The 121896-nt window shown below is 48.4% G+C and overlaps 5 protein-coding genes and 2 long non-coding RNA genes across 14 annotated transcripts; 3 read left to right on the forward strand and 4 right to left on the reverse strand.

The window, feature by feature from the left end:
* Positions 1–16046: 16046 nt before the first annotated feature.
* On the reverse strand, positions 16047–21079 carry LOC143670269 (uncharacterized). Its single transcript, XR_013169313.1, has 3 exons — positions 20352–21079; positions 17802–17857; positions 16047–16188 (listed from the first exon to the last, which is right to left on the reverse strand). It is a non-coding gene; the product is annotated as an uncharacterized LOC143670269 (long non-coding RNA).
* A 2718-nt stretch (positions 21080–23797) lies between these two features.
* PNCK (pregnancy up-regulated nonubiquitous CaM kinase) lies at positions 23798–27655 on the reverse strand. Of its 5 annotated transcripts, none has more exons than XM_077144956.1 (12): positions 27599–27655; positions 26762–26831; positions 26376–26507; positions 26079–26153; positions 25843–25981; positions 25531–25621; positions 25304–25379; positions 25096–25208; positions 24922–25000; positions 24749–24836; positions 24519–24663; positions 23798–24181 (listed from the first exon to the last, which is right to left on the reverse strand). In XM_077144956.1, exons 2-11 carry the CDS (start codon positions 26827–26829, stop codon positions 24526–24528), a joined length of 999 nt encoding a protein of 332 aa, XP_077001071.1. In that variant the 5' UTR covers positions 26830–26831; positions 27599–27655; the 3' UTR covers positions 23798–24181; positions 24519–24525. The 5 variants fall into 5 exon arrangements, with proteins under 5 accessions (XP_077001071.1, XP_077001069.1, XP_077001072.1 ...); XM_077144954.1 differs by having other exon boundaries at positions 25531–25654; XM_077144957.1 differs by having other exon boundaries at positions 25531–25654; positions 26758–26831.
* A 6718-nt stretch (positions 27656–34373) lies between these two features.
* On the forward strand, positions 34374–36108 carry LOC143670281 (heat shock transcription factor, X-linked member 3-like). The gene is made up of 2 exons (XM_077144980.1): positions 34374–34976; positions 35409–36108. The coding sequence occupies exons 1-2, from the start codon at positions 34482–34484 to the stop codon at positions 35991–35993; spliced, it is 1080 nt and encodes a 359-aa protein (XP_077001095.1). The 5' UTR covers positions 34374–34481; the 3' UTR covers positions 35994–36108.
* Positions 36109–37951: 1843 nt separating this feature from the next.
* LOC143670694 (uncharacterized) lies at positions 37952–46045 on the reverse strand. The gene is made up of 2 exons (XR_013169436.1): positions 45943–46045; positions 37952–38440 (listed from the first exon to the last, which is right to left on the reverse strand). It is a non-coding gene; the product is annotated as an uncharacterized LOC143670694 (long non-coding RNA).
* A 14198-nt stretch (positions 46046–60243) lies between these two features.
* SLC6A8 (solute carrier family 6 member 8) lies at positions 60244–67903 on the forward strand. The gene is made up of 13 exons (XM_077144890.1): positions 60244–60505; positions 61983–62114; positions 62731–62980; positions 63266–63398; positions 64545–64679; positions 64778–64881; positions 64972–65096; positions 65445–65557; positions 65702–65839; positions 65920–66022; positions 66118–66218; positions 66301–66471; positions 66741–67903. Exons 1-13 carry the CDS (start codon positions 60244–60246, stop codon positions 66879–66881), a joined length of 1908 nt encoding a protein of 635 aa, XP_077001005.1. The 3' UTR covers positions 66882–67903.
* Positions 67904–71297: 3394 nt separating this feature from the next.
* On the reverse strand, positions 71298–102407 carry BCAP31 (B cell receptor associated protein 31). 3 transcript variants are annotated; one of them, XM_077144893.1, is made up of 8 exons: positions 102242–102407; positions 99730–99864; positions 97367–97467; positions 93818–93965; positions 75470–75605; positions 74313–74436; positions 73271–73371; positions 71298–71766 (listed from the first exon to the last, which is right to left on the reverse strand). In XM_077144893.1, exons 2-8 carry the CDS (start codon positions 99819–99821, stop codon positions 71728–71730), a joined length of 741 nt encoding a protein of 246 aa, XP_077001008.1. In that variant the 5' UTR covers positions 99822–99864; positions 102242–102407; the 3' UTR covers positions 71298–71727. The 3 variants fall into 3 exon arrangements, with proteins under 3 accessions (XP_077001008.1, XP_077001007.1, XP_077001006.1); XM_077144892.1 differs by lacking the exon at positions 102242–102407 and adding an exon at positions 100981–101037; XM_077144891.1 differs by lacking the exon at positions 102242–102407 and adding an exon at positions 100902–101024.
* Positions 101404–121574, forward strand: ABCD1 (ATP binding cassette subfamily D member 1). Of its 2 annotated transcripts, XM_077144888.1 has the most exons (10): positions 101404–102714; positions 105260–105440; positions 114418–114560; positions 114649–114817; positions 115630–115724; positions 116923–117068; positions 117905–118050; positions 119727–119811; positions 120136–120261; positions 120389–121574. In XM_077144888.1, the coding sequence occupies exons 1-10, from the start codon at positions 101824–101826 to the stop codon at positions 120633–120635; spliced, it is 2229 nt and encodes a 742-aa protein (XP_077001003.1). In that variant the 5' UTR covers positions 101404–101823; the 3' UTR covers positions 120636–121574. The 2 variants fall into 2 exon arrangements, with proteins under 2 accessions (XP_077001003.1, XP_077001004.1); XM_077144889.1 differs by lacking the exons at positions 115630–115724; positions 120389–121574 and having other exon boundaries at positions 120136–120259.
* Positions 121575–121896: the final 322 nt, after the last annotated feature.

Genomic DNA, 121896 nt, shown 5'->3' on the forward strand with positions numbered 1-121896 from the left:
TCCCACACAGAGAGGGAGAGGGTGGTGAGACTGCTCATCATGTTGGCTGGAGAGAGAGGTCACATCTGAGCAACAAAAGAGGCTCTCTTGGGGGTGACTCTTAGGCCTAAATTTTAAGTAGACTTGACCTATCCTTTGTGGGGTAAAGTTTCCTATGAACAAGCCCCAAGACTGGGGGCTCAGCCTATAGCTTTGGTTGTCCACACTGCTTGTGAGAATATCAAGAATTCAACTTGGGGAAGTTGAATTTCTCCCCACACTCACCATTTCCCGAAGGGGGCTTGCAAATACTTTTCCAGTCACTGATCAAATCACTCTGGGATTCATCGGGGCATCACTCTGGACAAACCAACAAAATCTCATGTCCTTCTTGAGATTCCAAGTACTTATAACATTCAATCAAACTATCTACATGAGTTATATTAGGAAATGCTTTAGTCAAAATATAAATTTTGTAACAAATAAACATTTTTTGCTTTAGTCTCACACATAAGGTGACATTTTAAAGTATTAATTATCATCTATTTTCAGCACCCTGCAATAATGACATTCCTTTGTTCTTCCTCATGCAAAAACATTTTTAAAATTTGTACATTGTACATTTCACTATTATTATACACTCTAGGCATTCCTAGATTATACCATCTCAATCTTTACCATCTATCCTTCTTTCTGATTTCATTTATGTCCCCAGTCCTCCTCCCTCTATCATTCTCACATGCAGCTTCATTCAGTGTTTTAACATAATTACATTACAGTTAGGTAGTACTGTGCTGTCCATTTCTGAGTTTTTATATTCAGTCCTGTTGCACAATCTGTATCCCTTCAGCTCCAATTACCCAATATCTCACCCTATTTCTATCTCCTGATGGTCTCTGTTACCAAGGAAATATTCCAAGTTTATTCACTAATGTCAGTTCATATCAGTGAGATCATACAGTATTTGCCCTTTTGTTTCTGGCTAATTACACTCAGCATAATGTCCTTAAGGTCCATTTATGTTGTTACATACTTCATAACTTTATTCTGTCTTACAGCTGCATAATATTCCATCTTATGTAAATGTCACAGTTTGTTTAGTCAACTGTCTGTTGATGGACATTTTGGCTGTTTCCATCTCTTGGTAATTGTTAATAATGCTGCTCTAAACATTGGTGTGTAAATGTCCATTTGTGTCCTTGGCCTCGTGTCCTTTGAGTAGAGACAGCATATAGATGGGTCCTGTTTTTTAATCCATTCTGCCAGACTATGTCTTTTGATTGGAGACTTTAATCCATTAACATTCAGTGTTATTACTGCATGGGTAGTACTTTCTTCTACTATTTTGCCTTCTGGATTTTATATGTCATATCTAATTTTCCTTCTTTTTACCTTTACTCATAGTCTTCCTTTCTACACTCTTCTCCACACCTCTCTCTTCTGTCTTCGTATCCATCTCTAGTGTTCCCTTTAGTATTTCTTGCAGAGCTGGTCTCTTGGTCACAAATTCTCTCAGTGATTTTTTGTCTGAAAATGTTTTCATTTCTCCCTCATCTTTGAAGGACAGTTTTGCTGGATATAGAATTCTTGGTTGGCAGTTTTTCTCTTTTAATAATTTAAATATATTATCCCACTGTCTTCTCGCCTCCATGGTTTCTGCTGAGAAATATACACATAGTCTTATTGGGCTTCCCTTGTATGTGATGGATTGCTTTTCTCTTGCTGCTTTCAAGATCCTCTCTTTCTCTTTGACCTCTGACATTCTGATTATTAAATGTCTTGGAGTATGTCTATTTGGATCTATTCTCTTTGGGGTATGCTGCACTTCTTGGATCTGTAATTTTAAGTCTTTCATAAGAGTTGGGAAATTTTCAGTGATAATTTCCTCCATTAGTTTTTCTCCTCCTTTTCCCTTCTCTTCTCACAACACGTATATTCGTGCACTTCATATTGTCTTTCAATTCCCTGAGTCCCTGCTCATATTTTTCCATTTTTTTCCTACAGTTTCAGTTTCTTGTCGGATTTCAGATGTTCCATCCTCCAGTTTTGAAATCCAATGTTCTGTCTCTCGAAATCTACCACTGTAGGTTTCCATTGTTTTTTTCATCTCTTCTACTGTGTCTTTCATTCCCATAAGTTCTGTGATTTGTTTTTTCAGACTTTCAGTTTCTTCTTTTTGTTCTTTCCTTGCTTTCTTTATATCCTCCCTCAATTCATTGATTTGGTTTTTGATGAGGTTTTCCATGTCTGTTTGTACATTCTGAATTAATTGTTTCAGCTCCTGTATGTCATTTGAAGTGTTGGTTTGTTCCTTTTCCTGGGCCATATCTTCAATTTTCCTAGTGTGATTTATTATTTTTTGCTGGTGTCTAGGCATTTAATTACCTTAATTAGTTTATTCTGGAGATTGCTTTCACTTCTTTTATCTAGGGTTTTCTTGCTGGATGAATTTGTTGTCTATCTGTTCTTTGATATTCCGTTCAGCTTTATCTAGACCTTTAGCTTAAGTTTTGTTTAACAGAGGAGAATTTTCCAGTTCTTGTTTTCTTGTTTCTTGCCCTGCTTGTGTGGTGCCTTTCCCCCCCACACACACACTTAGGAGGGTCTACTTAGATATTATATACCCCAGCCAGATTTTCCCAGACCAAACTGGCCTCTTATCAATGAGGAAAGTTGCATGCATCGGTTTTCCCTGAGGGTGAGACCCAGCAGGTTGAAAGACTTTCCTGTGAAGTCTCTGGACTCTGTTTTTCTTATCCTGCCCTGTGTGTGGCACTTGTCTGACTGCAGGTCCCACCAGCATAAGATGATGCGGTACCTTTAACTTTGGCGGACTCTCCCTGCTGGGGGCATGGTGGAGACAGAGGAGAGGTTGCAGGCTGGTTTTAATGGCTTCAAATTACCAAGCCCTGGGGTCTGAATTCCTTGATGGAGGGATTCCACCTGAGTTGGGCTTCACCCCTCCCCTGGGGAATGCCCAGGCTCCAGATAAGCCCCCAAAAGAGCTCACTTCTGCCTATGCCTGGGGCAGTTGCAGCCTGAGAAATCCTGCCGCTGTATCCAGAGGCAGTCAAGCCTTTGTAGATACACAGCCACAAAAACCTCTGTTTCCTTCTTTTTTTATCCCCCCCCCCCCCCTTTTCTGTCAGTCCTGCCCCCTTGGTGCCGGGGCAAAAATGAGCAACCTCCGCTTTGATCTGGTTCACCTAAGCTAGGGGCCTAATTTTAGTAGTCAGAATTTGTTAATTAGTTCCACAATTGGCGTTTGATTGTGCCCAGTCCCTGCTGCTGGTAAAGTCCTTTCCTTTCCCCTCTGGGAAGTGGCCTGTGGGGGAGGGGCGCTGGCCGCCGCAGCTTTAGGAACTCACGGTTTGGGGAGGTGCTCGCAGCTGGTCCAGCTGGTCCAGACTGGGGTTATGCTGTGTGTCTGGTCACTAATGTGGCCCCAGGAGCTGTTCTGTACTGTTTCTGGTTATTTAGTAGTCGTTCTGGAGGACGAACTAAAACTCGCACGTTGTTAAGCTGCCATCTTGACCCGGAAGTCTGTCCAACACCATGTATTTTTAATCCATTCCTGTAGATGCAGGGAGGTGGAACCTTTCTTTCCAATGCAGTTTTATTGAGATGTAGTCACACAGCATACAAACCATCGGAAATATACAATCACTTGCTCACAGTACCATCACATAGTTGTACATACAACCCTATGATCAATTGTGAACATTTTCATCATTCCAAAAGAGAAACAAAAAGAAAACACAAATCATCCCATACCCTTTATCCCCTCCCATTATTGACCCATAGTATTGGTGGGGTGCATTTGTTACTGTTGATGAAAGAGTATTAACATATTACTGCTAACTGCAGTTCATAGCTTGCAATAGGTTCATTCCTCCCCCCATATCTCCCTCTATTATTAACTCCTTCTAATAGTGCCAGACATTTGTTCTAGTTCATGAAAGAACACCATTCCGTTATTCTCACAATAACGTGCTCCCGTCACCTCTGTCTCTTTCCAAATGTTTAAGTTCAGCTTATTAAACATTCTGCAATATTAAGCAACTGCTCCCAATTCTTTAGCCTCAATCTGGTAAAGAACGGGCCAAACTGTATTCCATATCTTATATCTATGAGTTTATATATTATAACTGGTCCATATCAATGAGATCATACAATATTTGTCCTTTTGTGCCTGACTTATTTCACTCAACATAATGTCCTTAAGGTTCATCCATGTTGTCGCATTCTTCAGGACTTCATCCCTTTTTTTTTGTATGCTGGATGGCGGGGTCACATTTCAGTCTTTTTTCATGTGAATATCCCTTTATTGCAGCACCATTTGTTGAATTATTTTTGTTTGTTTTTTTGTTTTTTGTTTTGTTTTGTTTTGCTTGTTTGTTTGTTTTATGGGGAGCTGCATAGACCAGGAATCGAACTCGGGTCTCCCTCATGGCAGGTGATAATTCTACCACTGAACTACCCTTGCACTCCCTACTTCATTCCTTTTTAATGGTGAATAATATTCCATGGTATGCACACACCCCATTTTATTTATCCATTCATTGGTTGATGGACACTTGAGTTGTTTCATCTTTTGGCAATTGTGAACAATGCTGCTGTGAATAATGTAGATGTCTGTTCGTGGGTGAAACCTTTTGATTAGGTATTTTGGTTAAGGCCTCCTCCAGGATGGCTCTTAACCCCCTTACTGGAGCCCTTTATAAGAGATGAATCTAAGAGAAGCTCACAAACAAAAAAAGTTCCTGGAAGAACTGAGAGGAAGTCACTGAAGCTAGAAGCTAAAAGCAGTGAAACCCTGGAGGGAAGGACGAGCAGACCAGCCATGTGCATCTCCATGTGACAGAGGTGTTCCAGATGCCAGCAGCCTGTCTTCAGAGTCCAGGTATCATCCTATTGATGTCATGAGTTGGACATTTTCACAGTCTTAGAACTGTAAATTGTAAGCTAATAAATGCCCTTTTAAAAAGCCAACTCATTCCTGATATATTATATTCTGGAAGCTTTGGCAAATTAAAACACTGACCTATTTATTTCCATATATTTACCATTTATAGTACTTTTCATTCCTTTGTGTAGATTCGATTTTCCATGTGGTTTGATTTCCTTTTTGCATGAAGAACTTCCTTTAACATTTCCTTTAGTTCAGGACTACTAGTGACAAATTCTCTCTGTTTTTGCTTTGTCTAAAAGTCTTTATTTAACCTTCATGTTTAAATGCTATTTTCATTGAATAAAGAATTCTAGGTTGACGTTTCCCCCTTGCAACACTTGAGAAGATTCTATTCCATTGTCTTCTAGCTTGCATAGCTTCTGACAAGGAGTCTGCGAAAATTCTTACTTTTGCTCCTTTGTACGCAATGTGTCTTTTTTTCCCCTTTGGCTGCTTTTAAGATTGTCTTTTTGTCTCTGGTTTTCAGTTCTGGGATTATTGTGGGAATTTTGTGTGCTTTGCTGTGGTTTTCTTTGTGTTTGACCTGCTTGGGGTTCACTGATATCCCTGGATCTGTGGGTTCATAGTTTTCATCAAAAATGGAAAATGGGCATTATTTCTCCACATATGTTTCCTACTCACCTTACTTATGGTGCCTCAATTACACATATGCTAGAACATTTTGATTCATCTGTCACTGAAGTTCTATCATATTTTTTCCCCAGTATTTTTCTTCTCTGTACTTCATTCTGTATAGACTCTATTGCTATGTCTTCAGGATCACTTATCTTTTTCTTCTGCAGTATCTAGCCTCTCTTAATCCCATTAAGTGAAAATTTCATCTCCAATATTATATTTTTCCTCTCCAGAAGATACACTTGGTACCTTTTTATATCTTACATTTCTCTCCTCATTTAGTTCATGTTTTCCTTTATATCCGTAAACATATGGAATAACTTATTGTAGCTGTTTTCATGTACTTACCTTTTAGTTTCATTATCTCTGTCACTTCTGGGTCTTTTTCTATTGGTTGATTTTTCTTATCAGTATGAGTCACATTTTTATGCTTCTTTGACCTCGTCAGAAAGTCTGGGTGATGAGGTTCACTTTGTTTCCTTTCTCTCAGGGATCACAAAGTGGTGTACTTCATCAGCCTTTTAAGTTATTTATGGTTGGAGGGTAATTCTGGCCTCTGTTACTCCCTGGTGACCTTATCAATATTTAAGAACTTTAAACTTTATTAAGATAAATATGTGCACTAGTTTATAGGGTAAATACTAAATATTAACAAAAGTGTACTATTTACACACCAAATGAAGCTGAATGTGAGAATGATAGAAGAAAGAGGCCTGGGAGCACAAATGAAATAAGAAGGAAAAATAGATGATGAAGACTGAGATGGTATAATCTACGAATGCCTAAAGTATGCAATGACAATGACTTAATGTACAAATTTTTAAAAAGTTTTTGCATGAGGAAGAACAAAGGAATGTCAATATTGCAGGGTATTGAAAATAGATGGTTATTCATATTTTAAACTTTAACTTATGTTTGAGACTAAAGCAAAAAAAATGTTTATTTGGTATAAAATTTATATTTTGGCTAGTGTATTTCCTAATATAACTTCTGTGGACAGCTTAATTGAGTACCCTAGGTACATGGAACGTTGAGTAGGGCATGAGATTTTGTAAGCCTGTCCAGAGTGATGCCCCAATAAATCCCAGAGTGATTTGAAAAAGTGAGTAAAAAAGTATTTGCAAAGTCCCCTAGGGGGAATGGTGAGAAAGGGGGAAATTCAACTTCCCCCAAATGGATAATTCTTGATACTCTCACAACCAGTGGGGACAATCAAAGCAATAGGCTGAGCCCCCAGTCTTGTGGTTTGTTCATATGAAACTTAACCCCACAAAGGATAGGTCAAATCTACTTAAAATTAAGCCTAAGAGTCACCCCAAAGAGAACCTCTTTTGTTGGTCAGATGTGGCCTCCCTCTCCATCCAACAGAACAAGCAAAATCACCACCCTCCCCCTGTCCTCGTGGGACATGACTCCCAGGGGTGTGGACCTTCCTGGCAACGTGGGACAGAAATCCTAGAATGAGCTGAGACTCAGCATCAAGGGATTGAGAAAACCTTCTTGACCAAAAGGGGAAAGAGCAAAATGAGACAAAATAAAGTGTCAATGGCTGAGAGACTTCAAATGGAGTTGAGAGGTTATCCTGGAGGTTATTCTTATGCTTTAAATAGATATCACCTTGTTAGTCAAGATGTAATGGAGAGGCTGCAGGGAACTGCCTGAAAATGTAGAGCTGTGTTCCAGTAGCCATGTTTCTTGAAGATGATTGTATAATGATATAGCTTTCACAATGTGACTGTGTGATTGTGAAAACCTTGTTCTGATGTTCCTTTTATCTACAGTATGGACAGATGAGTAAAAAATATGGATTAAAATAAATAAATAGGGAAATGAGACAAAGTGTCAATGGCTGAGAGATTCCAAACAGAGTCGAGAGGTTATCCTGGAGGTTATTCTTATGCATCAAGTAGATATCATCTTGTTATTCAAGATGTAATGGAGAGGCTGGAGGGAACTGCCTGAAAATGTAAAGCTGTTCCAGTAGCCATGTTTCTTGAGGATGATAGAATAATGATACAGCTGTCACAATGTGACTGTTGTGATTGTGAAAACCTTGTGTCTGATGCTCCTTTTATCTACCTTGTCAACAAAAGAGTAGAACATGCGGAATAAAAATAAATAATAGGGTGAACAAATGCTAGAATAAAGTTAGTTTGAAATGCTAGTGAACAATGAAAGCGAGGGGTAAGGGGTATGGTAGGTATAATTCTTTTTTTTTTTTCCTGTATTCATTTTATTTCTTTTTCTATTGTCTTTTTATTTCTTTTTCTGAATTAATGCAAATGTTCTAAGAAATGATGAATATGCAACTAAGTGATGATATTGTGAATTATTGATTATGTATGTTGATGTTTTATTTTGTTTCTTCATTTTTTAATTAATAAATAAATTTTAAAAAATAAATAGGGGAAACAAAAATTAAATTTAGTAGATTGAAATGCTAGTTATCAATGAAAGGGAGGGGTAAGGTGTATGGTATGCATGATTTTTTTTCTGTTTTCTTTTTATTTCTTTTTCTGAATTGATACAAATGTTCTAAGAAATGATCATGATGATGAATATACAACTATACGATGATATTGTGAATTACTGATTACATATGTAGAATGGAATGATCATATGGAAGAATGTGTGTTTGTTATGTTTTAAAAATTAAAAAATTAATTTAAAAAATTTAAATATAAATAATAGGGGGAACAAATGTTAAAATAAGTTGGGTAGAGGGAAATACTAGTGGTCAATGAGAGGGAGAGGTAAGGGGTATGATATGTATGAGTGTTTTCTTTTTTCTTTTTATTTCTTTTTCTGGAGTGATGCAAATGTTCTGAAAACGATCATGGTGAAGAATATACAACTATGTGATGATATTGTGAGCCACTGATTGCACACCAAGCATGGAATGTTCATACATTAAGAAACTTCATGTATGTATGCTGATTGGTTTTATTAATAAAAAAAATTTAATGAAAACGTGTACTATTTACAAACTAGTATAGGGAAAAATAAAATAATGGAGGAAAATCTCAATCCAAAGGAAGTAAGAGAGAAAGAAAAAGAAACAGAAATATTGGGCTAAATAGAAACCATAAAACAAGATGTTAGAAATAAACTCAAACATCATTAGGTAAAATAAAGACTAAATTCTCCATTTAGAGATAGGGCTTTTTAAAATCCAGCTATATGCAGTTTATAAGAGATACATCTAAATGATAAGACAAAAAAATTCCAGCTATGGGCAAGTGAGAAGATTGGAAAATAATCTCCCTCCAAACAGCAACTATATAGCTGGACAAAATCGGGACAAATAATCTTTTCAGTAATCTGAAAATCGACCAAAGCCGTATGTGGTAGGTTGAATTACATGCCACAACATAGACATGCTCTTAATCTTAATCTGCATTCCTGTGGGGGTAAACTCATTGTAAATAGGACCTCTTGAAAATGTTACTTTCAGTTAAGGTATGACCCACCTAAATGAAGATGGATCTTAATTCATATTAATGGAGGTCTTATAAAGGGAAGAAACTAGAAGTCAGAAGAAGGAGAAAGTCACAAGGAGGAGCCCCAAACTGGAAGTCAGCAAAAAACAGAAGAGCAGACACAGAGAGAAAAATCACCATGTGAAATGAGGCAGAGATACAAGCCAAGGAACCCCAAGGATGTCTGGCAACCAGCACCAGAACACTGCAGACTCTGTGAGAAGGTAAGCTTTGTAAATATCATGATTTTGGATTTATTCTAGTCCCCAAACCATGAGCCAACAAATTCCCATTATTTAAGCCAACGCTTTGCATGGGTTTTGCCAAAGCAGCCTGTCAAACTAAGACAGTATTTAAAAATCTGAGAAGCTGAACTTTTGGTAAGGATAATGGGATTCTGTGGTCTTCTGGCCTAGGACTGCTTCCATCCCTCCAGCTTGGTTGGTGTAGAGATTCTGCTAGGGTGGGGCAGATTATGAGGACCATCAGCTTCTCTGCCTAGGTTTGAAGGGGCTCACTTAATTTGAAGTGGTAGACAATACCCACATCTCCAGTCAAAGTCACTTCTCAGAGACAGGCCAGCAGGAGTGGGTCAATAGCTAAGTGCTACTAGACTGAGGTTTCATACATGGTTAGACAGCACACATGCTCAGTGGAGACTGCAGAGGTCCCAAGTTATTCATGCCCTCTGGGACTACCCTGAGGTTGTGACTGTGTGAGTTTATAAATGAAACTCAAAAGGGCCCAGTGGAAATTAAAACCCAGAGCAGACATAAACATAACCTTAACATTGAAAGAACTTTCTTACCCATGCACAGATCCATCAGCAGAGGATGCAAGCCTTACTGACTAGAAGTTTTTTGAGCACAGACTCTGTCCAATCATTGGCTAACCACTGAGCTAGGCAGACACAAGGGCAGATACTGGGAAACCAGGTTTAAATTTTGAAAACTGAGTAGAGAAATTACTGGTTGCAAACTTCAGGGGTGATGGACTTCATAAATTTAGCCTAGAAAAGTTACAAAACAGATAGACAACTTATAAAATAAACTGCAACAACAATGACCTCTGGAGGAGGTATAAAAATCTAGAGTTGCTGGAAAATATTATCTATAATGTCCAATGTCAACAATAAAAAATAAATTTTGATATGCACAGGAACATACTGAGGAAAACAGTAATAGAAACTGTCTCTGAGTTTCCCCCAGTTATTGGAATTAGCAGAGGAAGACTTCAAAGCAGCTATTATGAGCATATTCAAAGTACCAAAGAAAACCAGATTTAAAGAGTTAAAGGAAAGCAGGACAGCACTGAATCAACAAATAGAGAGTCTCATTAAATATACAGAAATCACAAAAAAGAGCTGAATGGAAATTCTGAAGTAGAACTGTACAATAACCAAAATTACAACTTCACTTGAGGTATTCAAGAGCAGAATCGAGACATCAGAAGAAACTATCAGTGAACTTGAAAATAGATCAATATTAATTGTGTTGCTTGAAGAACCAGAGAAAAATGATGGAGGAAAAAGGACAGCGTCTCAGAGACCTCAAGCATGCCAACATATGTGTAAAGAGAAGCTCTGAAGAAGAGGAATGAGAGAAAGGGGCAGAAAAAATATTTGAAAAAATAATGTCTGAAAATGTATAAAATCTGATGAAAAATATTAATCAGATCCCAGAATCTCAATGAACCCAAGTAAGATAAACAAAAAGAGAATCACTTGTAGATACTTCATAGTCAAAGTGTTGAAAGCCAAAGATCAACAATTCTGAAAGCAGCAAGAGAAAAATGACTCATCATGTACAAGGGAACAATAATAAAATTGAACAGCAGACTTCTCATCAGAAACAATGGAAGCCAAAAGACAATGGGACAATATTCAAATTATTAGAAGAAAAAAAAAGCTATCAACCAAAAATTCCATAACCAGTAAAAAAAATCCTTTAAAAATTAAAAATATTTTAATAAAGATATTCCCAACTGAGAGAATTTGTTGCTGGCATCCTTTCTTAAAAGAAATAGCACAGGAAGTCCTTCAGGCTGAAAGGAAGTGATGCTAGTTGGCAACTCAAATCCACAGTAAGATATGAAGAGCAGTGAAAATGGAAAATATATGGGTTAATATAAAAGACTACTGTAATATATTTTCCTCATTTCCTCACTTAACTTCTTTAAAAGGCATAAAATTGTATAAAGTAACGGTTGCAAGGGGTGTGAGGGTATTTCAGTGGTAGAATTATTGCCTGCCATGTGGGAGACCAGGGTTCAATTCCCGGCCCATGCACTTCACCCCCCCCAAAAAATCAACAAATGGTGCTGCAATAACGGGATGGTCACACAAAAAAAGAATGAAATGTGACCCCCCACCATAAAGCATACAAAAAAAAAGTAACACTTGCAACATTATACTGTGGGATTTATAACCTATAGAGACGTAATGTACATGACATAATAGTACAAAAGTAGAAGGATAGACTGGAGCTATATTGGAGCAAATCTATATTTTACGAAAATTAAGTGAGTATTAGTCTGAAGTAAATTGTGGTTAGTTAAAATGCATATTGTAATTTCTAGGGAAACCACTAAGAAAATAACTTGAAAAATAAACTGTTGAAAAATCAATAGATGAAATAAAGTGATACTTTAAAAATATTAACTTGAGAGAAAGCAATCAAGGAGGAAGAGAGGAACAAAAAAGACAAGGAGACATATATAAAACAATTACCAAAATGGCAAAGGTAAATCTAACCTAACTGTGTTGCTCATTACATTACACATGAATGGTATAAGCGCCTCAATCAAAAAAAGCAAGATTCAATTAACTATATATTGTTTACAAGAGACAAACCTTAGATTCAAAGAGAGAACTAGATTGAAAGTAAAAAATAAAAGGGTAGGAAAAGGTGTACCATGCAAAAAGTAACCATAGCAGAGCTGGTGTGGCTACATTATATCAGATAAAATACACTTTAAGATTAAAAATATTGCTAGACAAAAACAGGGGCATTTCATAAGGATAAAAGGATCAATTCATCAGTAAATTAAAACAATTATAAATGTATATGCAACTAATAACACAGCCCCAAAATGCATGAAGCAAAAACTGACGGAATTGAAAGAAGGACAATTCAATTATGGCAGTTGGAGATTTCGATATCTCACTTTAGATAACTGATAGAACTAGACAGAAAATCGGAGATGTAAGACTTGAACAACCCCATCAACGAATTTGCCCTAACTGATAGCTACAGAATTCATCAACTGCAGAATACAAACTCATTTCAAATGCACAAGGAACATTCCCCAGGATAAACCATACGCTAGGCCATGAAACAAGTCTCAGAACATTTAAAGTGATTGGAATAATACATAATATGTTCTCTGATCACAAAAGAATTAAACTAGAAATCAACAGCAGAAAGAAATCTGGGAAATTCAAAAATATTTGGAAATTAAACAACCTTCTAAGCAACCCACAGATCAAAGAAAAAAAAATCATGGCTGAGATTAGAAAATAGTTTAAACGGGATAAAAACAAAACACAACAGATGTATGGGATGCGGTTAAAGCAGAGCTTAGAAACTTTTAGTTTTAAATGCCTGTACCAGAAAAACAGAAAGGTCGCAAATCAATAACACAAGTATCTGCATTAAAACGCTAGAAAAAGCAAAGCCAACTGAAATTAAACTCAAAGTTAAGTAGAGGAAAGAAAATAAAGATCAGAGTAGAAAGCAATGAAATAAAAAACAGAAAAACATTATAGAAAAGCAATGAAATCGAAAGTTGATTCTTTGATATGATCAACAAAATTGGTCTTAGCTAGACTGGCCAAGAAAAAAAGAGAAGCAAATTACAAATTCTTTTAGAAAATAGAGAAATAGGAACACTTTCCAGCTCATTCTATGAGGCCAGTATTCCTGCTTAACAAAGCCATGATGAGAAAAATCTACAGACCAATATTTCTCATGAACATAGATGAAGAAATCTTTAACACAATATTAGAAAACTAAACCCAACACCCAGAGAAAGAATTATACACCATGACCAGGTGGGATTTATTCCAGGAAGGCAAGTTTTGTTTAACATGGGAAAAACAATATAATGCACCATATTAATACAGTAAAGGAGAAAACACATTAGTATCCCAATAAATGCTGGAAAAAGAATTCGACAAAACTCAATACCTATTCATCATAAAAATTTTTGAAAAATAAAAGTAATTTTCTAAAACTTCTCAGCAAACTAGGAATAGAAAGAACTTTCTCAGGATGATAAAGGGTATCTATGAAGAATCCACAGCACACATCCTATGTAATGATGAAAGACTAAATGCTTCCCCCCACACAAGATTGGGTATAAGAAAAAGACATTTGCTTTGACCAGTTCTATTCAATATAGTATTTTCTTGCTAGTGCAATAAGGGGGAAAAGTGATAAGAAAAAAGAGGGAAAAAGAAATTAAAGAAATCCAGAACCCAGATTGGAAAGGAAAAAGTAAAACTCTCTTGATTTGCAGATGACATATCCTGTATGTAGAAAACCCAAAGAATACACACACACACACACACACACACACACACACACACACACATGAACACAAACTATTAGAACTAAAAAACAAGGTTAGCGAGGTCACAGGATATAAGATCAATATACAAAAATCAGTTGTATTTCTATATATTAGCAATGGGCAACTGGAAATTGAAAGTAAGAAAACAATTCCATTCACAATAGCATTGAAAATAATAAATTACTTAGGGATATTTTAAATTAGGACATGCAAGACTTGTACCCTGCAAATTACAAAACACTACTGAGAGAAATTAAAGCTCTAAAGAAATGGGTAGACAGCTCATGTTCATGGATTTGAATCCTCAGTATTGTTAAGATGGTAATTCTCTCTAAATTGATCTATAAATGCAATGCATTCTATCAAAATCCCAGCAGGCTTTCTGTAGAAATCGACAAGCTGATTCTAATATTTATAGGAACAAGCAAAGGACCTAGAATAGCCAAAATAATTTTGTAAGGGAAGAACAAAGTTAGAAGGCTTTACAGTACCCAATTTCAAATTTTACTTATAAGCCACAGTTAACAAGGCAGCATGGTACCAGCAGAAATGTAGATTTATAGAACGAGGGAACAGAATTGAGAGTTCAGAAATATGTCTGTACATGTATGTTCAACTGATATTTCACAAAGTGTCAAGACAATTCAACAGGGGAGAGGACAGTCCTTTCAACAAATGGTACTCGAACGACTCGATGTGCACACACAAAAATAAATAAACTTAGAACCTCACACTATAAACAAAAATTAATGCTCATGGCCCCCAGTCGTGGGGTTTGTTCACATGAAACTTAACCCCAAAAAGGATAGGTCAAGTCTACTTAAAATTTAGGCCTAAGAGTCACCCCCAAGAGAGCCTCTTTTGTTGCTCAGATGTGGCCTCTCTCTCCAGCCAACACAACAAGCAATCTCACCACCCTCCCCCTGTCTACGTGGGACATGACTCCCAGGGGTGTGGACCTTCCTGGTAACGTGGGACAGAAATCTAGAATGAGCTGAGACCCAGCATCAAGGGATTGAGAAAACCTTCTCGACTAAAAGGGAGAAGAGTGAAACGAGACAAAGTGGTAATGGCTGAGAGATTCCAAACAGAGTCCAGAGGTTATCCTGAAGGTTATTCTTATGCATTAAGTAGATATCATCTTATTATTCAAGATGTAATGGAGAGGCTGGAGGGAACTGCTTGAAAATGTAAAGCTGTGTTCCAGTAGCCATGTTTCTTGAGGATGATTGAATAATGATATAGCTTTCACAATGTGACTGTGTGATTGTGAAAACCTTGTGTCTGATGCTCCTTTTATCTACCTTGTCAACAAACGAGTAGAACATATGGAATAAAAATAAATAATAAGGGGAACAAATGTTAAAATAAATTTAGTTTGAAATGCTAGTGATCAATGAAAGTGAGGGGTAAGGGGTATGGTAGGTATAATCTTTTTTGTTTCTTTTCTGTCTTCGTTTTATTTCTTTTTCTATTGTCTTTTTATTTCTTTTTCTGAATTAATGCAAATGTTCTAAGAAATGATGAATATGCAACTATGTGATGATATTGTGAATTACTAATTATATATGTTGATGTTTTATTTGGTTTGTAAATTTTTTTAATTAATAAATAAATTTTAAAAAATCAATGCTCATGGATCACAGACCTAAATGTAAAAGCTGAAACTATAAAACTCTTAGAGAAAAGTAAACAGCAAACAAGACCAAATCTTCAAGACACAACACTAAAAAGCATGACCACAAAAGAAAAAAATAGATAAATTGTATTTCATTCAAATTAAAAACATTTGTGCTTCAAAAGACAACCATTAAAAAAATGAAAAGTCAAGCCACAGAACAGGAGAAAAAGATTTCAAATCTTATATCTGGCAAATAACTGGTACCCAAAATATATAAAGAACTCTTGTAACTCAATAAAAAGACAACCCCAATTTTAAAATGGGCAAAGTATGTGAATCGACAGTTCACCAAAGAAGATATACAAATGGCTAAAAAACCTGAACAAAATCTCCAAGTCATTAGTCATTAGAAAACTGCAAATTGAAAGCACAGTGAGATACTCCTTCCCATCCCAAGCCTTGGTCAGGATGTGGAGAAACTGCACCCCTATCGCATTCTAGACAGGAAAGAAAAATGTTACAGCCACTTTGGAAAACACTTTTGGCAATTTCTTAAAGAGTTAAAAATAAATGTCTAATATGACCCAGCAATTTCACCCCCAGCTATTTACCCAAGAGAAATGGAATGACACGTCCACACAAAGATTCGCATACCGATGTCCACAGCAGACATGTGAGTAATGGCCAAAAGAGAGGGAGGAGGTGTAACTGAGAAGTTAGGACTTAACAAATGATTCTGACCACTGACTCATTATATAGATACTTCTCTTTAGTTTCTATTGCATTAGAAGAGCCAGAAGGAAATACCTGGAATTGCTGAACTGTAATCCAGGAGCTTTGATCTTTGATAATGATGGTATAACTATACAGCTTTCACCTTGTGACCGTGTGACTGTAAAAACCGTGTGACCGACACTCCCTTTATCCAGCATACAGGTAGATGAGTAATACTATGAAGACATGCATGAAAAAAAATAATAATAAGCTGGGAATATGGGGGAAATACCCCTACAGAAACTATGGACAATACATAATAGTACTATTTTAATAACCTTTCATCAATTGTAAGAAATGTAGCTACTGTTAAAAAATAGCAGAATTAGTTTAAAAAGTGCTTTCATTAGTTGTAACAAATTTTCTTCAGCAAAGCAAATGTAGGTGGTGGAGAGGTGTATGATAATTCTATATTTTATGCAAGATTGTTCTGTAAATCCACAACTTCTCTAATAATAAAGGTTTTAAAAAATAAAAAAAGCTATTATGGTAAGAAGCCAGACACAAAAGACCACGTATTTCATGCTTCCATTTTATGAAACATCCACAAAAGGCAAATCTCTAGAGGCAAAACACACCAGATGGGGCCAGGGAGGGATTAACTGTAAACGGACACAAGAGGACTTTATGGGGTGATGAAACATTTGAAAATTGGATCTTAGCAATGGTTACACAACTGTATAACTTTACTAAAACCACTGAATTGTATGCTTAGGGTAGGTGGGTTTGATATATAGATTATATTACAATGAAGTTGTTAAAATATTTTTTAAGTTGGAGCAAAGAACAATCTGAGAAGGAAGTGAAGAAAAATTTCATATACTATAGTATCAAAAATAATAACTACTTGGGAATAAATTTAACAAAAGAAGTGGGAGATTTCTATACTGAAAACTACATAGTATCACAGAAAGAAATTCAAGAAGACAAATAAATGGAAAGACATCCCACGTCCGTGGATTACTAGACTTAATATTGTTACAGTGGCATTATTCCTCAAACTGATCCACAGATTCAATGCAGTCACTATCAAACTCCAGCTGGCTTTTTTTGCAGGAAAAAATTGAATTTCATATGGAAATTCCAGGGACCAGAATAGCCAAAACCATTTTGAAAAAGAAAAATGTTGGCAGACTCACAATTGATGGTTTCAAAGTTTATTACAAAGCTACAGTGATCAAATCAGTGTGGTACTGGCATAGGACAGACATATATGTCAGTGGAATCGATCAGAATCCAGAAATAAACCCTTATACTATGGCCAATCGATTTGCCATAAGGGCACCAAGACAATTCCATGGGAAAAGAATAATCTTTTCAACAAATGATGCTGGGGCAACTGGACGCATTCTTTTGGATGCAAAAGAATGAAGTTGGACCCCTACCTCACACCACATCAAAAATTAACTCAAAATGGATTGGAAAAAAAAAACATTAACTGTAAGGGCTAAAGCTATAAAATGCTACTTGAAAGAAAGCATAGGGGTAAATCCTCATGACCTTGGAATTGGTAATGGTTTCTTAGCTATGACACCAAAACCACAAGCAATCAAAGAAAAAGTAGATAAACTTAAAAATGTTTAAAGGACACTATCAAGAAAGTGAAAAGACAACCCACGGAATGGGGGGAATATTTACAATCTGTGTATCTGATAAGATTTTAATATAAAAAAAAGGCTTACAACTCAACAAGAAGACAATCCAATTTTTAAATGGCCAAAGGATTTGAATAGACATTGCCCCAGAGAAGATATGCAAATGGCCAATAAGCACATGAAAAGATGCTCACCATCATTAGTCATCACAGGAATGCAAAGCCATAAGTAGATATCTCTTCACACATTTCTGAACATAGGTAGGTAGGTAGGTAGATGGATGGATGGATATAGGATAAAAAAGACAGACAAAACAAATATTGGCAAGAATGTGGATAAATTAGAGCCCATGTGCATTGCTGATGGGAATGTAAAATGGTGCAACTACTTTGGAAAAGAAGTGGCAGTTCCTTCAAAGTTTAAACACAGAGTTACTATATGACCCAGCAATGCCACTCCTGGGTACCCACCCAAAACGGTTGAAAAACATATGTCCACACAAAACTTTGTAGACAAATGTTGAGAGCAGCGATATTCATAAGAGCCAAAAGGCAGAAGCAACCCAAATGTCCATCAATAGATGAATGGATAAACAAAATGGGGTCTATTCATACAGTGGATGGGGTATATTCATACAACCAAAAAAGGGAATGAAGTTCTGATACATGGTACAATGTAGATCAACTTTAAAATATCATACTAAGTGAAAGAAACCAGACACAAAAGCATGATTCCATTTATACGAAAGGCCTAGAAGAGGCAAATCCGTAGAGACAGAAAGCAGACTGGTGGTGGTTTGGGTGGGGGGCGTGGAGTGGGGGGCAATGGAGCCTGCTAATCGGTACAGGGTTTTTTAAGGGGATGATGAAAATGTTCTGGAATTAGATAGTGATGATGATTATGCAACTGTGTAATTATATTACAAGGTACTGAATTTTACCATTTAAAGGGGTAAATTTTATGGTATATGGATCATACCTCAAGTTGTTTTTAATTTAAGTTCAAAAAAGAAAGAATTTTAAAAGATATATCCGGCAACGGTTAACCAAAAGAAAGTTAGTTTTGGGTATTTATGTGACATCCAAGACTCAGTTAGAGCTCTGAAACTATGAAAGTCAGCACTACCCCACACAGGAACTGTTTAAAAAGTTGAAAAAGGGATGTGACTTTGAGTGGAGATATGAATGAAGCTGATCTGGTCAGGACTAAGGTAAATCAGAATACAGGGTAAAGGACGATATTGTCCATATTTTAAAACTTCAACTACTGTGTGAGACCAAAGGGAGAGATGTCTATTTGGTGCAAAAATCACTTTTGGGGGAGTGCATTTCCTAATTTAACTTGTATAGTCAGTTTAGTTGAATACCATAAGTACATGGAATCTTGAATAGGACGTGAGACTTTGTTGGTTTGTCCAGGTTAGTTTGAGGCCCCGATATATCCCAGAGTGATATGGGCAGTGAATAAAGAAGCAATGGCCAAGTCCCCTCGGGGCACTGGGGTGAATGAGGAAATATTCAACCTCCTCATTTGGAGAATTTCTGATATTCTCGCAAGCAGTGAAGACAACTAAATCAATAGGCTGAGCCCTCAATCTTGGGGTTCACCTCTATGAAACTTATTCCTGCAAAGGACAGGCTAAGCCTACTTAAAATTAGGACTAAGAGTCACCCCTGGAGAGCCTGTTTTGCTGCTCAGATGTGGTCTTTTTCTCTAAGCCGACATAGCAGGTGAACTCACTGCCACCCCCTACCACTACATGGGACATGACTCGGAGGGTCTCCCTGGCAATGTGAGACCTGAATTCCGGGAATGAGCCCGGACCCAGCATGAAGAGATTGAGAAAGCCTTCTTGACAAAAGGGGGAAGGAAGAAATGAAGCAAAATAAAGTGTCAGTGGCTGAGAGATTTGAGTTGAGAGGTTATCCTGGAGGTTATTCTTAAGCATTATATAGCTATCCCTTTTTAGTTTATGGTGTGTTGGAGTGGCTAGAGGGAAGTGCCTGAAACTGTTGAGCTGTGTTCCAGTAGCCTTGATTCTTGAAGATGGTTATATAATGATATAGCTTGTACAATGTGACTGTGTGATTGTGAAAACTCTGTGTCTGATGTTCCTTTTATCTCAGTTATAGACAGATGAGTAAAAAATATGGATAAGAAATAAACAAATAATGGGGGGACAAAAGTTAAAATAAATTGGGTAGAAGGAAATACTAGTGGTCAATGAGAGGGAGCGGTATGGCATGTATGAATTTTTTCTTTTTTCCTTTTATTTCATTTTCTGGAGTGATGCAAAGCTTCTAAAAAATGATCATGGTGAAGAATACATAACTATGTGATGATATTGTGAGTCACTGACTATACATCATGTATGGAATTTTTGTGTGTTAAGATTTATCAATAAAAGTATTCTAAAAAAAAGAAGGAAAGGGAAGGGAAAGGGCTTCCTATTGTCTGAAAATACCAGTTTAAATAGAAGTTTATAAAAATGCATAGATCTTCAATAAAAGAATTACTTGTAAAAAAATAAGTTGATGCTGCTGTTAATATCAGACAAAATAGAGTATAAGGCAAAAAGCATTACTATGTTAAAGCATGTCACTACATTTTGATCAAATGTTCAACTTACTTGAAATACATAAAGATTCTAAACTCATATGCATTTAAAAAAACAGCTTCGCAATACATAAAGCAACCGTTGAAAGAATACAAGGAGAAACTGAGAAAAACAATTGGGTCCTTACTCTGGGAATCACCTGGGGCAAGGTTCGGCTCCCTGGGACAGATGAACTATCAAAATCTCCATGGGGTATGGGGGTGAGATCTGCAGAAAGATGTACGAGTTTGTTATATTTATCAAGAGGGGCCAGAGAGGGTTGGAAAAAGGGTAAAACTGTTTTAATGCAAAAACATGATCCCGTCACTGTCCTTCAATAGCCCTCTTGAGAAAGTTCCATTTCTAAGGAGCCTAGCCCTCAGGCTCTGCAGGGTCTGGGTGTGGTCTGTGTTTGCTGACTGATCTTTAGCCATTTCCTCTCGCAAGCGCCACCAATCAATGAAACCAGGTTATTTGGAATTTCTCAAACTCTCTGTTCTTGTCTCGCCCATCTGGGATCAGGCGCTAGAGAAAGGGATGCCTGGGCGCAGCCAGGGTCGGCTTCCGGGGAGGGTCAAGTGCCCAATATGTGCTTGGCGGAGAGGAACCAGCTTAGGGCCCCAAGTTAGCCAGCCACCGCCTGGCCCCTTTGTCTCCTGAATGGCCACGTTGACTATCTCAGTGCATGTCACCTCCTGCCCCTTCCATTTGCTCATCCTGGAACCTGTGCGCACCCTCCACTCTCTGCTCAGTCCACCATGACTGAGCTCCATCTCTCCAGCCCCACATGGCCCCTGGACCTCTGCCCCTGCCACCAGTCCTACCCGGCTTCTGGGTCATCCCTCCCACTGAACACAAGAGGGATTTTTCTAGGGTCCAGACCCTGCCCACCCCACCCCACCACCACCACCACTGTGGAAAGGTCTTCCAGGCTCCCATTTAACAGCCCAGGCAACTGAAGTACAGAGGATTTCAAAGGCCATGCACACCAGCCGCAAGGCCCAAACCCAATACCAGGAAGGGCTCCCCCCAGCCCAGAGTTCCTGCTTCTTCATCAGACTGGTAGTTTGCACTTGCAAAGAGAAAGTGGAAAATACCTCTCCTTTCCTCTCCTCCACAACTCACGTGATCCTCAGGTCCCAAAATGGCAGGGGGGGGGTGGTCGGCAGAAGAGTACAGAGGCAAAGAGTGTGGGCTCTGGAATCGGATCGTCTGCAGACAAGCCTCACTTTGCCACAGGCTGAGTGGCCTTGGCTGAATTACTTATCGTCTCTATGCCTCAATTTCCCCGAACGTAAAATGGGGATGATGATAATGACAGGAGCTATCTCGCAGGTGAGGTTTGAGTCAGCATCTGCTAAGTTCTCTGAAACCCTGCCTGGCACACAGTAAGTGCTCAATAAAGAGTCTCCAGAAGCACCTTTTTGGAAGTAATAAGACTTCAGTAAATATTAGCTCGAAAGTTATATACATATTGGCACTTGCAAACAGAAGGCTGCATAACAAATCACTTTTTCTCTACTTCTGTGACCTCCGTCCCAGGCATCTCTAACTTACCATGTCCAAAACCAATCTATCTGCCCCCACAACCCCCTTCCCACTCCAGCTGAACCCCCCTCAGTGAATAGCTCCCCATGGCGTCCCCAGAAATGTATGGCCATCCCTGACCCCTCTGATCTCCATCAACCAAGCCTGCCCGCTGTACCCCTAAAGAGTTCTCGGGACCTCTCCCTGGTCTCCCCATGTCCAGTCTAGCCCACAGGTTGAGCGTTCTTGGAATCCTTAGCACACCTACACGATGTGACCAACCCTATGTGTCCCAGAACAGGGGAGACAGTGTCCCCTTGTGGTGCACACAAGGGTTCCTTGCTCAATTCTAACTGGGTCTCCAACAGCCCAGGAAGAACTGCCCACACCAGAGGGGCTAGAGCCTGCTTCCTCTTCTCAGCACCTGAGTTCCAGAGTCAACCCGCATCCAGCCCCTTGCCCAAGCTGGGTGAAGCAACAAGCTGCTGATTGCTCCTAGAATAAATCCCCAACTCCTTACCCAGCCAGGCTTGGCATGGCTCCCCCAGCAGCCGGCCTCAGTGCCCTTAGCACCTATTGCTCCCCCAGCCTGGACGGCTCACACGCACAGCCCACCCAGCTCCCTCTCTGTCCACCTTCCTTTTACCTTCCCAGGCCATGCCTGCCACCCCCCAGCTCCCCTCCCTCTCACAAACTGCCCTCATCAGATGGGGAGGTCTTGGAGGGCTGAAGAAGGGGTACCACCTCTTCCTGACCCAGGGGTCCCGGACCCTTCTCTCATTCCATTCCCAGATGGCCAAGGCAGGACCTCTCCCTCAAGTGAGGACTTCCCCAGGGACAGAAATCTGGGAGGTAGAGGGGAGGAATGACGAAGGTGCTGGAGAAGGGGTGGCTAGTAGACAGCTAAAGATGTGACCAGGGCACCCCCTTCTGGCAGGTGGCCAAATTGCACCCTGTGTCAGGGTTGCAGGGAGCTGGGACCCTGACTTGCCCGAGGCTGCCTGGCTGCTGGCCCTGGGCTGGAAGGACTGGCCCGTTCCAAGCGGGTGCCGACTCCTTCTGGAAGGTTGGTCTGGTGCTCCTGTTCCCATCCCCACGCAGATGCTTCTTACCCTGGGGCAGCCAAGGACCTGCCAGTGAAGGGGTCTGGGTAGGTGGGATTCCAGGATGGCCCCTAGGGGGAGCCCCAGGGCAAGGAGCGCAGGTCACCGGAGGGCAGAGAAAGGGGAGTGCCTCAAAACTTGAAGCAAAGGATGGCCCCGAGGTGGCAGTGGGGGCAGATAGGGGAAGCTGCTGACCCCCGCAAACCTCCCCTGGGAAGTGTGGAGGTACACACAGGGTGAACCAGCTCCAACCGTGACCCCCACTTCAGCCCCCAAGCTGGAGCCTCCCTCTGGGTCCCACCGGAGTGCGGCTGGGAGAGGGGCTTCTTCAGGCTTCGTCAGGAAGCAGAGAAACTCTGGACACTTCCCTTCCCTTCCCTGGCACAGACGGATCTGGACAGAATGACCCAGAATCCACCGCGGGACAAACACCTGCCCTGCCTCAGAAAGGTCTGGGAGAGCAGGGGGCGTGCGGGGACCCCTGGGGAGGGGAGGTGTGTCCTGCTCACCCAGAAGTCTGAGGGAGTGGCCTTCTCTGGCTGGGGCTTACTAGTGGCCCTAAGGATTGGCCTGGGGCCCATGTGTGCCAAAGCCCCCGTACAGCTCAGGGGTGAGGACCCCATGGGGGCCTTCTCTAAAGCAGGGACACCCTGACCTCCCGCTCTCTGTGTGGCCCCAGGGAAGGGAGAGGAAGCAAAGGAGCAGATGGGAGGCCTCAGGAGCACCTGAGCTGGCTTCCCTTTCACTCCTTGGGAGCAGGGGCGCAGAGAGGCCACAGTGCCTGGGGCTCTGTGGAGCAGGGCACTGGAATGGTGGGGTCCACAACCCCCAGCTTGTCTGCCCAGTGAGCAGAGGTGGGCTTGGGCTGACAGTGGGAAAGGCCCCGTTGGCACGGGGCTTTCCCCCCCAGGGGACACCTCCCCCTCCCCCTGCACCCCATCCCTGTCCCTTATCACCGCAGGCGCACTGCTCTGTCTGTCTTTATTGGTCGGAGGAGAACTGGAGGGGCTGGAGGGCCACGACACAAGCAGGACCACCCACACTCAGCCAAGCAGAGAACAGCCGTGCAGGAGGACGGGCCCCTGGAGCCTGCATGCCAACACCTCCTCGGCTCCTAGGTGGGGTGTGGAGGCGAGGGGGAGAGCCCTGTAGACACACCCCGGCCAGCCCCCAGGGGGGGGCAGATGGGGCTGCCGCTGTTGCCTCCCTCCCCTGCCGTGCGCCACCCCCACACACTTCAAGCTCTCCAGCAGAGGCCAGCCCTGGGGGGTGGGGTGGGGAAGGGGCTGAAAGGGTCCAGGAGACAGAAATCTGGGGGTCGATCTGCAAGTCGCTGGACCTCCGGCATCTGCTGGGATGGAGGGGGAGAAGCACAGGGGAGCGGCCATCAGGAACCGGCCTCCCCATCCCGTGCCGCCCTCCAGCCCCCATCAAGCCTTGGGCCTTGAGAAAGCTCTCGGGAGCGGTGCCCACTGGCCTGTGCCCCCGCACCCCAGGGCCAGTGGAGGACCCTCCTCCCCGGCCCCCCCTCTCTGGCTGCCATCTGGGTCTGTCTGCTGCGGACATGGCTTAGTTCTTACCTGCGTGCAGCCCCGGCCACCCTTCCCTGACCAGTGGCCTCTGAGCGCCCCAAGCCGGCAGCAGGGAGCGACTGCCCGGGGATGCAGGGACCCCACCACACGCACCTGGGCATCACCACTGTGGGGGTGGTCCCATCAGGAGGCCTGGGTGGGTGTGGCGGGCTCTCCCCTGCTCGGGGGCCTCCTCGCCCTCTGGGCTGTGCCCCATCTTGCGGATGTGACGCAGGAACGAGGTGGCATTGAACGCGCGCTGCGGGAAGAGACGGCCCGTCACTCCATGCCCCGGCCCCGGCCCCAAGACTGCCGAGGACCACGGTGGCCGTGGGACAGCCCACCTTCCAGTGGGTCCGGGCAAAATTCTTCTGGATCTGCTCGCTAACCGAACCCAGGATGTCCTTGTCGAAGGCCGCGTCCCCAGAGATCCTGGGGGCAAGGCCCAGGGTCAGCAGAAAGGAGGGCTCTGAGGGCTCCTGGGGTCCTGGGACAGCGTGGCCAGGGTCACGCTCACCAAAGATGCTGCAAGGCCTGTTGGCAGGTGAACCTCTTCTGGGGGTCCCTCTCCAGGAGGTGCCGGATGAAGTCTTTGGCTAGGGTCAGGGAAGCCAGAGTGAGCGCACCTTCTCGGCCTGTCCCCCACCCCATGCCCTGTCCCCCAGGGACTGGGACAAGCCTCGCAGCTCACCTGATTCCGAGATGTCATCCCAAAAGGGAGAGTCAAACTCGTAGCTGGCCCTCAGGATCTGGCTGAAGAGCTCAGGGTCGCTCTCGTCGTAGAAGGGGGGGTACCCACACAGCCTGGCACCCACATATGAGTCACCTAGCTGTCCAAGCCCTCCCCAACCCGACACGGGCAGGCAGCTGGGTGAAGAGCCTTCCCGGCGTGCACTCACAGGATGTAGGAGATGACGCCCAGGGCCCACATGTCCACAGCCTTCCCGTAGGGTTTCTGCTCCAGGAGTTCTGGGGCTGGGGGCGCACAGTGGCGGGGAGACACTTGCAGGCAGCCGGGACATGGGGCGGCAGGGGGGCCCCACAGTGCTGCCTCTTCCACACCTGGGCCCACCAGACCCACAGCGTCCCAGGGGATCTCCGGCCCCAGGCGCCCCCCCCCACTCACCTACATATCCCGGGGTCCCACAGGCTGTACCCAGCATGTTGCCAGCCTGGATTTTGGAGAGGCCGAAGTCGGACACCATGATCTTGGAGTCCTCGAAGGGCGTGGCATAGAGGAGGTTCTCAGGCTGGGCACGTACAGGGGCACAGGGGCAAGGCTGGGTCAGCCCTGGCAGGGGCCGAGGCCAGCGCAGGGTGGGCTGGGCCCTCCTCGCCCCAGTGTTCTCCAGACCCTTGGTGGGGAAGGCCTGGGCTGCACCCCCAGGGATGGCTGCCCGGGGCAGGGCCCCCACCCAGCCAGCCAGCAGGCACCTACCTTGAGGTCTCGGTGCACGATGCCCAGGCTGTGCAGGTAGGAGACAGCACCCAGGACCTGACCCACCAGGTGGCTGGCATCCTTCTCCGTGTAGGAGCCACGCTCCATGATGCGGTCAAACAGCTCACCCCCCGTCACCCTGGGGGGAGCCAGGGACTCAGCTATCTCCCACGCCTCAGTCCCAGGCCGCAGCCACCCCATTCCCGGTCCCAGCCCGGGTCCCTGGCCCCTCTCACAGCTCCATGGCCAGGTAGAGGTGAGAAGGGCTCTCATGGACGTCCTCTAGAGCCACGATGTTGGGGTGGCTGACCCTACAAGGGCAAGAAGCACCCCTTATGGGCAGCCCCCAGCTTCAGCCACCCCCCAGACCCCTCAGAGCCTCTCCCTGGCCAGGACCCAGCTTTGGTCAGCAGCAGGGTCTCCAAGCGCTTTCTCCAAGCCCCCCCTTCCCTTCCTCCCACCCTCTACCCCCCAATGCCAGCCCTGCCCCTCCTCTAGCCCCAGCCTTCCCCGGAACCCAGGCGGATCCTCACCTGCGGAGCACTGCGATCTCATTCTCCACCAGAGCCTCCTTGCCCCGAAGGGCCTTCTTGGGGATGCATTTGAGGGCCACAAGGTGTGCGGAGCCCCGCTCCTGGGCCAGCACCACCTCCGAGAAGGCGCCCCTGCCGCAGAGACCGTAGGAGGCAGGGGGAGGGGGAGGGGGAAAGCTTGTGAATAGGAGGAGGAGGGCCGGGGTTGGAGAAAGGGGAGGGGAGGGGAGAAGGCGGAGGTGGGAAGGGGGAAGGGCCTCCTAGCTGAAGGCGCTAAGGAGACGGGGAGACCCACTGTGGGTCTGTGCCCCCACCCGCGCGCACACACACACACACACACACACACACACACACACACACACACACACACACACGCACGCACTCACGATCCGAGCTTCTCCCGGATCTCATAGACGCGGCTGATGTCTTCCGTCTGTTTCTTGAGTAGCAGCATGTCTGGGGGGGGCGGGAGAGAGGTGGAGGGAGGCCCCAGAGACAGGGGCAGCCTCCTCCCTGACCCGGAGGCCAGCAGGGCCTCGGCCACCCTCAGAGATGGCCAGCCCCGCCCCCCCCACACACAGCCCAGGTGCACCCGCCCCTCCCCCATAGCCGCGGTCTCGGCTCCCGGATGGCCGCCTCCCGCCGAGGCCACCCGATACACCCCACCCCACGCCCCGCTACCCTGCCACGCTCCGCGCTCCCCCTACCCTGGTACCCCGACGGCGGTCAGCACCCAAACACCCCCCTCTCTGCCTCCACGCGTCCAAGCCCGGCGCGATCGGCCCCTTCTAGAAGCCTCCCCGCACTCCCGCCGCAGCCCCTCCGGACCCACCCACATCCACAGCGCTCACAGCCCTAGGCACCTGCTCCCATTACTCGACCCACCACCCAGCGCACGACGCCCACAGACACGCGCCACCCAAACCAGCAAGCCGCCTGAGCTGCACCTGCGACCCCCGCACGCCGCCACCTGTCACAGCTACGGCAGCCCACGCGGTCGCCAGGCACCCCGGGCCCTCAGCGCCTCCGCTCCGGCGGGGACTCGGCAGCCAGGCGGGCTGCGTCCGGAGCTGCGGGGGCCGCGCGCGTGCGGGCCGGGGGGCGGCGGCGGCGGCGGCCGCGCGCCCGACCGCGACAGGTGTGCGCGCGGGGCTCCCCGGCCCAGCAATCCGCGGGCCGCGCTCCAGCCGCCCCGCGCCGGCTCGGGAGCCGCGGGTGCGCACCTGGAGCTCGATGCCGCAGCGTCGCCGCGTGCAGTGGCCGCCGCGTGCTGCGCCCCCCGCCCGCGCCCCCGCCGGCCCCTCCCCCTCCGCGCGCGCCCCGGCGGGCGGCCCGGCGACCGAGCACGCGGTGGCCGAGTGCGCCAGGGCGGCGGCGGCGGCGGCGGCGCTCCAGAGCTCCTTGTAAGGCAATCCCCGGGCGCCCGGGCAGCCGGGCGCGGTCCCGTCGCCGCCGCCTCCTCCTTACTCAGGTCATTCATCCCGATTCCCGCTGACTCTTGCCCGCCTGCAGCCTGGCGGGCCCTGCCTCAGGGCCTTTGCACCGACCGGGTCCTCCATAAACAAGCCTCTTTCCCCGCATGTTGACCCGGCTCTCTGTCCCTGCCTTCAAGTTTCCGTTCGCACGGCCTGTACAAGGTGAGGCTGTCCAGGCCATTTGGCCTACCACAGCCTCCCTCCCCAGCCGTCCCCGGTGTCCTCCACTTCTGCCACCCTGGTCCCAGGTCCCATAAGCACCCCCCTGCAAGAGAGCAACCGCCTCCTCTATGGCTCCCTGCCTCTCCGTTTCCCATCCCCACACCCAATTCCTTCTCCCTCCACAACCAGAGCTGTCCCTTTATTCTGTTTACCGCTGGGTTCAAAGCACTCCCATGACTCTCCAGGTCACTCTAAGTCACAGCGTGAGACCTGACTGTGGCCTAAGGTCTCTGTGTGATCTGCCCCACTTCATCGTACCCCCTCTGACCCTTCTCCTGGTACTTCCCCTCCCACCCACCCCCACCAGCTCCCACCCCTCCCATCACATTGGCCTCCTAACTGCTCTTTGAACACACCCTTCATAACACCAGCCTCAGGGCCTTTGCATTTGCTACTCCTCTGTTTGGAATGCTCTTTGCTCAGATTATCCATTTGGTTTGCTCCCTCACTCCGTCAGGTCTCAGCCCAAATGTCACCTCCTAAACCTGGCTTCCCCTGACCCCCACCCCCAGCCAATCTCTCTAGAACACCACACTATCCTGTCTTGATAGCAGCCATCATAGCTAAATCACCTTCTTTATCTTGTCTTCCTCACCAAAGCATCTCCTCCTGCAGGGCATGTCTCCTCTGAGTAAATGAATTCACTTGTTCATCCAACAATTAGTGGATTCCCCCAGGTCCCAGCCTATGTCAGTTCTGGCACTGATCCTGGATGAGCCAGGCTCTGCTGGGGGTCAGGCCAGTCACAGGGTCCAGGGGTCGCTGGCTGAAATCAGATCTTTGTAAGGGACCCAAAGGCCCCCTGCATGACACAAAGTCTTCAATCAGGAAAGATTTTAGAAAAACCATCTTTCCGGGCCTCAACTGTCCAAAAATTGGTGTCTAAGAAAGCTGGTGTTTTAGTTTGCTACTGCTGCTGGAATGCAATATACCAAAAATGGGTTGGCTTTTATAAAGGGGATTTATAAAGTTACAAGTTTACAGTTCTAAGACCATAAAAATATCCAAACTAAGGCACCCAGAGAAAGATACCTCCACTCAAGAAAGGCTGATGGCGTCCGCAACTCCTTGGTCAGCTGGGAAGACACGTGTCTGGCGTCTGCTGGTCCGTTGGCTTCTGGTTTCAAACAGTTTACCCGGGGCTTTTTCTTTCTGCATCTCCAAATGTCTCTGTGTTGGCTCTGAGCTTTTCACAAAATGTTTCCCTCTGAAACGACTCTAGTAAGCAACCCAACCTTGAACAGGCAGAGATACATCTCCATGGAAACCACCTAATCAAAAGATCTCACCCAAAACTGGGTAGGTTATATCTCTATGGAAACAATTTAATTTAAAAGATCCCACCCTACGATATTAAGTCAGGATTAAAGAACATGGCTTTTCTGGGATTCACAACAGTTTCAAACCAGCACAACTCTGTCTTCCTGCTCTTTCCCAAGCACCACTCCCAGTCCACAAAAGAAGTCTCCAGGGGCCCTATTTTAGTTTCTTATGTTGCTTAAAGCAATATCCCATGAAATGGTTTCAGCTTTAACAATGGGAATTCATTAGCTTACAGTTTCGAGGCTGGGAAAAAGGTCTGAATCAAGGCATCATCAAGGCCCTGCTTTCTTCCCAAAGCCGGGCCACCAGTGCTCCCGGGCTCCTCTCCACACAGCAAGGCACGTGGCAGCATCTGCTAGTCTCACCCTTCTCTTCTGGGTTCTGTTGCTTTCAGCTTTTTCTTCCGTGGCGCTCTCTCTCTCTCTCTCTCTGTTTATAAAGGACTCCAATACGATGATTAAGACCCATCCTGATTGAGGTGGGTCACACCTTAATTGAAGTAGCCCCCTCAAAAAGCTCTACTTACAATGGGTTCACACCCACAAGAATGGATTAAATTTAAGACATCTTTCTGGGGTACACAGAGCTTCAAACCTCCACAAGCTTTCACTCCCAACTTCTCAGTTACGTGAACAGGGTTTCCTAGGGCTTTCATCTAAAAGAGAAAAACAGGACAGAAATGCTCCAGCTCTGTCGTAATTGCTCGTTTAATAATTATTCATCAAAGTGTCTAACATGTTTGTGCTGCTTTGGTCAAGCCATAAGCAAAGGACAAGGGCCTCCTGGTCACTGGATACAAAAAGAAACGTGACATATGCATATAGGTGTCTTTCAGAGAAGGTGCTGGGAGGTGTGAGGATTGAAAGGCTGCCCCCCATGGAGATAGACTGTCCGTGGGCAGCACTCTGAGGGGCAGCGACTGACAAGTGAATGAAAAAAAAAAACACTAAGATTTGCTTTATTAAACTGAAAACTTCTGCTCTGAGAAAGACACTATAAAGAGAATGAAAAGACAAGCCACAGGCTTGGGGGAAAATATTGGCAAAACACTTATCTGATAAAGGACTTGTATCCAAAATATAGAAAGAACTCTTAAAATTCAACAATAAAAAAGAGCCCCTCCTCCCAATTTAAAAACTGAGTGAAAGATCTGGGACCCACCAAAGAAGATATACAGATGGCAAACAAGCACATGAAAAGATAGTCAACATTATTTGTCATTAGGAAAACGCAAATTGAAACAATGATGAAATACCACCACACACTTATTAGAATGTCTTCAATCCAAGAAACTGACAGTACCAATTGCTGGTGAGATTGCTGGACAGTGGGAATTCTCACTCATTGTGCTGGGAATGCAAAACAGTACAACCACTTTGGAAGACAGTTTAGCAATGTCTTACAAAGCTAAGCTTACATCTTGCCAACCAATCCAGCAAATGGGCTCCTAGGTATTTACCCAAGAGTTTCCATTTCCTAGGCTGCTCCAAGCAGAAACCACGCAATGGGTTGGCTTAAACAATGGGAATTTATTTGCTTACAGTTTTGAGGCCATGAACATATCCAAATCAAGGCATCATCGAGGCAAGGCTCTCTTCCCAAAGACCAGCTGCTGCAATGCTGGGCTCCTCTGCAGATGGGATGCATGCTGGTCTCTCCACTCTCTTCCAGGGTTTTGCTACTTTCAGCTTCTTGCTTCTGTGGATTTCTTTCTGTGTGCATTAATTCTATTTATAATGGCTTCCACTCTATCTGTATTCATTCCCATATTTGTTTGCTCAAGGTGCTGGAATGCAATATACCAGAAATGAGTTGGCTTTTATAAAGGCAGTTTATTAAGTGCAAGTTTACAGTTCTAAGGCCATAAAAATGTCCAAACTAAGGCATCCAGAGAACGATACCTTGATTCAAGAATGGCCGATGGGTCCAGAACACCTCTGCCAACTGGGAAGGCACATAGCTGGCATCTAATGGGGTCTTTGGCTTCTGGTTTCAAAGAACTTCCCCAGGGGCATTTAATTCCTGCATCTCCAGATGTCTGGGTCTCATGTTGGCTCGGTTGGCTCTGAGGTTTTTCCAAAACATTCCCTCTTCTAAAGGACTCCTGTAAACTAATCAAGACCCACGTTGAATGGCAAAGGCACATCTCTATCTAATCAAAAGGAGACACCCACAATTGGGTGTATCACATCTCCATGGAAACAAACCAATCAAAGGGTTTCTACCCTACAATATGGAATCAGGATTAAAAGAAACATGGCTGCCCCCACAAGATTGGATTAGAAAGAAGACATGACTTTTCTGGGATACTTAATAGCTTCAAATTGGCATATATCACCCTCTGGACTCCCAAAAGACATATTCTTTCCATATACAAAACATTCATTCCATCACAATATCACAAAAGCCTTAAACCATTCCAGTTACAACATAAATGCAATACAAAGTAGAAAACAGTACAAAATCTCATCCAAGTCAGTTACACGCATGGCCTGTTCTAAGGCAAAAAAATTCTCTGACTGTGGACCTGAGAAACTTGAAAGAGGTTATCTGCTGCCAGTGCTCAATGGAGGCGCAGTCATAGGATACATGTTCCCATTGCCATAGGGAGAAACTGGGAGGTAAACAGGGGTCACTGAACCAAAACAGTTCTGAAAACCTGCAGGGCAAACTCCATTGGATTTCAAAGTCTGAGAGTCATTTATCCTTAGGGCTTCAGAAAGCAGTTTCCAAGGGCTCACACAGTGGCCCTGCTCTCTGCAAATGCTGGGGTTAGGGTTGCAACATTGGAGTAAATTAGGGGGGACCAACTTTCTCTCAGCCCCACCCTCTCCAACCATTAGGGCAGCACCTGGGATCTCTGCCATCTTCAGGGCACACACTCAGCCCCTCCAGAACAACGGGGTAATTGCCAGGCTCCCCCTAATCCCAGGTTTATGTGCTCCACCTTCTCCAAGCACTGGGGCACCGAAACTCTTCCTGAACAATGAAGCAGAAGGCCTGACCTCTGCTTCCGAGGCCAACTCACCCTTTCCACATTCATGGATGTATCTGCTCTCCGGGCGTGAGATTTCTTGGCTCCAGACTTTAGCTACCATCGCTCTGCCTCTGAAGTCATTTTTCCTTCAATCCATCCCTTTTCTGTCCCTTTTAGTCTAGACTTGCAGTGGTTCTGTTCATACAGACCTTGCAAAATATTTGTTGATTTTCCATGTAGCACACAGGGATCAATGCCACCAGACCAATAGGACTTTCCACAAATCCTTTGTAGGTAACTCCATCTCCAATCTTGTTTTTATTTTCTGAAATCGCTGACTGGTTCCATGTTTGGTTAAATCCTCACCTGGGGCAATATTCTATGGGGTCTCATTTTCCAATAGCTCAAAATTTTCCAAACTATCAGTTTTTGGCTTCTTTATATCCAAGAGTTCAGTTTTCAGCTTATCCCTTTCCTTTCGCATTTTACTATAAGTTGCAAAGAGCAGCCAGACTGCATTTTGCACATTTTGTTTGGAAACTTCTTCTGCTACATATCCTAGTTCATTACTCTCAAATTCTGCCTTCCATCCACAAAGATTGCCTTCCTTCCAGTTTACATTCACCATTTCTGTCTGAAGCCTCGTCAGAGGTATCTTTAGAGTCCACATTTCTACCAACAGTCTCTTCAAAGCATTCTAGGCCTTCTCTATCAAGCACTCACAGCTCGTTCTGAATTTTCCCCTGATCCATTTTAAAAACAGTTCAAACACGTTTGGTATTTGCAAAGTGTAGCAGCAATCCACTACTGGTACCAAAATCTGTTCTAGTTTGTAAGCTGCTGGAATGCGATAGACCAGAGAAGGGAATGGCTTTTAAAAATGAAAATTTATTAAGTCACAAGTTTACAGTTCTAAGGACGTAAAAATGTCCAAATTAAGGCATCCAGGAAAAGATATCTTGGTTCATGAGGGCCAATGATGTTGGGGATTCCTCTCTCAGCTGCTACGGCACATGGTGTCATCTGCTAGCTTTCTCTCTAGGTTTCTTTAATGGCTTCTCTGGGGCTCAGTCCATTCTGTTAGCTCTGTTGGTTTTGGTGGGTCTAAAGCCTTATCCAAATTGGTTTCCTCTTAAGGGGCCCCAGTAAGCAACCCAATCTTGCATGGGTGTAGACACATATCCATGGAAGCCATCTAATCAAAAGTTACCACCCGTAACTGGGTGGGTCGTATCTCCACGGACACAATAAAAAAGATCCTATGCAGGAATATTGAATGAGGATTAAAGGACATGTCTTTTCTGGGATACAAAATAGCTTCAAACCAGCATAGCTTTCTTTAGTCATGCCTAGCTAAACAAGCAGAAATTTTCCTTGGGAGTGGAGCTTGTATAAAGGAGACATTTAGAAGAGGATCTTACCCAAGAGGGAATAAGATTATTCAATGTACCTACTACCATCATGATAACATGGTGGAAATGCTGCTTTAGAGGCAGCTACTACAAGGCAGTCCACTGACAGAAAGGTCACTGACTGAACTTGACTGTTTGGGGAAGGAGATTTGGAAGGGACAGTCAAAAGCAGGTACTCCATAGTGAGCACGCCCTTGGGCAGCGAGAACAATATTTATCGGGACGAAATGGAAATTAAAGAAAATACCATCATGATATATAAAGAAATGAGATTTGGAGGCAACAGAGCTGAAAAGGAGCCCCCAAATTGTGGTGGAGAATGTGGTCATCCTATCATGAACTCTGTGGTGTTTTGGGTACACTATCATTGAGGAAGGAGTTCCCACCATTCGTTCTACTGTGAATGATTATGTTTCCACACTTTTAGAAAAGAGAGAAGCTGGCGACCCTGGTACTAATCCCCTCCCCCTCACATGCCCAGGGTTCTTTTTCCCAGACTGCCTCTGCCCCATCGTTCTGACATCACATGTCATATGAAGAGGATGATGAATTCAGCTGGTTGCCCCACGACCAAGGTTCTAGAATTTTCTGGACACTATTTATTGGGCACCCCTGGGCTCACAGAAGGCATTTTGGACTTGACACAAAGGTGCTCTGGTCTTGAGTACCAAAGTGCTCCTGATGCTAGGTTAGCTCCATGGCTACTCAGGATACCAAAGAGAAAAATAAAGTCAAGCTTCCTCCATCTATTGATGAGCAGCAGGAAGGAGGGAGTCCATGTAAATCTTCTGTTGATCTGAATATGGATTCCAGGGAGTTCCTGAAAGGGCACAGTGACCAAAGTGCGAACCCAGGTCCAGCCTTCCCAGACAACCCGCAACCACAGGACCAAAACCAAAGCAAAGAAAATGAGGAAGAAGGCAATGATATTCTTGGGCTTGCCTTCCCAAGAAAGCTTTGGATGATAGTGGAGAATGACGCATTCAAGTCTGTGCGCTGGAATGATAGAGGGGACACTGTGATCATCGACGCAGATCTTTTTCAGACGGAAATTCTTCATCGGAGAGGCGCAGAGAGATTTTTTGAAACAGACAGCTGGAAGACTTTCATTCGAGAACTTAACCTCTATGGATTCGGCAAAATACACCAAACCAACTCTTCAGATCACTCTCCAGAGAACAAGAGAATCATGGTAAAGTAGAAAGTTACCCATTTTCTCTGTTACTTAGTACCTTCATAATACACCAGATGAATGATATAATGAGAGAGTTTACTTCTCTGAAACTGTTCTTTTCATATGGGACATTATTTAAGGAAAGATTAAAGTATAGATTTTGAAAACACAGATTTTCATATTAAACTACAATCCCTTTAGAGACAATCTGCAGGCATGACTGAAATTTCAAAGAGGCCAGTTAAGATTAGACATCAACTCCCTAATCTAGGAAAAGATTTACCTTTAGTGAGCTCATGATTTAGGGCATAAGGAAACTTGCTAGGAATTGTTGAACAAAAATATTTTTCTGTAGTCCCACGAGCAAAATGAGACCGTTATGATTGGGGGGCAGGGTAGAGGAATGAATACTTTTTCCTGGAATAACTAAAATGTTTCATTTTGTTTTAGAGCTACCACAACTCAAATTTCAAGAGAGACAACCCTCTGCTCCTCCAAAATATTCAGAGAAAATTCAACTTCCCCCAAAGTATTGCTCAGCCACAGATCTATACACCATCTCCAAAGAGACCGAAGCTGGCTGCTACAAGACACTCGCCGAGATTCCAGAAGGATAACTCCATGCAAGAAACCAACCAAACTTCGCATAACACCTCCCCAAATGTTCAGGGACCCAGGGGCAGCCCGGCCTTTATGGCCTCTAATGTCTGGCCTTTGAGGAGTGTAATTGGGCGTTCCATGGAAAACTGTCCCCCTACTCAGTCAAATGTTCCAAGTGAGGAGGGCACCTCCCAACAAGCTATACCTGCATCTCTGGCTGTTGCTGGACCCTCAGGTGCAGGGGCACTGCCCATGGGCCCCACAGGTTACCCAGCTAGTGCTTCCATAATGCACCTGTTCAATACCTGTTACTCCATCCTGATGGGTGCCCTTTCAGTCATGGCTCCAAATGAGCCCTTTGACGAGCAACAGGAGAGTCCCTCTGATTACCACTGCGTGCTGTGTGAGCAGTTCAAGGACCAACCACCTCCATAAACTCACAGGTCCTTGGGGACTGAAAAAGATAGCTGTTTTGGACCGATCAACCTATTTCAGAAGTTAATAAAGAAAAACAAAACCCCAGGACGGTAAATAAACAGGTTAACAAGAATTATGAGTCTGTGTTGTTCCTCATGTTCTGTTTCTTACACATCTCATCACAGAAGCCGGAGGCGGCTGAAAATCTTTCCCATGAAAGGTTTTGGTCTGCATTGTCTTGTTTCATTTTTAGAAGTAGCATTTTTCACATACTCACGTAAGGGTTTCGTTAGGGAGTGCTGAGGGCAAGCCCAGTTAGCTCTGGTTCCCTGAGACTTGCCTGCTGGTCAGGAGACAGACCAGACTTGCAACTAACTTCTTGGGTACCACCTAACATTATATATATACCTTCTAAAAGGAGATTTTTTTCCCTCACAGCTCCTCTCAATGTTGCTAGGAATTTTCTGACCAACAGCTGAATGTCTCCAGACAAAGAGGCCACTTGCCAAGAGTTGTACAACCACCACATTCCAGCTTGGAAAAGAAGGGCCATTCCAGTCAGTGTCAGGGGTGGGACAGCAAGCCCATCATCCTCGTGGGCAAGAACATTAGAAACTTTGCTAATAAATGACACACACAAGAGAAAAGAAGGAACACATTTGAGACAAAATAACACTAGTTACCACTTTTCAAAGTCAAATTCTAACAAATTCTAAAGGCTGTGTTTAGGATCTTTTCTTTGGACATGAAGTAGCTGTGTCATATGTGACACAGGCATGCTTCATGAACTAAAGAACACTTTTTCAACACAGCAAGGGTAATTTGGAAGAGCAGATGGTTGCTGTTTCAAATTATCATATTGTCTTCACTGTGCAGTGGTCCATCAATGGCTGGTCCCCACCAGGAAAAAAGCAGTCAGTGCCTGGTCCTAGCCTTTCCACGATGTCCCTGGATGCTGTTAAAAAAAATCTATGTGGGGCTCTCTCTTTCTCTCAGCTGATATGGTAAGTGAACTCACTGTCCTTTCCCCCTTACATGGGACATGAATCCCAGGGGTGTAAACCTTCCTGGCAATGTGGGACAGAAATCCTAGAATGAGCTGGGACTCCGCATCAAGGAATTGAGAAAACTTTCTTGACTGAAAGGGGAAAGAGAGAAATGAGACAAAATAAAGTGCCTGTGGCTGAGAGATTTCAAACAGAGTCGAGAGGTTATCCTGGAAGTTATTCTTACACATTATATAGCTATCACCTTTTTAGTTTATGGTGTATTAGAGTGGTTAGGGGAAAGTACCTGAAACTGTAGTGGTGTGTTCCAGTAGCCGTGTTTCTTGAAGATGATTGTATAATGATATGGGTCTCACAATGTGACTGTATGATTGTGAAAATCTTGTGTTTGATGCTCCTTTTGTCTAAGGTATAGACAGATGAGTTAAAAAAATATGGATAAGAAATAAACAAATAATAGGGGGGCAGCTGGTACAATGGTGGCTCAGTGGCAAGAATTCTTGCCCACGGAGCTGGAGACCCAGGTTCAATTCCCGGAGACTGCCCATGCCAAAACAAACAAACAAACAAACAAAATAATAGTGGGAACAAAGGTTAAAATAAATTGAGTAGATTGAAATATTAGTGGTCAATGAGAGGGAGGGGTAAAGTGTATGGATGTACAAGTGTTTTCTTTTCTCTTTCTTTTGCTGGGGTGATGCCAATGTTCCCAAAATATGATCATAGTGATGAATACACAACTATGTGATAATATTATGAGGCACTGATTGTAACCATTGTCAAAAACGTTTGTATGTGAAGGAAGTTTGTATGTTTGTCATTTACAATAAAAATACTTAAAAAAAAATCTATGAGTTTGGACCAGAATAAAGAGAAGGGAAAACAAATAAGGGATCCCTCAAAGAATGTTTATTTGTCCAATCCAGAAATGATCAGGACCAAAATCAGTGGCAGTACTGAGACTCTTACTAGTAGCTTTTCACTTTTAATTAAGGTCAAAGTTGACGAGCCCAAAGAGACAGCATGCCAAGGAAGTCTTGATCTATCCCCCCTCCCCTTTTCCCCTTCCTCTAAGCAGAGATATCTATCAGTTTTATGAACAGCATTTAGTGGATAGCACTCTAAAATGCAGTGGCATTTAGAGTGAAATCCTGATTTCAACTGGATTTCTTTATTTGCATCATGATGGTAAAAGGCATGTAGCTTGCTTCTCCATAATGTTCCTCTTAGGAGCCTATACTTCCTGCCCCAAAGGGATTAGGTACTCTGGGATGTCCACCTGGAATATATCCTTTCCCCCTTTTCTAGGTATGGGCTCTAGTAACCACCTGGCGTTTGAAATCACGGTCAGGTACTTCTGTTTCAGGTCGGTCAGTATAGCTTGATTTTCTAGTTCCACAACCTCGTCAGGAGCTAAGTCTTCAGGGCACTGTGAAGTTTCCCCAATGTCAATGAGCCCTGTGCACAAAGAGAAAAAGACAGAGGTATTTTTCAACTTCCATAAGCCAAACCCTGCGTGTGTGACATGGTTATTCAAAGTGACCATCACCACAGACTAAGATGATACCATCAAAAGGAAATTAGAATAGAATCCCTTTTACTAAGCATTTATTATGTTTCAAACTGTTCAGGGAATTTGGGGGAAGGCAGAGGGAGGGCTCCAGAAATAAAGACAGTGAGGGGCTTATCGTCAGTGAACCCACAGAGGTAGTGGGTGAGTCCAAGCAGAACTGCTAAGGGGCAGCGGTTACAGATTGGAAGGGCACAAGCCACTGTGAGGGAACTTAAAGTCAGGTGATGCCTAAGCTGCTCACCAGTAACAGGTGTAGACCCTGATGACATACCTCCACACCTGGAGGTCAGGGGCGTTGCCCAGGATCTCGTGGGCAGTGGGGGTGGGACAGCTGTGTGAATCTGGCAGACAGTGTGACTCCCAGAGGGCATCCCAATCTGCTGTGTGCTGCCTCTCCTGGTCTCTGACAGACACACACACACGTAGATATGGACCTGTCTCAGCGTCTCTTACCACACATGGAGAACTAAGGCCCAGAGTAAGGAAATGATTTATGTAAAATCGCAGTGTCTGTCCCAGGCAGAACTCCAACTGGTACCCAGGCCTGCTGAACCCCTTGCACTGTTCTGCTGCCCCACTGAAGGTATGTTGCTTAAAGAAACCACAACAAATACAAGATCAACTATATAGAAAACAGAAGCCACCAAAACTCCCCAGTAAGATCCTGGGTGATAGCATTTAAACCTATCACATACACGCACTGTGCCATGCCCTGACTTCGCCTCTGTGCCTCCACACCCTGCACCCCTCATGCCACATGCCCTGTTCCCTCATGTCCCTCTGGCACTCCCCATGCCCCCATGCCTGTGCCCACATGCCCCATGCCCGCTGTGCCTCATGTCCAATGCTTCCATGCTCCCATGTCCTACCACATTCCATCATCCCTCTTCCCTCTGCCCTCTGCCCCATGCCACACCCCACACTCCACAACCCTCACCCCTGCCCTGCATTGCACACCCTGCCCTGTATCCTGTGCAACATGTCCTCACACTGTGTGTCCTAGCTGGCATTTCCAGGTTAACTGTGATCAGGGTCTGCTCACATACTGAGTCCTAAAGCCGAAGGTCCTTCCAAGAAGGTGACTGGGGGCTATGAGACCAACTGGGCCAACAAGCAGAATCTCTGTTGAAGTGCATACTGTCCATTCTCCACTCCTGGGGTTGGCAGCCTTTACCATGCTCTACAACCAGCAGACCTGGCTGGAATTCCGCCAGGTCTCCATTCAGCTCACCCAGCTGCCTCAGTTGGGAAGGAGGCCTGAGGGGGAAAGGAGGCACAAGAGGACCATCTACTGAAAAGTAACAGGAAGTGGAGTCTGGCAAATTGCCTATTTGTCTACCTTAAAACAGATACTCAAGTAGAGTTGTATCCCCTGTATGAGGTTCATGACTTGGTTTGGTGAGGAATTCCTGACAAACCTAGTGCAAAATGCAAACCCAAGCAAATGCAAAACCTTAGATGACTGAGGGAAATCAACTATCAATATAACCCTATCAAGATAATCAAATGCCTTAAAGCTAACAGAAAATCACAAAGCATAAAAGAAGCAGGCAAATATGGCCTAGCCAAATTACCAGATTAAAACACCAAAGGAGACATGAACTTTGGAAGAAATAATCAAAGGTGGTCATACAACTTTCCTAAAAAAGATTCAATGTGTTGTCAAATGACAAAAAAAAGGATTTCAAGAACATACTAGAAGAGCAGAAAGAAGAATTAGAAAGAATAAGTAGAAAAATAGCAGATATCACAGACAAAAGATACCGTAGACCAAATTAAAAATATAGTAGAGACACAAAACAGGAGATTTGAAGAGGCAGAAGAAAGATTGAGCAAACTATAGGACGACCAAATTTGAATGTGCAAAAGAACAAATGAAGAAAAAAATGGAAAACTTTGAATTGGATTGCATGGAAATGACGGAAAATATGAAGCACACAAACATAAGAACTACTGGTTTCCTGGAAGGTGAGGAGAAAAATAAAGGGCTAGGAAGATTGGTTGAGGAGATAATGGGGGAAAACTACATATCCCACATAAAAGACATAAATATGCAAAACAAAGAATCCAAATGGACCACAAAGAGAATAAATACAAATAGGCCTACTCCCAGACATATACTAATCAGTCTGCCAAACGTTGAAGAGAAGCAGAATTCCTAAAAGCAGCAAGAAAACAATGACTCACCACATACAAGGGAAAACACACAACACTGAGTTCATACTACTGAACAGGCAAGAAGACAGTGGTATGAAATATTTAAGATCCTGAAAGAAAAAGACTTTCAGCCAAGAATTGTTGATCCAGCAAGTTGTTCTTCAAAAGTGGGGGAGAGAGCAGGCCATGGTGGCTCAGCAGGCAGAATTCTCACCTTTCATGCTGGAGATCTGTGTTTGATTCCCGGTGCCTGCTCATGTAAAAAAAGCAAGCAAGCAAGCAAACAAACAAAAAACCCACTGTTTATAAAAAATGGGGGATAGGTTAAAATATTCACAGACAGAAAAAGACTGAATTTGTCAACAAGAGAACATCCTTCCAAGAAATACTAAAAGGAGTTCTGTCATCTGAATAAAAAACACAGGAGAGTGCAGGCCATGGTGGTTCAGCAGGCAGAGTTCTCGCCTGCCAGACCAGAGACTCGGGTTCGATTCCTCGTGCCTGTTCATGCAAAAAAAAAAAAAAAAATAGACAGGAGAGGGAGATCTGGAAGAGGGCACAGAATTGAAGAGTACCAGTAAAGATAACTTAAAAGACAAAAAGAGAAAGGGAAAGTAATATATAGACCTGGCAAATAAAAACCAAAGGATAATATGGTAGATTCAAGAACTGCCTTTACAGTAATAACTTTGAATATTATGGAGTAAACTTACCAATTAAAAGATACAAATTGTCAGAATGGAATAACAAGTGTGGTCCATCTATATGCTGATCACAAGAGACTCATTTTAGACCCAAGGATGCAAATACTGGAAAGTGAGAGGATAGAAAAAGATGTTCCATGCAATCTGTAACCACAAGAAAACAGGACTAGCTATACTACCATCAGACAAAATACTTTAGATGGAAAGATATCATAAGAGACAAAGAAGACACTACACAGTAATAAAAGGGACAATTTGCCAAGAAGAAATAATAATCATAAATGTTTACACTCTCAATCAAGAAGCTCCAAAGTACATGAGCCAATCGTTAGCAAAACTGAAGGGAGAAATAGATGTTTCAACAATTACAGTGGGAAACTTCAAAACACCAGTCTCCTCTATAACTAGAACAACCAGATAGAGGCTCAACATGAAAAATAGTGAATATAAGCAACTTGATAAATTAATTAGACTAGTGGACATATATAAATCATTACACCCCAAAACACTAGGACATATATTTTTCTCTAGTGCTCATGGGATGTTCTCAAGGGCACATCATATGCTAGGGCTCAAAACAGGTCTTTGTAAATATAAAAACATTGAAATTATTCAAAGCACTTTCTCCGATCACAGTGGAGTGAAGCTGGAAATCAATAACCCTCAAAGGAGGAGAAATGTCACAAATACATGGACATTAAATAACACACTCTCAAACAAACAGTGGATCAAAGAAGAAATTACTAGAGAAATCAATAACTATCTGGAGATGAATGAAAATGAGAATACAACATTTCAGAAATTATAGGATGCAGCAAAGGTAGTACTGAGTGGGAAATTTAATGTCTTAAATGCCTATATTATAAAAGAAGAAAGAGCAAAAATTGAGCACTTAACTGTTCACCTGGAGGAACTAGAGGAAGAACAGCAAACTAACCCCAAAGCAAATAGAATAAGAGAACTAACAAAGAGTAAAGCAGAATTAAATGAATTAGAGAACAAAAGAACAATAAAAAAATCAATAAAAGCAAAAGTTGGTTCTTTGAGAAAGTCAATAAAATTGAAGGAACCCTAGCTTGGCTGACAAGGAAAAAAAGGGAGAGGATGCAAATAAGCAAAATCAGAAATTATAGGGCAGTCATTACGATGGACTGAGGAAAAAAAAAAAGCATAAGAGGATACTACAAACAACTGTATGCCAACAAACTAGACAAGTTAGATGAAATGGACAAATTTGAGTCAGCTACACTGACTCAAAAAGTAGAAGATGTGAACAAACCAATCACGAAAGACATTCAATCAGTCCTAAAAACATCTTCCTACAAAGAAAAGCCCATGGCCAGATGACTTCATAGGGGATTTTTTATCAAATATTCCAAGAAGAACTAACCAATCCTGCTTAAACTCTTCCCAAAAAATGAGGAAATAGGAACATGACCAAATTCATTTTATGAAGCTAAGATCACTCTAATACCAAAAGCAGGTAAAGACAGTGGAAGAAAGGAAATCTACAGGCCAATCTCCATAATGATCCCAGATGCAAAAATTGTCAGCAAAATACTAGCAAATCCAATCCAGTGACATGTTAAGGATATTATACATCACGACCAAGTGTATTTTATACCAGGAATGCAAGGATGGTTCAACACAAGAAAATCAATCCGTGTAGTACAACACATTAACAACTCAAGAAGGAAAAGTCACATGATCATCTCAAAGGAGGCCAAAAGCATTCAACAAAATTCAATGTCCTTTTCTGAGAAAAACACTTCAAAAGGTAAGAATCAAAGAAAACTTTCTCAATAAGACAAAAGGCATATATGACAAACCCATAGCCAGCATTGTACTCAATGGTTAAAGACTGAAAGCCTTACCCCTAAGATTGGGGATGAGATAAGAATGCCCTTTGTCCCCACTATTATTCAATATTGTACTAGAAGTTGTAGCTAGAGAAATTAGGTAGGAAAAATAAATAAGATGCATACAAACTGAAAAGGAAGAAGTAAAACTTTCATTATCTTCAGATGACTTGATACTATACTTGGAAAAACCAGACATCAATTACAAAACTTCTTCAGCTAATAAACAAATTCAGTAAAGTTTCAGGATATAAGATTACTGTGCAAAAATCAGTAATGATTTATACACAAGCGATGACCTAACTGAGGAGACAATGAAAGGAAAAAAATGCATTCAAACTACCAACTACAATAATCAAGTATCTAAGAATAAACTTAACCAGGGATATAAGGGACCTGTACACAGAAAACTACGTAATATTACTAAAAGAAATTAAAGACGTTCTAAGTTGGCAGAAGGGCATTCCCTGTTCATGGATAGAAAGCTTAAATGTAGTTAAGGTGTCAATTATACATAATTGCTTTAAAGAATCAATGCAACCCCAATCAAAATACCAACAACTCACTTCGAAGACTTGGAAAAGCTAGTGACCAATTCGTGTAGAAGGGAAAGAGACCTTGAATAGCTAAAAATATTCCAAAAGGAAAAAGAAGTGGGAGGATTGACACTTCCCGATTTTAAAGGCTTTATAAAGTCACAGTGGTCAAAACAGCATGGGTACCGGCACAAAGATAGAAGATTTGACCTATGAAATTGACTTGAGAGTGCAAAATGGACCACCAAATCTATGAACAGCTGGTCTTCAACAGGGCTCCCAAATCCACTGAACTGGGATAAAATATTCTTTTCCATGAATGGGCATGGGAGAACTGGATATCAATAGCCAAAAGAAAGAAAGAGGAAACTTACCTTACACGCTATACAAAAATTAACTCAAAGTGGATCAAAGACCTAAATATAAGAGCTAATACCATAAAACTCCTAGAAAAAAATATAGAGAAACATCTTCAAGATGTAGTACTAGGAGGTAGCTTCCTAAACTTTACACCAAAGCACAAGCAGTAAAAGAAAAATTAGATAATTGGGAACTGTTCAAAAGCAAATGCTTTTGTGCCTCAAAAGACTTTGTCAAAAAGGCGAAAAAGCAGCCAACACATGGGAGAAAATATTTGGAAGTCACGTTCAGATAAATGTTTGATACCCCGTAAATGTAAATAAACCAATAAACTAAAAGTCAAAAGAACAAACAACCCAACTATAAAGTGGGCTAAATACATGAAGACATTTTTCCAAAGAGCAACTACAGATGGCTAAAAAGCACATTAAGAGATCTTCATTCTCATTAGCTATAAGGGAAATGTAGATCAAGATTATAATGAGATACCACCTCACACCTATAAGAATGGCTGCTATTAAACAGGAAACTACAAATACTGGTGAGGATGTGGAGAAATTGGACACTTATGCACTGCTGATCATAGTCACTATGGAAGACAGTTTAGTGGTTTCTTAGAAAACTCAATATCAGGTTGTCCTATGACCTGGCAATACTGCTACTCGGTAGATACACAGAAGAGCTGAAAGCAATGACACAAAAAGACATTTGCACACTGATGTTCATTGCAGCATCATTCACAATTGCCAAAAGATGGAAACAATCCAAATGCCCATCGATAGATGAGTGGATAAACAGACTGTATTGCATACATACAATGGAACATTGTGCAGCAGTAGGATGACAGGACGTCCTGAAGCATATGCAACATGGATGAACCTTGAGGATATAATGCTGAATTAAATAAGCCAGACACAAAAGGATGGATACTGTATGGTTTCACTTTTATGACCTTGGTAAAGGTAAACTCAGAGGTTTATAGTACAAAATATAGGGGACCTAGTGATACATGGAAGCTGGAGATTGGTGAATGGTTAGCTAATGTGGTTGAACTCCCTAATGTAAGGAAATAGATAGACGTGAAGGCAGTTCTCTAGTGGGTCTATAGGTAATATCTCCATATTGAAGGTGAACATGATTGAAAGGGGTTGTATAGAGCCATGTATCTCACCGATTAACACTATAAACGGAAATAAGTTTTTGCATGAATTACTTCAAAGGTGTGAATCTTGTAGAAGGAGTAAATAATATCTGGATATAGGGGGAAACTACTATTGCATGCTATGGGCTATGGTTAACTGGAAGACTGCAACAATACCACATCAATACCAGGAGTAAATAATTGGGGGGAAGGACAAGAGTAAAGGGAATGTTTGGATTTTATATTTGGTGAGGGTGTGTTTATCCCGTTATATTTCTCTTGGGAGCAATGAAAATTGTCTAAAATTGAGTGTTGATGATTGTACAATTCAGTGAGGATAATGTGAGACATAGACTGTTGGCTTTAGACATTATGCATGATGCCTAATGGACGGAAGGGGCTGAAAGATACACTGAGAAGTAGAATGGCAAATACTGGTGGATACCTATTACCAAATATTGTGCTGCGACAGAAAGGAATGAAGTCGTGAGGCAAGCAAAGATGTAAATGAACCTGTGGGACATTGTGTGATTCAAAATAAGCCAGAACAAAAGAGGAAATATTGCATGGTTGCATTTAGAAAATACTTGTAAGAAAGTTGGGGCATAGATTGTAAGCTCTTGTACTCACATTTAGTCCAGAGCTGCAATTAGTATTTCCAGGTTTTGAAAGGCTGTGCTATATATGTATACCCTGGTTTTTCCCTGGAAATTTGGGGCCCTATGTGGCACCCAAGACTCAGAGTAGGAGTTCTCCAGGTATGAAGGCAGCATTGTTACATACACCAACTGTTAAAGAAGCAAAAACAGCAATCAGCTTCAACTAGAGATCAGAATAAAGCTGGTTAGGTCGTGAGGAGGGTAAATCAGAATACAGGGTTAAGGAGGACACCGTCTGTATTTTAGAACTTAACCTCTGGCCAAAGGAAAAGAGGTGTATTTTGTTCAAAACCTAAATTCCTGTAGCACATTATCTAAGTCAACCCATCTGGATAGATCATTTATACAACCCAAACACATGGAGCCCAGATTGGGAATGAGGGCTTGGAATTCTGTATAGCTTAATGTAATGCCTGGATACACCACAGAGTATGTTCGGCAGATAATAAAAAAGGATTGGCAATTGATTGCACACCAAGTATGGAATGTTCATACATTAAGAATGTTCATGCTGTATGTTGATTGGTTTTAATAATATAAATAAAAAAATAAAAATAAAAAAGAGTACTCAGAACAAACAACTACAAAAAACCCTAGCTGGGCTGACAAGGAAAAAAGAGAGACTCAGATCTAACAACTACAAAAAAAGTATTGGTAAAGTCCCTTGAGAGATGGGATATAAAATATGAAACTATTAAAATTTCCCACTGGAGAAAGCCCTGATACTGTCTCAATAATTATGGACTCCCAATCGATAGACCAAACCCTTGGCATCGGGGATTGCTCTTGGGAAGTTTATTTACGTAGTGGAGAACATACGCCTCCCTATAGTTACACCTAAGAGTGACTTCCAGAGGACCTCTTTTGTTGCTCACATGTGGCCTCTTTTACTCTAAGTCCAACACTGCAGGTAAAATCATTACCCACAAACCTACATGGGACATGACATCCAGGGGTGAAAGTCTCCTTGGCAATGTGGCATATGACTCCCAGGGATGAGCCTGGCCCTGGCACCATGGGATCAACAATGCCTTCCTGACCAAGAGGGAGAAAAGAGTTGTAACAAAATAAGGTATCAGTGGCTGAGAGGGTTCAAACACATTCGAGAGGCTATTCTGGTGGCTACTCTTACGCAAACTTCAGCTCGATATTGCGATTTATCATGATTTGTGAAACCTGAATCAAAACCATTCCTAGGGTGGGCGATGGTGGGTAGTGGCAGAATTCTCACCTGCCATGCCAGAGACCCAGGTTCGATTCTTGGTGCATGCCCATGCAAAAACAAAACAAAACAAAACCATTCCTTCCGTTCCTAAAGAACACCTAGGGCTCTACCTGAGATTCTACAAAGGTTCCATGTATATGATGACTTTCCAGAAACCTATAACTGCAAGAGGGGTTTCTAGGCCAGATAAGTCCTGAAATCCAGAGGGGCCAGTCTCTCCAGAATATCAACTATTTCCATCCCCTTATGTGTTACTGACAGCCCTTTCCAACATGAAAAAGTTAGAATGGGCAAAGCCTAAATGCCCTCAAGTTGGGAGAAGAATCAAAGGAGAAGGTGGAGATCTAACAGTGAAGATAGGATTTAACAAATGAATGTGACGGCTGAATCATTATGTTGATATTTCTTTTAGTCTCCAGTGTCTTGGAGCAGCAAGAAAGTAAAATCTAGTAAGCCAGGCCAAACGCTGAAATCTGTTCAATAAATAATTGTTCTGGTGTGCTTTGAAATTGATTGCCTTTCATATGCGTATTAGTTTATTCACAATAGGAAACAAATAAAATGAATCAATTGACCATAGATCCGAGGGTCTATTTCTGAACTCTCAATTCAATGCCACTGATCAACATGGGTATCTTTGTGCCAGCGTCATGTTGTTTTGAGCACTGTAGCTTTACAATAAGCTTTAAAGTCAGGAAGTGTAAGTCATCCCATGTCATTATTCATTTTTAGGATGTTATTCACTATTCAAGGCCCCTTTCCCTTCCAAATAAATTTGTTAACTTAACTTCCAAGTCTGCAAAGCAGGTTGTTGGAATTTTTATTGGTTTTACATTGAATGTGTAGATCAATCTGGATAGAATTGACATCTTAATGATATTTAGCCTTCCTATCCATGAATACGGAATATCTTTCCACCTATTTAGATCTTTGATTTCTTTTAGCAATATTTTGTAGTTTTCTGTGTACAGGTCTTTTACATCCTTGGTTAAGTTTATTCCTAGGTACTTGATTGTTTCCTACCAGTCATAGATTTCTCAGGATTTTCCAAATATAGGCTCATGTCACCTGCAGATAATGAAAGTTTTACTTCCTCCTTTCTCAATTTACATGATTTTTATTTCTTTTATTTTCCTAAACGGTCTGGCTAATACTTATAAAACGTCAAGCACAATGTTGAATAGCAGTGGTGACAGCAGGCATTCCTGTTTCATTCCTGATATTAGAGGGAAGGCTTTCAGTCTCTTATCATTGAGTAGGATTTTGTTTTTTGTTGTTTTATTTTTATTTTTTTGCTGTCGGTTTTTCATATATGCCCTTTATCATGTTGATGAAGCTTACTTAGATTCTTACCTTTTGATGCATTTTTATCAAGAAAGAATGCTGAATTTTGTTGAATGCCTTTTCAGCATCAATCTAAGTGATCATGTGATTTTCCCTTTCAATCCGTTAATGTGTTGTATTACACTGACTGATTTTCTTGTGTTGAACCCCTCTTGCATGCCTGGTATAAACCCCACTTGATCATGTGTGTAATACTTTTAATGTGGCTTGGGATTTGATTTGCAAGTATGTTGTTGGGAATTCTTGCATCTATTTTCATTAGGGAGACTGGCCTGTAGTTGTCCTTTCTTGTAGTATTTTTATCTGGCTTTGGTATAAGAGTGATGTTAGACTTATAGACCAAATTGGGGAGTGTTCCCTCCTCTTCAATTTTTTGGAAGGGTTTGAACAGGAATGATGTTAGTTCTTCTTGGAATGTTTGGTAAAATTCCCCTGTGAAGCCATCTGGCCCAGAGCTTGTTTTGTAGAAAGGTTTTAGTTGACTGGTTGAATCTCTTTGTTTGTGATTTGCTTATTGATGTCTTCTATCGCTTCTCAATACAGTATACGCTGTTCATGTGTTTTTAAGAAATTATCCACTTCATCAAAGTTGGCTAGTTTGTTGGCCTACAGTGGTTCATAGTCTACTCTTATGATGTTTATTTTATTTCTTCAGGGTCCGTGGGAATGCCCACCACTCTCATTTTGATTTTATTTATTTGCATCTTATCTTTTTGATTTTGTCAATCTAGCTATGGGTCTGTCAATCTTGTTGACCTTCTCAAAGAAAGAACTTTTGGTTTTATTGGTTCTCCCTGTTTTTGTACTCCAATACATTAATTTCCCCTTTAAACTTTGTCATTTCTTTTCTTCTACTTGCTTTTAGGTTAGTTTGATTTCTCTAGTTTCTTCTGTTGTTCAGTTAGGACTTTGGTTTTAGCTCTTTCTTCCTTTTTAACATAGCATTTAGAGCTGTAATTTTCCTTCTCAGCACTGCCATCCCTGAATTCCATAGGTTTTAATATGTTGTATTGTCATTTTCATTCCTCTCTAGATATGTCCAGCTTTCTCTTGCAATTTCTTCTTTGACACACTGATGGTTTATGAGTGTTTTGTTTAACCTCCCTATATTTGTGAAAGTACTCGTTCTTTGGTGGTTATTGATTTCTACCTTCATTCCACCATGATCAGAGAAAGTGTTTTGAATAATTTCAATCTTTTACAAATTATTGAGATCTGTTTTGTGCCTCAGCATACGATCTATCCAGGAGAATATTCCATGATCCCTTGAGAAGAATGTTCCTCATGTACTTTGAAGCTCCTTGATTTGGGCGTGTAAACATTTATGCTTGTTATTTCTTCTTGGTGTTATTCCTTTTATTAATATATGACGTCCTTCCTTGTCTCATGACATTCTTTCATTTAAAGTCTATTTTAGCTTATATTTTGTATAGCTACACCAGCTTTTCTTTAGTTACTATCTTCATGGAATTTATTGTCCATCTTTCACTTTCAAACTTTTTGTATCTTTGTGTCTAAAATGTCAACAGCATATAGATGGATCACACCTTTTATCCATTCTGTCAATTGGCATCTTTTGATTGGGGAGTTTAGTCCATTAACATTCAAGTTATTACTGGAGAGGCAGTTCTTACTTCAAACATCTCATCTTTTTTCTCTCTCTCTCTCTTCTTTTTATCCTTCGAGTTACCCTTAATGAATGTGCCAGGGTGAAACTTGTTTCAGACAGAACAGGGCCCAGAAAAGCCATGTTCTTTAATTCTGATTTAGTATTGTAGGGTGGGATATTTTTCATTAAGCTGTTTGCATGGAGATGTGATCCATCTAACTGTGAGTGGGACTTTTTGATTAGGTGGTGTCCATGGAGATATGTTTCCACCCATTCAAAGTGGGTCACTTTCTGGAGTCCTTTAAGAGGGAACCATTTTGGGAAAAGCTTCAGAGCTGACACAGAGACGTTTGGGGATGCCGAAAGACAATGCCTCCAGTGAAGCCATCTCTATGGAGAAGCCAAGAGAGAAAGCCAGCAGGTGTCTCCATGTGCCTTCCCAGCTGACAGAGAAACCGTGAACATCGTTGGTTCTTTCTTGAGTCAAGGTATCTTTTTCTGGATGTCTTAGTTTCAGCATTTTTATGGACTTAGAACTGTAAACTTGTGACTTAATAGCCAACCCTTTTCTAGTATATTGCATTTCCAGCAGCATTAACAAATGAAAACACTAGTACTCTTCAGTTTTGTATCTCCTTCAGACCTCTCTCTCCTGTATTTTTCTTTCAGCTAACAGAACTTCCTTTAGTATTTCTTGCAGGGCATGTCTCTTCTGAACAAATTCCCTCAGCCTTTGTTTATCTGTGAAAATTTTAAACTCACAGCTCTTAAGGACAGCTCTTCTGAATGATGAACTCTGGTTGGCAATGTTTTTCTTTCAGAATCTTAAATATATTGCCTCCATAGTGCCTGATGAGTTGCCAGTGCTTAGTCTTTTGTGGCTTACTTACTTCAATGATTTGAGCCTTTGGTTTTTATTTGCCGCATCTATTATTCCTTTCTTTGTATCATTTTTGTTACTCTTACTACGACTTATTATTGATATGTACTATATAATCAGATAGCATGTAATCAGGCAAAGTGTACAAAGTGTACAATCCATGGTTCACAATATCATATAGCTGTGCATTTATCATCAAAATCAACTTTTTTTCTTTTCTGTGAAAGATAGCATATATGCAAAAAAGCAATAAAGTTCAAAGCACATCGCAACAATTAGTTGTAGAACAGATTTCAGAGTTTGGTATGGGTTCCAATTCCACAATTTTAGGTTTTTACTTCTAACGCGTCTAAGATACTGGAGACTAAAAGAAATATCAATATAGGGCGTGCGACAGTGGCTCATTGGCAGAATTCTCGCCTGCCATGCTGGAGACCCAGATTCCCAGTACCTGCCCATGCAAAAAAAAAGTAATAATAATAATGAGAAGAAAGAAATATCAATATAATGATTCAGCAACCATATTTATTTGTTAAAACCTACCCTCTTTGTATAACTTCACCATCACCTTTCATCTTTACCCACTTTTTAGGAACATTTGGGATATGCTCATTCTATGTTTTTCATTTTGGAAGGGGCTGTCGATAACATGGCCTTCTCTATCAAGATCCTCACAATTCTTCCAAAATCTTCCCCTTATCCATTTAAAAAGCTGTTCCACACCACTCTTACATAGAATCTTGAATAGGGCGTGAGATCTTGTTGGTTTCCACAGGTTAGAGTGATGCCCCGATATATCCCAGAGTAATTTGGGCAGAGAATAAAAAAGTATTTTCAAAATTCCCTTGGAGGACTGGGGAGAAAGGAGGAAATATTTAACTTCCCATTCTGGGGAATTCCTGATATTCTCACAAGCAGTGGGGACAACCAAATCAATAGGCTGAGCCCTCGATCTTGAACTTCACCCCTATGAAACTTATTCCTGCAAAAGATAGGCTAAACCTACTTAAAATTAGGCCTAAGAGTCACCCCCACAGAACCTCTTTTGTTGCTCAGATGTGACCTCTCTCTCTAAGCAGACTCAGCAGGTGAACTCACTACCCTCCCCACTATGTGGGACATATCTCCCAGGGGTGTAAATCTCCCTGACAACATGGGACAGAAATTCCAGGATGAGCTGGGACCTGGCATCATGGAATTGAGAAAGCCTTCTTGACCAAAAAGGGAAAGAGAGAAATGAGACAAAATAAAGTGTCAGTGGCTGAGAGATTTCAAACAGAGTTGAGAGATTATCCTGGAAGTTATTCTTATGCATTATATAAATATCCCTTTTTAGTGTATGGTGTATTGGAGAGGCTGGAGGGAAATATCTGAAACTACTGAGCTGTGTTCCAGTAGTCACGTTTCTTGAAGATGATTGTATAATGATATAGCTTTCACAATGTGATTGTGTATATTGTGAAAACCTTGTGTCTGATGCTCCTTTTATCCAGGGTATGGACAGTGAGTAAAAAAATAAAGACAGGATGGTGCAAGTATAGCTCAGTGGTAGAGTTCTCACGTGCCATGCCAGAGACCCAGGTTTGATTCCCAGAGCCTGCACATGCCAAGAAAAAAAAAAGAAAGAAAAAAAAAGGACAAAGTAAATAAATAATAGAGGGGATAAAGGGTAAAAAATATTGGGTAGATTGAAATACTAGTGGTCAGTGAGAAGGAGGTTTAAGTGGTATGGTATGTATGAGTTTTTTTTCTTTTTCTAGAGTGATGCAACTGTTCTAAAAATGATCATGGTGAAGAATACACAACTATGTGATGATATTGTGAGCCACTGACTGTACACCATGTATGGACTGTATGAGTGTGAAGATTTTTCAATAACAATATTTTTTAAAAGGATTACTTAAAAGAATCCAGGCTGAAGCCGTGAAATGGTAACCCACAACAAATTTTGAAATCTGTTCTGTAATTACTTGTTGAAGTGGACTTTGAAAAGTATTGCTTTTTTTCTTTTCTTTGTATGTACGTGAAATTTCAAAATAAAAAATGTTTTTTAAAAAAAAAAGCCGTTCCAACATGATCAGTACTTGCAATCCACAGCACTCCACTCCTCTGGTACCAAAATCTGTATTAGTTTATTAAGGCTGCTGAAATGAAATATACCAGAAATGAGGTGGTTTTTACAAAGGCAGTTTATTAAGTTGCAAGTTTACAGTTCTAAGGCCATAAAGATGTTCATACTAAGGCATCCAGAGAAAGATACCCTGACTCAAGAAAGGCCAATGGGTCAGAAACACCTCTGCCAGCTGGGTAAGCATGTGGCTAGTGTCTGCTGGGGTCTTTGGCTTCTGGGTTCAAACAGCTTCCCTGGGGGTGTTTTCTTTCTGTATCTCCAAACATCTGGGTCTCATGTTGGCTCCGTTGGCTCTGAGGTTCCTTCAAAATGTTCCCTCCTTTAAAGGACTCCTGTAAACTAACTGACACCCATATTGAATAGGCAGAGGCACATCTCCATCTAATCAAAAGGTCATACCCACAACTGAGTGTGTCACATCTCCATGGAAACAATCCAATCAAAGGGTTTCCACCCTACAATATGGAATCAGGATTAAAAGAAACATGGCTGCCCCACAAGATTGGATTAGAAAGAAGACATGACTTTTCTGGGGTACTTAATAGCTTTAAACCAGCACAATTCCATTTACAAAGTACTCTAATAAGAGCACCAAGACCCATCCTGGTTGAGGTTGGAATGCACCTTCACTGGAGTAACCTAATCCTAAGGTCTTACTTACAATGGAATAGACTAACTTTAAGAACCTGTTCTTCTGGGGTACATATGGTTCCAAACCATCACACCAATGATTTGAAAACTTATGCCCACACGAAAGCCTGCATGTGAAAATTTACAGCAACTATATTCATAATCAGAAAACTCAGAAGCAACCAAGATGTTCTTCAATATATGAATGAATGAACACACTGTGCTACAGCCACACAATAGAAAGAGCTATCAAAGCATGCAAAGAAATGGATGATTTTTAAATACATATCGCTGAGTGAAAGAAGCCAGTCTGAAAAAAGGCTACATGCCTTACGATTCCATTTATATGACATTCTGGAAAGGGCAAAACTATAGAGATGGTAAACAGATCAGTGGTTGCCAGGAGTTCAAGAGAGGGAGTATGTTTGCCTAGGGGAAGCACAGAGGTTTATTTTTTTGTAAGAGCAGTGAAACCATTCTGTATGATAGTAATTGGTGAGTATGTGGCTCTATGTGTATTTCAAAACCCATATGACAGAGAGTGAACCCTGATGCAAGCAAAGTGAAAACTAATCATTTAGGAGGACACAGGATCACAGGATGGAATGCAAACTGTCACGAAAGAATCTAAGTTGTATTACAAATGTATGAAACAGCCTCACTGAAGGGGGTAGGGGGAGAGGGGCTGACTTAAATAACTCTTAAAGTGGAGCTTATAAAACCTAAGGCCAACAGAACTGCACACAAATACTGTCCTCAAGTCGATAGAGTTGTTTTCCATGAGTGTACTGGTTCATCATCCTGAAACCACTATACGTGTATGCTGGAATGGAACGATTAAGTAAATGGATGGTGGAGGGTGACAGCCAGGTTTCTCACCATCGGAGAGGAAGGTTACAGACAAGCTAGAAGAGAAGGTGAGAATGAGATGCCAGCACAAGCTCCTGTTTAGCGAATATAGATACAGGTGCGGGGGGGGGGGGGGGTATTTATAGATGTGTATTTGCACAGATCAGCATACACATCAATTGCTCTGCTCCATCAGCTGAGAGGGCCTAGAAGCAGTGATACACCAGCAGCTGCAAGCACACCTGGCACCCACATCTTGGTTTCTAAAACCGTTCTCCAATAAATGGCTTGGAGAAATAGCTGATTCTAGGACTGGGGCAGGAAACAGACAAGATGACTCTGGAGCATCTTATAGTGTCAGAAAGTTAAGGAAGTGCTAAACACACACACAATGATGGAGGTAGGTTGACGATGGTGGCTCTCAAAGGCCAAAGAGGGACAATTTGAGATAAAAAAAATTAAGTAGTATTGTATTATAACCCAAAGTATAAAATAAATATCGATGAGACCATCCTGATAAAAATGAATGAATAAAAATTAAAGAAGGGGAAAAAATTCAGGAAGAAAAGACGAATCTCTTGTGCAGAATTCCAGATAATTTATGTAGACCTGCCCCATGTAAGGAGGGGGAGCCAACTGCCCACTCCTCAAGTGTGGGCTGGCCCAGCAACTTCTTTCCAAAGAATGCAGGGCAGGAAGAGGGACAAAAGGGGACACCTGACAAATGTGACTTCAGCCAGGGGAGCAAAGTATTGAAAGTATGGCCCCTTCCTAGGAAGCGACGAAAATGGGACAGCCCAAAACACACAACCTCAGTCTGATCACAAGAAAAACATCAGCCAAATCCCAATGGTGGGACAGTCTACAAAATACCCGACCAGTACTTCCCCGACCTGCCAAGGTCATCAGAAACAAGGAAGGGCTGAGACACCCTCAGAGCCAAGAGGAGCCTGAGAAGACATGACCACTAAATGCAAAAACAGACACTAGGGAAAAGCTAAGGGTATCCGAAAAAAGTAAGAATTTGAGTTGCAATGAGAGGAAGGGGTAAGGCATATGGTATGTATGAGTTTTTTCTTTTTTCTTTTTATTTCTGTTTCTGAATTGATGCAAGTGTTCTAAGAAATGATCATGGTGATGAATATACAACTATGTGATGATATTGTGAGTTATTGATTATATACCAAGAATGGAATGATCATATGGTGCGAATGTTCATATTTGTATGTTGTTATGTTTTTAAATTTTTAAATAAAAAAGGAATTTGAGTTAATAGTAATTTACCAATATTGTCTCATTAGCTGTGATAAATGAGGCATGCTAATGTCAGATGTTAATACCAGTGAAAATTGGATGGGGATATATGCGGACTCTATACTAGCTTTGTCAATTCTCCTGTAAACCTAAAACTGTTCTCAAATAAAAGATTTCTTTAAAACAAACCAAAATATCCGTTCAGAGGGGTTGTGTGCCGGGGTGGGGGGGGCGCATGTCACCGCTCTCCAGCCTTGGTGAACTGCCCCTCCCCTTGCCTCTCCCCCATTCTTTTCCCCTTGCCTGCTGGGCTCAGCTGGACTACAGCCCCTCCCCAGGAGTCTGAAATACAAAGCCCCTCCAGGTGGACTCTGCTTTCCCCTTTGTTCCTGGCTAATTCTCATTCCAAAGCTCTTTGTGCCCGGCCTGTCCCCAGAAGAGGAGGGGCCCACACCCCATCTCCAGCTGCCTCAGTCCTCCCAGAATAAGCGAGTTCCCCGGGCGGGTGGGCGGGGGGGGGGGGGGGGGGGGGGGGGCCTCCCACCCAGCCCTTCCCCCGTGCCTGCAGGCCCCTACCCCCACCCTGCCCCACCTCCAGGTCTCCCGCCCCTTTGCTCCTCCTCTGCTCCCACCCTAATCCCTCCGCCTGAACTGGGGTCCCTGGACACTGGTGAGGGCGGGTGCAGCTCTCCCACCTTGCCTCTGCCCAGGGATGCTTTTTTTTTTTATTGAGAAGTCTTCACACTGCCCAGAGACACTTTGCTTGTGGTCCCAGAGCCATGGTAGGTGGGCTGGGCTGGGCAACAGGGAGCCAGGGGGGCTGCAGCCCCTCCCGCATGTGCTGGGGAGCCCCTTCGATGAGTAGAATGGGCCTGGCAGGGCCACAATGGCCGAGGGCCTGAGAGACGGGCCGCAGTTTAGGGCTGGTGAGGACAGCCTCCGGCACCCTCAGCCGGGGCCCCTCCTCCTCCCCAGCGAATGCTGCCCTGACAGTGCCTCAAGGCCTCCTTCTCACCGGGCCTCCAGACCCCCTGCCTTTGTTCCACCCAGGTGCTCAGCCCAGGCCCGCGGGGTCAGGGAGACGGCTCCTGTTGGCACGGACACTCCCTCCAGGCCGCCGGGGACAGAGTGCACTCCCAGACCCAACGGCCCCGCCCAGGCAAGGCTGGCTCACTGAGTACAACCACCCTAGAAGCCCAGCTTGCGTCCCCCACTCCTGGGCTGCCTGATCCCTGCACCCCCACGTCGGTGGCCACTAGGCTCGGTCCAGAAGGATCAGAGGGAGGCCAGCGGGGGAGGAGAAGAAGGGAGCCCCAGGTACTGTGTAGAGAGGGAGGAAGAGCCACTAGGGCAGCTCAGGGCTGGCAGTGGGGGTGTGGAGACGTGGGCAGATTCCAGAAGGAATCTTTGGAGAAGGAACAGGCCCTGTTGACAGAATGGGGGCTGGAGTGGGAGGGCAGGAGCTGGATGCTGGGAGGGGTGATGCCGTGGAAAGGAGGGTCTAGACCTGACAGGGAGAGGGTCCCAGGTGACCCTTGAGTTTGTGCACAGCTAAGGGGGGTGGTGCCACTGTTGGGTTGGAGAGGACTGAATGGGAAAGGAGATTTGTGGCCCTGCCAAGACTGGGGGGCCTGTTGCATGTCCCCCAGATGTGGAGGCCCCCACTGCCCCAGCTCCAGCGGTCTGGAATGGAGGTAGCAGCCCCTGGAAAGCCATTCTCAGCAGCCACCTGGCCCTTATCTCTCTCCAGCAACCTCTAGCCACCCACCTCCCTCCCCTCTCTCTCAGCAGCCTCTGGAGCCCAGGGAGCTCCTGGACCTGGTGCCCCACCCCCAGCACCCGCCCCGCCCCGCCCCAGCCTTCTCCAGACGCTGCTGGCCCTCTGCACCTAGGACAAGCCAGATCTTCAGTGTGAAGTCACCCGCCCCAGGCAGGGCTCCCTCGGTCTCACCTCCCCACCCGCGTCCCGACGCTGGCTGCCTCCTGGCTGTACCTCTCCATAGGCCCTCACCTGTCTGCACAAGCCCGAGTGTGGCCAGGGCTCCTGCCCTCCCTTCGCAGGCACCACCCGCCTTCCTGCCTACAAGGGCCCCCAGCCCCTCCCACTGCTGGGACCAGCTTCTCTTTTTGCCCCTGTCCTACTCCCCGTCTGTCCAATGTGCACGGCTTGGCCTGGGATAAGACCCCTGCTACTCTCCCTTTCCTGGGTGCCCAAGCCACTCCTGGCCACCTATGGGTTACGTACTTCTCTCTTGCCCCAAGTTAGGGTTTTCTCGATGAGTAACGCAAACCTGCCGTCCGGAGGGGCCTTCCCTCCTCCAGCCTAAGCCCGGGCAACTACTCACCTCTCCGGCACACACCCCTTGGGGCTCCTCCAGCCAGCCCGGTGGGGAGCCCCTCCCTCACCTAACAGGCTCAATCTGGCTTGGTCCGGAACTGCTTTTCTTCCTAAAGCCGTCCGGATGGCGGAAGGCTGAGCTTCACAGGATGAGCCATCTGGGGACTGCAGTGTCTCCGACTGGGGAACCTGGGGCCGAGGGGGGGCAGGCCTCAACTCTCCAGCCAGGACAATGACCCTTTCCTTCCCCACCCCACCCCCAGGCTAGTCTTAGTCCTGGAAAATTCCAAACCGGCTGCTCAGTTGGCAGGTGTGTGTATGTCTGTGTCTGTCTGTCTCTGTGTGTGTGTGTACGTGTGTGTGAGGGAGAGAGAGACAGAGAGAAACAGAGAGAAAGAAGCTGCCCAATAACTTTGCTCTTGCTGGAGAGCCTGGAAGTCCCCAGGAGGGGCGTGCCAGAGGGTGGAGGGCTGGGGCTCCGCTTTGAAGGGGAGATCTTCGGGGGAGGGTCTGTGCACCCACCAGGCACCAGGGGGCAGCGTTATCCTGTTTCTGCCCAAGGAGACTTTGCGGGAGGGGGGGGGAGTGGGGGTCACTACATGTCCCTTTACCCCAAGCTTCCTTACCTTGATGACAAAATCTAGTCTTGCACCTTAGCCAGGCAGGCTCCCATTTACTGTCATCCCAAAAGTTGTGCCCTCCCCCTACTTCAAGCTTCCAGGTCCGCAACCCCCAGCAGGGCTGAATGCCAGGAGGAGGCAACTGGTATTTCTTGCAAAGCCCCATGGTAGTTTCCCCGACAGTCCTGTTTCTCTCCCTCGGGGCAAGCGCTAGCCCAGTGCTGCAGGAGGCGGAGCCCTCTGTGCCCCCCTATGGTGCAGGGAAGGGGATGCTGTAGGCCTTGCTACCCAACAGTCGCCCAGCCCCCAGTTACGGAGGAGGGCTAGAGATGGGTCAGACTGGACCAGCCGTGGGAAGCACGGGGCGGGGGGGGGCGGCGGAGTGCCACCCGGAGGCGAGGGGGAGAGAGAGGGCCGAGGATGTCTGGAAGGCGGCCAAGGGAAGCGTTTTTTCTAAAGCTGGGACGTGAAGGTTAGGGGGAAAGAGGCTGGGGATGAGGCTGGGGCCAAGGCCGGGGGGGCCCCGACCAAGGGGCGCTTCCAAGCCCCCTACAGGGCAGGTCCTGGCAGGAGCCCCAGGTAGCAGCCATCCCGCTTCCCTCTGGAGCGGCGTCTCCTCCTTGGGAGGAGGGCGGGGAAGAGGTGGGTGGAGTGACGGGGACGGCGGGCGGGAGAGACGGCTGAGGGGGGAGGGGGAGCCGCCTGGTCGTGGGGGTGGGGCGACAGTGACATCACCCGGGAGTCGGTTCTTAAGCGGCGGCCGATCGGGCCGGGGGCAGAGAGGGACGATCCGAGCGCGGTGGCCAGTCGCTGAGCCCGCCGCGCCCCGAGAGCGGCTGGAGCCGCGGCCGCGGGGAAGGAGGGGGCCAGGCGCGTCCGGGCCGCCGCCACCGTCGCCGCCGCCGCGGGCGACCCGGGCCACCGCCGCGGGCCCGGGCCGCGAGACACGGGCCGCAGGGCCCGGTTCCGGCCGCCGCTTGCCAGGCAGTGGGCGCCCGATGCCGCCCGCGCCCCGCTAGGCGAAGCCGAGGGCCAGGCGAGCCGCCGCCGCAGCCGGAGCCCGAGCCCGAGCCCGAGGCGCGGGGAGTAGCCGGAGCCCCCGCCGCCGCCGCCGCCGCCGCAGCCGCCCGGCCGGGCCCCGCCGCCGCCCGCGCGCCCTAGGGTCCCCGACACACATGAGATTCTTCAGGCTCACTTTCAAGTGCTTCGTGGACTGCTTCTGACTGCGCGGCGCCGGCCCCGCACCCCGCCCGCCCGCCCGCCCGCCCGCCGCCCCGTCCCCGGCCCCCAGGCCCGGGAGGGCCCGCACCTCCGCGGCCCTCCCTGAGCCGCCCGGCGCCCCCGCCCGCCCCCGCCCCCGCCCCCGGCCCCGGCCCCGGCCCCCCCGGGGCCATGGCAAAGAAGAGCGCGGAGAACGGCATCTACAGCGTGTCCGGCGACGAGAAGAAGGGCGCCCTGATCGCGCCCGGGCCCGACGGGGCCCCGGCCAAGGGCGATGGCCCCGCCGGCCTGGGGGCGCCCGGCGGCCTCCTGGCTGTGCCACCGCGCGAGACCTGGACGCGCCAGATGGACTTCATCATGTCGTGCGTGGGCTTCGCCGTGGGCCTGGGCAACGTGTGGCGCTTCCCCTACCTGTGCTACAAGAACGGCGGAGGTGAGCACCCCTCGATGCAGCCCGGCCCCATCGCCCCGTGGGGGCGAAGTCCAGGGGGTAGGGGTGCTCCCCGGGCTGGCAAGGGGCGCGAGAACCACCCCTCGCCGGCCACCGCTCCGGAGCGCAGCGGGGCAGGCCTCCACCCCCCTCACCAGTCATGTGCCTGGCAGCGTGGTGGGGGGAGGGGGTCGGCCGGTAAGCCTCCCACCACTCCACCCGCCCCCCCCCCCAGATTCCTGGCCAGGAGATGGGACTCCAGGCCTATCCCCTGGAGGGGGGCTCCAAGAGGTGAGGCACCCTGGCTGCTCCCCTGGGTCAGGCATACAAGTGGCATATTGTGTGGGCCCCCCACGTGTGCACACACGAACACACGCACACACAATGGGCTACTCTGTCCCTCCCCTCTGCTCCCCTCCACTCCCCTCCCCTCCCCTCCGGCCTGTGCCTGGAACACTGGGTGCCTGAGCCAGGCTTGAGCAGCTTGCGGCCTGGCCTGCCTGGCGCCGCCACTGGGCACCCTGCATGCACCATGCCGGCCCGCCGCCCACCAGCCCAGCCCAACACTGAGCCGCAGCGACGCGCACGCCTGGGTCCTCTCACTACAAAGGAGCCCCGGGTGGGTGGGAAGCCGCCATTCCCAGGGGCCAGGCTGGGCAATTGAGACCCAGAGCAAAGGCCTTGGCCCAAGGTCGTGCACAGAAGGATGCTAGGACTGGAAGCAGGACACACTGTAGCTCAGCCCAGTCTCTGAGTCCGAGTGTCCAGAGAGCCAAGGGGAAGGCGTAGGGAGGAGGCACAAGGTGCAGCCCCTGGCCCCCACTGTGTCCTCCTGGGTCGAAGCCTGGGTCTGCGGCCTGCCCTGCACCTTGCCCTCTGTCCTTACACAACAGCCCCTCCAGGCATGCCTAGCCCCTACCCACCCACACCGGCAGAGGCCTGCCACCCGCGCACCCCGCTCCGTGGACCTTCCTGTGGACGTGCAAGTGTCCAGGTGTGGGAAAGGCGAGGGCTCCTTGTGTTCACCCAAGCCCAGGCAGTAGCCCCCCCCAGGCACCAGCGCCCAGCTGCGCACGCGCGCACACGCACTCGCACACACGTCCACACACTTTTGCCATTCCTTCCGGTTGCTGCCTGGCAGCTAGTGAACCGCCATAGGAGGAGGGTCCGCATGTGTAAGAACACGTGTCCCGCTAGGGCCCTGCAGGTGAGCAAGGGCTGGAAGCCCTGTGGAAATAGAGCCCCTGCAGCCCAGGAACACTGGCTCTAAGGGAGTCAGATCCCACCCCCCAAAGCTGTTCACCTCAGGCCTCTGAGTCAGTAGCCACCCCCTCCACTGATTCACCCAGTGGGGCCAGGGTGGGGCCCAGAGCTGGGGCTCTGCCCAGGCCTTCCAGGACTTGGCCTCAGGGCAGCTGGGCGGCCGCGCGCTGGTGCCTGTAATCCACGCTGAACCCTGCACCTGGCTTCTCCCCCCCAGGTGTGTTCCTTATCCCCTACGTCCTGATCGCCCTGATTGGAGGAATCCCCATTTTCTTCCTGGAGATCTCTCTGGGCCAATTCATGAAGGCTGGCAGTATCAATGTCTGGAACATCTGTCCCCTATTCAAAGGTGAGCAGCTTCCCCCTCCCTGCCCACCCCTCCCTTGCAGGGCCCCTTTCCCTTTTCCTACAGTGGGAGTGAGGGCATGGCAGTGAGGACTCATCCGAGAAGTTCTGTCCTGTCCTAATGACAGACCACATGGTACCTGGGAGAGGCCAGGGAGGAAGGTCCTGCTGCTCCCCACCCCACTTGGCAGTTGGGGCACAGGGGGGTACAGTGACTTACCAGAGGACGTAGCTGTCTCCCATATGGCCCCAGGAGAAAGCTATGGCAGCGGCTGTGTGCTAGAGGGGGGCAGGTGGAGACACTGGCCAGCTGGGTTTGATGTCCCTGAAATACCATGGTGGCAGTGGGACCTGCAAGGACAAGACCTTAGGATTGGACATGGGTAGAAGGCAGGGGGGCCTACCTCCTTGGGTCTGGCGGGGGACACCCATGCAAGGAGAAGTCTCTGGGGTACAGCTGAGGGGGGACTTTAGGATGGACGGTGGGCAAGGCGTGGATGCCAGAGGCTCCGCCAGGACTGCTGCGGGCTTGTGGACTGAAGTAGGGGGTGGAGGGAGCTGGCCGGAGAAGCCCGCCTACCCCCCCCAACAGAGACCCTCCTCATCCTGGCACCCTGCAGGCCTCGGCTACGCCTCCATGGTCATCGTCTTCTACTGCAACACCTACTACATCATGGTGCTGGCTTGGGGCTTCTACTACCTGGTGAAGTCCTTCACCACCACACTGCCCTGGGCCACGTGTGGCCACGCCTGGAACAGCCCCGACTGCGTGGAGATCTTCCGCCATGAAGACTGCGCCAATGCCAGCCTGGCCAACCTCACGTGTGACCAGCTGGCCGACCGCCGGTCCCCTGTCATCGAGTTCTGGGAGTGAGTTGGGGAGATGACCTGGGGAGGCAGAGCCACCCCTCCGGGGCCTGGCCTGTCCTTGTCACGCGCCTTTTCCCGTGTTGCGCCCGCCTAGGGGGAGGGAGCTGGTGCCGCAGGGACTGGGGGCCCAGGCCGGCAGCCCTCCCACCCCCCTCCCCACTCCACACCTCAGGGTGGGGGGCACAGGAGCGCCAGCTAGAGCAGAGGCCGGAGGATGGAGGCGCCGCCACCCCTCGGGGCAGCTTCCCTTCTCCCGGCCCTCACCGGCGTCCCCCTGGCTCCTAGGAACAAAGTCCTGCGGCTCTCTGGGGGGCTGGAGGTGCCTGGGGCCCTCAACTGGGAGGTGACCCTGTGTCTGCTGGCCTGCTGGGTCCTGGTCTACTTCTGCGTCTGGAAGGGGGTCAAATCGACAGGGAAGGTACAGCCGGCGGGGGACAGCGGGGTGGGGGGGGCATGGCCCAGACGGAGTGACTGAGGCCGCGGGAGGTGACCGGATGGGGCTCGGGCCGACCAGGGGGAGGTACTAGAACCCAGGCCCCTTGGTCCCCTCCATGCTGCAGCCTCAGCCTCGCGCGGCCTTGGGCCGCAGTGCCAGAGCCCTGCAAGTAGGCCTAAAAGGGAAGATGGTTCTTCCCACCCTCAACCCAGGGCCCAGCAGCCTTTGCTCTTGAGGGGGGAGGTCCAGGCAGCAGCTGCCCCTCCCCTATGTCAGGCTTTACTGCCCTCCTCATTTCTCTCGATGGGCCTGTTTTGACTCTCTGGGTGGCCGGGTCTGTGGCTGTCCCTCCTGCCCACCTGGCTAGCCTGGGGACCCAGAAAGGAGGAGTCTCCACACGTCCCTCCCCTGGATCCCCCATCAGGTTAGGGAGACAGAGGTACAGACAGACATAAGACGGTGTGTGGCAGGTCATGGGGCATGGTCAGGGCTCCGGAGGGCAGGACCCCAGCCTGGCTCATCCCCAGCAGGATCCCCGGAGTGGATGCCTGCTTAGCTGGTAGCCCCCTTTGGGGGAAAGCAGAGGGCTCTGCTGTCAGCCTTTCTCCTGCCTCTGTCTCTGGCTGGCCCAATCACCTTCCCAAACTTCTAAGGACTCCACCTTTCCAGCTTGATGTCCCACTCCCTGTCAGGGCCCTAAAGGGTGCTGGGAGGGATATGCATTCGTCACCCATCCCCACCCTTGCATGTGTCCTCTCACACCCCATGCCTACACTGCCCCCAGACTCCTGCCTCAGGCAAACTCACCTGCCCAGGTCCTCACTCCCTCCATGCCCTTCCCTGCCACAGGCACACTCTGGAACTACCCCACTCCGCCCCTCAGAGGGGACCCACAGAGGCTCACCCACCTGCATGGACGTGGGTCCCCCGCCAATCCTGACATGTACCCTGAGCCCCAGACCCATTTTTGCCACAGGGGTGCTGCTCGTGCTCTCACCTCATGACCAGCTTTCTTTGGGGGCAGTCAAGGCTCTGAGGAGGAAAATGGGAGCCACCCCTGCCAGTGCGGGGGCTGGGTGGGGGTTAGGTGGGAGCAATGGGTGCCGCTCTGAGCAGCTTGGCCCGCAGATCGTGTACTTCACTGCCACATTCCCCTATGTGGTCCTTGTGGTACTGTTGGTGCGTGGAGTGCTTCTGCCTGGCGCCCTGGACGGCATCGTCTACTATCTCAAGCCTGACTGGTCCAAGCTGGGGTCCCCTCAGGTGAGTTGGAGGCCAGTGGCACCAGCAGGGAGAGGGGCCTGGGGGCCAACCCGCCAGAGCCCCCTCACCTGTGCCCCTTCCTGGCCCCCCTCCTCCAGGTGTGGATAGATGCTGGCACCCAGATTTTCTTTTCTTATGCCATTGGCCTGGGGGCCCTCACAGCCCTAGGCAGCTACAATCGCTTCAACAACAACTGCTACAAGTAAGTACCAGGTACCCCTGCCCCACCCCACCCTCCAGGGACTAGGGCCTCGGTGGGCAGCCTGACCAGTCCCACCTGTGCCCCCCGCAGGGACGCCATCATCCTCGCGCTTATCAATAGCGGGACCAGCTTCTTTGCTGGCTTCGTGGTCTTCTCCATTCTGGGCTTCATGGCAGCAGAGCAGGGCGTGCACATCTCCAAGGTGGCTGAATCAGGTAAAGGGCCTCCCAGGCTCTTGGGTGGTGAGTGGCAGTGCCTGTGCTGCTGAACTAGTGCAAGACTTTCCAGAAGGCGTGAGGGGTCAGCTCCCAGGGTAGGGGTGCAGGCCAGGCCCTCTGGTGACTCGGACCCCTGATCAGCTGTCCTCAGGGCCCTTGGGGTACGTCCCTATTTGCCAGTGTGGTGGAGAGAAAAGGCGGGCCTCCTCCCAGGTGCCCGGTGCTGATGGGTGGAGCTGGCAGTGGCCCCATGGACCCTTCTGGGCCCCTCATCTAGGGAACCATGAGCATGTGCGTCGGGGGTGGAGGGCACGCACAGGTCTGGACTGTGCCTTCCCCGTGCAGGGCCCGGCCTGGCCTTCATCGCCTATCCTCGCGCTGTCACGCTGATGCCTGTCGCCCCACTCTGGGCTGCCCTCTTCTTCTTCATGTTGCTGCTGCTTGGCCTGGACAGCCAGGTTGGGAGAGGAAACAGCAGCACCCTGGGGACCCCGGGGGAGGTGGGGGCTGGGGTGAGGTGAAGGGTGGGTGGGCAAGGCGAGGGGGCAGGCCTGGGGGGCAAAAGGGAGGAGAGACTGGGCCTGAGCAACCCCTGGCCACAGTTTGTAGGGGTGGAGGGCTTCATCACCGGGCTCCTCGACCTCCTGCCGGCCTCCTACTACTTCCGCTTCCAAAGGGAGATCTCCGTGGCCCTCTGCTGCATCCTCTGCTTTGTCATCGACCTCTCCATGGTGACCGACGTGAGTGGAGGTGGGGCAGGGGCTGCCTCTGGCTTCCCACTGCCCTCTGCCATCTTGCCTGACCCGGTCCTGTTCTCCAGGGCGGGATGTATGTCTTCCAGCTGTTTGACTATTACTCAGCCAGTGGCACGACACTGCTCTGGCAGGCCTTTTGGGAGTGCGTGGTGGTGGCCTGGGTGTACGGTAGGCAGGGACTGAGGGGAGGGCCGGGCAGGGGCTGCGGGGGGTGAGGGAGGGTGGGTCTCCAGCTCCCTCCCTCCCACCTTGCCTCCCCCCAGGCGCAGACCGCTTCATGGATGACATTGCCTGTATGATTGGGTACCGCCCTTGCCCCTGGATGAAATGGTGCTGGTCCTTCTTCACCCCGCTGGTCTGCATGGTAACGGCTGGGGATGGTGGGGTGGGACAAGGCAGGCTGGGAGGATCCCACAGATGGCTGACAGCATTATCCTCACCGCCAGGGAATCTTCATCTTCAACGTGGTGTACTATGAGCCGCTGGTCTACAACAACACCTACGTGTACCCGTGGTGGGGCGAGGCCATGGGCTGGGGCTTCGCCCTCTCCTCCATGCTGTGTGTGCCCCTCCACCTTGCCGCCTGCCTCCTCAGGGCCAAGGGAACCATGGCTGAGGTTAGTCCCTCTATCCCCTGCCCTTGGGTTCACGTGCTTCTTCCAGGAGATGCACTCACGGGCCTCAGGACCAACTGAGGATGGTCAGAAGGAAAGCTGGCCCTCGATGGCCCCAACTTTCTCCCCTCTGGGCTTGGAAGGAACCACAGGGCCAAGTGGCCAGAGTTGGTGGCAGGGACTGGGAAACTGCAGAGGGAGGTGGGGGTTGCTGGCCTGGGTCGTGGGGACAGCCGGGCTGAGGGCAAGGACGTATCCCTCTCTCCTTGCAGCGCTGGCAGCACCTGACCCAGCCTGTCTGGGGCCTCCACCACTTGGAGTACCGAGCTCAGGACTCGGATGTCAGGGGCCTGACCACCCTGACCCCAGTGTCCGAGAATGGCAAGGTCGTGGTGGTGGAGAGTGTCATGTGAGCGGCCTCAACAAAGCCCGGGCACCTCCAGCTCACATCACCAGCTCACCCTCTTGTAGCCATAGCAGCCCCTGCTTTAGCCCCCCAGCCCACTCCTCCAGGGGGCTAGCCTTTCCCTGATGGTTTTGGGGTCTGCCTGGGGGGTGGTGGGGGTGGGAAGGGAAGAAAGCACCATGAGTGCTGACTACGATAATTTTTTCCATTTTTAATAAAACACCAAAAATATCACAACCCACCAAAAATAGATTCCTCTCCCCACCATATCCTTAGCCAAGCTGGTGCATATGCTGCTTCCCAGACCCTGCCTTTCTCCCCCCAACCACTCCCCACCCCTGCCTTTGCCCCAGCTCCTCTGTTCCCTGCCCACTGACCCAGGAGAGCAGCTATAGATGCAGCTCACCCTACTCCTGGCACCCCCACCCCTGCCTCTCCAGCCTCTGCCCCTTCATGCACCCTCACCCCAGAAGCAGCAGCAGCAGCTTGGAGGGAAGGAGGGGAGGCAAGGGAGGGGCAGTGGAGCCGAGTATTGCAATGGGGCCAGACCCCCTCTGCCCATCCCTATTCTAGAAGCTTAAGAGAGCCAGCCAGCGATGGAACCTTCTGGTTCCTGCGCCCATTGCCACCAATACCAATTGTGTGAGCTTGTGGATGAGTGCATGTGTGCGTGAGTGTGTAGAGTATATATAGATCTCTATCTCTTAGCAAAGGTGAATACCAGGTGTGAACTGTGCCTGTGGGCAGATGTGGCTTGTATTTTGCACATTTTATAAAAATTTGAGAATAGAGCGAGGTTTCTGCTTGTATATTTCTAAAAAGAGAAAACAGCCCAAACTGTCCCTCTCCTTCTCTCTCCCCTCCCTTGCAGTCCCTGTCTTACTCGTCTGCCCCAGCCAAGGAGTGTGAGTTCCTAGATCTCTTCTTCATAGGCAAGAGCTGCAAGCTGTCCAGTGTGCGAGTGAGCGTGTGGGTGTGTGTGTGTCATCCTGGCCCGGGTTGGAAGGAAAAGTGCCAGGGTGGGGTCCTCGAGAGGGTCTTGTGCTTTCCCTTGAACCCACAAGTCTGTGGAGTGAGAGGACGCAGTATTGTGCCGTGGGGCGACACTCAGGCATCCCACACCCAGCTCCCTGGGCTGGGCTACGAGGGCAGGGATCTTAGGTGGGCGCCACCCAGGAAGGAGCACCTCGCATGGCTCCCAGCTCCAAGCTGAAGGCTAATGCACTTTGACATCTCAAGTCTGCCATGGAGCAGCTTTAACCTACGTCTGTGTCACGTCACATCCTGAGACAGCTGAGTGGACCTTAGACTGCCTTCCTCAGCCCTGACTTAGGCTGGGGGAGGGGGACTGGGTGGGGGCGGGGGCCTGCGGGACATCATTACTGTGCTGTAAAAGCCACTGCAAACATAGCAATAAAATCGTCATTTTCCAAAGCTGGCTCCTCCTTCTCCAGCGGCTTCTCTGGGTGTGGCTGGTGTGGGAGGTGTGGGGAGGAGACCTGCCCCCAGATGCAGCCAATTCATCCAGCAATTATTTGTTTTGAGGGCCTGTGCCTGAAACACTTCTAAAAACTGGGAATAGAGCAAGGAAGGATGCCAACAGAAAGCCCTTTCCCACTGGAACTCATATACCTGGTATGCAAAGAGGAACCAATCAAGCAGCCAAGGTTGGGTGTGAAGTCGTGAGAGCTGAAAAGTTTGCAAAGGTTGCCCAGAGAACGCTTCACTGTCTGAGATGAAGTGGGCGAGGTAGATACTCAGGGAAGAGGCCAGTTGGGAGGCTACAGTGATAACCCAGGAGGAAGATGGCAGCTGCTTGGACCCAGGTGGCAGAGAGGAGGTGATGGGAAGCCTTCCCATTCGAGATGTAATTTGAAGGCAGAGCCAGGAGTTCTGATGAACAGGATGTGGGGCTGAGGAGTCAAGGATGACACCAAGAGGTATGGCCTGAGTGATAGGAAGAATGGAGTTGCCAGGTACTGAGATGGGGAGAGCAGGAGCAGGAGGCTTGGAGGGGACAGTCAGGAGGCAACTCTGGGCAGGTTATGTAGGGGGTGCCATCTAAGCGGAGAGGTCTGGTTGGGCATTGGAGTCTGGGGTTCCAGAAAGAGGTTTGGACTGCACATGGATCTTTGGAAGTTAGCAGCATATTAAAGCCCTGAGTCTGGCTGAGCCACCCAGGGAGGTAGTATGAGGGTGCAGACAGAAAAGTGGCCCTCAGTCGGAGCCTTGGGGACCTCAATCAGAGAGAGAAGGGGTGGCCAGGGGGTGGGAAGGAAACCCAAAGGGCAGTGTGGCTCCTGGAATCCACGTGGACACCCTCCATGCATAGGAGGGAGTCATCAGCTATGCCACATACTATTGACAGTTACATAAAAGACAAGGCCTGCTCGGACCCATCTCTAAAATACTAGTCTTCTCCAATTGCTTTTCAGTTCATCTGCACTCTACAAACTCTGGACCTCACCATACCTGCAACTTCAACCCTCCCTGCATGCTGGTTCCCACATCCCCGACTGCAAGCACCCTTCCCAAGGCAATGATATCTCTCCCAATGGCCCAGGCCCCTCACACTGTCATCTCTGGCCACTGCCCCTCAACCACGGCCTTCCAAACAGCACCCATTGGGGCCTCAAGCCTTGATCTCACCCCTGGAGCCACCCTTCTCCACTCCCATCTAACACAACTCCACCTCTCTCCTCTCCAGGCCCCTGCCCCCAACCCAGCCTTTAGGCTTCATGACCTCAGGCCTGGACCCCAGCAAAAGTCTGTTAATTGTCCTCCCCACCTTGAGTCTGAAACCCTCCAATTCACCCGCCACACAATCACCATGGAGAAAACTCAAAAAACACTGAAACGTAAAAAAAAGAAAGAAAACTTCAGAGGTGGTAACACTGAGCTAGGCCTTGCAGAACAAGTCACTATTTATTCAGGAATTAGCCACTGCACCTGTGCTGCTGCAGGCTTGCTCCTATTCTGGATACAAACATTAGGAAGACATGGTCTCTGCCCAGCTGCAGTGGAAGAGACAGACATGAAAAGAGCTGCTCTCAACACATCAGCTGAGCACTTGGAGCATGGCCAACCCCTTAGGCAGTGGGCTGCCTAAGCCAGCCTGAGGTGGGGGAAAAGGCAGAGGTCATCAGGACCTCAAAGGGGCAAGTCAAACAAACTGAGAGGGGAAGGCTGCTGGGAGGCAGGCAACTGTGTGTGCATTCTGAGGGCTGGGAGCAGCCCGGAGTCGAGGTTGACTATTTGCCTCATCGTCCAAGGCCCCCACGTTACCTCTGAGGGCATACCTTCCTGTCACCATTTTGCCCCCAAGGCCAGGAGAGCAGAAAGTGGGCCTCTTTCTCTCCTTAGTGTGCGGCCTGGCCCAGAGGGGCTGCTCATTGGGCATGGGGAGAAGGGAGGAGGTAGAGAAGACCGTCAGGAAAGCTGCCCAAGGCCAAGTGAGGGAGGGCCCAGCAAACTCGCTGTTTGGACTTTAGCCATCAGAACTCTGGAGAAGAGAGTTCAGGGAGGCCTGAGGTAGTCAGAGAACACTTCCTGGAAAAGTGGGAGCAGTCCTCAGCCTTGGATTAGCAACCAGAGGGTGTCACCTGCAAGCCTGGAGGACACGTCCCTGTTGTGGCTCAGATGCCCCCACCCACAGATACCACCTATCAGATGAGGCCAGCAGGTGTGAGGGTGGGGAAGGACAATGAGGCACGAGAAGGGAGGCCCCAGGGGAATGGGTGTGTTGTGGGTGAAGGGCAAGTAACTTTTGAGAGTGGCAGCCTCTCATGAAGGCCACTGCACGGTGGTCTGGCCACGGCACAGGGATCACCTGACCTAGGTGGAGCCCCCTCTCCACTGCCTAGCTCTGCCCTGGGCCAGTTCTAGGTCACTGCTAAGGATGAGAGTCCTCTCAGAGTGGGCATTAGTCAGAGGTCACCCTATGGACTTTCAAGAGGGGGTGGAGAAGGCAATGACTGGTGGCCTTCAGCCAAGTTCTAGCTGCCCTAGGTGTGATGAACAGGAACCCCAAGATGAAAGCAAGTCTGCTGCCCTAAACCATCCCCCTTCCCCCAGCCAGCTGTCCCTAGTCTCACAGGCTCCCCAGGACCCTGTTGCCAACCCCTAGGGCGACTAACAGGACAGACACTCACCTGGCCACCATGAAGTGAGGCCTCACCCAGCTCCAGGGGCAGAAGGTGGGGGAGGCACAGAGGGGGCAGGGCCACTAGGGAGAGTAAGTGTGAACAGAGCTGGGGAGCACCACCCTTGCTCCAGGGATGGCCTGGCCTTGAGTGAGGGGATCCTTGAGGAGCTTTCGAATAAGCTGAAAGAAAATACCTCAAAGCCAAAAGCCTGAATGGGGGTAGGGGGTAGGGGGAAGGAGAGTTATCTGGGGGCCTCAGGTACACACAAGCCCACTGTATGCATCATAACAACAACTTTTATTATCCCACAAAAAGAAACAAGACAGCCTGCTTCACCCACTCCCCTGCAAGACCAAAAACAGGGGCTTCAGAGACCCCAAGGTCAACATAGCAAAAAACCTGGGGCTCAACCATCAGGCCCAACTGCAACCGCTGTCTGTGCTCTCAGGAGTGGAAGCTGGGGATGCAGCAGGATGGCAGCAAATTCACTCTGAATTTTTGGAAATCAGGACCCCTAGTGTATGCTGGGTGAGTGTGATAAGGGGCCCATAGCAGAAGGGACCAAGATGAAGAAATGCAAGCTGTGGAAGGAAACTTGGAACAGAAGGGAGAGAACTAAAGTACTGAGAGGGGAGGCTGGGCTCTCAGGAAGCAGCGAGCATGTGCTGGGTGGAAGCTGCTGAAGACAGGGGAGGGAAGGATGCCCCTTCACTCCTCCTTCTTGTCCGTGGGACCATCTACCACCGCCTGGAAAGGTACAGAAACCCCCAAAGCAATAGGTTGGCAGGGACCACTTTACCCCTTTGACCTCTAGACCAGTCCCAGAGGCCAAGCTCAGTTCCCTTTTTATCCTAAATGCTAAGTATTCAGGTAAGTGAGGGACCCCACCATGACTGGCACCCAAAGGCTGGCCAGACTGTCAAGAGGCTGTCAGCCCTTGCCCACACTCCAGCAAAGGCCCTGAACCTTACTGCTAGCCAGGTTAAGACTGCCAGGGCCCTGCTAGGGGCCAGTAACTGAGTGACTGCAGTAGGGCCAGCTAGAAGCCTCTGCTACTGCTCTTTTCCTTAGAACAGCAACATGACCACCCCCATTTTGAGCCCTGCTCCCCTTCCTCCCATCTGCAGGCTCAGCACGCAATTCCCTTTCATGTCCCAGTGAGGCTCTTCCAACTGTACACCTCCTGCAAGTCCCCTTGAAACCCTGGCCCTATCCTGTGGGCCTACCCCCACACTAAAGGGTACCATCACCCCTTCGGGGCTAGGCCCTTTCTTGTCACCTGTTTATGGTACCCAAACTCCAGCCACCAAGCACCAAGGGCAAGCTGTCAGAAATCATGCCCAACTCGAAGACCACTTGAACTTCAAGATGTTCCCTGGTATTCTGAGGCTAGTCTGACACCCAAGGGTGGCCAAAAAAAAAAAAACAGGGAAAACAACAAGATAATGGAGAGAATAATACTTCCCTGGGGCTCTGGGGTGAAGTGGGCTGTCAAAATTGTCACCTCACCCAGAGCCTTGGCTTCCTAGACCCCTACTGGGTCAGAGGAGGAGGCAGGGGCAGCAGCTAGGCATGCCCAGATGCCTCCTTCCAGTACCTCCGGGTGAAAGCTGCCTTAAGATACTTTGTCTTAAGTTTCCTCCTGCTCTGGCTATCTCAGCCTGTGGGAGGGACCTTCCACACATCGCAACATACCCCAAAAGGAAGACAAGGCCAGAAGCTGAACCCAGCATTTCAGCTAAGTATATCTGCTCCTGATGGTACTCCTTTGCTGGACTTGGACTGGAGTAAAAGGCCCCAAACCATGGACTATGGATGGGATATTAGGTTAAGGAGCTAACTACTCTCAGGGCACTGACACTAGGCCATAGGTACTGAGCAGTCTCAGTAAGTGCCCCACTCACATCCCTCCTGTCCTTGAGAAAGGTTTGAGCCACTGGACCCAGACGAAACTGCTTGGCAGGCTGTTCTCTCTAGACTCAACAATGACTGAGGATGAAAAAGGGAAAGGGAGAGAAAGGGACTAGAGGGCCACCTGGATGCCTGTGTTTCTTTAACTGCCCACGGCAGTAAGGTTATCAGGTTCACTCTCTACCTCACTAAGGCTTCTTGGCATCAAAGGGGGCTGCCCCAATCAGACTCCACTGACGTGTTCCCTTGAAGACCTACCCAAGTGGGCTGAGGGCCTGGGAGGGCACGGTTAGCCCATTACACAAACCCATCAGACCAAGCCACAACAGGCCATACTGACCTGCAGCTTGGCATGCTCCTCCAGCAGGCGGTCGTACTCCTTGGTCAGGCCCTCGGACTGCTTCCGCATGGCCAGAGCCTCATTCTCCGCTCTCTCTAGTTCTGGAAATGAGACAAATGAAAAAGAAAGGAGAAAGGAAAGACCAGAAATAAGGAAAGAAAATCTATTTGCTGAGTTTCTCTGTCCCCTAGTTAGGTTACATAGGAGACCACATCCCTAAATAAAGCTCTTCTGCCAGCTACCTTTAGCTTACCAAAAATATTGGATGAAGGGGGGAAAAAAACACTACATAGGATCACCTCACCCAGACTTGAGTGAAAGAAACCTAAGTGGTTTTCTACAGGGATAACTTTGAGAAGACACAAGAAAAAAGTAAGGATTGAGGAGTGAGCATTGGAGGCAGAGAGCAAAGACCCATCTCAAAGCACAGCTCTCTGTGACAGTGAAACCTGTGCAGAGAACCATCATGCCCAAAGCCTACGGCTCTAAGGAAGACCTGACCATTCCCCACCCTAAGGCTGGCCTGAAAGGTCCCATACGTAGTCTTCAGATGTGGATAAAAAGAATTAGAGAGGCTAGTTCATACCTGATTTAGATTAAACACACACATAGAACAAAAGCAGACAAAGAACAAACAGCACAAGTTTCCATTCACTTCCTTCCTGAACGTTCCCTCTTGGCTTGAGTCTCCCTCTGTTTAACTCTGACACTCCTCTTCTCCTTGGCTCCAAGGCATCTCAGGTGCCCTGTGCCTGTCTGCTCCTGACAGGAAAATCCCCACAGGACATGGCTACAAAGCACAGGCTGCCGCTCCTACCCCTAGGGCTTCTCTAGCCCTGCTAACGCCACTCAGCCCCAATCAGTGGGCTGGGAGCAGCAGGGTGCTACTTGTTTGTTTTCACCCAGCTCTTGAGCTAGGTAGGGTGAGTTTCCCTTCCACATGGCGCGTGAGGTTTGTTATTAATATTCTGGCACCAGAGTGGCAGCACCAGCCGTCGGAGGCTCCAGGATTCCGGGGGGCGGGCACGGGGACAACTCTCACTTTGCTTGTTGTTGGCCAGCTCCTCCTTTAGCTTCTTCAGATCAGCCTTCAAGCTCCTGTTCTCTTCCTCCACCTTCAACTCAGCTTGTCTAAGATCCAACTTGTCTCTGTCAACACCAGTTTCCTAGGAAAAGATCCAAGTGCCGGAGTTACTCAAGAGGGAAGGAGAGGTTCCAGCTCTCCCCTCCCCACTGAGCTGCTATTCCTCAAGCTGCCCTGGGCACTTGCCCCTTCAGAAATGTCAGTGCAGAACTAGGCCACTGCTTGTTCTAAGCCACCAGTCAAAGGCCAGGGCTTGGCTGTCTGCTGAGGGGAAGATCAGGGCCAGCTGGGCCACCTGTCCCACCTGCGCCTTCCTCCCGCCCCAGCCTCCCTCCTTCCCAGCAAGGGTGTGCCAACTCCTCAGAGCTGACCAGTCCACGCATATGCTATCACATGGGGCTCCACCTCTGCCCCAGCCTAACCACTACCATTCCTTCCTCTCTTCAGCTCCAGAAGCTCACTCCAGCCAAAGAGCCCCAAGCTCCCCACCACCTCCTCCAGTTCCAACTTGCCTATGAGGCGCACCACAGATCCAAACCCACCCAGCACCTGCAGCGCTTGGCTCAACCTCATCTCCTCTGACAAGTCTTCTAGGACTTGCCTGGCAACCCTGCATGTCTTAAGATTTGCAGCTGATCACAAATATCCCAGAGAACCAGGGACTTCTTTATTCTCCTTCTCTTCTACCTTGCCTACTACAGTTCCTAGCACAGGGCTTGGTTCGCTAGGGAGCCATCTAAATCAGGGAACAGTCCCCACTAGGAGGGGCAGATAGAAACAAGATAGCAGAAAGGCCTCGTTCTCCAAGTCCTCTTGAGTTGGATGGGGGTGGCTGACTCATCACTGGTCTCCACAGCCTCCAGCCCTATCCCCATCGTCACCCTCCCCACCCCACCTCCGAATGCATACACAGTGACACACTTTCCCCGCTAATGACTTCTCCTTTGCTCTCCCACCAATTCTCTGGCTTTTCAGAGTATGGTAGTAGGCGTGGACGTCCATCAGGCGCATTTCCAAGCCAAAGAGCAAGGTGTGCGGCGAGCCACCCAAGGCCCTGCTACTGCGGCCCATGTCTGAGGGCACCATGTGGCTGCAACAGGGAAGACAGAACTCACCTTCTTCAGCAGGTCGTTCTCTTCCATATATTTCTTGGCCGCTTCACTAGCACTCTCTGCCTGCTTTTTAAAGGCTTCATTGGAGGCCAGCAGTGTGGCCTGCTGGGAGATAAGAGTCACTAGGCGTCTCAGTAGGCTGCAAGCATTTACGTAATAAAAGGAGAAGTGAGAAAGAAAGAAAAGTTGTGGGCATTAATTTCTCTTGGTTATTCTCCACCCCATGTCTATCTCCAGCCTGGACCCACCCTCTTAAATTACTACCAGGGTAGCCAAGCTAGAAGCCTTTATCTGGCAATAAGGGGGGAAAGGTGGAGCCCAGTCAGATGTCCTCCACCACCAAAATGGCCATTATCTAGTCTGGGGAAGGCACAGGACAATGTCTGAGGGAGCGGGCTGAAGCAGGCACTGTGGGAGAAGGCTGCCAGGCCATGCAGGGACAGGTCCAACTACAACACAAAGTCCCAGAGCACCGAATTGTCCAGCTCCATTCCTGACACACCAGAGAAGCCACACACCACTTTCTCACCTGCAAGGCAAGGCTTGCCTTGGTAAAATAACAAGAGCAGCAGCTGGCACATCCTGACCCCTTACAGCATGCCAGACTGAGTCCTCACAGCTATCTTATAAGACCACATGATGCCGTATTATATATTTACATAAAATAGTATGGCACTATCCCCATCCCCAAGGAGGAAGCTAAGGCTCAACAGGGTCAAGCAACTTTTCCAAGGTAAAAGCCAGAAAACTGACACGGCTGGGCTTCAGATTCAGGTCTGTCTGACTTCGAAGCCTGAGCTTTTAACCTCTACCCTTTCTAAATTCAAAGGGAGTCGCTCCCAGGTTCCGATGTAAACGCAAGAGAGAAATGACTACTGTTCTCTACCCAACCCCCTTCCTCAACACATTCGTAGAGGCAGCTGCCGGAACACGTCTGTTATGTAACGCAGTCCAAATCGAGGTCTCCGTGGGCTAGAGGGTACAGAAAAAGGAGAACCAGGGCACAGGAGCACACTTCATGCCCAAACCAGCCCAGAGAGGCAAACAGGTGACAGCTAGGGGCAGATTTTGGTCCCCAAGCAGAGGGAATAGTCTAATCCCTTTCCTGAAACCCATGCTTTCTCTGAGATGTGAGCTGGCAGAACAAGAGAGGAGGGAAAGGACTTCCTTCATTTCTTAATAACAGCACAGCTCATTCAAACAGCCAGCCACAGGCAGAGGACTATTTTTCCCCAAGCACCTAGGAAAAGGACATCAAGTTGGCGTGGCAAACCCAGACCAGTCATAGTTTTCAGACCAAGGCAAAAGTTTCATGAAGGATGACTAGAGAGGAAGGAAAAAAACAATCCGCTTCATTTCTGAATGTTTCAACAGCAAAGTACTGGCGCAGAAGAGACACAGTAGCACTCAACCGCCCGCCCCCTTGCCCTTCTAGCCTGGGCCCCACCAGGCCCACATGCCATGACTGGTCAGCTATGCTTGCCACTCAGCCAAGGGTGGGCCAAGGAAATAAGGAAGTGCACTATACTTCTAGGCACCAGCAAATCAGGTGCCGGGGGCCCTGGCCAAGCCCCTGTGAGAGCAAGTGGTAGTAGAGATGGCATGCCTTTGGGGTTTGGGGAGAGGCACTGGGGCCCCAGCAGCATGGCAAGAGCCAGGCAGTTGATTCCTGGCAGGAGAGGAGAGTTTCCAGTGACATGTGCTCTCTAAAATTAGCGGCCCAGGGACCTCGTGGCCTAGGGCTCAGGTTTCCCTGCCTCGGCTTCAGACTGCCCACCAGCCTGCCACCCCCAGGCCCAAGCCCTGGAGGTGGAGGGAACTACCAACTGCACCAAAAGCCACAGAGAAGAATTAAGCCTGATTCACGCTGGCTTAGCTGGAAGGCACTGGTGGGGCCTAGAAAGAAAGGCAAGTCTGACTAAACCTGAATTTCCCAGAACAAAGTGCTCTGGCTCCTGAGCCCAGCATAGTGAGGCTAAGGAGGTGGCTCCTTCCTCTCAGCTGTAGGCGGGGGATGGGGGAAGGGGGATAGGGCTTGTGTGCCACCTGGTGGTTAGACGGGGCCTAGTGGACACCACAGAGACCCAGCAGGCAGAAGTGGGGCCCACAAGACGGAGGGCTGGGCAGGCAGCTGACCCAGGTGGTATTCCAGTGGAGCTGGTAAGTGACTGTGGCAGTAATCACAGCCACCCAGAGAAGCTGGACCTGGGGAGGTGGCTGACACAACAGCTCTCCCTGTTGCCCTCCGAGCCCTCCCCAGCTCTGGAGAACAAGAGTTTCCACGACTGGGCAGGGCAACACACACAAAACCCAGCCAGAACTGTCCAAATCCCCAACCTTGATCAACTGGCCCCAGCTATGAGCGGACTCCACATTAACCAGCTGGCCTTTTGAGGGCCCTGACTCAATTCTCTCTTTTCTCCTGGGTCCAAACACTCCCCACTTGCCCCAGACCCCTCAGATTACCTCCACCACCCTCATTTTGGAGAAGAGCCGCCTCCAGGGCAAACTCCCTCCATTTCCTAACCCCAATCTGCTGACCTGTGATGCCATCCACTGGCTCTCTCTTCCTTGAGAGGTGTTCCTCCACCTAGGTCCCGGAGAACTCCTTCCCCTCCAGCCACCTCTTCCTCCCAGCTGGCCGTGGCCCATAAGCGCCATTACCTAGAAGTGGCAACCATGCTCCAGTACCTCATCCTCTTCTGCCTACCACCCAGTCCTCAATCTGCTACAGTCAAGGCTCTGCCCTCACCAAGCCCTTGGGATCGCTCTTGTGAGCCACATCAATGACCTCCCAGTTGCCACATTCAGTGGACACTCTGATGTCCTGTTTTCACACACCTGCTTGGCAGCATCCAACGTGGCCAAAACTTCACCTCCATGGACTTTTCTTCTCCCTTGACTTCAATAAATCCTTCTTCTGAGTCTTCCTCAACCTATTATTTGCACTCTTCAATTCTCACCTTACATTTTCTTCAGAGCTCATCTTATACCCTGAAAGAGCTTTTGCTGAAGTCCAGACTTACAACCCAATTCCTAAAAAGCACAGGCTCTTGGTTGTCCCAAAGACAATTCAAACTCACCTTGTCCAGAACACACTTGTTCTTACCTGGTGTGACCAGATCCTCTTGTGTTCAATTCCCTCCTGCACTGTGGGGCAAGGGGTCCACTCATCGACTCAAATGTCCAAACCTCAGCATTGCCTTGGATTCCTTCCTTCCCTCAGATCCAAGCCTAGTCCCCTCTATTTTGCATGCACACAGACTATCTCCCCAACCAGTCCTATTCCCTATCCCTGTCATCTCTGACTTTGTCTAGTTCACTCTTAACTTCCTGGATTATTTTAGCAGCCACTTTGCTGCTCCCTTCCCTATTTCCAGCTGTACATCTTTCCTTCTCATCCTACACCCTGTAGCCAGAGCAAGCCTGATGAGGTCACTCCCCTGCTGAAATTCTGTCAGTGCCTCCCCACTACTGGGAGGCTTCAGTCCAGTCACCTTTGGCTGGCACACAGGCCCCCTGGGATCTACTTCCTTTTCTCTCATCACTGCCCCACGTGGGCCCTTTGCTCTAGTAACACCAAACCACTGGCCATTCTTGGAGCACACCTAGTCCTCTGCACTCCATGCCACTGCACGTCATTCCTTCTGCAATGTCCTTTTTACTCTGTTTGATAGCTTCAACTGATGACTCAAGACCCAGGTCACTCACCACCTGATCAAAAAAGCCTTTCCTGACCCCACCAGGTTCGACACCCTTCCGTGCTGCTCCCTACCACATCACTGCATGTATCCCTTTTATGACTGTCATTTGGTCATTTGCCTGGCCTTTAAGCCAGGGATAGGATCTTCCATGTCTAGATCCCCATCAATGTGATGTGTTTAAAAGAGATCTTTGAGATGCTCTAACCCTGCTCCCAGGAAAGGAAGTGGTTCTCCGACAGGAGGGACCATGTTCAAACGGCACCTCAGGCAGCAAGCGAGCCAGAACTCCCTCCCCTATCAACTCAGCTCTCCTTTGGCTCCAGTCCATGATGCTCCTTGCTGTGCATAGGCCAGAAACCTGTAAGTTAGTCTAGCAACAGGGAACAGAAAACAGCAGCGGAAGAGGCATCTCAGACCTACAGAAGTATAACCCTGTATTCATGGGCTAGGCAGGCTGTGGCTGTGCTGGTAGCTGAGATGGTATACCAGGCTGCTCCCTTGGGGCCCAAGAGTGAGGTTAACCATATGAAAAGTGCATATGAAAAATACCTTGTGACATGTTTAAAAGGGATCTTTTAAAGAGCAGACACAGGCCCACCAGAATGTGCCAGGCCAGGACCAGGCCTGTGGTGCGGTGCCACCGTGCTCGTATACACTCTCAACTGCCCCATCAAAATCTAGCACCAATGTCCCCAACCTGCCCCCGGACCCTCTGACCCCATATTCTCTCCTAGCATGTTAACATGTCCTCTTGCACATGCCCTGTGTGTTCTGGTTCAGACCCAGGTTTTACCAGGATCTAAGTGCTCATGGACAAGTCAAATCTTACATACTAAACCATAGGTTCCCAGGGTCTAGATTAAGCAGAGCTTTATTCTTCAAGCACTCAAGACAGGAACAGGATGAGTTTCAGAATTACCAAGACTTAATAGCATAAGAAACGTCAGCCTGGAGAAAGAATTTATTGCATGTTTTTCTCTCTTTTGCAGTTTACCTTCCATTGCTTTGTGCTTGACCTCCCAAGTGTCATTACACATACAACTGCTCTTAGATACCCATTTTTAGACAAAAGGTAAAAGCCTAAGAGCCAAAGGAGCTCCTAAAGGTATAAGAGACTGCCCACTGATAGAGGGGCTCAGGTTCCTTGGAATAGTGATTCAGATTAAATGTGTCTAATAGCAGTGGGGAGAAGCCAGTGAAAAAACCTTCACAGAACTGAGATGTGTCCTTGGCAGACAAACATCATTCCCAAATGCTTGAATTAAACTTCATTTCCTTGGTAAAATGTTTTTGGACACAGAGCAGTACTATCATGCTTTTATAAAAGGTTGAGTCAACAAGAGAAGGCAGGAGACATAAAATCTCTCTCCAGACACTAGAGAAATAGGGCCAACCATATTAAGTAGGAAAAGGTTTTTTCATATGTGCTTTTCACCAATTCCGTTTCTCTCCTGTGAGAGAAGAGGAAGACATGGGCTTAAAAGGAAGCCAAGAAAAGAGCAAGCAGGAGGGTCCTACCAGGTTCCTCTAGAAACCTTTTATGGTTGTGGTGACACCACCCCCACTCCACTGATGGCCTTGCTCATTTGTCATTTGCCAAGCACCCCCCAGGTACTGAGCCTCAGGTGAATGACTCCACTTTGGGGACAGCCACCATGGGGAAAGGTGGCCCCTTGCATGGGAGAAGCTGCTGTCACAGTGCCACCTGTTGAATCTCTGGGCCCATGACATCTCAGCAGTTCCTAGCTCCTGGCTGAAGCTGTGCTTCCCTAGCGTGTGCCCAGTAGGTGCTTAGCAGGCCCCCCCCCCCCAACAGCTATCAGAAACAAAAATAAAGTGAACGGCTCCTCAGTAATGAAGCAAAAGCTAGGTGATCCTGCGGAAAGGCTAAGGGCCAAGCTGAATGATCACAACAGGGCTTCTGCTACCCTAGGAGACTCTCGCCTTAAAGAGTCAGGAAAATAAGAAGGCAGCAAAGCAGGAGAAGAAATAACAGTTAAGATGAGCAAAGTTAAATAGAAAAGAGCCAAGAAAAATCATTCCAAAAGGCTGCCCCCAACATATTTTGGCACTCATGCTCTATCATCCTTTTTGCTCCTGAATACACCAAAGTTGTGGAAAACAGGGAGGTGAGGGCTAGAGTTGGGGGAAACTAAGCTACTTACAACGAGAATGCTCTATCGCAAGCACAGCTGACAGACCTGCCTAGGTTCACCAATCCTCAGGACAGTGAAGCCAGCCAAAGTGGGAACGGACGAGGGGGGGCACAGCCATCCTCCCATCCTTCTGAGATGAATAGAATTGAGTGGGCCTAACGAGCAGCGTCCTGGATTTTTGTTTTGTCTTGGGTTTTGAAACCAGCTGCCTGAGGGAATTTTTATAACTTAGGGGGACAGAGAGCAGCTGCACAAAGTCAGCCAACTAGGCAAAGATATTCAGCGACTGATTGACTCAAACTGTAAACACTGCCAGTCCACTTAGCTATTGAAGAAAGAACCTTAGAGGTGGGGGGTGTAGGGCGACCTGCCTGGTACATGGCCAGGGAAACCCACTCTTCACACCATAGTGGAATCCAAAGGAAACAACACAGGACCTCCAACGGGGGCGAGATGTTGGACCCAGTTCCCCATGAAACACAGCCCTGAACAAGAAGGGAGAAGCAAAGCAGAGAAAGGAATGGGGTGGTGGTGGTGACTAAGCAATGCTGTCCGATACAGTAGCCACACGTGGCTGTGTACATTTCATTTAATTAAAAGGCAACAATATTTAAAAGTCAGTCCCTCAGTCATACCACCCATGCTTCAAGCACTCAACAGTGTGGACTTGGGACACTTCAACCATTGCAAGGGCGCACTTCCACCATTCCAAGGGTGCAGAAGCCCAGGAAAAGAGAAACCATGAAGTCTCTTCTCCCCTGGAACCCTGCTCTCATACTGGAATTAATTCAATGTCTATCCCTAGAATATGAGAAAAAAAAAATCATTTGGCCCAAATAAGCAGCTGAGCAGACAACTGCTCTATTCTGAAAGTAGCTTACACTTGCCCTGATACACTCTCATATGATTCTTACTGGACTACACGGAGGGGAACTACCATGTATCAGAACTCCCTCCTACACCCAGCTGAATGGAAGATCAACAACCAAAAAGATCCTTTCACACTGCTACAGCTGTAGATGGTTTGGGCTTGCGGGTGGGGTAGGAATCGATGGAGTTCTCATTCAACGCATAGACCTGAAGTGTTATAATTATTTTTGTACTCTTGGAAAGTGATGGTAATACGGGGACTCTGTACTTTCTGCTTGATTCTTCTGACAAAATTACTACTCTAGTAAAAAAAATATATTTTTAAAGTGATGGTAGCTTGTACACACACATATATATATCTCATTCAAATGGAACACAAGTCCAAAGACACTCCCTAAATGTTTTATGATATTAAGGAAGAACTGTTAACTTTTTAGAGGTGAGATGCTCTTGTGCTTCTGATTTTTTTTAAAAAGTAACTATCTTTTTAAAGTGATAGGCTGAAGTATAATTTATAATTTTGTCTGTAAATATGATGTCTGGGATTTACTTTGAAATAAACCAGAGCCAGGAGGGCAGAAAGACACAGTAAGAGTGAGTGAGTGAGTGAGTGAGTGTGTGAGTGTGGATGGATTCAGATCGGCCACAAGACGATCACTGTTTAAGGTGCATTCTCATGGGGCTTTGCTATACTATTCTGCTTCTACAAATATGCATTTTTCCATTTCAACCACCCACCCACCCACCCACCCAGTCCACCTGGATAATGCCAGTGCACAGCCAGGGCCAAGAGTCGCTGCTCTGCAAGGAGCTGCCCGTGCCCCCTTCATACTATACTTCTCCCCCTTCTCCCTGGTGCCCCACCCCAAGGGCTGGGCTATGGCTCCGTGAAAGACCCCTAGGCTTGCTAGTCTCTGCCAACTTCTGCTGAAGCTGTTCCTTCTCCCTGAAGCAGCCTGTACAATTTAAATCTCTGCTGCTGCTTGTACTATCCTGATCAATCACGGCTGCTGCCAAACCTCTCTTTCATCTGTCCCACTCTACCCTGCCTCCCCATGCTACCCCTAAATATAAGATCCTTGAAGGCACAAGCCAGGCCAGGCCTTGGCTTCCCTCTTGGGATCTGGCACAGTACACCATATGCATAGAAAACAATCCCACAAACCCTAGCACTAGGAAGAATGATATCAGTAACAGCTACCATTTGTTCAATGCTTCCTGTGGGCCAGAGACAGTGCTGCAAACTTCAAAGGAATTACCTCAATCCTCACACCAACCAAACCAGAGAGGTAACTTTTATATCACTTAATTGAGGAGTGAAAAGGCTCAGAAGGTGAATGCCTTACTTAAGGTCACACAGCTAGCCAGGAACAGAACCACGATCCAGAAGCCCATTCTCTCCACACCAGCCCACCTCTCAGGGCCACCAGAGGCCTTTCTATCCCCCTTCATGCAAGCTGGAAAAAGGTGCCTATGGCCAGGGCATGTTAGCCAACAGAGCCCAGGTGAGATCTCCACTCCACTCACCATCGTGGCCCACACATACAGGACTGTCTTCAACGGCCAGCTGGTTCCTCTCCCCATCTAGTATCAGCCCTGACAATCACAAGGGCACCAACTATCTGTAGAACTGAACCCTGACAACTAACAGAGATGACACCAAGGCAGAGCCAAGTGCCCTGGTGACTTCGAACAAATGGAGGGATTTCAGCCTTGGGGGTAGAAGGCTTAAGCCACCTGCCCACAGACAGTCAGCAGAGGGGAACCAGCAAAAGAACTGCAGAGTGAAGCCCAGCCAGTGTCCATTTGCAAGGAGTGCAGTGATATAATCAGGCCCCTGAGTGTGGGTTTAAGCTCAGGTCTAACTGAGGGGCCTCATCAACAAGGGTGGACCTTCCTGAGGATAGCTGGTGACCACCCTTTCGATACTGACCTTGAATGACATTCTTGCAAATGAGCCAGAGACAATACAGGATGGACCTCTAAAAAGTCACAATTCTTCCTGGCAGGAGCTGCCTTCCAGGCTTATCTAGATCTGTGACTCTAGATCTTATGTTACTCCTAGCTACTGTGCTATGCCACTGTGTGGCAGGGGTTGCCTCTAAGAGGCACTCTTTGGACAGCTCATGAAAATGTGAGGCAGATCGCTTAGATTTCTTCCTTCACAGAAAGTAGGTACCAAGTACTAGATGAGCAGGATAAAAGGAAACCTCTGGAATAAGCACTCAAAAACATTAGCTTTGATGCAAATATCTTTAAGGGCATGCTAATTTCTTCAAGCCTGGCCACAATTGTCTCTTAATTACAAGGGGCTGTCCAAGGCTAACACCCCTCCCCTTTTGCTCCCAACCCCCAGCCCTCTAGGAACTTACTCCATCGACCTTCACTAGGCCCCTCCTTGTCTATTCACAAACTCACCTCTTCCCTTAAACTTACTTCTCCCATCTTCTCTCCTTTCCCTTCCACCAAGCTTCTGAGGACTCTTAATTTCTAATTCTGCCAGCACTTCCCTTTCTCCATTCCCCACCCCTACCCATACCCCCGGCAAATTCTCTGCTGACATACTCTCACCACCAGGGGCCAGCCTCATTACCAAAGCTGCTAGCTTAAGCCTCACATCTCTCTCCGCCCGACTTCAGTAGTATTCTTGTTGAACTCCTTCATGACCCTGGCTTTCCTTGTTCTCTTGAGCTGGCCGTTGCAGCGGGTCTCACCAGCTGCTTTTCTGTCTCTCCCCTGCATGTAGCAGGCATTTGGCTGGGTTCTGGCCAAAACTCACTCTGCAGGTTCCCCCCTTGCTGATCTCATCATATCTCTTGGCCCCAACTTCCCTATTTATAAAGATGATTCTCTAGTGTTAAACTCTCTTTTGTATCCAGAACGTCATTTCCAGCTGTCTAGTAGAGTCCTCATGTTCAGGATGTCCAAAGCAGAACTGAGATCAAATATAATGGACGTTTCTGGGCTCCTGTTCTTGCTGTCAGCTGAGGTTCAAAAGTGTAGAGTCTTCACCGGCTTTCCTTTATCCTATCACTGCCTCTTATATCCGTCCTCTCCTCATCACCCCTGTCACCGCTGTCCTACTTCAATCCACAGTGTTTTTCACTACAAAATGAACTCGAACTTGGTCTCCCTCATTCGAGGCTCTCTAGGTCACTCCATCCCATGCACTGGTGCCAGAGCCATGTAGTCAATACACAGATCTTATCACGTCACAGATGGAAAACTCATGAGAGTCAGTGTACAAACTCAGCCTGCGATGTGAAACACTCTACCTGTCCTTGCTGCTGCTGACCTTCCACCCTTCCCTCTTTGCCATTCTCTGAACTCGTCTGGTACCTTCTCACGTCTGTGTTCTCACTGAACCAGTTCCTACCAGTGAAAACACAGACAAACATGGAAGAGAAACAGACACACAGAAGGAATGACAGACACTTCGAATAGGACCATGAGGCCTAAGCAAACATGAATAAACTGAGATTTGTGAAAAATGTCAATGGAAAGGATTTTTCCATTGTTTATTATATCAAGAAATTAAAAAAGGGGGGAAACAAACTCAATGCCCAAGCTCAAAGCCCACCAAGGGGCAACTGGTTAGATATGTTAAGAATGTGAGGCAAAGGAACAAGAAAAAGAAGAGCAAACTAAAGACAGAGTGGGCAGAAGGACGGAAACAATAAATATTAGAGTGGAGATAAATGAAATGGACATGAGAAACAATTGAGAGAATCAACAAAACCAAAAGTTGGTTCTTTGAAGAAAATAAAAAACACTGACAAACCTTTAGCCAGACTGACAAAAGAAAAAAAACGGGGGGGGGAGGCTGCAAATACCTGAAATCAGAAACAAAAGCAGTGACATTACTACGGACCCCACAGAAATAAAAAGGATAGCATAAAACAACTGTCACCAACAAATGAGATAACCTAGATGAAATGGATACATTCCTAGAAACACATAAACTACACTGAATCAAAAAATAGAAAAGAAAACCTCTCAGACCAATTACAAGTAAGAAATTAAATCAGTCATCAAAGGCCTCCCAACAAAGAAAAGCCCAAGACCATAGGGCGTCACTGGTGAATTTTACCCAACATCCAGGAAGAATTAATACCAATTCTGCTCAAACGCTTCCCAAAAACTGAAGAGGCAGGAACACTTCCTAACTCATTCAATGAGACTAGTTATCACCCTAATACCAAAGCCAGAGAGTACCACAAAAAATTAAAGACCTATATCCTATATGAATATAGATGCTAAAAAACTCCTCAATAAAATACAAGCAAACTAAAAGCACATTAAAAGGATTATATATAATAATCAAGTGAGATTTATCCTGGGAATGCAAGGGTGGTTTACCATAAAGTCAATTGATGTAATCCACCACATAATTAGAATGAAGGGACGAAAACCACATGACCATCTCAACTGCCACAGAAGAGCCATATGACAAAATAAAAACACTCAAAAAAAACTAGGAATAGAAGGGAACTTCCTCAATGTGATAATGGGCATATATGTAAAATCCATAGCCAAGACCATATACAAAGGTGAAAGACTGAAAACCTTTCCCCCTCCAATCAGGAAGAAGACAAGAATACCCGCGTTCACCACTGCTGTTCAACACACTATATTTGGAAGTTCTCCCAGAGCAATCAGGGAAGAAAAAGAAATAAAAGGCACTCAAATTGGAGAGGAAGAAGCAAAACTTTCATTTACAAATGATACAATCCTATATAGAGAAAATCCTGAAAAATCCACAACAAACTACTAAAGCTAATAAATGAATTCAGCAAAGTGAGGGGTACAAGATCATCACACAAAAATCAGTGGTGCTTCTGTACACTAAGTAATGAGCAATCTGAAGAGGAAACCAAGAAAACAATTTAATTTGCAAGAGCAACTAAAAGAATAAAATACCTAGGAATAAGTCTAACCAAGGATGTAATGGACTCATACATGGAAAACTACCAAACGCTGCTAAAACAAAATTTAAAAAAATAGTTTAATAATCAAAGATGACCTAAATAAATGGAAGCATATTCCATGTTCATGACATCTTTAAGGTATCAATTCTACCCAAAGAGATTTACAGAGTCAATGCAATACCAATCAAAATCCCGATACCCTTCTTTGTAGAAATGGAAAAGTCAATCATCAAATTTATATGGGAGAGCAAGGGGCCCCAAGTAACCAAAGCAATCTTTAAACAACAAAGCTGGAGAACCCATACTTTCCAATTTCAAAACTTATTAGAAACCTACTGGAAACTACAAAGTGGTCCTGGCATGAGGACAGACATACAGAAAAATAATTGAGAGTCCAGCGATGCACCTTCACTCACTTCCATGGCTAAATGATTTTTTGACAAGGGTGCCAAGTCCACTCAGTGGGGAAAGACAGTTTCTTTAACAAATAGTGCTGGGAAAACTGGATATCCACATGCAAAAGAATAAAAGTAGACCCCCTACGTCAAACCATATACAAAAAGGAACTCAAAATGGATCAGAGACCTAAACATAAGAACTAAAAACCATAAAATTGCTATAAGAAAACACAGGGAGGGCAGGCCACGGTGGCTCAGTAGGCAAGAATGCTTGCCTGCCATGCCAGAGGACCCGGGTTCGATTCTCAGTGCCTGCCCATGTAAAAAAAAATATATATATATATTAAAAAAGAAAACATAGGGAGACATCTTTAGGACTTTGTATTAGACAATGGATTCATAGACTACACCAATAGCAGGAGCAATAACAAAAATAGATACACTGGACCTCATCAAATTTAAATATCTAAAAAAAAAATTTAATACTTTTGTACATCAAAGGGCATTATCAAGAAAATGAAAAAAACTACAGAATGAGAGAAAATATTTGGAAACCACATATTTGAGAAAGGTTTAATATCCAGAACATATAAAGAACTCCTACAACCCAACAATAAAAAGACAGCCAAATTAAAAATGGGCAAAAGGTGTGGACAGACATTTCTTCAAGGAAGATCTACAAATGGCCAATAAGCACAAGAAAAGATGCTCAACACCATTAGCCATCAGGGAAATGCTAACCAAAACCACCAAGAGGTACCACTTCACACCCACTAAAGCTGCTATTGTTTAAAAAATGCAAAATAAATGTTGCAGAGGATGGGGAGAAATAGGAACCCTTGAGCATTGGCGGTGGGTATGTAAAATGGTAGTCCTTGGGGAAAACATGGGTGGTTCCTCAGAAAGTTAAGTACAGAATTACCATTTGACCTCATAATTCCACTTCTATATATATAACCTGAAGAATTGAAAGCAGGGACTCAGATACTTGCACATCAATGTCCACAGCACCATTATTCTCAATTGCAAAATGTGTAAGCAACCCAATGTTTATCAATGGATGCATGGATAAACAAATGTGGTATATCCCACATAATGGAATATCAGTCAGTCCTAAAAACGTATGAAGTTCTGGTACATGTGACAATATGGACGATGAACCCTGAAGACATCATGTTGAATGAAATAAGCCAGACACAAAAGGACAAATAATGTATGATCTTGCTGATATGAAATACTTAGAATTTGCAAATTCGTAGTCAGAAATTAGAGTACAGGTTACCAGGGGCAGAGGTAGGGGTGGGGATGGGGGAGGTAATACTTATTTGGTACAGAGTTTCTGTTTGGGATGATGGAAAAGCTTTAGTAATGGATTGTGGGCATAACTGACACCACTGAACTGTATCCTGAAATGTACCGCACCAATGCAAAATGTTAATAGGGAAAACTGTGAGTGGGGGTGGTGTATGGGAACTCTGTACTCTAAGTGATTTTTCTATAAACTTACAACTTCTCTAAAAACATCAACAAAAATTATTTTTAAAATATGAAAAATGGTCTAGCAGTGAGAGAGGAGAATGCTGGGGAGCCGGATCTGACAACCCATGAAAGATGCTCACAATAAGGCAGAAAATGCAAGTTATAAAGTGGCAGTTACAGCGTGATCCTGTTTAGAAGGAGCCTGTGTATTCTGTGGTGAGAAGAACATGGTGCTGGGGTCCGATTGTTCTAAGTCTGAATTTTCAGCTCTGCTGATTACTAGGCTCTGCGAACTTGGGAAGAGGTTTCTGAACTTCTCTAAACCTCAGTTTCTTCAAGTGGGGATAATACTGACCTCACAGAGCTGCTGTAAGGATGAAGATGTGCCTGGCACAGGAGATAATGCATTCAACAAGCAGTAGCTGTTGTTTTAAGTAGAAAATTCTGGAAAGGTGTAAGCAATTATGAAAGTATCTCAGAGAAATCATTTTCTTATTTCTGCATATTTAAATAAAGCCTTTTCCTTCCTACAACGAACATGTACTACCAGATGACTTAATCATCTTCCAATATATTAAAGGGACTAAGTTTGAGTCTTTAGACTTGTAAAATCAAGACGACCATACAGGGAAGTAGATTTTAGCTTGGCATTAAGCACAAACTTTCCTACCAAAAGCCAATTACTACTCAGGAAAATAAAGCAAGCCACCACCTGGCCTACAGTCAGAGGTGGACTGAAAAACAACTAGCTAGTAGTACAACTTCTGCCAACTCTTACCACCTGGTAACTGCAGAAGGGGTCAAAACCTAGGTATGAGTGCTGGGCTCGGCCACTCTTTCAGGCAGTGTGTGGTGTCTCTTGGGCTTCTCTCCTTTATAGAAGCCCTCATAATTATAAAAGGCTTTTTGCGCCTTACTGGTTTCAACTAAAACCAAATCCACCCAGACATACAGCTCACACACCCAGGCAAGATCAACATGGCTGTCTACTTTTCTAGATAAGCCCTTATTTTAACAGACAAAAATACTAAGGGCTGGGGGTGAGATGCTTATCCAGAGCCACACAGTTGGTCAAGCCATGGAATTCAAGTCTCTGGACTTCTAACGCCTTGTTCTTATTACACTGTTGGCCCTCATTAGTACAGACACACCTGAAACTGGCTCCACTGACCTCTATGCAAACCCAGCATTCTGGACCCCTCTATCAGAAGTTCAATGCAGTGTGGTAAGGGCAATTCATGCACTGGTCTCCCCCAACTACTGTCTTAGTCACCTTTTTGTGAGAACCACCTGATACAAGTTTTATAGACAGCAATCTTCAAGTGTTTGTTGGCCTAAGACCATGTGTGGGACCCCATAAAACAATTCTAATACCATCAACTGTGACTCAGCCAAGAGAGAGGCAGCTCATTCTCATTGTTACACACATGCATGCAGATAACACAGAGGTTCATTTTTAAAAGAACATGTATAAAAGTTGGGAGGTACACATAAGCAAGAACACCCAGAATAAAAATACAAGGGATTAGTCCATTGTCTTGGGCAGATGGTACGCGTTGACAGATGAGAGAAGGCGTGATTCAAAGAGAAAGAGCTTCAAAAATCAAGTGTCGTTCCGACCTGGTTTATTTAAAGAACAAACCCTGGAAAGTGAAGACAGTGAAAGAGTATCCAAGTGACGTTAAATGCATCCAAGCATCCAGGCAGCAACGACTGTTGGTAATCAATTTCTCAGGGGCTATTAACACGGAGATGTGCCAGAGGACTCTTAACATGCACAGGAGCCAGCCGGGGAACTCGTCAAAATGCAGGTTCTCAAGCAACAGGTCTTTGAGGAGCAAGGTGCTAGGGGACCACGACTGTACTGATCCACTTTCAATTCTCAAAAAACAAATTCATATGTGGTAGGACAGACAAGAAACCACAGGTGTGTGACAGTTTTTTTCAGTGGTAAAAAGGAATGAGGTTCTGATATATGTTACAACACAGATGAACCTCGAAAACATGGTGGAGTGAATAAGCCAGATACAAAGTGACATGTACTGCATATCCCACTGACATGAAATAATTCAAATGTACAAATTCAGAGACAGAGAACAGAGTACAGTTACCAAGGGTGGGGGGATAGGGAGTTAATGCTTAATGGGCACAGAGTTCTGGGTGATGGAAAAGTCTGGGTAGTGGACAGCGGTGATAGTAGCCACAATATGGCGAATGTAATCAACACCACAGAATTCTATACTTGAATGTGGCTAAAAGAGGAAATTTGAGGTTGGACATGTGTTACTAGAATAAAAAGTTTTTAAAGCCATGGGCCTGTACAAAAGAAATAGTGAACCCTAATGTAAACTATGAATGTAGTTCATGGTATAATTATAATATTGGTTCATCAACTGTAACAAAAGTAACATTAGCACAAAGTATTAATAGGAGGGAAAACTGTATGGGGGGATGTATATGGGAACTCTGTACTTTCTACATGATTTTTTCTATAAGCCCACAACTTTCCTAATTAAAAAAAAAAAGAACCAGCTCACATATCTATTAATAAGGAATTGATTAAATAAATGACAATCCACTCACACAACAGAATACTGCACAACTGTATTTGTATGAGAGAACGAGAGATTTGTATGAATCATTTGCAAAATATCACTGTGATATACTAATGGTTGAAAAAGGTAAATCAAAGATACTAAAAAAAAAAAGAAACAAAAATCCACAGCACATGTTAAAGAAAAGTTACACCTGTATGTGTAAAAAATTATGATAAATACAGAAACAGCAATTATTACGTGGAGTGACCCCTGAAGATAGAACTATGGGGTTGTTTTGCCCTCCGCACTTCACATTTTTATATTATTTCAAGTTTGAGGGGTGGGGGGCTTTGTTTAGTTTGATGAGCTTACTTTTATAATCCAAAGAAATAATAATGATAACAGCTTTATTTTTAAGTGTTTCCAGGAAGTTGCACATGGGTTATGTGTATATGGGTATCAAGTTTGGAAAAGAACATTTCTATGGCTAATATCACTCAAAAAAACAAGAGAAGTTCCTAAAGGCCCATAGCCACCAAAATGGGATCAGACCTTTTAGGCCTGAGTTGCAGTAAGCCACAACCCCCAAGTCTTTCTGAGTGGCTGCCTAGCCATCTTCCCTGTCTTGTTCATACCTTTAGGGAACCCACATGCACACTTATAAACAGACCTCTCTAGCTTCCATTCACATCTAAGCTGCACCTAACTCACTTTGAAAAGCTAGGTACTCCAGCATAACCCCACCTGCCCTGGACTTCAATTCTCTCATCCCAGTGTTTTTTTTCCCCTTGACTTCTACCCCCTATTTCTCTAATAGAAATGCAAAGGGGACCATCTTTTCCCCTGTTCTGAACATGTTTCATAAAATCCAGCACTCACTGCAGGTTTTCATCTTCCCAAGACCCTTCTTAAAGCTCTATGTGCTTTTGTGATACGTGTTTCTGGTTTTGCTTCTTTCCTCTTATCTTTTAGAAGACTCAGAGATAGCCTCTGTGTCTGCCTCTGTGTCTGCAGATCAGGCTCATTCTCATTTTTAAATCATTTTGCTCACTGGCAGTTAGTTAGAATTTTGGTTTTGAGACCCAGTCTTCCTGATTTGCTTCCCTTTCAATCCCAGTTGACAAGAACATACTTCTTTTCCTCAGACTCAAAATATCTACAGTATGTGTCTGACAGCTCCTAGTTTTCATGTTTCCTGACTTCCATAAACTTGCACATGACATGCCTATATATGGCCTTTAAAACCAAGTATGTTAACCTAAAAGATGTTTGCCATCCCTAACCCCTACTTTCTAACTCTGATCCAGAGAATCCAGAATCACCTGAGCAACTGAGTTTTCTTTCTGAAAAAGTGAAACCCAGATAGGTGGTCATCCTAATGCCGAGTGAACGAGGATACATCATGTAAACAGAGGGGGACAATCTTTGGGCACAAAAGAAGTGGGGGTTTAGCAGGAAGGAGCCCAGTCTGAGAATCAACATGCCCCTCCCTTGACTTCTTTCTGTTGAACTGAACCACTGAGGTAGCATTTTTCCAACATCTTTTCAATACCTTTGGCCTTAGCTGTACATTTACTCAGTCCCTAAACATACCTGCCAATAACCAAGCCCAGCTGATCAGAACACCTATGTGAAGCAAAAGATAATAAATAGAACCCCAGACTCAAACAGGTGGTTTATATCACCCTGGTCTTGCCAAACTAAGCCCTTTGATCTTGATCAAGGCATTCAGTCTTGCAGGACACTAGAAATACTCAGGCCAACTATACAGCCCCACTAGGTACCTGTTTACAAGTTCACTCCTAGGGAATTCCCTGGGGACAGGGCAGGTATTACACCCTCCATGGCATCTCAGCCCACTGTATTCAGGTCAGGACCCCATCCACAAAAAGCCACTATTCAAGTGATTCTTTTTAATCTGGACTCCAAAGGTCTTCTCCCAAAGGAGGGAAACTTCTGACAACTTCATCGTTTACTTCAATCTACATACAGAAAGCCAGGTGATCACACATTTGCCCTGAAAGAGCATGTGGTGAGTTACAGCAGAGCTTCTGAAATTCTGGTCAGTCCTCTCCCATTCAAAACACTGCCTCTGAAGATCAGGAATGAAACCAGAGGCATCTGGGAAAATAGTGAGGCTCCCCTCAACCTTGACTGGGCCTCAGTTAAAGGCCACAGACCAAGAAGGATTCAAAGGCACAGGAGCCAGTGCATATGCAGCTCCTGTGTTCATGGCCAGCCCAGGTTTCCCCTTCACAGCCTCAACCCATTCCACTCACAAGGACAGGAGCAAGGAAAAGCCAGCAATGTAGAGATTTCTCTGGGCCCGGAAAAGCTTCATGTGGAAGTGCTCCATGGCCCCAGGATTGTTCTGGAGGTTCACCTTTTCTGTCACATCATCATACTTCCAAATCTCACGGACAGCATCTGTGGAAGAGGAGAGGAGAGAGACAGGGGTGCTTCACTTCCTCTCAGACAAGGCTGGGCTGTGTAGGTCAGAAAGACAGCATGAGACCTACAGGTCTCCCCAGGTTTTTCCATTTCAGGAATTCCATGCTTTGACCCACACCCCTTCAGGAATGCTTTATCAGAAGCTCCTTCCCTCCTCAGAACCATTCTCTTCTTCAGCTTTTCTCAACTCAATCCCTGTCCCCATTCCACCCCAGAACCCAGAACCACAAGCTTGCTAGTCAGCAGCACTGCTGGTAACAGGGGCAGCTTCCCTTTCCTGTTGTACCCCGGACCATGTCTTGTTCTGTTTATATCAAGTGGGCCTTCAGCCACCCCACTGGTACAAACCAAGATAGTCCTGTTGATAGAAATGCCTGCTAAGAATGTTATCAGCTGCATAGGAGTCAAGGCATGGCGATGGCCTGCTAAAGGACTTTGCACTTAACATACTGGAAATGTAGAAAAGTCAAAGAACCCCATAACACAATCACCTCCAGCAGAACAATGAAAGTATTTAACTACCTTATCTAAAGTAGTCATTTTCAGTCACATTACCCTATTCTCTTTATAATACACACCCATATCAGACGTTATCTTAATTACATGTTTACTGTCCACAGCCTCCAAACTAAACTGCAAACTCCTTTTCTACTATATCCCCAAGACCTAGGACAGTTCTGGGAACAGAGTGTGCACTCACATAATTGGTAAGTGAATCGGCCTCTGCTTCTGAAAGACCCATTAGATATTGCTCCAGTTTATAAAGATATTTCTATCTATACACTTTTCTGAAATGTAAAAATCTCAGAATTATACCCTAACTACTGCTTTTTTACCATTACCCTCTGAGACATCTTTTTAAGTCAGTACATAAAAATCTACCTAAACCAGCTCTGAACAGACCCTCATGGGAGGATCAAGGTATGACTAGATGGTATTGTTTGGTTTCCTTTTTAATTTCTGGTTTCAGACTGCGTGGTTTTTAAGTTGATCTGACATTATAAAGATCTGCCTACCCTTGTGTACTTCTTTACGTTCAATATGTATCATGAGACAAGCACTTTCAAGCACTATCAGCAGGAAGACAAACCAGTACATTTTTGGGAGGCAACTTAGCAAGACCTATTGTAAAATTTAAAAACGTTCAAGCCTTTGATTCAGCAATTGCACCTTGATTAATTATCCTACAGAAATATTCACATAGATTTGCAACCCTAAGGAGAAAATTAAGTTATGATATGACAGAACAATAAAATACTACATGATAGACCGTGAAACAATACGATGGAATACCATACAACCTTTAAAAAGAATGATACGGATATATGAAGATATCCTCGACCCACAGTAAGTGAAAAAATAAAATACAAAACCACGTTTAGTATGATTCAACTGCTGTAAACATCTTAATAAAAAGTACTCGCACAGAAAACATCTGTGGAAATGCACAGCAAAGAATTAATGATGGTTATCTGTAGGACACGGCATCATGTGGGAATTGAACCTTCCAAATAAAATTTCTGCATTTTTAAAAAGTATGATTTTTCTAATAAATAAACATGATAAAAAATTTTCTTACACTGTGACCTGCATTCGGGAATCCCATCCCCCCTAAGGACCACCTAGGCTGATGGATCGGGACTGGGGACCATTCAGCAACACTAGGCCAAGCCCCCCAGGAGAACCCAGGAGTCGGCCCTCCTTAGTGCGACTCTCCACCTCAGGTCAGAGGACCCTGGACCTCTCCCTCACCAACCCCAGCCTCACAGCCCTCTAGCTGGTTATGTCCTTACCTTTCACTGGTATTTGCTATTAACCAATTTAGAAGACCTTTCTAGAGTCTTCTTCTTAACATTAGGTAGGAAACAGGCCATCATTATAGTCATGTCAAGACCTTCCAAACAGTTCCCTGATCCGAGAAAAGAAGAATGAAGCCTTTGCCAACTACTGTGGCTCTGCAGTCTCTTTCTACCCACTAAGCTGACTGAAGCACCGGCCCAGTCAGTGAGTTAGGAAACGGAAATATCCGGGGAGTCAGGTTTAGGGAAGACGCAAGGCCCCTGTGTGAATCATCCCCAGCACAATCCCCCACCACCACCCCTTACACCTACCCCAAATCCAAAAGCAAAAACACACACATTCGATTAAAAAACTCTGTAGCCTGGCTTTTCCTAGAGTCCTGGGGATGACACACATATTCCCTACCCCTCCAAGTTCAGAGGCTGGTCAGGAAGAAAGCCCAGGTTGGAAAGAGCTACTGCCTGACTTGCCAAGTACTTTAAGAACGCAGAGGGTTGCAGGCAGCTGGCACCCACCTATGGGGCTGGGAATCGGTAGGCTACACCTGGCCTACTCAGAGGCAGGATTCCACCAGGCCCCAAGACACAGGATAAGATAAGTGCCGAATGCTGCTGCTGCTGCTGCTAGTGGGTGGGGATCTGCACATTTCCCTGAACCACTACTCCCCACTACCACTGAGTTTTCTCTGGGGATTCAGGTGGGAGACGAGTACTACATATCTATGCGAGGTACCCCAGCTCTGAGACAGGACTGCCGACTTCAGGAGAGCCAAGACTCTGGAGTCTCAACAGGGACACTTACTGATCACTTACCTCAGCAAAAAAAAATGACCATTTAGCAATCAGACAAAAGCTTTATCGATTCCTCGTCTCCAGTCTCCATTACCACTTCACTGGAAAACGTTCACCTTCTCTTTTCACACCCCCGGCCCCTACTCCCATGCTTGAGTGCAGCCTCAGACTGGTCCACCTTGAAAGCACCTAATGGTGTACACCTTGACATAGGGGTTTACAGAACTATAGACATGAAAGACTTAACAGTCTACCCAGACCCAGAGATGTTAGGGGTGTGTTCCCCAGATATCTGTTTCCTACCTCATGTGGCAGGAATGTGGCAGAATGGCAGGACTTGTTGTCCCAAGGAGGTTCGCAGTCTAGGTGGTTCAAGGGCCTGTTCCAGGCATCAAGGGAAGCTAATGCTGCTGCTTAAGTCACTGGCAAGCAGCACAACTTAAGAGTGACCCTCTCTTGGGTTCCCTTCCAGAATGGCCTAAGAAACCACCTCAGAAGTGTGAGATAATCATCCTAAGTGTACAGAAAGCTTGCTTGGCATAAAAGCCCACACCCACAGCTAGAGATACCTCTCCAAATGGAATCCCACTAACAGTAAAAGGAAGCCTCCTGGTCAACAGAGATGGCGGGGGGGTGGCTATTTAACCAGCCTATCTTTGAGAAGCCTAGGATGGACACTGTTCAATCCAATGTGGCACCGGGCTTTACAGTAGGTTTCTGTTCAATGTCAGAGATCATAGAAAAGGGCCTAGGACAGGCAGCTGCCCTCAGCCACAGCTCACTCACCAATGACCAGCAGCACAAGGATGACAATGAGAACCACAAAGAAGGTGTTGCCATAGGTCACAATCAATTCTACCAGGCGGGACTTGAAAATCTTCTGCCATCTGTGAAGAAGACAACAAGGCTGAAGATAAAGAATGTGCACTTGAGATCTGGGGCCCAGAGCAAAAAAGAAACCCAGTATTGTACTCTTTTCTGGTAGCCAAGTATCACATACACAATCAGCCTCATATATTTATAACATCATTCAAGAGTGTTTTAAAAAAAAGATGCTTTCCATGTGTAAATTATAAGGAAACTCCATGCTTTTAAACACGGGCAACCTCTGGGAAGAGAAACTTAGTTTTCATTGTATTCCCTTTTGCACCATTCAGAATTTTTGCCACATACACATACTGTTTCCTTAAATTGTCTTTCCACATGACCAAATTTGTTTCATTTATTCCCCTATCACCTGAGATTATCCAGGACCCCCTTCCCCCCATCATCATCCACACATGCTTCAGTATGTCTAAAAGATAAGAGCCTTTAGAAATATTTAATATGATTGCAATTCTATTGCCAAATCTAAAGGAAATTAACAATAATCCCTCAACATCAGAGCCGGAGTTGCAATTTTCAATTTTTTTAAAAACATTTGGTTTGTTCAAATCAGGACACAAGGTTCTAATCCTATATTTAGTTGACAAATACCTTAAGTCTCTCTTATTCTTGGCTTTACTTGAATGTCTTAGTTGCTTTTTTTTCATTTTAGTTTTATTTTATTTATTAAACATACCAACATACAAACACAAACATTCTTACCATATGATCATCCCATTCTAATATATAATTAGTAACTCACAATATCATCATAGTTCTATATTCATCATTATGATCATTTCTTAGAACATTTACATCAATTCAGAAAAAGAAAACAGAAAAAAATTTACATACCATACCCTTTACCCCTCCCTTTCATCGATCACTCGCATTTCAATCTACTAAATTTAACATTTGTTCCCCCTATTATTTATTTTTAATCCATATGTTTTATTTGTCTGTTGATAAGGTAGATAAAAGGAGCATCACACACGAAGGTTTTCACAATCACACAGTCACACTGCGAAAGCTTTATCATTATACAATCATCTTCGAGAAACATGGCTACTGGAACACAGCTCTACATTTTCAGGCAGTTCCCTCCAGCCTCTCTGTTACACCTTAACTGAAAAGGTGATATCTATATTACGCATAAGAATAACCTCCAGGATAAGCTCTTGACTCTGTTTGGAATCTCTCAACCACTGACACTTTATTTTGTCTCATTTTGCTCTTCCCCCTTTTGGTCGAGGTTTTCTCAATCCCTTGATGCTGAGTCCCAGCTCATTCTAGGATTTCTGTCCCACGTTGCCAGGAAGGTCCACACTCCTGGAGTCATGTCCCATGTAGAGAGGGGGAGAGCAGCGACGTTGCTTGTCATGCTGGCTGAGAGAGAGAGGCCACATCTGAGCCACAAAAGAGGTTCTCTTGGGAGTAGCTCTTAGGCCTAATTTTAACTAGGCTTAGCTTATCCTTTGCGGGGTTAAGTTTCATATGAATAAACCCCAAGATTAGGGGCTCAGCCTATTGCTTCAGTTATCCCCACTGCTTGTGAGAATATCAAGAATTTCCTATTTGAGGAAGTTGAATTTTTCCCCTTTCTCCCAAGGGGACTTTGCAAATACTTTTTTATTCACTGTTCAAATCACTCCAGGATTTATCAGGGCATCACCTGGACAACCCTACAAAATTTCATGCCCTACTTAAGGTTGGCTTAGTTTTAATAAGGGTATTGTGTTCATACGCCATGTATATTTTTCAATATAATTTCCAATCCACTCTTAAGAGGTCCTCAGTTCACTAAAAGGGAATATGGCTTCGTCCTTCATAGGCTGAGTAATGCTCATGAGGCTTGTGAGGCCATGCAATGCTAGTGAGGCCAGTTAGGACAACAGAAGTCAACAAACTGGCAACGTGACCCAGTGATGCAAGTCTTCAGGACCCCACACTGCCATTCCCCACGCCCCAGGGACCCAAGGGCATGCAGGAGGGCATGATTTCCAGAACCATAACGAAGGACAGATCGTCTTTCCTTGGGGCCTCCTGAAGACCAGGAGGCAGAGTACACAAGAAAGGAAGTCAGCAAGACGTGAAATAGCAGAACAGCAACTTGGTGGCAGGCTGGCAATAATAAACATGACCCCTACCATCCCTACCCCAGACAGGTTCTACCTGTTTCTGTCTGGCCCCAACTCCAGGGTCCATCACCTCCATACACAGCCACCGGGCTCAGCAACAGACCTCCAGTCCCCCTCCTGCTAGCTTGCTTGCTCTGCAGGCCCTACCTTTTTGGAGAAATGAAAGGAATGCAGAGGAGCAACACAGCAAAGACCTCTGCATAGAGGAAGGTGGCAACCGCAGTCCACTGCAAACTCATCCTCTCTTGCTAGATGGTTTCCAACAGAGAGTACGTTTCCTGACTGGACACAGAAAGAATCATGAGAATCAGGCAGGCAGTGACATCCAGTTCGAGTCCCCTCTAAGAGGCACAGGCTCTTAAACCTGTGCCCCAGCACCCTACTTTGGAGTCTTTCAAGCACTGACTGAAGCAAGGTTCTACCGAGCAGGGATCCCGGTCAATGGTGCTCAAAAGCCTGACAAAGTTCCCTTGGCTGGGAGAAAGTTACTCGCAGCCCTCGTGTAGGTGTTCGAACACGCCCAGAGCAGCCTTGCTTGACGACTGCTGGCCCAACAGATTGCTCTCTGTCGAGTCCAACAGACTCCTCAGACCCGTGGAACTGCAAATCCGTCTTTAGCAGACAGCGCTGTACAAACGCCAGGAAATTCATTCTCAGACACGCGGCAGACCTGCTCCCTCCCAGCCAGCCTGGGCTTTGCTGCAGCGATTGGGCGTTTGACAAATCCGCGCGCCCGGCCGGGACTGCAGCGCTGCGGGAACAGCCCTGTCTCCCAAAGGGCCCATCGCCCCACCCGCCCCCCAGCGCCTGCAGTCCAACCAGGGGCGTGTGTGTGTGTGCGCGTGTGTGTGCGCGCGCGCAGAGTGGGGAGTGGAGCTCTATGAAACCCACCAGAGAGATTTCTGGGGGACCCGGCATGGGGGGGTGGGAACGGCCCTAGCCGGAGAAAGTTCTAGAAGCAGTTCTAGGGCGGCCCGAGGAGACCTTCTCCAGCCACGAGGCTCGCAGCCCTCGTCTCACAGGCCGCCCAGATCGAGCGCTCTTTCCTCCCCTCGGCCCGCGACTGGTCCGCACGATCCCCCAGCACGCCTGGAACCCGACCCCTGCTCCACTCGCCAGCCCGACTCCCCTCAGTCCGGTTGCCCTCGGCCCGGCTCCCCTCAGCCGGACTGCACAAGGCCCGGTTCCCCTCAACCCGGTTCCCCTCAACCTGACTCCCGTCGGCCCGGCTCCCCACGGCCCGACTCTGCACAGCCACCCCACCCCATCCAATGCCCCGGGCCCTCCCGGCCCCAACCCTTCGGCCCCGGTTGAGGAACCTGAGGGCCTCGGCGGTCCAGAGGCACGACCGGCGCTGGCCCGGCTCCCTGAGTTTTCCCACAGCCACCGAGCACGTACCACCCCCGCCGCCGCCGCCGAGTTATCCCACCGCCGGCCCCGCCCCTTCGAGCAACCGGAAACCGGAAGCAGCCCGCAGGCCACGCCCTTCCCAGCCCGCCCACCAACCGCCGCGAGGCCCGCGGCTCCCCCACGGCTACTTCCCACCCCGCCTCTGAGCAGAGGGCTGGGCGTCCAGGCCTAGGGCTCCGCGGGCTGTCGGGGCGGGGCCGTGGCGGTCGGGCATAGGGGTAGCTTCTCTAGGCCGCGCGGTCCTCCCGGGTCTCTGTGGTCTGGGCGGGGGGCGGGGGGCGGGGGGCGGGGCCCACCCGTGGGGCGAGAACGGGGTGGGGCACCTCGGGCCCGGGCTCCGCCTCCTGCCTGTCCTCCGCCTCCTCCCCTTCCCCCAGACGCGCCCCTGGGGAGGGGTGGGTGGGTGGGGATTACGGGCCGGTGGCGGAGTCACTGTCGCTTCAGCCAGGCTGCCGAGCGGACGGACGCGCCTGGCGCCCTGGGGAGGGGCTCCAGTGGGGGAGGAGGGGAAGAGACGCTCTCCTTGCCTGAGACCCTTCAGAGCTCTGGCCCCAGGGACTAGAGGACTGACCCGAGGGGGTCCGAGCCCCTCGTCCCCGGCTGCTTGGAGAGCCCGCGACCCTGGAGGGCCCTGAGCACCCGCCGCCCAGGGGCCCCAGCGGCGCCCTGGTCGCCTAAAGCCACAGTCTCAGTGGCCACAGCCAGGCCTCCAATTGCTTAGACAACGAGCCTGGGGTCAGAGTAAGGACCCTGCTAGCCACCGGCCAGCCCCCTGCCTCGCCCGCTGCCTCAAGCCCCAGTCCCAGCCCCGGGCCAGCCAGCCCAGGTGACATGCCGGTGCTCTCCACTCCCCGGTCCTCGCGGGTGACCACGCTGAGACGCACAGCCGTGGTCCTAGCCCTCACTGCCTATGGAGCCCACAAAATCTACCCCCTGTTGCGGCAGTGCCTGGTGCCGGCCAGGGGCCCTCCGGTGCCACCGGGAGAGCCAGCACAGGAGGTCGCAGCAGGCAAGGCCAGGGTGAACCGGGTGTTCCTGCGGCGACTCCTGTGGCTCCTGCGACTGCTCTTTCCCCGGGTCCTGTGCCGGGAGACGGGGCTGTTGGCACTGCACTCGGCTGCCCTGGTGAGCCGGACTTTCCTGTCGGTGTATGTGGCCCGCCTGGACGGACGACTGGCCCGCTGCATCGTCCGCAAGGACCCGCGGGCCTTTGGCTGGCAGCTCCTGCAGTGGCTCCTCATCGCCTTACCTGCCACCTTCGTCAACAGTGCCATCCGCTACCTGGAGGGCCAGCTGGCCCTGTCCTTCCGCAGCCGTCTGGTGGCCCACGCCTACCGCCTCTACTTCTCCCAGCAGACCTACTACCGCGTCAGCAACATGGACGGGCGGCTCCGCAACCCTGACCAGTCCCTGACGGAGGACGTGGTGGCCTTCGCTGCCTCTGTGGCCCACCTCTACTCCAACCTGACGAAGCCGCTCCTGGACGTGGCTGTGACCTCTTATACCCTGATGCAGGCGGCCCGCTCCCGTGGGGCCGGTACAGCCTGGCCCTCGGCCATCGCGGGGCTCGTGGTATTCCTCACTGCCAACGTGCTGCGGGCCTTCTCGCCCAAATTTGGGGAGCTAGTGGCCGAGGAGGCCCGGCGGAAGGGGGAGCTGCGCTACATGCACTCTCGCGTGGTGGCCAACTCGGAGGAGATCGCCTTCTACGGGGGCCATGAGGTGGGCAGGTCGGGGCGCTGGGCCTGGGACCAGGCAGCTGGGGTGGCAGGAACACCCCGGGGCTCGTGCCAAAGAGGTGGGTGGGCGACGGGAGAGGGGGCTTTGTGCCGCCAGGGTGTTGGGCAGGTGCGGACCTAGGCCCAAACAGGGCCAAGCGGGAAGGCTGGGCGGGGACTGCCGGGTGCCTGGCGCCTGCACACCCCGGGCCACTTCTGCTTCCTCTCCTCCTCCACCTTGTGTTGGCCTCGGAACTGCCAGTCCTAGCGGTTTGAGATGCTAGGGCTCCCGGCTCGCCCCACTCCTGCAAGCCGCCCGGGGAAGAGGCGCCTGCCGTCCGCGGGGGTGCCCCCTGGCCGGGCCCTCCGCGGCCCTTTGAAGGGCAGCCTCGGGCCAGCGTCCGGGCGTCACGGCCGTGACTCAGCCCAAGCGGAGGTTAACGAGCAGCACCCAGCGCGGTGGCCGCAGCAGCGGCGGCAGTGGTGGCGGCTGCTTGGGGCCGGGGCCACCCCCGCCTGGGCCCGCGGGCCCACCTGGCTACCCTGCTCGGCCGCCTCCTGGCCGCCCCGGGCCAGGGATGCTGGGGCCCCCAGGCCGCCACCTCGGCGGGACGCACTTCCTGCTGGCCCCGGCGGCCGCCCTGCCCTTCCGCCCGGCCCCAGCGTCTGCTTCCCCCACCCGCCCCCTATCCCCAGGCAGGAGGGGCTGGAGCGCTATGGGGGGTGCAGGCGGGAGGGCTAGAGGGGCCGATGCCGGGAAAGGTTACTCCAGGCCGGTGCTCCCTTTATCTCACGGGCTCCTCCCCTTCCTCGTGCCTGGGGTGGTGGCAGCCTCGGGCTCTGCTCTCTGTCACTCCGGTTTCGCTTCCCTGGAGTGCCCTGGCGGGGAGGGGCGTGATGGCATCCATCGCCCAAAGGCTGGCATGTATTCACAGGGTCAGGGGACTTCCTTGCCCCCGACCTTACCAGATTGGGCTGACAGTGGACGGAGAAGCAGACTTGTCCCTGACAATGATGGCCTGTCTGCAAACTCCTCCGCAGAGAGGGGCATCCTTGTCCCGGAGCTGATACAACTTAGGTGGGAGGAGTGCCTGCTTCCAGCTGTAAGCCCTCCCCTCTCGCCTCCTGCCCACCTGCAGGCCTGGCCTCCCCGGCCTTGGCAGACAGCCGTGGCCTTGGGCAAGGTGCCAGGTGCATTGCCCGCAGCTCTGTAGTCAACCCTGACTGGCACTCCTGCCAGCTCCCAGCATGAGTCTCATCTGCCCGGTGTACCCCCGAGGATGCTTGCCCACTTCAGGCACAGGAGGCTCAGCTTGAAACAAAGCTGGGCCGGGCGACGGGACAAATGGGCCCGGGTGGTAGTGGCAGAAAGGAGATTACTGGCTGTGAGGAGGACTTCCTCTTAGCTAGCTACAGTAAACAGCGAGTTTGCCAAGAGGATTTGCTGCCCAGAGTGGGAGGGCTCTGAGGGGTGTGCCCAACAGCCCACCCGGCTAGGCCTCAGCAGAAGGGCCCAAGAAGTTGTGGGGGGCAAAGGGCAGGCTGAGGAGGGGACTGATGGCCCTTGCTGGGCAGGCATGTAGCCCACCCCCAGTCACACAGGCTGAGGTCCCCGTGGACACTATACAGCAGAGATTCTGCTCTTATTGGCATTTCAACAAAGAGCTTTGGTTAACCACACACACACACACAACGACTTATTTGCTTGCAAACAAGTTGAGCCTTTCTTAATGAGTCAAAAGCATCATTGAAAAGAATCCAGTTTTCTGAAAGGCTTTGGGAGCCCTACCTGCTACCTCCAAGCTGTGTGACCTTCGGCAGGTGGCTTTACCACTCTGGGCTTCAGTGACATGTGCGATGGATGTGCTAATGCAGATTTAGTATGCAGATGGCGCCGGGCTGGGACATCTGGACAGGCCTGTAATGAGCCAAGAAATCCCCCACCCAGCGCCCTCCCCACCCCTGCCCCCTGCCCTTGCCATGACCACTGCCTGGGACCTCCATGCCTCCCCATCTAGTCTTGGGTATGGGGCTGTCCTATGGAGCGAGCCCCATAGGCGCTGGCTTGGGAGTGTACTTCCGTCGTTTCGGTGGGGAAATGCAGTGCAGGTTTCTCACGGGACAGCGTGGGAAAGGATGGGAGGACGATGCCTGCATGGAGAAGCTGCTGAATCGAATACTGCTGCTGCCTTTTGCTTTCCTCTGCTGCTCTCTGCGCAGTGCAGAGTGGCAAAGGAAGAGTTGGTGGTCTTCTCCGGGGTGGGGGGACTGTGCCTGGGCAGCAGGGGCCTCCCCCAGCAATCGCCCAAAGAAACAGGAAGAGGGGCATGGGACCACTTAGCTAGAGTGGCACTACGGAAAGGGACAGAGGGGACCTCGGCGGGGCCTGGGTGAAGCCCTTCTTCGCTGCCCCTGTACCCCAAACCTGCCCCCTTCCCTGCCAGGACCGTGGAACATCATAGCATGTGGGGGACACTTGGGGGGCTCACGGCATGACTCCCCGCGGGAGCGGCCGCCAGCCTCCTGTGTCTCCCTGGCGTCCCCGGCAGGTGGAACTGGCCCTGTTGCAGCACTCCTATCGGGACCTGGCTGCCCAGATCAACCTCATCCTGCTGGAGCGCCTGTGGTACGTCATGCTGGAGCAGTTTCTCATGAAGTACGTCTGGAGTGCCTCTGGCCTGCTTATGGTGGCTGTCCCCATTATCACTGCCACTGGCTTCTCGGAGTCAGGTGAGAGCAAGGGCGCTAGCTGGGATGGGGGAGCTCCAGGACAGACCTCCCACGGGAGCCCAGCCCTGGAAGAAGCCTGAGAGCTCCGCTGGTCCAAACTGCCCATCCTCTCCTGGGGATGTCGAGGTCCTGCCAGCTTCCTGGGGCTCCCCGAGGCTGGACTCCCCCATCCTCAGCTCCTCCGGGCCTGCACATGCCTCCCCTTTCCAGCATTTCCCACTCATTGGCACCATTCGCAGCCGAGCCCAGGGCCTGGTCCACAGCACGCTCACGGTGTGTCCCTTCACCACCCACGTGCATCCTGATACACTTGTCCCTGTCCTTCGCCCGATGACAGCCTGGAGGTGGAGGATGGAGGGAGTGCCTTGGGCAAGCCCCCTCCTCACCTTGGCCTTGGTTTGCCCATCTGTAAAGAGCTCTTGCCAGGTGCCAAGGTTAGAGACCTGTGCTAGTTAGACTAGGGGGTGTGGGTGGCCTGCTGCTGCAGCAATGGGCTGGTCATTATTCCCAGCTTATCCCGCCACTGGCTGGGAGCAGGTGAGTTCTATTTTTAGTCTGTCAGCAGCTAGCCTTTAAATGTTAACAGGCCCACCTGCAAACAGGCTTGGGTTAATCCAGAGCCCTACCCCCCCACCCCCGTCCTGGACTGTGGAAGTTTCTTAGAACACTTGAACTCCTCACATGCTGTGGGCCAGGGTAAAGTTTGGCTTCCCCCTTGTTTTTATACTTTGCTTTGGTTTTATCCAGTCGATGCTTGTTCACTTTCACCACATGTTTACCAGTTCCTTGGCTCCCCATTCCTTGCTTGCATCTCTGTCCTCTCTTCTGTGTTCAGTTGCCTTCCTCCGGATGTACATCTTCTAAGGGTGTTTTCAGCAAGGGATTCGTAGGGAAACACCTCTCGATTTTTGTTGTGGTCTGAAAATGTCTTTATTTCCCCCTTAGTCCCGAATTAAGGATAGGCAAGTCTAGATTGGCAGTTCTTTCCTCACAGCCCTTTCACAATACCGCATTGGCATCTGGCTTCTTTTGTAGCTGTTGAGAAATCTGTTAGTTTGTCCTGCCTTTATCATCTGTCTTTTCTTTCTGGTTGCTTTTTTTCCCAACAATTTTTTATTGTGAAATATAGACAAAATATATACATATATACCAAAAAAAGCAATAAATGTCAAAGTATATTGTAACACGTAGTTATAGACAGATTTCAGAGTTTGGTATGGGTTACAGTTCCACAATTTAGTTTTTACCTTCTAGCTGCTCCAAGACACCGGAGACCAAAAGAAATACCAATATAATGATTCAGCAGTCACACTCATTTGCTAAATCCTATCTTCTCTCTTATACCTCCTACTCCTTTGATCTTTTTCCCACTCTTTTTTTCATTATTTTTTTAAAAATACCAAAAAACACCAAACAAACGCAAACACTCGTAATTTTTTATCATTCCGTTCTGCATATATAATCAGTAATTCACAATATCATCACATAGTTGCATATTCATCATCATGATCATTTCTTGGAACATTTGCATCTATTCAGAAAAAGAAATAAAAAGAAAACAGAAAAAAATGCATACGTACCATACTCCCCACCCCTCCCCCTCACCGATCACCAGCGTTTCACTCTGAATTTATTTTAACATCTGTTTCCCCTATTATTCATCTTTATTCCATATGTTTTACTCGTCTGTTGATAAGGTAGATAAAAGGCGCATCAGATACAAGGTTTTCACAATCACACAGTCACATTGTGAAAGCTATATCATTATACAGTCTTCTTCAAGAAACATGGCTACTGGAACACAGCTCCACATTCTCAGGCAGTTCCCTCCAGCCTCTCCACTACATCTTGATTAACAAGGTGGTATCTACTTAATGCGTAAGAATAACCTCCAGTATAACCTCTTGACTCTGTTTGGAATCTCTTAGCCATTGACACTTTATTTTGTCTCATTTTGCTCTTCACTCTTTTGGTCAAGAAGGTTTTCTCAATCCCCTGATGCTAAGTCTCCACTCATTCCAGGGGTTTTCTCAATCGCTTGATGCTGAGTCTCAGCTCATTCTAGGATTTCTGTCCCACGTTGCCAGGAAGGTCCACACCCCTGGGAATCATGTCCCATGTAGACAGGGGGAGGGTGGTAAGTTTGCTTGTTGTGTTGGCTGGACAGAGATGTCACATCTGAGCAACAAAAGAGGTTCTCTTGGGGGTGACTCTTAGGCCTAATTTTAAGTAGGCTTGACCTATCCTTTGTGGGGTTAAGTTTCATATGAACAAACCCCAAGATTGGGGGCTCAGCCTATAGTTTTGGTTGTCCACACTACTCGTGAGAATATCAAGAATTCAACTTGGGGAAGTTAAATTTCCCCCCGTTCTCACCATTCCCCCAAGGGGACTTTGCAAATACTTTTTTATTCACTGTTCAAATCACTCTGGGATTTATCATTTCTCCCACTCTTTAGGGTTATTTGGGCTATGCCCATTTGAACTTTTTTGGAAGGGGCTATTGATAATATGGGGTACGGGGATGCAACTAGTTGATGTTCTGGAGAGACTGGCCCCTCTGGGTTTCAGGACTTTTCTGACCTAGGAACCCAACTGAAGGTTGTAGGTTTTTTGGAAAAGTAATCTTCATGTGTGGAACTTTTGTAGAATCTCAGATAGAGTCCTAGGTGTTCTTTAGGGTTGGCAGGAGTGGTCTTGGTTGGGAGTTGGCAAACCCTGGTAATTAGCACTATCTAGCTGAAGCTTGCAGAAGAGTTGCCTCCAGAATGGCCTCTCTACTTGATTTGAACTCTCTTAGCCACTGATAACTTATTTTGTTACCTTTTATTTCTCCCTTTTGGTCAGGAAGGCATTGTCAATCCCACAGTGCCAGGGCTAGGCTCATTCCTGGGAGTCGTGTCCCAAGTTGCCAGGGAGACTTTCACCCCTGGACGTCCTGTCCCATGTAGGGTGGAGGGTGATGATTTTACTTGCAGAGTTGGGCTTAGAGAGAGAGGGGCCACATCTAAGCAATTTTCAGAGGTTTTCTGGAAGTAATTCTTAGGCATAACTATAGGTAGACTTAGCTTCTCTGCTGCAGAAATAAGCTTCACAGGAGAAAGCCTCAAGATGAAGCTCTTAACCTACTGGTTTGGGAGTCCCTAACGTTTGAGACGGTATCAGGGGTTTCCCTGGTGGTAAATCTCAATAGTACCATATTTTTTCTCCCGTCCCTCAATGGACTTTGTCCATACTTTTAAATGATCTGCCTCATTACAGATCATTTACATTATGGTATACAGAATTCCAAGCCCTCATTCCCATTCTGGGCTCCATGTGTTGGGTTGTTTAAACGAGCTCTCCAGACAGATTGAGTTCGATTATGTGCTACAGAAAATTTAGGTTCTGGACAAAATAAAAATTTTTTTCCTTTGGTCTCATACAGTAGGTGAAGTTCTAAAGTACAGGCAATGTCCTCCTTACGCCTGTATTCAGATTTACGTAAGCCCCAATCCTATCAGCTTCGTTCTTATCTCTAATTGAAGCCTGAGCTCTTTTTCAGTTTCTCTGACAGTTGCTATATGTGGCAATGCTGACTTTCAGAGCTGCAGAACTCCTACTCTGAGTCTTAGGTGTCACACAGGGACCCAAAATTCCAGGGAAATACCAGGTTATACATATATAGCACAGCCTCTCAAAATCTGGAAATAGCAGTTACAGCTCCTGACTAAATGTGAGCGTACAATCTAGGCCCCGGTTTTCGTATATGTATTTTCTAAATGAGACCATACAATATTTGTTCTTTTGTTTCTGGCTTATCTATCATCACATACCCCAAGATTCATTCACATTACATGCCTCACGGCTTCGTTCCTTCAGCCCCCTCCATCCGCTGGGCATCATGGATAATGTCCAGTCAACGACCCATGTCTCACATTATCCTCACTTAGTTGTACAATCATCAGCGTTCTCAATTTTAGGCAATTGTCACTGCTCCAAAGAGGAAAATAACTGATAAACACACCCTCACCAGATAGAAATACCAAACTTCCCCTAAACTCTTGTCCTTCCCCCCCCCCGCCCCCACAATCATTTACCTCTCGTGTAGCTATGGTACTGTTGGTGTCCTCCTGTTAAGCCATAGCATGCAATAGCAGTGTTCCCCCATACCCCTTCTCTGGTTGCTTTTTTTTTTTTTTTTTTTTTAACATGGGCAGGCACCCGGAATCGAACTCAGGTCTCTGGCATGGCAGGGGAGAACTCTGCCTGCTGAGTCACGTGGCCCACCCTCTGGTTGCTTTTATGACCTTCTCTTTGTCTTTGGTATTCTGCAGTGCGGCTGCCATATGTTTAGGCATGGCTTTCCGTTTATCTACCTTACTTGAGAGTGTGGCATGTCCTTTGGATATTCAGGTTTTTCAATCATTCTGGGAAATTCTCAGCTCTTACCTCTTCAAATATTGCCTCAATCCCACTCTCTTATTCTCTCTTTGGGGAACTCCTGGTAGATAGATATATACTAGACCTCTCACCTTGTTGTTTTTTTAATAAACTTTTTATTTTGAAGTACTTTCAAACTTACAGGTCAGTTGTGAAACTCATACAGAACCCACACAGAGAACTCCGACAGATCCCACCTGCTTACCCAGAGCCACCACATTCAACACATGGCCACATGTGCTATATCTTTTTCTTTCTTTCTCTCTCTTTCTCTCCCAAACACACCCATTTACACTCAGTGTTTTGCTTCCCTTGCCACTATCCATTCCCAGACCTTTCCATTTCCTTCTCCCTTTATGTCTGTCTCTTCATCTCTCTTTGCAATTTCCCATCTACCCTACCTGTGCTGAATTCTAAGAAATTTGCGCAGATCTTCTTCCTGCTCATTAATTCACCACGTTTCTCCTGAGCTGTGTCTAATTTGATTTTTTTTCAAATTAGAGATTTCACTCTTTATTTTCTTAAATTATAATTGTAAAAATATATGCTCTGTTATTTCAGTAGTTGTAATTTTTATACATTATAATGTCTATATTTTTCTCTGCCATTTATTCCTGGGCAGGAATATTAGTGCCTGAGAGAAACCAGCTACTTTACACAATTGCTCAAAATTTAAGACAGTCTTAGATGATTAATGCTTATGCTAATTTTCTAAAAATAGAGATTAATGAAACACGCTGTCCCCCGATCATTGGCTATTTAATTATTCAAACAAAGTTTTTTGATTTCCAACTGCCAATTTGAATTTTTTCAAATTTCAGTGACTGTTTATTTCCATATGTTCTGTTTGCTTCATTTTCAAACCTGCCTGTTTGTGTGTTATTTTCTCATCCTTTTGACTGCTGCTTTTATGCTTTGTAGTAGAGTAATCACACTTATTCCACAGTCCTTCTCCAGCTATTTGGTCACCAGATGACCTTGAGGCTCTGATCAGAGTTTTGCTTGCATCCACTGAGCTCTACTTGTGATGGGTTGTTTCCGCCTGTATTTTCTAACAGTACTCTGGGAATCCTGTGTGGCCTAAATTTCAGGGTGTAACTCACTAGTGATATTTTGCTTTTGTTTTGGCCAAGCGGTCCTTGGATAATTAACCAGTCTGAAGCCATTTTCGCATTAATTTCTCAGCTTGGGGGGTGGTGGTTCCTGGACTTGGAGGTAGTATTAAATCAAGGCTTTTAATTACAAATGCTCAGGGCCCAGCCTTGGCTAATTAAACTTCCTCCTCTTCTCTCTGTGTCCATGGGTTTCAAAAGATCCCCTGTGGAGTTGCTTCTTTTTTTTGCTCCTGGGGATTTTCCTTACTATTCTTCCTTTGAGCATAGCTGTGCTTGAAAATTTTTACTTTTCCTTTGAAAAAATGCAAGTCCCCTGAAACACCAGATAGGCTTCTGCCTCAGGGCCTTTGCGCTTGCTGTTTGCTAAGCCAGGATTGCTCTTTCCTCTGGCAGCCCCCTGGCTCCCTCCCTCCCCTCTAGCAGAGCCTGCCCTCCTCTCCCACCCACCTCTCCCATCCCTTCCTTTGCCTTGCTTTTCTCCCCAGTGCTGAGCATATTGAGCATATTTCCCTCGTCTCGCCCTCCCCGTTTTAGGCCGTAAGATCCAAGAGGGCAGGGATATTTGCTTGCTTGGTGCATCCCCAGAACCTGGTAATGAGTGAGGGCCCCAGGTGTTTCAAGGAGGGCAGAGAGGGGCAGGAAGGGCGGGTGTTCCTCAATTGGGGAGGATTTAGATAAACTGTGCCCTTGGACTCTGCCTGGCTTCTGGCTGGCTGGCGCCCCAGGGCCAAAGGGCTGGGGAGAGGCTGGGGCCTGTGGCTCCCCACTTAGGCCCCATAGTCTCACTAGGCACGGCTGCCAGCTCTCTCATGCCCTGGCCCTGCCTTAGTCACCTGAGACTCCCAGGAATCTCCCAGGGAGCAGTGACTTTGGGAAAGTGCCAGCTACCACCAGGACACCCTGCGCAGAAAGACCTGCATGCCCTCTTCCTCTCTCTCCCAGGACATCAAGGAGAAGGGTGGTGTCCACCTGCCTGCTGGGGTGGGAGGGAAGGCCCAGGAGCTTAGGCGGCCAGGATTGCCCCCTAAGCCCTTGGCTCATTTCTCCGTTTCCCAGGGCCAGACCCCAGACTGCTGGGCACTCTGTTCTTCTCTTGTGCTCCCTCTCCACCCCCCACTGCCCTGCGGGTCAGCTACCCTGAGCCAACCTTCCGTTCCCTCCCCTGCCTTCCCCCACGGTGTCCCCCATCCTGGTATTGACATAAGCCCCTGGATAGAGTCCTCGGTCCTTCACGGAACCTTCTTCCCCTCCACGTCTGCCCCAGGTGACCTGGCAGCCTCCCATGAGGTCAGGGCCTCGCCAGCGGGAGCTGTGCACTTACCCATGCCCCGGGTCCCTCGGACTTGGCTTCTTCCTCGCTCCCCCCTTGCCACTTCCAGAACATTCCTTGGGTGAAAATCCTGCTCCCCCTGGGCACTGTCAGAGCCTGCACGGTAAGCTGGGAGCAGGCTCCTGGGGGGAAAGCGGAGGCATCTGGGACTGCTGTTCTCTCCAAGGCCAAAGGAGGCCTTGTAGTGGAGGCCAGGGAGGAGCTGGTGGGGCTCTCAAATCACCCTATTCCCCCTTGAGAATTAGGGATGTGACAGCTCTGGGAACCCGATGACAAGATCCAGGTGGACCTGTGGACCCCAGGAGTGGCTGGACGGAAGGAAAGGGGCCCTCTAGGGGAAAGGAGCTGGCTGTGCCGAGAAGCAGATAGAACCTGAGGCCCAGTGGCTCATTGGTTTGAATAGCTCGGTTGAAATACAATTCACATTCCATATAGTTCACCCTTTTACAAGGCACAAGTCCCCATATTTTAATATAGTCTCAAAGTTGTGCAGCCATCACCACTGTCGAATTCCAGACTATTTGCAGCATGCCCAAAAGATCCCACATATATGCCTTAGCAGTCACTTGCCATCCTTCCTTCCTCCCACCAGCTCCAGGCAACCGCTTTCTATCTCTTCGGATGTGGCTGTTCTGGAGAGTTCCTATAAGTGGAACCGTGCAATATGTGACCTTTTGTGTCTGGCTGCTTTCATCCAGCCTAAGGTTTTCGAGGCTCATCCATGTTGCAGGGTGTATCAGAGCTTCATTCCATTTTTATTTTGTATGTTTGTTTTACTACCATATACAACTTCAAGTGTTTTCCTTTAGCCACATTCAGATGCATAAGCCAGTGGTGTTAAGTACATTTACAACGTGCTGCCCACAGCTCCCTCCTTTACCCGAACTTTTCCTTCACCCCAAACAGAAACTCTGGGCCAGTTCAGCTTTAACTCCCCATTCCCTACCCCCTCCCCAGCCCCTCGTAACCTCTGTTCTACTTTCTGACTATTGTATTTGCTTATTCTGATTATTTCATATCAGTGAGATTATAGGTGTCCTTTTGTACCTGGCTCGTTTCACCCGACATGATAAGCACGTCATTCTTTTTCGTGGCTGAATAATATTCCACCAGATGGTCATACAACATCCTGTTTCTCCATTCATCCATTGATGGAGATTTGGGTTTGTTTCCACTTTTTGGCTGTTACCAAAAAGTGTGGACATATGTGTGTTCAGTTCTCTTGGTCTATACCTAGGAGTCGAACGGCTGGGTCATCTGTTCGTCCTATGCTTAACTCTCTGAGGACCCATCAAACTCATTTCCCCAGTGACTGCACGTTTTTACATTCCAGCGACCGATGCACGAGGGTTCAGTGTCTCTACCTCCTTGGCAACACTTGTTATTTTCTGTCTTTTTGGTTCCAGCCACCCTAGTGGGTGTGAAATTGTATCTCATTGTGATTTTCTTTTTTTGGGGGGGAGGGCGTATGGTCCGGGAACTGAACCCAGGTCTCCCGCATGTTTGAAGGCATGCATTCTACCACTGAACCACCCCTTCACCCTCATTGTGATTTTGATTTGCATTTCCCTGATGACTAAAGATCTTACTGGCCATTTGTAACTCTTGTTTGGAGAAATGTCTGTTCAGATCCTTTGCCCATTTTTGATTGAGTCATTTGTCTTTTTATTGTTGCAGTCTAAGAGTTCTTTGAATATTTATTTTCTCCCTTTCTGTGGGTTGTCTTTTCAGTTTCTTGAGAACATCCTTTGACACTCAAAAGTTTTGAATTTTGATGAAGTCTAATTTATCTTTTTTCTTTTGTCACATGTGCCTTTGGTGTCATATCTAAGAATCCATTGCCAAATTCAAAGTCATGAGGCTTTATGGCCATGTTTTCCCTAAAGAGTTCTATTGTTTTAGCTCTTGCATTTCAGTTAAAGGTTCATTTTGAGTTCATGGTTGGGCATGGTGTGAGGTTGGGGCTCATGTCCATTCTCCTACATGTGGCTCTCCCGCTGTCCCAGCGCCGTTGGCTGGGGAGACTTGTCTTTCCCCGGGGTGGCTCATATTTTACTTTCCACCATCTCTGCCTCCTCCCTTGTGACTCCTGCCCGTTTGTGCTCAGCAGACTCGGAGGCAGTGAAGAAAGCTGCCTTGGAGAAGCAGGAGGGGGACCTGGTGAGCGAACGCACGGAAGCCTTCACCATTGCGCGCAACCTCCTCACTGCCGCCGCCGACGCCATTGAGCGGGTCATGTCATCGTACAAGGAGGTAACCCCCAGCCCAGGCCCCCGCCCTCCCCGCCCTGCCCCTCCACTCCCAGCTGGCAGCGGCTGAGCCAGTGGGGCCCTTCGCGCAGGTGACGGAGCTGGCCGGCTACACGTCCCGGGTACACGAGATGTTCCAGGTGTTCGAGGATGTCCAGCGCTGTCGATTTAAAAGGCCTGGGGAGCTGGAAGAGCCCCAGGTGGGAGCCGGGGCCGTGGTGAGACCTGGCATCCGTGTAGAGGGGCCCCTGAAGATCCAAGGTAAGGCGCCCCGCTCCTGCAGAGGGCCTGCGCCTGGCTGCCCAGCACATCCCCTCTGGGGCCTCCCCAGCCACCCTGCCCCAGTTCTGACACTTAGGGACCATTGCAGCACCCCAGTCCCATCCCAGACCTCCACCCAGGAGGGGAGGGCTGACTGGTGGGGTCTTTGCAGACTTGAGGATTTGAGCCTGGCTCCTAGGGAGGACTTCTAGGGGTGAGACGCAGGACAGTCCCCCTTCCCAGAGTCCTTGCCACCGACCAACCTACCAATCCACGGAGCTCCTCCTGGGCGCCCCGGCCTGCATCTCTCTTTGCCAAAGAGGCAGGCAGCAGTAGGAGAAAGCTTCAGGCCATGGGTGACCTCGGCAGAGGTTGTCCAGCCAGCTGCCAGCTGCACCAAGAGCTGGGTGTTAAGCAGAGGGGGCCCTAGAGCGAGAGCTGCCTTTGAGACGGGCAGGGAGGGGAGGGCTGTGGGGCGGGAGTTAGCGGCCCCATGCCTTGGCTTGCACAGGACCAGGGAGCTGGCCTCTGTGGGTCGTGGCAGCATTTGACCCTCCCCTGCCCAGAACCTGGTATCGGACAGGTGGTGGGGAGCACAGAGTGTAACTCACTGGCTGATCTGGACCTATTTATTCCCAAAGGACCCTGGACGGTGCCGGTTGGGAATCTCCCAGCATGCTGTTGGGGGTGGGCAAGCTGGCACCTGAGGAGGGAAGGGGCAGCACGGGGCTCTGTGGGGCCCTCCTTTCTGGGGACAGCCCTTCCCCCTGAGTACAGAGAGAAGGATGCCCGCCCTCACCCTCTCTGTCCAGGTCAGGTGGTGGACGTGGAGCAGGGCATTGTCTGTGAGAACATCCCTATCATCACGCCCACGGGAGAGGTGGTGGTGGCCAGCCTCAACATCCGGGTAGGTAGAGTCAGGCGGGCGAGAGGCTGGAACCACGAGTGCCAGCTGCCCCGGGCAGGGAGACTGGGAAGCACCCAGGGGCGGTCCACATGTGCAGGCTTTGGCCTTTGCGAGGCCTGGCCATTGACATCCAGGCTGGTGGACCTGCCTGTGCTCTGGGTAGCCACTCTGTCCCCATATCTGCGTGGCAGGCGGGCTAAGGTCAAGGCCAGAGACCAGCGTTCAGGGGCGGTGGAATCAGCTGATAAAAGAGGCGAGCGATTACCGTGATGGGTCAAAGGTCAACTGAAGGTTCCTGGGCCTTTTGTCCCCAGTCCCCACACCCCCCTCCCCATATCCCCACCAGGGAGCTCCGGGTCACCTTCTGTTGTGGGCTGCTCCCAGGCACCAGAGACGCTGGCCACCAAGAGGGAGCCCTGGGTGCCAAGCCCACTGCTGAAGACGGGGGGTGCCCTGGAGTAGGGTGACGGTCAGGGAGGGAAACTAGAGTTCTGTCCAAGAGGTGCCTGCCCTCAGGGAGGCTGCACTGTGGAAGGGGAGAGTGGGAGACCCTTAAGTGTTACAGAGGTCACCGTCAGACCACTGTCCCAGGCACGGTGGGGGGGCCGCAGGAAGAGGGCAGGCAGAGGGCAGGTGAAGAAGCTTCACCTGGGGGCTGCTGGGTGGGTGGACAGTGGCCTGGGAAAGGGAACCTCCCCGATATGGGGTGGTGGGAGCCGGCAGCTATGGGGCCCGGGAGCTGACCCTGGATCTGGGACCTGAAGTCAGCAGGAGCCACAGCAGGGCGGGGGAATCCAGCAGCCAGCGGCTGGGCACAGGCTGCCAACCCCCGCCCCTGGGCTCAGCTGGGTGCCTCTTGCCTGTGGGTCCCAAGGGCACGGCTCTGTGCACGCCCAGCCCCTTCCCTACTCGCGCCAGGACCCCCTCCCTCGGGTGCGCGGGCCATCAGCCGCTCGCCCCCCACTTCCTGGCACCCCCTGACGCTTGTTGGGGCCCAGGAGGCAGGGCGCAGGCCTTGTGCCTTTCTGCATCTCTGGGGCTAGCCTGGAGATCAGGAAGGGGCTGCCTGGGCCTTGGCCTTTTCCCGTGACACCCTGGGCCCAGGGGCCTTCCGAGGCGGTGAAGGAGGTAGCGCAGGGGTGCTGAGAGTGAGCGCGCCGTGCCCGCCCGGGTGCTGCGATGCCCTCCGTGCCCACAGGTGGAGGAAGGCATGCATCTGCTCATCACGGGCCCCAACGGCTGTGGCAAAAGCTCTCTGTTCCGGATCCTGGGTGGGCTCTGGCCAGCCTACAGAGGAGTGCTGTACAAGCCCCCTCCCCAGCGCATGTTCTACATCCCCCAGAGGTGAGCAGGGCGGCTGTGGGAGACAGCCGGCAGGGGGCCGGGGCGAGGGGGGGAGGGGCAGGTGCTGTCCCTCCTGTCTCCTCGGACCTTGTGGAATGTGTGCTGGCTGGGAAATAACAGGCAGCCCGGGTGCCACCCCCACAGTCAGCGGGGCTGTGGGCTGTCCCCCTCCCTACTCACTCCCGGCCAGCTCACCTGCCAAGGTCAGACCTGGTGGTGCACAGGTGTGTGGTGCGTGCATGAGTGTGTGCAACCCCAGGGGGAGCAGTGCAGGCCTGTTGTGGGTATACGCGTGTGTGTGCATGATGTGTGCTGGTGTGTGCAAGCCTGGAAGGTGCGGGCTTTTGTGTGTGAAGAGTATCCTTGGCATGTGAATATGTGTGGTGTGTGTGTGCATGGACACATATACAGTATGTGAGTGTGCATGTGTGTGGGTGTGCACTGGTGCACATGTGGGGTATGTGTACATGCACATGTGGTATGTGTACGTGGATGTGGGAGTGTGTGCTGTGTATAGTGTGTAAATGTGAGTGGGTGGTGTGTACATGTGTGCACCCATGAGCATGTGGTGTGTGTAAGCTCCCATGTGAGTCTGTGTGCATGGGCAAGCACGTGCAGGGGGGCCATGTATGTGTGTGGCATGCAAGCATGTGGCATGTGCACATGGGCTTTGTGTTTGTGCGTGTGTGCACACATGCATATGCATGTGACACGAGCATGTAAGTATGTGTAGTCTGCATGTGCACATGCCACCTCGAATGCCTGGCGGCTGGACCGTGAGCTCAAGAGCAGCAGCAGCCCGGCCACCAGCCTGTGGACACGCAGCTCTCATGCAGGCCCTACATGCCCGTGGGCTCCTTGCGCGACCAGGTCATCTACCCGGACTCGGTGGAGGACATGCGGCGGAAGGGCTGCTCGGAGCAGCAGCTGGAAGCCATCCTGGACGTCGTGCACCTCCACCACATCCTGCAGCGGGAAGGAGGTAGGAGGACGCCCTTCGTGCCACAACCCAGCAGAGAGCCTGCCGCTACCACCACGGCAGCCAGTGCCAAGATTATCTCCGAGCCCTCGGGGCCAAAGGGCTAAGGTTACAAAGGTGGGGCACCCAAGAGGGCCTGGTAACCCGGCGGGCGGACCAGAGCCCCAGCACACCTGGGGCCGTGGGCAGGGGTGCTCATGGCTTTGGGGGCCAGGGCCTAGCCTCCTGGAGAAGCAGAGTCGGGGCTGAGACCTGGGGGCTGCTGTGAGCGCCACCCCCCCCCACTGGCCCCCCAGTAAACGAGTCAGGGGGGTGTGCCAGGCCGAGGATCGAGGGGCACAGTGGCCTGAGAACAAGGCTGGGGTGGGTAGAGGGGTGAGGACCGCCCGTACAGAAGAGGGCCCTACAGGCCAGGGAGGGGGCCCTGGGAAGCCCTCAGGAGGAGTCAGGCAGGGAAGGGACTGGGACGGGACAACTTCGTCCCTCCCAGAGCTCGCCTGGCAGCGTGCACGGGGCAGGCATGGTGCTGGAAGTGCGCTGCCACGTTGTGCTGCTGGAGCTGGGAGCAGCCGTCACCTGAGACAGGGCGTACTGGAGGGAGGTACAGGCTGGTGGCATGAGAAGGTGCGTTGCAACAGGAGGGGAGGAGGGGGGAGGGCGGGGCTCCCAGGCCTGCTGAGCCACTGGGTCGCACAGTGACCTCTACTTCACCTGCAAGTGAGAAGCAGTGCTGATGCCTCCCTGGGGGCCAGCCTTCAAGATGGCTTTTGGGACAAGCAGGGATCCCAGGGATTCCCCCCAGTTCCTGTCACCTAGTGATCAGAAAGAGCGTGCGGATGAGGGGTTTGGGGGGCTCTTCTCGTTGTCTTAGTTCCTCCAAAGCTTCCTCCCAGCTTTCCCCGCTGCAGCCGTCCTCCCTCTGTCCCCGAGGGCACGCGCTTAGGACGGGAGCCTGTGACCAACCGTGTGAGCCCATTAGGACTTGTGTCCACCCTGAGTTAACGGCCCACCCCCAAAGTAGCTTAAATCATAACCAGTGTTGTCTTACCATGACGCAGAAGTCCCGAGAGAGGTGGGCCACGGGCTGCAGGGGTGGCCCTGCTCTGTGAAGGCCTCAGGGACCCAGGCTTTCCCCAGTGTCCCCTCCCAGTCTGAGACGGCCACCCCAGCCATCAGTCACATCCATGCTCCAGGCACTAGGGTTGAGGAAGTCTGGGGCCAAGCAGCAAAGTGTGCGTGCCATCTGTCTTTTGAGGAAGGTTCCAGAAGTGGCCACTTGTGTAACCACCGATACCCCATTGGCCAAAATTTAGGCACATGGTCACTCCCAGGCTCAGGGCAGCTGGGAGGTGCATTTGTCCTTCTGAGTGGCTGGGCGCCCCGCAGGAGTTCCTGGGGCCGTGGAAGGGAGGGTGGCTGGGAGGAAGTGACAGGCCACCTCTGTCCCCACGTCCCAGCTAGATGGCGTCCTCACCCGCTCGTCCCTCGGGCCCCTGCCACGCCCCTCGTTGGCACCTCACCAGGCCCAGCAGGGTGCCCCGGGCACCAGCCCCTGGCTGGGTGGGCTCTCTCGAAGCCAGGTGCACTTTAGCCTCGCGTCCCGGGAGGGCCTGGCCAGCCTCCTCCCGCACCCGTCAGGCTGGGCCGCGTGCGACAGAGAGGCCCGATGCTCTCCCCAGGTTGGGAAGCCGTGTGCGACTGGAAAGACGTCCTGTCAGGGGGCGAGAAGCAGAGGATTGGCATGGCCCGCATGTTCTACCACAGGTGAGCTGGAGGGCCCCACCAGAGCCACAGGTGGAGGCAGGGGAGAATGTGGGTGCATCCAGGATAGGTGGGGACGGTGAGGGGTGAGGCCCCCGCTCGGCAGGTGTGTCCCCGGGGACCCCCGAGGAGGAGGCCAGCTGCCCCCAGGAGGCCTAGGCTAGTCCCCTCAGATGCTGCGGGCACCCGGGACACAGCGGCGACTTGGGGCTGCCGGGAGCAGACTGATTGAGCTGCAGATCAAGGATCCCCTTGGGGTGCGGGGACCCAGGGCTGGGCCAGGCAGTGGGGGGCTCACAACCTCTCCCCGGGACCCCGGCCCTCCAGGCCCAAGTACGCCCTCCTGGATGAGTGCACCAGCGCCGTGAGCATCGACGTGGAAGGCAAGATCTTCCAAGCAGCCAAGGACGCGGGGATTGCCCTGCTCTCCATCACCCACCGCCCCTCGCTGTGGTAGGTGCCGTGGAGGGGGGTGAGCACCCCCAGAGTGGGGCCACCGTGGGTCAGGGCAGGACAGCGCCCCCCCCGGCCCCCCATCCTTCTTGGAGGGTCCCCCAGCCCTCTCCTTCTCCCGGCCCAGGAAGTACCACACGCACCTGCTGCAGTTCGACGGGGAGGGTGGCTGGAAGTTCGAGAAGTTAGACTCGGTGGCCCGCCTGAGCCTGACGGAGGAGAAGCAGCGGCTGGAGCAGCAGCTGGCCGGCGTGCCCAAGATGCAGCAGCGCCTCCAGGAGCTCTGCCAGATCCTGGGCGAGGCCGCTGCCCCCCGACGACCCCCGGCACCTGGCCAGCAAGGCCCCGGGGCCCTCCAGGGTGTCCCCACCTGAGAGAGGGCCATGCCCTCCTCCTCTCCCCCCCCAGCTCTCGGATCACATGAAGGAAACCGCAGCACCCCGTGACCCCACCCCAGCATGCCTTCTGCCCTCCTCCCAGCCTCCAGGCCCTAGGCCCACCCCACCCAAGCCCCCCCATGAAATCGCGTGCCCCTTCCCCCAGTGCCCCCCAACCTGGGGCTCACAGCCGGCTTCTGGCCCCAGTCCTAGCCCTGTCCGCTGAGGTCTGGCCAGGGTGATCGGGACAGCTGGGTCCTGAACTCTTCCTCCTGAGCCTCACTGGTGCAGGGGGGCAGTGGGAGACCCCCAGCTCACCACTGCCAGCCGGAGTCAGCCCGCCCTTGGCGCTGCCAAGCTGGCGTTGCCCCAGCCCCACCTCCCCACTCCCTGGAAGAGCCCACGGCCTGCCACTTTGTCACCACCCCCGCAGGGTGGCCAGTCGGAACATCTGTCCTGCGGGGCGCCCTTCCTGCTTTCGCAGCAGTCAGCCACCGAGCCCGCCTGTCCAGCATTTCCTAGCGAACAATGAGAAGACTGTAAATCCTGCCCCGCCTAGTCCCTAATTTATTGGAACCTCTTTGGGCATCGGGTCCATGATTGCCAATGAGGGTCCCCTGCCCGGTGGGGGAAGGCAGGGCCAGGCAGCCGTCCCCCCCTACCCAACCCCACTAGCCGCCCAGGGCCTCTGCCCTGCGCCCCGCCCGCCTGCACTGCCCACAGCCCGCCAGAAGGGGGCGCAGGCCTCCGCTTGCCAGTGCCCCAGGGAGGCCCAGCTCAGTGCCAAAGAGGGGTCTGCGGGGGGTAGGGGGGTGCTGCCCGTGCCAAGGCAGCCCTTGCCGGAAGAGGGGAGACCTCACCGCCTTTGAGTGCCTTTCCCGGGCCCCTCGGCCCTGGGGCCGGGGAGACCCCCCATTCCCTCAGTAAATGCGTCCAGTGGATGATTCACTCTGGCTCTTCCTGCCTCTTGGTCTGTCGGGGGTGTTTGGTGGGGGGGGGGGTAGGGGGGTCAGTTGTCTTTAGGGGAAAGGTGGTCCTGACCCAGCAGGCAAGGGGCGGCAGGGAAGACGTGATGGCTCTGCTGGGACCTGAAGGCATGCACCCCCTCCAAAAAAAATGGGTGCAGAAGGCAGCCGTCCTGGACATGCCCTTTGAGGTGATTCACTGGTCAAAGAATTCTAATGAAAAGTCAAAAACATTTAGAACTGAACAACAGGGAAGACACACATGAAAACGTGTGGGAGGTAGCTCAGGCAGT

Source organism: Tamandua tetradactyla, chromosome X (genome assembly GCF_023851605.1).
Source record: "Tamandua tetradactyla isolate mTamTet1 chromosome X, mTamTet1.pri, whole genome shotgun sequence".
NCBI classification, from domain to species: domain Eukaryota; kingdom Metazoa; phylum Chordata; class Mammalia; order Pilosa; family Myrmecophagidae; genus Tamandua; species Tamandua tetradactyla.

Excerpts from the sequence above, each read along its gene's own strand:
- ABCD1 (XM_077144888.1), top strand. The coding sequence starts at position 101,824 with ATGCCGGTGCTCTCCACTCCCCGGTCCTCGCGGGTGACCACGCTGAGA. Across the intron at positions 114,561-114,648 it reads TCATGTCATCGTACAAGGAG|GTGACGGAGCTGGCCGGCTA; the intron begins GTAACCCCCAGC and ends CCCTTCGCGCAG. Across the intron at positions 120,262-120,388 it reads ACCCACCGCCCCTCGCTGTG|GAAGTACCACACGCACCTGC; the intron begins GTAGGTGCCGTG and ends CTCCCGGCCCAG.
- SLC6A8 (XM_077144890.1), top strand. The coding sequence starts at position 60,244 with ATGGCAAAGAAGAGCGCGGAGAACGGCATCTACAGCGTGTCCGGCGAC. Across the intron at positions 64,882-64,971 it reads TTCAACAACAACTGCTACAA|GGACGCCATCATCCTCGCGC; the intron begins GTAAGTACCAGG and ends TGCCCCCCGCAG. Across the intron at positions 65,097-65,444 it reads CTCCAAGGTGGCTGAATCAG|GGCCCGGCCTGGCCTTCATC; the intron begins GTAAAGGGCCTC and ends TTCCCCGTGCAG.
- LOC143670281 (XM_077144980.1), top strand. The coding sequence starts at position 34,482 with ATGGCTACTCAGGATACCAAAGAGAAAAATAAAGTCAAGCTTCCTCCA. Across the intron at positions 34,977-35,408 it reads CAGAGAACAAGAGAATCATG|AGCTACCACAACTCAAATTT; the intron begins GTAAAGTAGAAA and ends ATTTTGTTTTAG.
- BCAP31 (XM_077144893.1), bottom strand. The coding sequence starts at position 99,821 with ATGAGTTTGCAGTGGACTGCGGTTGCCACCTTCCTCTATGCAGAGGTC. Across the intron at positions 75,606-93,817 it reads TTTTCCTTGCTCCTGTCCTT|CCTACTGAGACGCCTAGTGA; the intron begins GTGAGTGGAATG and ends AAATGCTTGCAG. Across the intron at positions 74,437-75,469 it reads AGAACGACCTGCTGAAGAAG|GAAACTGGTGTTGACAGAGA; the intron begins GTGAGTTCTGTC and ends ATCTTTTCCTAG.
- PNCK (XM_077144954.1), bottom strand. The coding sequence starts at position 26,829 with ATGCTGCTACTCAAGAAACAGACGGAAGACATCAGCCGCGTCTATGAG. Across the intron at positions 26,154-26,375 it reads GAGATCGCAGTGCTCCGCAG|GGTCAGCCACCCCAACATCG; the intron begins GTGAGGATCCGC and ends TTGCCCTTGTAG. Across the intron at positions 25,380-25,530 it reads TGGGACCCCGGGATATGTAG|CCCCAGAACTCCTGGAGCAG; the intron begins GTGAGTGGGGGG and ends GTGCGCCCCCAG.